The following is a 144179-nucleotide window of genomic DNA, read 5'->3' on the forward strand; positions in this document are numbered from 1 at the left end:
ATGTGCGTCAGATGGTACTTGATGTGTCCGACTGGTACTGGTGGTGTTATGGTCGCGGGCACAAGAATTTCCAGCAAGCTGCGCGCAAGAGAGGTGCCCCCGTGCCACTGCTTGTGCATGGTGGACATGTACAAGGACGCCGCTCGGAGTCGCACATTGACAAGGCCGAGGCCTCCCGCTCGCATGGGTAGGGTGAGCGTGTCGTAGCGGACCTTAAAGAGCGTACCGGCCGTAAGGAAGTATCCGAAGGCAGCTTGGAGGCTGCGTCCAATTGTTGATGGCAGCGGGAGGACCTGTGCGATGTGGACCATTCTGGACGCCACATGTTGATTGAGGTATTGGACACGTTGTAAAGAATCGAGTCGTCGGAGAAGATTTTGTCGTACCGTCGTGCGGATAGTTTGGAGTGCACGCCGAAAATTGATGGCAGCGGAGCGGCGCACGGTGGAGGTGAAAATGATATCAAGGTATCGTAGTTTTTGTACACACGGGAGAGGTGCTAAGTCGTCGTGTGAGAGGCCGCGTCCAATGCGCATCGCCGCGGATTTAGCCACATTCATGTTACTGCCCGCTGCAGCGCCGTACGTTGATATGAAATCAAGTACCGTGTGTGTTTCACTCCGTGAGCGGATCAAGAGGAGGAGGTCGTCCGCATACGCACGACATCGAAAACTGTGCTTCGCAAAGTGAGACCAGAAAGGTGGCTCGTCAGACTCCCGATGAGTGGCTCCAGGCTTATGGCATATAGTAGAGTCGAAAGTGGGCAGCCTTGCCGTACGGAACGCCGGATTGCCACTGGTCCCACCACACGGCCATTAACCTGAATCAGCGATTCGGCGGTGCCGTACAGGCGCCGGATAACGTCGATAGAGGCTGGTGGAAAACCCATGCGGTTCATCACCGAGAACAGAAAAGGATGCCGCACTTTGTCGAATGCGCTGTCAAAATCAATGGCAACCACTGCGGCGCGGAGTCTGCACGCCGCTGCCAGTGCAATTAAATCGCGACATTCTCCTGTGGCCGTTTGTATATTAACTGAGCCGCCCGGAGTTGTCCGTTCCGGGGATAGAATGCTAGGCAGGACCTTGCGGCATCGCGTTGCCAGTAGACGTGTAAAAATTTTATAGTCTGCGTTAAGCAGAGTCAGGGGACGGTAATGTGCTGTCGTCACACCTGGTGTCGGTTTGTGGATGGGTATAATAATTCCCGTGACGAAGGACGGCGGTACGGCGTTCCCCATCGTCAGCAGTTCATGAAACATCGTTCTCCACCGTGACGCCATTAGTGTGAGAAAAAGCGAGATAAAATTCTATCGGCAATCCGTCGACACCAGGTGACTTATTCAGAGCGCCTTTTTTGATTGCATCATGGACTTCGTCACTCGTAATTGGCTCCATCATTTCGTCCGCTTCGTCGTTGGTGAGGGTGCGAGTTACGTGTGGTAAGACAGACTCCTCAGCGTGGTTGTCGGTAGTCTCCTCCTGGTACATTGTGCGGTAGTGGTCGACAAAGGCACTGACGATTTCAGCTTGGCAGGTGACGTGCTGGCCGTGACAGTTGTTGATCTCGGTGATGAGTTGTTGTCGTCGATGTTTCCTATCGGAGGCGATGTGATGCATGGTGGGATGTTCTTGTTCCGCCGAATCTTGACATCGGGTTCGCACTATAGCCCCCTGCAGTCTATGGCGTGTCAACGTTATAATTTGCGCCTTAATCCTGCTGCGTTCCCTCTGGGTGTCGAGGGTGGGCGGTTGGGTGTCCAGGTCACGGAGAACGGCGTAGGAATAGTCGGTAGTGTGCCGGCGCCACGCAGTTACTTCCTTTCCATACTGAATCAAAGTACGTCGAATGGCAGGTTTGGCACATTCCAGCCACCAGGTCAAGGTCGTGCAGTATGTAGGTAAGCGACGTTCACAGGTGACCCATGTCTCGGTAACACGTTGAAGACATTCGGGATCATGAAGGTGGGTGGTGTTTAGCTTCCACGGTGCACGACTACGCCAGACCACTTGCTTGGGGAAGAGAATGTTGCAGATGTAGGCACAGTGGTCCGAAAAGGCCAGGGGCCAAAGTTCTGCACCTTGGACTGCAGGTGTGAGTTCCCGAGAGACGTAAATCCTATCAAGGCGGCTCGTGGAGTGACTCGTCTGGTAAGTATATCCAGGCGCGTCGCCGTGCCGAACTTCCCAAGTGTCGCGGAGCAACAGATCGCGGACGACAAGACGCAGTTCTTGACAGGTGTTGTAGTGGGGCAATTGATCTTTGGGGTGCAAGACACAATTAAAATCACCCCCAAGCAAGTAATGGTCGCAGCGTCCAAGAAACAAAGGAGCGATTTCTTCCGAATAGAAGAGTGCCCTGCCGCGTCTGCGGGTGGAGCCTGACGGAGCGTAAATGTTGACGATACGCGTCCCCATGACGGTGACGGCCATGCCTCTGGCAGATGGAAGGTATGTGATATCGGTCACTGGAATGCCTTCTCTGGCGTAGATGGCTACGCCGCGTCCCAGGTGGTCACCAGGAGAAGGATAAGTGTTATATCCCGCGACGTCTGGAAGTGTGGCCAAGTGTACTTCCTGTAGTAGTGCGATATCGACGCCCGACGCCCATATCATCTCTCGCAGTAGTTGAAGTTTCACGGGTGAGCTAATGGTGTTAGTGTTGATCGTCGCTATTCGGTAGGTTTGGAGCCGTACCCCGCCGTGGAGGGGAACTCCACCGGCGGAGGATGAAGAGGGGCGAGACAACGGCGAGTCGTGCCGTACTCCACCAGACGGCGTTATCAGCGGCGTAACGATGCTTCCGTCTGGGGTAACTCTGTCCCCAGCGTGTGGTCCGGGACCTCATCGACGTCCTCACTTCACACCATTGAAGGCGCTGTCGTTGTGATGGTCGTACGTTCCACGTCGGTCGTAGGGGCGGAGGAATTCTCGGCGGCAGTCGCAGCAGTGGAGTCCATTGGTTCAGGAGCACCTGGGCGAGCCAGTAGAGTAGGCATCGACACAGCCACAGTCGGCGTCATGTTGTCCTCATTGGTATCGTCGTGTAGGTTCTCCGAGGCCTCGTCGGGTCGGACGGCCTCTGGAGCATCAGGGGGAGGTGATCCGTCTCGTTCCGAGACCGTATGGCGCCTCCTCTTGCGCCTCTTAGGTGAACGTTGTTTGCGGGTTCGTCCCTCCGTGTCGGAAGACGGAAGGGAGTCGCGTCGCTCTGAGAGGAAGGTCGTCGCGGGAACGTCAAATAAAGGGGCGTCCATATGGTTGGGCGGGTGGGAGTCGGAAGTCGTCGCTGTTGGTAGTGGCGCCGGAGTAGCAACAGGCTGTGAGCGCGACGTGTCGGCCCCGGCGGTATCCGTAGCAGCTGGAAGAGTCACCGGTACATGGTCCGACATGCGGCGGCCGGTGGGAGGAGAAGAGAGCGCCGATGCGTAGGTGATCGGTAAAACCGTCGTCGGAGCCGGAGGTGCCACGGTAGCGGCTGGCAATTGCGTGATTCGTCGCTGAAGACACTCAGATCTGAGGTGGCCTTCTTTGCCGCACCCGGAACAGGTCTTGGGTTGGCCGTCGTATATGACAACCGCGCGGCACCCGCTAATTTGCAGGTAAGATGGCACGTGGCGATGGAGATCGATGGTGATCTGCCGTACACCGTTAAGAACGGGGTACGTTTGGAATTGCGCCCAGCGTTCGGCAGTGTGGCCATGTACAGTGCCGGGAGCTCGAACGGGAGTTCGAAAACTCGTATGGTGCGCATTCCTAAGCCGGCGTGGTCGACAGTGACCGCTCCGACATTGCCGTCGGCGTGGCAAAAGCGTAATCCACGGTTGGTGTCACGAAGTATTCTTTCACATACCGCGTCACTGACGACTTTGACGTACACCGTACTGCTTAATATGGACAAATGGATGCCCAAGGTGTCGGAAGCTGGCATCTTAGCAACGTCGCGTAGGAAGCGTTCCACTTCCAAGGCCCTTGGTCGTGCGTAGTCGTTGCAGAAGGTGAATCGTTATGTTGATTTTCTAAAACGGTTGGCCATGGTTCTAATGCACGTAAGCGACACGTAAGTGACGGCCGCGGAAATGTAAACAACAGCGAGCGCGCGCGCTCCTCAGGCGGAAACAACAACACGTCCGCACCGCACGGCGGCGAAAGCCGGACACCCATCTGAGCTACCGAAGCACGACTCACGCCCGGTCCTCACAGCTTTACTTCTGCCACTATCTCGTCTCCTACCTTCCAAACTTTACAGAAGCTCTCCTGCGAACCTTGCAGAACTGCAGGAGAGCTTCTGTAGGAGACGAGATACTGGCAGAAGTAAAGCTGTGAGGACCGGGCGTGAGTCGTGCTTCGGTAGCTCAGATGGTAGAGCACTTGCCCGCGAAAGGCAAAGGTCCCGAGTTCGAGTCTCGGTCGCGAACACAGTTTTAATCTGACAGGAAGTTTCATATCAGCGCACACTCCGCTGCAGAGTGAAAATCTCATTCTGGACAGAAAATGTGTTTAGGCGTGTCCGTGATCACAAAACGCAAGAATAATGATTACGAAAATATCGTAACCTATTTGGGGCCGGAGATGAGTATCCCGTCTTGACAATGACAATCGGTTTCAAACAAGACAGCAGTTGCTGCCGTCAGTGAGTGCAAGTCAAAGACAACCGGTTTCCGAGCGATCCTTTGCGTAAGCAGCTGCCTGTAGTAGGTTTGGTAGTCGCGTACCTCGCGAAAGACCATTGCTCACAGAAGCGCATAAAGCTGTACCTGTTCAGTGGACCACAAACCACAACTGACAACGTAGACAGGTCTCGAGGCATGTAGTGTGGTACGACGAGTCGTAAATCTTCGGCTTTTAAAGCATCGTAACTGGTCGCGTGCAACGGCGGCCCAGGAAGATGTTTAACTTAAAGTTTCTGCAGGTCACGGTTCAGGCTGAATGCGGTATGCACCCCTAACCTTATCATATTTAGGTCACCGAGTGATATGAACCATGACGTCCATTTCAACCTGCTCTTTCTTATAGGTATACATTATATGTCGTAGGCACTCCCGTCCTCCAAGATCACAAAAGTCGTGTTCAAAGGGCGCTGTGGATCAGATCGAGTAGAGCTGACAAACGTCACGGATGTTAATTCTCACATTTGACCCAATGTTCCAAATAGCAGCCCTATGACCGCGGCTACGCGCAAACGTGCCTCGTTTGGCGAATACTCTAGCGCGCTATCGGACATCGAGTGCCTCGCTAAATCACCGAAATGCCTGATACTGATTTTAACCGCAAATGAAATGTGAGACTTATTATCTCCGAAGTTTGGTAGCTCTACAAGATCCAATCGCGAACGAGTGGCTTCAGTGGGGTATGGGATACCTGAAGAAACATGTAGGCACCATTCTTCGTCAACTGATGCCGCTATTAGTGGTAGAGATATTATACGCTATTAGCGAGATTTCTCCTGTGGGTAGGGGGGTGGGGAGGGGGTGACCAAGTTTTTGTCCTGTTTGCTTACTGTCTCTGTTCCAGTATAAGATTTGCTCTGTAACAGCTGGAGCTATTTCATCAAACCTTTTTACACGCAGAACAAAGTAATATTGGAGAATTTCTGTGTCTGTATCCACCACTAACACTTGGCCTCGTATTTGTGGGAGTGGAGAAGTGCGCACACATGAACTTAACTCTGGGAGGCCTGATGCAGTTTACCCGAACTTAGCCCAAGTGCCACATTTTTGTGGTCTGTTATCTGATTGGTATGGTGCAGCTCGCCACATCTTCCTCTCCTATGCCAGCCTCTTCATCTCAGAGTAGCACTTACGCACTTGAGAGTTCACGACATCGAACAACGAACGTCTGCATTATCTAAATTTCGATAATTTTTGAGAGGTTCGTACGGGGCCTGAAGATGGCATATTGAATTGGCGAAACTTGTAGTGAAATTAACTTCTCAATTTGCTCTGCAGTTTGGCGAATTTTTCTGTCCCAAGTCCACAACTGACCAACAAAGTCCTGTATTACTTGTTTGATATATTCGAATTGCCGTCTTCCTTTATAGTTTTTACAGTCTAAAATTTTCTCTATTATAATGGAAGTTATATGCTCATATCTTGAGACATGTCCTATTCCCACATACTTATTTCTTGATTGATTTATCATCATTCCATCGGTGTCAATATACATTTCGAATCTCTACCTTTACGGTTTTTTCACAGTGCACGATTAACTTTCATACAGTACTTTGTTTCAAAAGTACATACTCAGAAATATCTACTCAAATTGAGGCCTATGTGTGACATTAGTAGACTTCTTTGGTCAGATGTACCCTCTGTGCCTTTGCCAGTGAGTTTTTTATTTCCTCTTCGCTTCGTACGACGTGTGTACCAGAATTTATTTATTTCCTCCATCTGTCAGTCTAAAATTTTGATAGCTTTCGCTATTCTGTTTTGCGCTGGCCCTCATTACTTTCCTAAGCTGAAGAGCCAGAGGGACTGGTACACCGGCTTAATATCGAGTAGGGCCTCCGCGAGCTTGCAGAAGTGCGGCAACACGACGTGCCATGGACTCTAATGTCTGAAGCAATGATTTTATGAAGCCGTAAGAGTACGAGGGGGTGGAGATCTCTTCTGAGCAGCACATTGCAAGGAATCCCAGATATACTCCATAATGTTCATGTCTGCGGTGTTTGGTGGCCAGCGGAAGTGTTTAAACTTAGCAATTTGCAGAAGGGTTGCACTTCTGTCACGCTGAACAATTATCTTCAGTCGTCGATCTTGATGATCTCTTTCCGGCAGCAGCGATGTCGGAGATTTGATGTTTTACCACTTTCCCGATGTTCACGCTACACTCGTGAAATGGTCACACGGGAAAATGCCCACTTCCTCGATACCTCGGAGATTCTGTATCTCATCGTCGTGCACCGACAATAACACCACGTTCAAACTCACTTAAATCTTGATAACCTGCCATTGTAGCAGCAGTAACCGATCTAACAACTGCATCAGACACTTGTTCTTTTATATAGGCGTTGCCGACCGCAGCCTGTTTACATATCTCTGTATCTGAATACGCATGCCTGTACGTTTCTTTGGCGCTTTAGCGTATTTTTTGGTTTATCTTCGATCCATATTCTCTGCTCATTATACTGTTCTTACCATAAAGCCTGTCGTGTTAACCTGTCGTGTAATTCTTCCTCGCATTCACTGAGGATAACAAAGCTTATGATATCCTTTGAGACTGAATTTGAATATCATCGAACTTTTTTTGATTGGGTCATTGCTTGTTTTCTTTCTGAAGTGAACTGTAAGGGCGAGAGCTTACATCTTCGACTTACAACAATTTTCAACCGACTACTTCGTTCTCGTTCAATTCTTTTTCTTCGCGTTGATTCTTGCTGTTGTGTATTTTGTATATCCTGATAACTTCCATGTATATTCCTGCGAGTTTCGATTGCCTTGTGTAATTTTGTAATGTGGAACGCCTATCCTAAGTTTTTCTTCTGTTATTATCAAATATGCTGCCAGAACTGCTTCTCTGGTGACTTTACGTTTGGGAATGTCAAACTAATCGTCACCTAACAAATCCTCAAATTTCTTTTCCATTCTTTTGTATGTTATTCTTGTCAACAAATTGTATGTATGATACATTAATGTGATTTTTGTGATAGCTCTCATATTTATCTGCCCTTGATATGTTCAGGATTGTGGGGATGATACTTTTCTGAAAGTGGAACATTATGTCTCCAGTGTCATAGCTCCCACACTCCAGTGGGTAGTTGTTTAATTATAGCTTCCCCCAACGATTTTAGAAATTCCGAATGAATATTATCTTACTGACTGGAAATTTATACTGTTGAAGCAGGCCAATTAAATTATCGAAAATATTAATTAAAGTCAAATTTTGAAACAGCACTGGCCAGACACGAACATCTTCAGAAATTGAGTAGCTAATAGGCACTTGATCAATATATCTTCCGGTTGTGTATAGTGCCAAGTTACATGCGATTAGTGGCTGCTACATAATTTTAAATCACAAGGGTCGCTTTTCCTCCTGAAGGAGATGGCTGAGCTCGCTGAAAATATTGGTACCGAATCCACTGTAAGTAGCGAATATGCAGATACTTGGGTCGCTGGGCAACCTACTGACGTTGAACACCTTGGTGGCGAGAGTCGTGTGTACTAAAATATATTAATAAAATGTCATAATTCAGTATGTAGATACTGCATCTCAGTTTAGAATAGGTGAGAGAAAAAACATTCCGCCTCATTGGATGAGTGGTCAGTGCGCGTGACTGCTAATGCAATGTGCCTGGGGTCGATTCCTCGGCGGGTGGAAGATTTTCTCTGCTTGGGGACTGGGTGTTGTGATGTCTTCATCTTCATCGACACGCAAGTCACCCAATGTGGCGTCAACTAAAAGACTTGCAACTCGGTGCCCGAACATCTCCACGTGGAACATCCCGCAATCTTCTGTTTTGACGGAGTCCACCGCGATTTCTTTTCCTGTGTCAACTTCTTCATCTAAGAATTCCACTTGCAGCCTACGTCTTCAGTTATTTACTGGATGTATTCCAATCTCTGTCTTCTCTACAGTTCTACCATCTACAATCTCCCCTAGTATCACAGAAAATAATCCCTGTTGTTTTAACAAAAATGGTTCAAATGGCTCTCAGCACTATGGGACTTAACATCTACGGTCATCAGTCCCCTAGAACTTAGAACTACTTAAACCTAACTAACCTAAGGACATCACACACATCCATGCCCGAGGCAGGATTCGAACCTGCGACCGTAGCAGTCGCTAGGTTCCGGACTGATGGACCTATAACACCAGTCATCACGAGGCAGAGAAAATCCCTGACGCCGCCGGGAATCGAGCCCGGGAACCCGGGTGCGGGAAGCGAGAACGCTACCGCACGACCACGAGCTGCGGACTTGTTTTAACACATATTCTATCATCCTGTACTTTCTTCTTGTGAATATTTTTCATACGATCCTTTCATCGGCGATTCCGCAGTGAACCTTTCCATTCCTTGCCTTACCAATTCACCTAATTTTCATCATTCTTCTGTAGCAACCCATCTCAAATAGACTCTCTTCCATTCCAGTTTTAATACAGCCCACACACACACACACATACACACACACACACACACACACACACATATATATATATATATATATATATATATATATATATATATATATATACCGCTGGCCATTAAAATTGCTACACCAAGAAGCAGATGACAAATATATTATACTAGAACTGACACGTGATTACATTTTCACGCAATTTGGGTGCATAGAACCTGAGAAATCAGTACCCTGAACAACCATCTATGGCCGTAATAACGGCCTTGATACGCCTGGGCATTGAGTCAAACAGAGCTTGGATGGCGTGTACAGGTACAGCTGCCCATGCACCTTCAACACGATACCACAGTTCAAGAGTAGTGACTGGCGTATTGTGACGAGCCACTTGCTTGGCCACCATTGACCAGACGTTTTCAGTTGGTGAGAGATCTGGAGAATGTGCTGGCCAGGGCAGCAGTCGAACATTTTCTGTGTCCAGAAAGGCCCGTACAGGACCTGCAACATGCGCTCGCGCATTATCCTGCTGAAATGTAGGGTTTTGCAGGGATCGAAAGAACGGTAGAGCCATGGGTCGTAACACATGTGAAATGTAACGTACACTGTTCAAAGTACCGTCAATGCGAGCAAGAGGTGACCCAGACGTGTAACCAATGGCACCCCATACCATCACGCCGGATGATACGACAGTATGGCGATGACGAATACACGCTTCCAATGTGCGTTCACTGCGATGTCACCAAACACGGTAAACAGAACCTGGATTCATCCGAAAAAATGACGTTTTGCCATTCGTGCACCCTGTTTCATCGTTGGGTACACCATCGCACGCGCTCCTGTCTCTGATGCAGCGTCAAGGGTAGCCGCAGCCATGGTCTCCGAGCTGATGGTCGACTCTGCTGCAAACGTCATCGAACTGTTCGTGTAGATGGTTGTTGTCTTGGAAACGTCCTCATCTGTTGACTCAAGGATCGTGACGTGGCTGCACGAACCGTTACAGCCGTGCGGATAAGATACCTGTCATCTCGACTGCTAGTGATACGAGGCCGTTGGGATCCAGCACGACATTCCGTATTACCCTCCTGAACCCACCGATCATTTGCATATCACAGCATCTTGGTCCTGTCGGTTAAATTTTGCTTCTGTAGCACGTCATCTTCGTGGTGTAGCAATTTTAATGGCCAGTAGTGTATATATACTGGAATATGAGTTCACTGTCTGTTTCATCTACTTATTGATTACGAATTTTGAAGTTTAATTCTCTCTCTATTCTCATTTCTGCCATTTCTACTACTCTGATCTTTCTTCAGTTTGATCTCAATCGATGTTCGGTACTAGTTCAACTGTTGATTCCATTCAGCGTTGACTAGCTAGTGAGTGATAAAATCTCCACCGGGATGTAGGGCTGTGGCTGCGGTGGCGGCGAGGTGCTAGGTGGTGGTGCGGCAGCTGCTGGGACCTGCGGCAGGGGCGGCGCAGTGGGAGCGGCTGCCTGCGCCCGGAGCCCTGAGTGAGCGCGCTGGGCCGCGGTGCGGTGCGGTGCGGTGCGGTGCCGCCGCCTAATTGAGGTGCGCCGGTCGCTTCCATTAGGCGCCACTCGTGTAATTGGCCGGCCGGCCGGCAGGCGGCGCGTCTGCTGCGGTCCGGGGGGAAGTCTGCGCGACAGGGTCGCAGGCGCCGCCTTCCGGCAGCCTAACGCACTCCTGTCGCCAAACACTATTACCTGACGTCCCAGTCCCCAATTAACACATGCTTCTGAGTAACTAGACGACGGTCATGTTCTCGCTCAAGTTTTACTGCTTATTAATTACGTATAAAGTGTAGGGTATTAGAACATGTAACACCATGACGGTGTCACGCTACAAATGTTAAAATCTGGTGGAAGCACATTTTCCTGGAGATTTATGAATCTTAACCTTTTCCTCGATAAGGATAGAACTGAAGTAATGAATTAAAATTTGTACCATGGCGAGCACTTGAATGTGGATCTGCTGGTTATTAGGCAGATGTGCTAACCGCTACACAACCATGACACTCAGATGGCTCTGAGCACTATGGTACTTACCTTCTGAGGTCATCAGTGCCCTTGAACTTAGAACTACTTAAACCTAACTAACCTAAAGACATATACATCCATGCCCGAGACAGGTTTAGAATCTGCGACCGTATCGGTGGCGCGGTTCCTGACTGTAGTGCCTAGAATCGCTCGGCCACACCGGCCGGCGACACTCAGATACCTGCCTCCACCACCGTACTCCAAAACCCTCGCTAACTCAAACCTCAATTCATTTCCCCTTCTTAAATTGTAAGTATTTTGGAGGCTCTCCCGTCGCCTAAACCTGAGGTACAGCAGGATTTCTCCATTACTTACAAAGCTGGGGCGCTATTCCTTTACTGGAGAGCCTCGGCAATACTAACGATTTAAAAATGGACTGAAGATGTGAATTCAGGTTTGTATTACGGAGGGCACTGGTCTAGGCTAGTTCATGAAGCTCTTCGAGTCACAATACAGCTGTGGTATCGTGGTTAGCAATCTGCCGACTAAAAAGAAGACCTATTTTAAAGTCCCGGCATTGCAACAAATTTTAAATCATTACTTCTGTTTGTATACTTGTTGAAACATACTTCTATGTGCAGCTGAATGCGTATATAAAAAAAATACTCTGCGGCAGGGTTGTGATTCAGAAATCGTATTCGAATGTAGGTTCATCTTTCGAAGAACATGTTATTCCTTGCTTTACGAAGAAGAAACGTCTACTAGCTCATGTCGAAATTGGATAACAGCAGGGTCGTGGCCTATCGAGATTGTAGCTTTCCTTTCCCGCGATATTGCTGCTCACGTCAGTCAGTATCTTAGGGCTGTTTCACGGACATGCAGTGAGTGGACGGAGCGGGGATATACTCAACACTACGGGATATACTCAACGCTACGTAGAGTCTCAACTGCCTCATGTGATTAGAGCCCAAGAAGAAAGACGTATTGTTCATTTCGCATTCCAGGATCCTACAACGCCGTCAGTTCGCTCGAGTCAGGCTATTGGTCTTACGTGTATATGAAGAATTATCCACTCTGGAAGTGTGACGGCGACTGGAGCATCCCACATTGTGAGCACAGATTCCCTAGACGCGGCAGCAGAGGTGTACTGATAAAGTTTCTGCCAACAACAAGAGTGGAAGGAGTACAACTGTGGAGCGGTTAGCTCACTCACGACATCTTACTGTGTATGAAAAATGCCACATTTCTTCTTAGATATTCTGATGATGAGCTAATTTCGAAAGGCAAAGACAAATGTGAATAACTGAACACCAAGGGGAAAAAGTTAGTGACTTATCAGCAATGTTAAAAGTTTTAAAAAGAATTGTTAGACGATGATCACAACCCTGCTACGCGACTTCATGTCACACACAAAGAATAGGAAACACGATCACCTCTCGTTGTTATTGCCGGTAATTTATAGACATTATATTTCTTATTTGTTACTGACGGTGGCTGTGTTCTGTCTTCTAATTCTTCGTCACTTTATCTTTCAATAAGATAACCCCAACACTGCATGTTGCCCGTGCTCTCCCAAACTACTTTTATAAGGAGGGTAATCTGTAATAGTGATAAATCGACATGAAATTATGTACTTATATGTCTCATTCAAGCCAACTTCTCCTCGATACTTGAGCGAATGTTGTTCACGAAGGTGATACCTCTGCGTTGCATTCTCCTCGCCACGTATACCCCCAAAGCACAAATGCAAAGAAACGTACTCTTTCTAATATACTGTACAAGTACATACGTTAAAGTTCGTTATTTGCTACCCGTCTCGGAGCTGCAATTTTAATGGCTTATGCATTCCACAAGCCACCTAAGAAAGTACGAAAGTGGTTCTTTGTACCAATACCCATCATTATGACAGCCTCGTTTCATTTAGGATTCTATTAACGTGTGATTATCGAGATATTTCCGGTTCGAATTACAGACGTATGTGACTATGGTTTACAGCTGAACTCTAAATTCTGTTTCTACAGACAACAGTCAGAGTCTAAATGTAAAAACGGCTGGTTGCCGAAACTGAACAGCCTCTTAAACCTCTCTTCAGACGTGACTGTTTCCCTTGGGAATATACCCCGCTAAATTAACAAATACGCATTTCATTCGCAAACATACTGTACAATAACGCATATATCCTTACAAACTGAATGACATATGAAAATACTCACTTTTAATGGACTCAGTTTGTAATTAGTCACAAGTGATTACTAGTTTCGATCGCTTATGATGTTGAGATGAAATTTAGACTTGTGAAAGTTCGTCCGCAACTCGTGGTCGTGCGGTAGCGTTCTCGCTTCCCGAGCCCGGGTTCCCGGCTTCGATTCCCGGCGGGCTCAGGGATTTTCTCTGCCTCGTGATGACAGGGTGTTGTGTGCTGTCCTTAGGTTAGTTAGGTTTAAGTAGTTCTAAGTTCTAGGGGACTGATGACCATAGATGTTAAGTCCCATAGTGCTCAGAGCCATTTGAACCATTTTTTGAACTTGTGAAAGTTCTATTATTTTTGTAAAGAGAGCAGTCAAAAGCTGTAAAATATGTGAGTTTTTTTATTAAAAAAAATTTTGACTTAATAGGACTCATGATTAATCAGATCTGAAGATATGCATTAAGTGACGGATACTGTAAGATGAAATCAAAAGTTTCCGTTCGAAGCGCTCACTAATCTCTTGCCTGCAATATGTGGGTGCTTATATACCCACGCCGGTGTCGCGCTTAGTTGCATGCACGCCGCAGGAACTCTCACAAACGAAAACGTTTTGATCGCCCTTTATAGCAATCATTTGTGACTACAACTGGGGCTGTTAAATCAAATATTTTTAAAAATATAGAGTTGAGGCATCTCTCATGACAATGGATATCCTAGTTTTTCGAATGACGTATTAAATACAGCGTGGTGACGCGATGTTACCTACAAGTTTTCAAGGAACAATAGTTTGAAATGTCACGAATGGAAACTTTGTAGCCCAGAGTTAATTACAAGTTCGTTTTTTAAGGTTTATTGTATTTTAATTTACAATTCGTCTTCGTAAATATAATTCCTAACTTCATGGGATTTTATAGGTCTAGTTGATAGATGAAGTGTTGCTAAGGAGAGCCCGTACATAATATATTGGTCATCGTAATTAGCTATTAATAGAAATCTGTTCGTCCTGTTTACTTTTGTTTGCATCCCATGTTTATGTATTCGGTTTTGGATTCGTATGGACAGCATGCTAAATGTTGATAGTTTAAAACAGCTGTATGTCGGATAGGGCTGAAGAAAGCGTATGTCGTTTGTTGTTTTTATGTCATGATACATATCTTAGGAAGAGGTCCATGCTACATATGAAAATTTCAAGATTCCCACTTCTCTTTCAAATCTCCTACGGTCACACACAGAAAAGTTATCTTTCACTAGAGAGTACACAATTTTTGCTTAATTACCTATCAAAACATGCTTTAAAGACCCCAATGGTAGGTGATCAGAATCGGTTGTTAGTGATAAGAAGTCGGTAGTTCTAGTCCCGGGAAGGGGTATCAGTGGGACATAGAGTGGTTGTTTTCCTGACGATATGTCAGCCTGCAACCAGACGTCATCGAATCTACATACCTTTTATTATTGAACACGTTACCAGAATCTTAACATCACTCTGCAATGGCCTTTGATGAAGACGGCAGGTGTGGAGGCACTGAAGTAAGCAGGCGGCCTGCGGTAACGCCAGCCGATCAGCAGGAGGGACGGTGCGAGGTGGTTGTAGCGATTACCAACAGAACGCAGGACCGGAAGGCGCGGAATACCAAAGTGGACCCCGTAGAGGAAGACAGCTCTCAGCAGTAGTGCCTGCAAGCAGAGGTGGACAGTGACAGCATATCCACACAGGCGAAGGTGACTGAAGGGTTGCCCGTCCCAATCTTGGACAGCAGTCCTGCAAGTTATGACGCTGGAAGTGGCTGGAAGTAGACCCGGAAGTAGCCCACTGTCTGGAAGGCGCGAAGTCCACAACATCGGACTCAAAGCCAGCAGCAGGCCAAGTCTAATGGTGACAGCTCGTAGATTCATGTAGACTGGTAGACCGACTTGGACCTCTGCACTAAATTTGTATCTGTCTAAATATGAGGGGTATTATATGGCCTTCGTGTGTACTTGTTTTGTCAAGGCACCAATTTACGGTTCAAAATGGCTCTGAGCACTATGCGACTTAACTTCTGAGGTCATCAGTCGCCTAGAACTTAGAACTAATTAAACCTAACTAACCTAAGGACATCACACACATCCATGCCCGAGGCAGGATTCGAACCTGCGACCGTAGCGGTCACGCGGTTCCAGACTGAAGCGCCTTTAACCGCATGGCCACACCGGCCGGCTACCAATTTACGGAATGTTGCCCAAACAAAGCCTATAGCTCGGGTATGAAGTACGTATACAGACCGTCGTTCTGCAGCGGCTTCGTCTTTCTGCTCTCTCACTGTTATTACGACGGTGGTCGCTCACTTGGCCCAGCAATGTGATGATCGCCCGACGTCATGTTGACAATTTCTTTCACTTCAGCCAGTAGCCCCTAACGTAACTGTGTTTGTTTGGGTCCAGCCTGATCCGCTTCCATGTCCTCTTGCATCAGCGTGGTAGCATTGTTATTTTACTCAGTCGCACGAAGAAGTAGCTATGGCGCTACAGTACACGAAGGGCGATCAAAAAGTTTCCGTTAGGAGGTCGTACAGTTCGGAATCGGTGTGCCAATGAAGCAAGATCACCGCAAGTATTGAGGCAATCATTCCATGAAGATGTCCGTAACCGCATGCTGCACATCGTCCGACAGGTATCTGCGACCCTTAAAAGCCCTCAAGGGACCGGGGGACGTACGTACCGTGAAGCAGCTGCGGCCCTTGCGTGCACCATTCCACAACGGGGATTTTCGAGACACATGGTCCCCTCCAGACTTGCTTCATTCTCCGATGGATGTCTACTGGTGTTTGTCCTTCGGCATCCAAGAAAAGAATAACAGTACCTTGGTACTGTTTGGGACTATTTCGTAAAAACGTCGCCATTGTTCACGCTTGCGCATTTACTACACGGACATCGGAAAGACGCGAACGCCACACTAAACCGTACCCTACATGACAGTGCTTATACACCCATATCGGAGTCGCGCTACTTTGCATATGCGCTGCAGCAACGCTCTGAGACGGAAACTTTTCGATCGCCCCGTATTCTAGCTCTCAGGTGTACTGATGTTAATGACAGCAGAATAATGGTAAAGATTAAATGAATAGCTAAAGTACGATATTAAGAGGCACTTGGAAGAACTGATCAGGAAAAATGTCTGTAGAAAACAAATAATCGGACGAAATAAAATCGTGATCGTCGCCAACAAAAGTTACACAGGAGCAGCAGTGAGAAATAAAGATGTACGTTATGCTAGAGATATTATGTAGTATGGAATATGTTGGGAGTAGAGAAAAAAAATCATGGAAGTTTTTAAAATTTGACGTTATGGAAGGATACTGAAAATTATGTGGACTGATATGATAAGAAACGACAACGTGCTCCGAAGAATCGAAGAAAGGAATGTGCGCAAAACACTGACTAGAAGGGGCACGATGATAGGGCACGTGTTCAGACACCAGGACATACCTTCCGTGGTGACGGAGGGAGCCGAAGAGAGCAAAACGTGTAGGGGAAGACAGAAATTTTAATGTATCCCACAAATAATTGAAGAAGATGGGCTTAAGCGCTACTCTGAAATGAAGATGTCGGAACAGGAATAGGGAGCCACATGAATCCGGTCACAATGTTGATGACAACGCTTTCCCTTGCAAAAGAAGACGATGTGTAGAAATGAGGTAAGCACAAGAAGCGTTTATTCCATTCTCACAAGAATTTACAAACCCAAAATCATAACAATATCCAGACTCATGATTGGTAATGAAATTCCACATCTATCGTGTGGGAAGATGGCTACCGATGGGCCACCTAAAGAAAATGTGTGATAAAATTGTCAAATGTTGTAATAAATATTTCACTTTTAGTGCAGGTTGAACATTATCTTTTGAGTTTCACTATAACAGACACAGAAGTCATAAATAATCACTGTTAAGGAATATTTGAAAAATAATAACATGTGTCATCGGCCCAGGCTTTCTTCATTAGGCTAGGCAATTTCCCTAAATAGGATATAGGTAATAGCTGTTAATTACTACTCTCACATCCAAATATGTGTCATTTCAATTCTTATCTTTCATTTTTAAGGTTTGTTTTACTGGTTTATAAAACCGAATAACTTGTATTCGAAATCAAGAGGGCTAAAAGTAGAAATGCCACCATCGAGAAAAATAAAAAACTGATTATCAAAACACTTACTAACTTTGGTGCGGATAGAAGCTGAAGTAATGAATTAAAATTTGTGCCAAGGCTAGCGCTTGACCCTGGCTGTCCTGCTTACTAGGGAGATGTATCCACTCTGGCATTGTGGCTGACACAGCTGCACAGATAACCCTAGTCCTGTGCTCAACCTACAACAAACTTCAATCCACACTTCAGCCCATCTTGATTTTCCCCTTCCCAGATCGTCAGTTCTGTCGAGGCTCTCTGATATTGCAATAACACCCTAGCTGTATAAGTAAAGAGGAAATCCTGCCCGTACCTCACGTGTAGGTGATCTGTTGGAATGACATTTTCCTGAAAACATATTGAACCGCAACTTTATCTTCGATAATGATAGAAGCTGAAGGAAAGAATTTGTATCGAGGCCAGGACTTGATCCCAGGTCTTCTACTTACGAGGCAGATGTGTTATCCACTACACCACTCGGGCACAACTCAATACACTCTCTACCACAAATTTCAATGTACACACCAACCCACCTCGATTTTTTCCACCTTTAAATCTTTAGGGAGGACATTTGACTAGGTAATCCATGCAACTGTGTTAGCTACAGTAGGAGGGTGGTGTAATGAATACGCACAAATTTTAATTCATTATTTCAGCTTGTATCATTATCGAAGATAAAGCTGAGCGTCAGTATGTCTCCAGAAAAATGTAATTCCACTTGAAAACTATTAGAAAACTTATAATTTAAACCATTACAACCTTCCGCGGTGGCCGAGCGGTTCTAGGCGCTTCAGTCCGGAACCGCGCGACTGCTACGGTCACAGGTTCGAATCCTGCCTCGGGCATGGATGCGTGTGACGGTTAGTTAGGTTTAAAGTAGTTCTATGGGACTGATGAGCTCATATGTTAAGTCCCGTAGTGCTCAGAGCCAAACCATTACCTAAATTTTGTTTATAGTAGCCTAATTTGTCGAAGAGTTAGACAAAATTAACTTTTTCCTCGTTCAAGTCAGCTCGCTCTGCATCGCTTAACAACACCTCGATCGCGCACACAACACTTAACTTTATATTGCGCCGGCCGCGGTGGTCTAGCTGTTCTAGGCGCGCAGTCCGGAACCACGCGACTGCTACGGTCGCAGGTTCGAATCCTGCCTCGGGCATGGATGTGTGTGATGTCCTTAGGTTAATTAGGTTTAAGTAGTTCTAAGTTCTAGGGGACTGATGACCACAGATGTTAAGTCCCTTAGTGCTCAGAGCCGTTTTTTTTTTTTATATTGCGAAAGTGATAAAATGGCATGAATTGCTCCTACTTTACAGTGATGGATACAGAAAATCTCTATTACCACATCACTACGACGATTCATTCGTTAATACTAGTCAATTACAAGAACGTAGTACAAATGTTATATTTTTTCACAGATGTTTTATCTTGGTGGAAGAACTCACCAGTAAGATGGCGAAACGTTTGCAAAACATGGGGTGCAGGTAATGACCGCCAGACTGTTCCCAATGTCAAAATGCACAGAGAAATCGAGCTGCTGTATCGGCGCTTGGGTTTATGGACAGAAACCTTCCCCTACATCGAATTAGTAAAAAACTGATGGCTTGATTTAAAAATCTGAATTGTACATCGTAAGTGAACCAATATACTAAGTAAAGGCTACAAAGAAACAAACCAACCATTAAAATGGACTGAGGTGACAAAAGTCATGGGATGCCTCTTAATATAGTGTAGAAACTCCTTTTACCCGGCGTAGTATAGCAACTCGACTAGACGTGGACTCAGAAAGTCATTGGAAGGCATCTAGAGAAATATTAAATCATGCTGCCTCAGTAGCCGTCCCTAATAGCGAAACTGTTCAGTTGCAGGATTTTGTGCTGAAACTGACTTCTCGGTTATGTCCCATAAACATACGATGGAATTCATATCTGGCGATCTGGGTGGTCGAATCACTCGCTCGAATTGTCCAGAATGTTCTTGTAACCAATCGCGAACTACAGTGACTTGGTGACATGGTGCACTATCATCGATAAAAATCGTCCATAAAAATTCAATATTTGACTGGCAACTTAAGTTAAAATGGTTCAAATGGCTCTGAGAACTATGGGACTTAACATCTGAGGTCTTCAGTCCCCTAGACTTAGAGTTACTTAAAAGTAAATAACCTAAGGACATCACACACATCCATGCCCGAGGCAGGATTCCAACCTGCGACCGAAACAGCAGCGCGGTTCCGAACTGAAGTGCTTAGAACCGCTCGGCCAACATTAAGTCCATGAATCGGTGCAACTGATCTAAAAGTAGAAAAACGTAAACATGTCCTTTCAATAATCGGTTCAATTGGACGACAGGACCCAGTCCGTTCCTTGTCTAACAGCGCGAGCCGTTATGGAGCCGCCACCAGCTTGCGCAGTGCCTTGTTGACAACTTGCGTCCATGGCTTGGTGGAGTATACATCACAATCGAAACCTACCATCAGCGCTTACCTACTGAAATTTTAACTCACCTAACCAGGCCACGGTTTTTCAGTCATCGATATGGTTACGAGCCCAAGAGCGGCGTTCCAGGCGATGTCGTGCTGTTAGAAAAGGCATTCGCATCATTCGTCTGCTGCCACAGCCCATTAACGCCAAAGTTCGCTGCAGTGTCCTAAGAGAAACGTTCGTCGTATTCCCACATCGATTTCTGAGGTTATTTCACTCAGTGTTGCTTGTATGTTAGTACTGACAACTCTACGCAAACGCCGCCGCCTTCGATAGTCAAGTGAAGGTCGTCCGCCACTGCTTTGTCCGTGTTGAGATTATGATGGCAGAAACTGATATTCTTGGCACAGTCGTAACACTGTGGATCTCGGAATATTGAATTTCCTAACAAGTTCCTAAACGGAATGTCCGATCTGTTTATCTCCAACTACTATTCCGCCTTCACAGTCTGTTAATTTCCATCGTGCAGCAATAATGACATCGGGAACCTTTTCATACGGATCACCAGATTAGAAATGACAGCTCCACCAAAAACTACTCTTTTACATCTCGCGTAGGGAATGCTACCGCCTTCTGTATGTGTACATATCACTATCCCATGACTTTTGTCTCCTCATGGCCTTAATAAGACTAGGATAATATAATACAAACCAGCCCCACCAGATGCTTATGTCGACCTGGCACCAGAACTATATAGCTGAGGAAGAGCAGACTGGGCTGTGTGCTCGAACGAAGGCGCGGCCTGTGCGTGGAGAGTGTGGCAGGGGGCCGGCCGTGGCTGCTGTTTTTGCTGGCGGCGGATCGGCCAGGCCGCACCATTGTGCGCTCGCACGTGGCGGCGCGACGCGTCGGCTTTTGTGAGGTGCGGGTCCATTAATATGTTTCCGGCCACCAACACCCCCGTCCCTATTTACCCACTGACGATGATTGATTTTTAAGCGGTATCACAAATTAGTGCGGAAACTCTCTCGATTGAAAATGTTCCGTATCGCGCCGTGCGCTTGTGTGGCGTACGCCGGAAGGCAGCTATCGCCTCAGCATTGTTTTACCGCCACAGGAACTAAAATATGTAGTTTAAGTTTTATAGAAATAATCTCTGATTAAATTTATCATCTGATTGAAATGTATCACGCGATTAATTTATTTTCCATTTAAACAGTTCGGCTACTTCCCGTACATAGTAATTTATCCAAGAACCACAAAAAAACATTTTGTGAACGTGTATGTGTCTAAGGATTATTGAAACGTTTTTATATCTGGCTACCTAACGAGATAGAGGTTGTATCGTGTGAAATAAAAGGGAGAGGGATGTAGCCTATTTCCGATGTTATTCAGTATGTACATTGAACAAATAGTGGAGGAAACCAAGGAGAACTCAGGAAACTGAAATGAAATTCAGTAAAAAGGAATAATAAATAAGGTTGCCGATGAAAGAGTCGACAAACGACTTGGAAGATCAATTGAACGGAATGGGTAGTGTCTTGAAAGGAGGTTATGGGAGGGTAATCAATAAAACACTGGTAAAGGAATGTAGGCGGATTAAATCAGGCTATGGGTCGGTTCTTCAACTTCGGAATAAATCCAGTAACAGCAACTGGGGATACGTTAACCACAGTAAAATTGGGAGTGTGCATTCTACGACGCTATTTCATCCCCTAGTTAGTTATTCCAGCAATAGCATTAAGGTGCAGTTAAGTTGGCAACAACAGTAGAGTACGCCGCATACGAAAACGTCAAAGGGTTCCAAGCACTATGGGCCTTAACATCTGATGTCATCGGTCCCCTCGACTTAGAACTACTTAAACCTAACTAACCTAAGGACATAACACACATCCAAGCCCGAGGCAGGATTCGAACCTGCGACCGTAGCAGCAGCGCGGTTCCAGACTGATGCCCCTAGAACCGCTCGGCCACAGAGGACGGCTAGTACACCGCATACTTTCGCATATTTATTTTGTCGTCGTCTGTAGAAACAGCTTGATGAACATGAGCGATACGCATTACAAATCGCTTGTGAATATCCTAAGCTTGTAAGGTAGTTTTATGTCCGGAAAAGGAAGCAGAGACTACAGACTAAGCCTATTGGATGAAATGCTGCTGATTGGCTTTTTCGTAAAAGAGCAAATGTATTAAAGAAACTTAGCTAATAAATCGATTAGCAGGAGTCTCTCAGGTACAACTAGGATGATTACTATCCACTCCAAACTTGTATAACCATGTAAATATTTACGTGAAAGTCATTATTGAAAATTGTGATTGCTACTGCTATCTGCCTAATACGAGACACAAGAAGAAACTACCAGTACCTTTGATCGCGATGTCAATGTGGAGTGGCATGGACTCCACGAGACGCCATAAGAGTTCATCCTAATTTACGATCCCCAAAATATCACAAAGGTTCGTCGTAGGTGGGGCACCTGAGTCCATGAATATAGGCCTAATGCACGCCCACGTCCCAAATGTATTCAGCAGAATTGAGCCATACTCAATATCAATGTAATATTTCTTAATCCATTTTGATAAACTCACAACCTTACGCGGTTACCAACATATAACGCAACTCACCAGTCAGACGACTTGGGTTCACGCTCCTAAGGTCCAGTAACGGTGTTCTGGCGCTTGGCTAATTTTGAGACCTGTGACGTGTGACGTGTGACGTGTGATGAACAGAGGCAGATATGGAGAGCATGGGGTTGGATGGATTGTGTATCCCGTAGCGGGGAGGTACTTACGTCTACAGAAGTTCATCGATTATTATTACAATGATTTACTGCACCAGTGTCAGTCTCTTCTCTGTTACATCTCCACCATAGCCTATGGGGAACACTGTCGTCAACATGCTATTGCAGGTAAGTCTGGTCTTGGCTGTTCACCCACCTCATCCGCCTCTGCCTCCGACCCCCTCCCCTTCTCCAATATCAGAGTCAAGTTTTTCATCGGCGTCTTTTGCAGATTGCGTGTAATATTTTGTATAATTGCGTTTATGTTTTAATTACACTGGTGAAACTGAGATACATTACAGCACCAACAACCTTATCGAACGCTACGAAACTTATACTCCAATCAAGAATGTACTTGCAAACTGCATATGCGGGACCACCACAACTATTCAATTTACTGAAAAGAAATGAAAATTTGTGCTGGGCCGGAACACGAACCCGACCAACTCAAACTACGATGTGTTCCAGTGATTGCTAGCCGTAGTGCCCTTACAGTTATGCGATTCCCACACAGAGAGAGAGCTATTTACTTTTCTCATCAGAGTGCAGTGTCTATATTTGGCACTGTCTGTAAAATTCGATGCGGTGTTCCTTCGGACGAACATGCATGAGTGTCCAAAGGAACACTGCATCGGACTTTATAGACACTGTCAATAAGAATAGACACTGTTAATAAAATTCTTATGAGCTGTTGACCACATTGTTAATGTGTAAAATTGTGCAACGTTTCGGCCTCTTTTACAAACGGCCTTCCTCAGAGCTTTGTGCTGAGCTAGATTGTTGAATGAGAGAGACTCATAGTCGCAGACTAGCTCAGCACAAAGCCCCGAGGAACGCCATTTGCAATAGTGGCCATAACGTCAGACGATTACATATATTGACAATGTAGTCAACATCACAGAAGAATTTTATTGACAATGACAATGGTCGCAGAAGCCTACGCTTTCATTTACAGACAATGTTAAATACAGATACTACACTTTTTATCACCAAGCGAACTTATTTTCACCACAGATAAAAGCCGTTCCTACAGCTTAAGAATCGTGTGAGTACGCGATGGCTGTTAGGTGTGTCTAGTGTTAGTGGAACTTTCCAGGTAGAGATTGCAACACAGCACGCACAGAGGATTAGCGTGTGCGGCTTATAGTCTTCTTTAGAACTTTAAGAAATATCGAATGATTATCATTCCTCGTGTATCTCCGATTTATGTCAAACGGTTATGAAGCAAATCGAAGTAACAACAGCGAAAATACTTTTATAGTTGTAATACGTGGGAACAAATTAATGACCTAGGGCTGGGGCCATGTGCCGAAAGCACTATAGCAGCATTCTACACGGATCCTCCACACAAGGAAACGTCAGGCATGATGTTTCACGCAGAACCCTAACACGTTTGAAAGGAAAATGTGGTGTCGCACCTGTCTCCAGTGCTACCGCTGGCTGGACCACTGTCACGGCACCTATCTATGCTGCAGTGTCAAGGGAAGCCGCAATAATCATTGCTGTGCTGACATACTGTCGTCGTACCGTGTGCATACTTGTCTTGCTGCCAACCACAACATTGCCCTTCCATAGGCGCGTGAAGTGTCTGTGCTGTTCTTCATGGCTGAGCGAAATCGCTGTCTGTTCTATCGGGTGACAGTCGAGTGTTCAGTCCTCCTGAAACATATTTTCATGCCAGTAGCAGGATCCTTACCGACGCCAGGAAAGCGCGAGATGATAAACTGCATTCTCGGTAATGCACGATCAAGCTGCTATCGAAATGCTGACAAGTGGTACTAGACATTTCTCCTTGTTACACACGGCATAAAATAGTCTTCTCACCATTAACGAACATTAATAAGTGTTTTCTTTATAGGAAACCAGTGCACAATCGATCCTTATTACAGAATATGCAAGGTGTGTAAAAGTCCATGCATCAAACGTCTAAGGGCGATATATCACTTACTTTTGAATTAATTAGACCGTATAAGACAGAAGGGCGTAGTCAATATGCAGCGTGGGTTTGTGGTGCCTGTAATCCAGTCATCTGCTAAATATGAAAGGGCGTGTGCCAAGAAAAATCAAAATTCCTTATTCGCTTCTAAGATACCTTTCACTACCTACTAGTTCGGCGACATCTCGGTCAGGGAATACTAAAAGGACGCCCAGCGTAGTCAGGAAGCATCAGCGAACGTTTCGACTAACTTATGTTGCTCACTGCCTAACTTATGTTGCTCACTGTAATGTGATCTATCACTCTTAGACGTTTGATGCAATGACTGTGAAAGACATGTATGCGGTATTACTCCTACTTACTCTGTGCATTTCTACTGAAATGCTATTTGCTTATCTAATACCAGCTATGGAACAACCCCTTGAAAGTGTTCCATTATTGATTGGCAGAAAAATTAGAAGCAGTGTGTCAAATTTATATTCGCCTAGAATGCGTTGGGCATCGAAACAGTCGTTTGTTTTCGTCCTGAAGTAAAAATGACGCTGACGTCCGAAATGAAATCGGAAAGCTGAATTGGAGTTCAATAGAAACTCGATTTCCTTACGAGATTCGGGACGAACGAACAAGAGGCTCTTGCTGGAGTGCGTGCAGTAGACATTGCGCTGCGGGCAGCCTAACCTGCAGGTGCGGCGTCAGCGGCGGCGGCGGCGGCTGCGTGGAAATCGATATGGCGGTGCGCGACACGCTGCGGCCCGCATCCCTGTACACACGGCACCGCCGCTCTGGGCCGAGGACTCGCCGCAGGCCAAACAGCTAGCTGACACTGCCTGCTGTCGGCTTAAGTACCTGGTACCGTAAACGACGGCGAGGCCGAAACAAGGTAGTGGGGTAGTGGGCAGAGGGCTGCGAATCAAGCAGCGTTTCCCAGATAGCCACAGGTTGGCAAGGTGCTTCGGCAATAGAATGATAGCCGAAGCACGTCAAGCACGTGGAACTGTATCATTTAAAATTTTCTCAGTTACTGATGTATAATAAACAGAGCAGTTACTAATTAATTTAGCTGAAGATCGTCGTTTCAGCTGAATGTTCAAAGCTAGAAAACTTAAAATTTCTACCCATGGCTGGTTATCTTAGATGTGAACTATTTGTGATATTTGTGGGGTAGCATGTGCACTGATTCAGCTAATCTAAAAGTAATGCCAATAATTCGTTAAGCGTCAAAGTTGTACTGCAGTACTACATAGTGGTGGTAGACGTGTGGTACTGTAAGAAGGTATGCCATCGATAACGAAAACCGGAGGCCAAAAGTTTTAATTGTTACTTATTTACAAAGACAATGAATGAACGTTTATTCTAACAAGTAGAGGAGAGTAGTGAGTTTTGAAAACACAATGGTTAACAGAAAACAGAAATTAAATACGAACATCTTAAATAAGCAATAAAAATTTATTCTGTAGTTCGTTATGAACCGGCTTTTGGCTCTTTAGGCCATCATCACACAACTTAAGTCCAAGCATACAGTCCACACGACATCAGCGGAAGTACAGTTGTACAAAAATTGTTTCTGCAAAGAGATGTGGTCTTAGTTATTATTTTCTCTCCATAAGACAATATGCTTATTGAAAATAGCGTAGTTGTGCCCAACCCACATTGTATTATTTCTTTTTCTCCTCTACAAACACTCATCCCTCTTTTTACCTATTCATGGCACTGACTAGCTATTTTGTCCACATAAACAAAAGTTTGTGCTGGTACTCATTCTTCACTATTGTTGGCGTGTACATTCTTATATTTTTATCTCTAACTATAAAGTAACACACAATTAATTTTTCGTAACTGTTTTGTGAGTTTTGTTATGCTTGTGTTTTTGTATAGATAAATAGTTATGAATGATCACATACCTTCGAGAGTTCAATCTTTGTAGAGGTATAAAACTCGATAATGTTGTGGGGACTGTCTGCTTAGTGTTGCCTGGGAATGGCCTAGAAAGCCGAAATCCGATTCATAACGACATAAAAAATAAATATTACTGTAGAATATCTTTATTATGTATTTAAATTTGTAATGCGTCTATGTTACTCAACGTATTGACGTAATATTCCATTAATACAAGAAATTAAATTTTAAGAGGTAATTTCTTTCTCTGAAGTAACAATTTTTGTAGCAGATGTTCGAAAGTCCCTCTCCAACACCGATATTAGTATGACTTAGTCTGAGCAATCATTAATACACTATCTCGAAAAATGCAGCAGCAGGTAAGGCGGGCAAAACCACTCTCTTAGACTAACTCAAACATGTTCCCATACCGGAGAAACTTCTGCAGTTGTTATCTGATAGTATCTCTATGCATTGTACACTGATAAGACAAAACATCGTGACCACTGCCCACCGTGACGATGGATGCCGCGTGGGGGTGTTGCGGGCACGCGAGGCGTTAACAAAAGTATGTAAGCCGAGCAGACAAGCGACTTTGACAAAGGTCAGAGAGCCTGTGAACGGTTATCTCGAAAACAGAGAAGTTGGTCGCAAGGTCACGTGGAACTGCCGTGAGCATTTACGGAAAGAGGTAGAAGGACAGAGAAACTACCGTAGGTGCTAAATGGTTTGCCGCCCACGAATTTTCACAGAGCGTGGGGCTCCCGGAGGTTTGTCTGGTATGTAAAGTGGGGTAGATGGTCATCTGTGGCGTCTCTGATGAAAGAGCGCAATGCTGGTGCACGCTCAAGTGTTTCATGTATATTGTTGAACACGCAAATCCGCAGCAGACCACCCCTACGTGCACACATTTTGACCCAAAGAAATCGTAAATTACATTTGCAGTGGGCGCGAGACCCTCGGGATTCGACCGTCGATAATTGGAAACGTGTCGGATTTTCTGGTGAACCACATTTTTGCTACACTAGGTTGCTGCTTGTCTCCCCAAACACCGTCATGGAAATGAACGGCGGCTGGAGCCGTGCAGTGCGCTACAACCAGACCGATGGAAGCAGTATTATGCCATGGGAGACATTCTCCTGTGCTTGCTTGGGATCTGCGATAGCAACCGAAGACACGCGGGAAGCTGCGAACCACCCTGCATCCTTCCATGCCTGAAATCTTCTCTGATGACGATGTCATCTTTCAGCAGTATAATTGCCCCTGTCACAGAGCCAGAACCGTAGTATAGGGGTTTGACGTGCATTACATTGAACTCACGTTGCAGCTTTGGCGACCAAATTTGCCTGATATAAATCCTACGGAACCATTCGGGCGCCATCACGGCGTACGCTATCAGCGGCCCGTTATTTATACGAATTACATGACCAGTGCGCAGACATCGAATGCCACATACATCCACAAACCTACTAACAAACTGTCCGATACCTGATACCAGAATAAGTGATGTTTTTCATCCCGCGGAGAAGGACAAACAAGCTATTAAGCAGGTGGACATAACGTTTTGGCTCATCAGTGTATATTACACCAGCTCAAATGTAGATGGAGAAGGTGTTGAAGAGGGTACATAATATACTTCGAATGTTTTGCGAAATTCAAATTATGGAGTGTCATTGGGTCCTCCAGGAGTGGGATTACGACTTAATCGTCGGATTCGATGTATTGTGACTTACAACGAATTTGTCCTCCTGACTAAACTTTCGAGTTTCTATGGGGTTTGAAACAAGGGGTGACTGGCAATTATATTTTGCAGCGCTATGAAGGCACAACGCAACGAATGCGAAGTTAACATTCTTGGATATGTAAACGATTGACATTTCAACTGAATCACACAAATTACATAGGAGTAACACTACGTTCATGAGGAAAGGCTGTACACTGGGTTTCTCCTTCAGAAATCGTATCTAAATGTTTCTTGTGTCTGAGAAAGTCGTTTTATACCTTGTGTAACAAGCCAATTTGTCTCTACTCATGTAGGTTCTCATGTTACCGTCATTTTAACTATGTAGAATCCTAATGGCCCCATGAGATATGCACTGAAGATGAGATTCATGTTACTCACTTGCCCGTGCATGATCATACAGCGACGTAATTTAGCACTAGACAAGATATAGCTTTACATGCAGGTAAACACTTAGGCACACGGTAAGTGAGATGACATCTAGAGCGCAACGAACTGTCAACACAGCGACCACCATATCGGCTTGCCTTTCTTTCAAATCAACTGTTTGAACTACAAAATTCATCTACATACATACTCCGGAAGCCACCATTCAGTGTGTGGTGGAGGGATGGCTTTCTTGTTCCACCCGCAGATAGATCAAGGGAAAAACGACTGTCCATATGCTTCCAAAAAAATGGTTCAAATGGCTCTGAGTACTATGGGACTTAACATCTCAGGTCATCAGTCCCCTAGACTTAGAACTACTTAAACCTAACTAACCTAAGGACATCACACACATCCATGCTCGAGGCAGGATTCGAACCTGCGACCGTAGCGGTCGCGCGGTTCCAGACTGAAGCGCCTAGAACCACTCGGCCACCAGCGGCCGGCATATGCTTCCATATGAGCCTAATTTCATGTACCTTTGTGGTCCCCGCACGAAATGTATGGTGGTGGCAGTAGATCTTTCTGCATTTAGCTTCAGATGCTGGTTCTCTAAACTTTCTCAGTTGCGTTCTTCTTCCCTCCAGAGATTCCCACTTGAGCTCCCGAAGCATATCCGTAAAACCTGTACGCTGATCGAACCTACTGGTAACAAATCTAGCAGATCGTCTCTGAATTGCTTCGATGTCTTCTGTCAATCCGACCTGATGCGGATCCCAAACACTAGAGCAGTACTCAGGAATAGGTCGCACCAGTGTCCTATGTGCAGTCTCCTTAGAGAAGTGTTCCAAGAGTTAAGTTGTGATAAATATGTTTTAGTGTCGCAGGCAATGGGACGATATTGCCTGCTTCTTGTTCAACGTATTTTTGATTTTGAGAAACTTTTTTTCTTGTTGTTGCCAGTCGCCGATATTTCTTCAATCATCAGGTGTTTTGTTGCCCAAATAGCAAAACTCGTCTATTATTTTTTGTGTCTCGTTCCCTAAGCCCCTCTGCATACCCACTTTAATTCGACTTCATTTCAGCAATCTTCTTTTAATTTTGTATATCATTTAGAACCTCATTTCAAGACAATATCCGTTCCAAGTCCCTTGATGGCAATGAAATAATTAAGTCATCTCCAATCCTTAGGGTATCATTAGTATAAATGTGCATGACTACTAGCTCTGTTAGCAATGCAGACTACGAAGAAATGGGTAAGATAAGTGAAATTATTCAGCACTTGAAGGGAGACCTAGGAAATGAAGTAGGATAGTGGGAAATGGATGAGAAGGAAAAAATGACAGAAGGCATAGACTGGGGAAATGCAATGAAAGAAGGACAGGCACGGTAGAATTTTGAGCAGAGCAGAGGTGGATCAAAAAGTATGCATCCTCAATCATAAAAAAAAAAAATTAGTAAACGATTAACAGCGGAATTAATGCAGGTCGAAGTATGAACTGTCCTCTATACAACACTACCATCAGCAGAGTCACATGCACTGGTACAGGTTTGCTCCATCCTTGAAACTAGGCATTGAAACCAGTTCGCAAAAAAATGGAAGGTTCATTGCCGCATTTTTCTCGGAATGATTGTAAAGCTGTTGATCGCGAACTTTAACGCGTGTCTCCTCGATTCACTTCATCAGCACTTCCTTGACTGGCATCTGTGACAGATGTTGTAGGACGGCCCCTTTGCAGTTGTTCTACAACGTCAGTTCCACCATTACCAAACTTTTTCTTCCTGCGCCGTACGGTGCTGCTGTCCATTAGGCGTCCCCATACACTTTGTTAACGGATGACGTTAAAACAGCTTTAAATCGCGGGTCAAGCAGCAAAACCCTAAATTTTTCGAACTCGGTTCGATGCCTGGGTTCAACGATAGCGTAAATGTGTACAAACGCGTCGTGACTATGTTTAGCGGTAACAGCGCTTGTAGGGCAGTTCAGGCTAAGACCTGCCCTGGAAAAGCGTCAATTTGCGTCGTTTGCTCTAGGTTTTCTTTTAAATATGTAGACTGTGAGATTCAATATCAATTTAAAAAGTTTTCAAAATTTCTTAGATCTGGTCGTACGTCTGCTGGCACGTCAGCTATATAGAAAGTTCCACATTTGAATTTTTTTATCGTGTGGCGGCGTAATACGAACGCTACTACAGTGCAAATGTTTGCCGCACGATTCACATACTGTGTGGCGGACCGGAAGTCGTTGATAGGCTATATTTTCGTCTGTTGAGTTATCTTACTCAAACCATTACCACAGTTGGCCGCCTGTTCGCCTCAATTTCAAAATCTGCAAAGGCTGCGGAGCTAAAGATCCCCCTTTGAGGCGTATAGCATACTCGGATGCACTAATTAAACTCCCACGAACCACGAATGACGAATGCCTGCACATGAATTCTGTTTTGCGCATATTTTGACTTGCCGCAACACGTGCATCAGGGCTTTATTTATTTACTTATATTTTTCAGGATACACTATTTTCTAAATGACATTTCATGTCCTACTGTGTTGATGTACATTAAGAAAGAGTTCACTGTTGTATTAAAATTAGACTATGGAACTATACGTTACTGATAATTACTTGCTCAAGAATGGCGTCTGCATTTCTTCCTTGTCTTTTAACCTGGAGAATGAGATTGCGATTCAGTTTCTGCTGCTCAGTAACATTCAAATGCCTTGAGAATTGCCACTAATGTGGTTTACCCAGCATCAGGTAACACAAAAGTTAATTTTCTAAGGGAGCTGGTACGCACACAACAATCTCATTTCACCGCCTTGTGACTGCTGGGAGTAAAGAAACCAAAATTACTTTCTTCTCTTAGTGGAGGACTCTCGTACAACTTCATTACATTGAGCAAATATGTTGCTGTGGTAGAAAGAGGAACTTAAATGAAATTACTTTTTACAATGTTTGCTCCGCAAGCGTTTTAAGGAAGAGTGATTTGAAACCCTCTGATTATTACTTCTGCGTTCTACCAGAGCATTTAACTAATACTTTTCAAGGCTAAAAGGCCTTGTAAATAGTACTGAAATTACAGAAATTAATATTCCCGATATTGACTGCAAGTAAGGTCAAGAGAGAAAGGAAAGAATATGAAGTTCGTCGAAAAGCTATATGTTATATATCAACATCACCCAGGCTATCAAAAGAGCATACGAACGAAAGCTATGGTAACGCAGATGCCAAGAAACAAACATTCATCGATGCTGGGTGACTGCTTCAATACATACAACTTATGGACAGCGACCGTCTGTTATGGAAGAATTCCCAAGAGCTTTATATTTTACAGGAATATGTCACCTATTTCATACAGACTGTTTATAATCCCAACAGAGAAACACGTGACAAATTAATTGAACACGGTCTCTCTCCATGAGCTGAAGTTTGTGAGACATTATGAATTGTTGCCAGTGTAGGCCTGTAGCTCTTAGCGATCGAAATTTTAATTACCTACCAAAATCAAACAACATGAAACATGGCTGTAGTCAAGGGAAGGCAGGATTCGGTTACGATTGTAGACGGGGCCGTAATCAGTTACTATTGGTTGCCTTTTACAGTTACACACATTTATTTTTAAAACAGTAATTCCAGACTCAAGAATAAATAAAAAAACCACACGTTATTAATGAAGGAATAAACAACTGTGTAAATAATAGTGTTTTCAGTGCGTTACAATTTAGCAAATCACCATAAAATAAGGATGAAGCACAAGTCACTGTGATCACGTCTGAAGGCCTTACACGCCAAGAATGGCAATAAATTAAGGATGCTTAAGAACCCGCTGCAATTACAATTTATAGGTACTGAAATATTAAAAAGTGGCCACAAACACAACAGAAGGTATCATACGCCACGAATGGCAGTAAATAGGGTTTTAAGGCTTACTGCTATAATATAATAGCAAATTATTTTTTAAAGCAAATGACCACAATCACGGATGAAGGCCATACACGCCAGGAACGGCAATTACATAAAAACTTTAGAAACCTGCTGTAAAACAGCAAATACAGGCAAATGTTAATTAAAAGAAACAAGCAACTGACCACCAAACCTGTGAAATAAGACGATGGTAACCTTGTAACACAACCCTTACACTGCTAGATTTATTCCAGAAGTTGGCCGGAACTATTAACTAGACGTACATAACCTTTAATGTAGGCATTACAAGGCATGGTAATAAATAATACAATAATAAAACACAAGGACAAGCCACAGACGGTGCTCCACGACCCGGCCTCTGAGAAGGTCCGGCAACAAACACTTTCGCGATCGTTGAGATAGGTAGCCAAGGATTGCGTTCACTTCACAAGATGGTAACTCAGACTAGTGGCAGTCTAACGAATGACTAATGATAATCTTGCTGAAGCTACCTGACGGCCAATAAACCAAATGCAAGAATGGAACAACACGCCACCACCACCAGAGTAGCCCGCGTCTCGTGGTCGTGCGGTGGCGTTCTCGCTTCCCACGCCCGGGTTCCCGGGTTCGATTCCCTGCGGGGTCAGGGATTTTCTCTGCCTCGTAATGGCTGGGTGTTGTGTGCTGTCCTTAGGTTAGTTAGGTTTAAGTAGTTCTAAGTTCTAGGGGACTGATGACCATAGATGTTACGTCCCATAGTGCTCAGAGCCATTTGAACCACCAGAGTAGAAGAATCACAAACGATCTACAATCAAGAAAGCTGTCAAAACTACATACTTTGCTGGACAGCAGGGGCAAGGCGAGGAAACGTACACTGCTGTTACATACACGAACCCCCAGGGCAGTTAACTGCGGCGTTATCGGCCACCAGGAAGGAAAAATACTGCTGGTTAAACTTAGCAAATTGTAATAAGCTGAATGCAGTAAATAGCATTAAGAGGTCGAGGAAAGCTAATCAGATCCACTTTCCCCAAGCACTTCACTCGCTGCTCTTCGTCTCGGCGACACTACAAACAGCAACACGTACCAAAGTCACTGGAGAATCGCGAGATATCACAATGGTGGAGGATTCTCTACTTGAACTGAAATGCACTCATCTTAAAGCCTGCAGGATCTGGTTTACGACGAGGCCGTGCACCCTCGTGACCACAGCCCTTCCATATGGCAGTCCATGCATGCCGCCAGCGGTCCTGGCGTGTTTACGCACTGCGCGGACCTGGCTCCTCCTGAGTCCCCAACGACGTCGCCACAAAGATAGAGCAACAGTTACGACATATCGATAACCACCGCTGCTGCCACTAGCGGACAGGAAACGCTTGCGAAACGAGTGGCGCCAGTCAAGACGAGAAGACCAACAACCGCAACCATCCAAACTAAAGGGTTACGGTCTGGCCTCCAACAGAGGGCGCAAACCTACAAACATACCAACGCGAGTCGCAGCACGTCTCACAACTTACATATTTTATTTTTTTATTTTTATCTTAAGGCATTTTTCAAGAAAGATCGTATTAAATTTTAATGCAACACTGGAGTATCCGGACGGCTGGTATAAAAACAGTGGTACCCCTCAGTGGAGTGTCCAAAGTTTTTGGTATTAGCACGAATTTAGTGAAAATTTAATTAAGGTTTATTTTCCTGGCAAACTCTGTCCAAATATCTCATCAAGTCCGTTGATTGTTCTCAGCAATCCAGCTATGTAAGTAGCGTTATCTCAGACATCCTCATTCCTGGAGTGGTCCGAGGGTACGGGACACTGTGGTATAGAGCACGGGTCGGCACCCAGTGGCCCACGGGGGCAGGATCCCATCCGCGATTAATTTCAGTACAGCCCTCGAAAGAAATTCGTGAGAGAGAGAGTGAAGCACTCCAATTCTACTACGTTCGGGACGCCTATTCGGATATTTCCGCCTTCGCTCGGCTTGCCTCCAGTTTTCAGCACAATACGCAGACCATTAAGTTTCGTTTACTCCGCGCATGCACAATGCTATTTCGCCGTCGCTGAATAGGTAGTGTGAGAGCGAAGTTGTGATCCATGTACTCATGTGCATGTGGAGAGTGGGAGAAACAGCTCACTACCTTGAAAGCGTGCAGGGAAAAGTATTTTTGCCTCTGAGTCAGAGCTGTCAACACACATATGTTATTTACTGCTTATTGTCTATCTTTGTGCTATTGACTCTTTGACAGAAAACGTTGGTGGTAGTCGACAATGGCACGAAAATTAGCGACTTCGCGCGGGATGTGCTATTTGAAAATAAAGGAGTAGTGTTCATAAGTGTAAACATCTGAAGATGAAGTGAACATTAACGTCATGGTGTCTATAAGATAGGAGCGCTACTGTAGGGGCATGTGACGCGACCTTAAGTAGCACGTAAATGAATCAGGCTAGCTAGTCACCAAAGGCTGCCCGGGCCCCAGGATGAGAGGCGTGGCCCGGCCCCTGCACTGGGTGTTGAACACGCCTTTTGACCAATGCCTCGACGTCCACCGGCTGACCACGGCTTTCAACACAGCCGTAGCAGAACTACTATTCCGACAGGAGCGCCCAAAACCGGCGGCGGCAGTACGTTACAACTGTGGCGGAAGGGATTCCACACGATACAGAGTGAAGATGTAGTCTGTACTCCTGCTGAAGAATTAAAAAGACACTCCATGAGGTTCCGAACAGGAGTCTGAATAGGCAACGCAGCAACTGGATAATTTCCTTGAAGCAAGACACTATAAGTAACATTAGATAAAAAATCCAGTTCTAAATTGTTCCCACTATTTACGAGAACGTTTTAGACGGTAACATACTGTCAAATGCCAACATTTGTTTGCCCTTCGACAAATATTGATCGAAATGCCCAACAAGTGAAAAAAGTCCCAGATGATCCCACCACTGCCTCTGAATTTCCATGTCGTCACAATTCATTTAGGTGTAGCAGGCATCTGCTATGTTCGTCCACTCTCTGTGAGCTACGTATGTCGTAGCGTGACTCATGATGCTGAAAAATTTGCCTGATTTAAATGTGCCTGATTTTTATAAGCCCGGCAACGCTAACGCAGGTATGGTTCTTTGGAAGGTGACACATGGCTTAATGGTGTACGTTCCGAATTAGTAAGCGGAGGTGAGAGTGGGGTGTCCGCAGCTCGTGGTCGTGCGGTAGCGTTCTCGCTTCCCACGCTCGGGTTCCCGGTTCGATTCCCGGCGGGGTCAGGGATTTTCTCTGCCTCGTGATGACTGGGTGTTGTGTGATGGCCTTAGGTTAGTTAGGTTTAAGGTGTTGTAAGTTCTAGGGGACTGATGACCATAGATGTTAAGTCCCATAGTGCTCAGAGCCATTTGAGAGTGTGGCTGTCTAGCCCAGCGCAGCGGTTACAAACATCAGTGACGATGGCTAGGGACACTGAGCAAACGAACCTGCAATACGCATGCGTGCTTCGGTCTGTGCAGCTAATGGAGTTCCCGTGCATTTGATGTCCATGACTGTATCTGACGGCTGGTGTAATTGTAATTAAAGTCATTTGACTAGGTGAAAACTAACAACAAATCGTAACAGAAACCAATAGAATACCGCAGAGAGTAGTAACATTAATCATTGCGTACCCATCAAAAATTAGGTTAATGCTTCATCCTATTACTGTGCAGACTTTAATGTGTAATTAATGTGTTAATTTATAAACTTAGTATGGCCACCTCTAAGGAATGGATCATAATCAATGGGAAGAAAGGATCTATGAATGGACACCAACTGAGTGAAGGAAAAGTGAAAGAGCACCTGGAAGACGGATGCTTGACGTTAGTGCTGCTATGAATTCTAGGGGCATTCAGAGCGACGATACGACCGACAGGGGCCGGCCGCGGTGGCCGAGCGGTTCTAGGCGCTTCAGTCCGGAACCGCACGACTGCTACGGTCGCAGGTTCGAATCCTGCCTCGGGCATGGATGTGTGTGATGACCTTAGGTTACTTAGGTTTAAGTGGTTCTAAGATCTAAGGGGCTGATGACCTCAAATGTTAAATCCTATAGTGGCTCTGAGCACTATGGGACTTAACATCTGTGGTCATCAGTCCCCTAGAACTTAGAACTTCTTAAACCTAACTAACCTAAGGACATCACACACAACCATGCCCGAGGCAGGATTCGAACTCGAACCTGCGACCGTAGCAGTCTCGCGGTTCCGGACTGAGCGCCTAGAACCGCTAGACCACCGCGGCCGGCTAAGTCCCACAGTGCTCACAAGGGAACCTCCCCATCGCACCCCCTTCAGATTTAGTTACAAGTTGGCACAGTGGATAGGCCTTGAAAAACTGAACACTGATCAGTCGAGAAAACAGGAAGATGTTGTGTGGAACTATGAAAAAATAAGCAAAATATTCAAACTGGGTAGTCCATGTGCAAAATAGGCAACATCAAGGATAACATGCGGTTAGGAGCGCCGTGGTCCCGTGGTTAGCGTGAGCAGCTGCAGAACGAGAGGTCCTTGGTTCAAGTCTTCCCTCGAGTGAAAATTTTACTTTATTTATTTTCGGAAAGTTATGATCTGCCCGTTCGTTCATTGACGTCTCTGTTCACTGTAATAAGTTTAGTGTCTGTGCTTTGCGACCGAACCGCAAAAGCGTGCGACCGTGCAATTAGTAGACGAAAGGACGTGCCTCTCCAATGGGAATCGAAAACATTTGATCGCAAGGTCATATGTCAACCGATTCCTCCACAGGAATGCACGTCTGATACATTCTATACGACACTTGTTACGGCATGTGCGTCACATGACAGGAATATGTTGTCGTCCCACCCAACTTGTACACTTGGCGAATGGGTAAAAAGATTCTTCTACGTTGGCCAATTTAGGTTTTCTTGCGGATGTGATAATTACTCCCAAAAAGTGATGAAAACGTAAGAGTTTGTCACGTAAACTGAAAGTGAAGAATTAAACTTTTCACTTGAGGGAAGACTTCAACTAAGGACCTCTCGTTGCGCAGCTGCTCACGCTAACCACGGGACCACGGCGCTCCTTCGCTGACATGAACCTTGATGTTGCCTATCTTGCACATGGACTACTCAGTTTGCATATTTTACTTATTTTTTCATAGTTCCACAAAACTTCTTCCTGTTTTCTCGATTGATCTGTGTTCAGTTTTTCAAGGCCTATCCACTGTGCCAACTTATAACTAAATCTGAGGGGGGTGCGATGGGGAGGTTCCCTTGTCGGAGCCATTTCAACCATTTTTAGGACCGACAGGAAACTATTTGAAATAGCATCTGAAGACCCTTGAGTGGAACATCCGGTACATAAAACTGTATGTATACATGTAAGAATATTCGCTGCTAGCTGTACAGTCATTGTACTGATATATTATTATCGTCATAAGGTCTGAATACTCGCTTTAAACTCGCCATGCGAGTCCTGTGATGTCACCTCAGAACTCGCTGTCTGCATGCCCTCGCAGACTTGACTCATTAGTTTCCTCAGCTCCCCATGTAACTGAGCACTCCTCACGTGAGTCTGTTGTCGGGTACAAGTGGACTATACCAGCGTAGAAAGGAGCACGCGTAAAGAAGTTTGCAAGTATAACCAAGATCTCACGGCTACATAAGCAACCGTTGCGCGTGACAATCATTGTATATCAATGCAATGACTGCACAGTTAGCAGTGAATATTGTTATATTTATTCACATAATTTTGTATACAGGACGGCCGCGAGGACAATTCTCGCGCTTAGTGGTGCCATGTCACTAATCGGGTGGCCACTCCCGCCGGAGGTTCGAGTCCTCCCTCGGGCATGGGTGTGTGTGTGTTGTCCATAGCGTAAGTTAGTTTAAAGTAGTGTGTAAGTCTAGGGAACAATGGCCTCAGCAGTTTGGTCCCAGAGGAATTCACACATTTGAACTTTTTTTTTTTTTTATACCAGACGATCCTCTGAAGAGTTGTCAGACTCAATTTATTTTTTGTTTCCGCAGATATTTGAAATTCCATTTCTGTAATGTGTAGTAGGAGTCAGCCCAACGAAATCCTGCTCATCACTTCTTTCATGCGAGGCCAAGTGTTGTTCTCGTTACAAACAAAACTATTTTCAAAGCGGAATTTTACGACCCCACTCGATAGAGCAATCCCAAATTCGTCTAGTGATCTATTCCTTCAACGATATGTATTGACAGGGACAGTGACGAAATAGTGAGCACGGCGCAGAGCGGTGCTGTCGCTGTTGGTCCGGCCGGAGTGGTCGGGCGGTTCTAGGTGCTACAGTATGGAACCGCGCGACCGCTACGTTCGCAGGTTCGAATCCTGCCTCGGGCATGGATGTGTTTGATATCCTTAGGTTAGTTAGATTTAAGTAGTTCCAAGTTCTAGGGGACTGATGACTTTAGAAGTTCAGTCCCATAGTGCTCACAGCCATTTGAACCATTTTTTGTCGCTGTTTAGGTACTAGTTATTCTTCTTGTTTTACTGTTCCTGTTAAAACATGTCGATGAAACTGAAATCGCACTGCACTAATTTGGGACCGGTGGGTCGAATGGGCGAATAAAATTCCGCTTTGAAAAGATTTCGTTTGTACTGGGAAACAGAGTGAAATTCCCTAGCACGAAAGGCATGACGAGCAGTGATTATTTGGGATGACTCAAGCTACACATTGCGGAAACGAAATTGTAAAGATCTGCTGAAACACAAAAGACATTGTGCCTGATGAATATACACTACTGGCCATTAAAATTGCTACACCAATAAGAAATGCAGATGATAAACGGGTATTCATTGGACAAATATATTATACTAGAACTGACATGTGATTACATTTTCACCCAATTTGGGTTCATAGATCCTGAGAAATCAGTACCGAGAACAACAACCTCTGGCCGTAATAACGGCTTTGATCCGCCTGGGCATTGAGTCAAACAGAGCTTGGATGGCGCGTGCAGGTACAGCTGCCCATGCAGCTTCAACATGATATCACAGTTCATCAAGAGCAGTGACAGGTGTATTGTGACGAGCCAGTGGCTCGGCCACCATTGATCAGACGTTTTCAGTTGGTGAGAGATCTGGAGAATGTGCGGGCCAGGGCAGCAGTCGAACATTTTCTGTAACCAGAAAGGCCCATACAGGACCTGCAAAATGCGCTCGTGCATTATCCTGCTGAAATGTAGGGTTTCGCAGGGACTGAAAGAAGGGTAGAGCCATGGGTCGTAACACATCTGAAATGTAACGTCCACTGTTCAAAGTACCGTCAGTGCGAGCAAGAGGTGACCGAGACGTGTAACCATTGGCACCCCATACCATCACGCCGGGTGATACGGCAGTATGGCGATGACGAATACACGCTTCCAATGTGCGTTCACTGCGATGTCACCAAACACGGATGCGACCATCATGATGCTGTAAACAGAATCTGGATTCGTCCGAAAAAATGACGTTTTGCCATTCGTGCACCCAGGTTCGTCGTGGAGTACACCATCGCAGGCGCTCCTGTCTGTGATGCAGCGTCAAGGGTAACCGCGGCCATGGTCTCCGTCCTGTTAGTCCATGCTGCTGCAAACGTCGCCGAACTGTTCGTGCAGATGGTTGTTGTGTTGCAAACGTCCCCATCTGTTGACTCAGGGCCGGCCGCTGGTGGCCGAGCGGTTCTGGCGCTACAGTATGGAACCGCGCGACCGCTACGGAAGCAGGTTCGAATCCTGCCTCGGGCATGGATGTGTGTGTTGTCCTTAGGTTAGTTAGGTTTAAGTAGTTCTACGTTCTAGGGGACTTATGACCTCAGCAGTTGAGTCCCATAGTGCTCAGAGCCATTTGAACCATTTCTTGTTGACTCAGGGATCGAGATGTGTCTGCACGATCGGTTACAGCCATGTTTATAAGATGCCTGTCACCTCAACTGCTAGAGATACGAGGCGGTTGGGATCCAACACGGCGTTCCGTATTACCCTCCTGAACCCATCGATTCCATATTCTGCTAACAGTCATAGGGTCTCGACCAACGCTTCCAATGTATGTAAATCCTGGGGAGGTGGGCGACGAGCTCTTATTCCATGTCGCGATACGATAAACCACAATCGCGATAGGCCACAATCCGACCGTTATCAAAGTCGTAAACGTGATGGTACGCATTTCTCCTCCTTACACGAGGCATCACAACAACGTTTATCCAGGCAACGTCGGTCTACTGCTGTTTGTGTACGAGAAATCGGTTGGAAACTTTCCTCATGTCAGCACATTGTAGGTGTCGTCACCGGCGGCAACCATGTGTAAATGAAATCTAATCATATGCATACAACAGCATCTTCTTCCTTCGGTTAAATTTCGCGTCTGTAGCACGTCGTCTTCGTGGTGTAGCAATTTTAATGGCCAGTAGTGTATATAAATTAGAAAATTTATGTTGACATTTAATTATTTATTCGGAGTATTTCTGACAATAACAAAGACAGATTTCCGTATCAGTGACTATAACACAAGTAAAGTAGACACGAGACTGAAGTGTATTATGTAACTGATGGTTTATTATTAAAAAGAAAATGTAAAGTTGTCTGCGAAGATGTTTCAGAGCTGAATGATAAGCTACACAACTCGCTATTAGACCATAAACGTAAATTTCATTGACTAAAATAACACAAAAGAGCGGGATTTTTGTCTCAAGGAGATACAGTAAAGTTGTTCTATGCCCCATTTTCATTTAATGGAGCACATACACTGGTCAGCCAGCATATTGTGACCACCTAGTTAATAGCCAGAGTGACCACGTTTGGCACGGGTAACAGCAGCGATACGTCGTGGCATGGAAGCAATGAGGCCTTGTTAGAGGTTGCTGGTGGGAGAAGGCACCACAGCTGCACACACAAGCCACCTATGTAAATCCTGGGGAGGGGGGCGACGAGCTCTTATTCCATGTTCAATCACATCCTAGATGTATTCAGTCGGTTTCAGATCTGGCGACTTGGGCGGCCAGCACATCAACTGGAACTCGCCACGGTGTTCCTCGAAACACTCCATCCCGTACCTGGCCTCGTGACGTGGCACATTATCTTGCTGAAAAATGCCACTGCCGTCGGGAAACACGATCGTCATATAGGGGTATACGTGGTATGCAATGAGTGCACGAGAGTCCTTGGCCGTTATGATGCCTTGCACGAGCTCCATTGGACCCAGGAGGCCCTCGTTAATGTTCCCCAGAGCGTAATGGAGCCGCCACCAGCTTATCTCCATCCCGCTGTACAGGTATCAAGGAGCTGTTCCCCTGGAAGACGACGGGTTAGTTTCCTCCCGTCGGCACGATGAAGAAGGTATCGTGGTTTATGTGACATAAAACACTCTGCCACTGTAACAATGGCCAATGTCGAAGGCGATGTGCCCATATCAGCCGTAGTTGCCAATGCCGTGGTGTTCACATTGGCGCATGCATGGGTCGTCGGCTACGGAGACCCATCGTTAGGAGTGTTCGGTGCACTATGTGTTCAGACTCACTTCTATTCAGCACAGCATTAAACTCTGATGTTAGTTCCGCCACAGTTCGCCGCCTGCCCTGTTTTACCAGTCTGTCCAGTCTACGACGTCCGGCATTTGTAATGAGGGGTAGCCGCCCAAGCCCACCACGGCTACACGTGTTTCTACTTGGTTTCCCCACGTGTTGAAGACACTCACCACAGCAGTCCTCGAACACCCGACAAGTCGTTCAGTTTCCGAAATGCTTTTCCCGAATCCCCAGACTATCAAAATCTGCCGTCTGTCAAATTGAGATAGATCACGCTCCTTCCCCATTCTACACACGGCTAGGATGCTCATTGATACTACATGCGCCGTGGTTGTGTCTGGCTAGCAGTCATTCCTCTCCAGGTGACGCTGCTATCGCCTTGACGATAGTAGGTCGGCGGTCATAAGAGTCTGGCTGTGTCTCTTCTCACGGTGAAGGAGTAAGAAAGAGGTATCCTACTATTTTGTTAGCTCTGGACGAACTTTGCAAATTATTCTCCTGAAACGTAGACTATGCATCGAATTTTTTCCAGACATCACTCTTTATCTTACGGAACATATTTTCAATTGTATACAATGTGTCGCTTAATTTTCGTCTTACGCCCTCCACAGTCTCGAAAACACAATTTCTTCAGAGTCTATTTGGTGTCTGCAATGGGACATTTCGCCTTGCCACTGCTACTTTACGACAGCAGCATCATCCACTGTTCTTTCTTACTTGGTCACGACTGTTCTTACACTCCTGCACGCTTTGCTAACAGAGAACGAGTCGACAAGCAGGAAGCAACCGCAGCACCGCCGTCCTCAGACTCCTCATACTTGTGGACCTGTAGCGGGAAGGATCTCCAAAGATATGCTAATGAGACCTGTGGAAATATCGTGTGAAACCGAATGACATTAAAATTAGTATTATTGATTTCTATTAAATTAATCAAAGTATACTAACTTCCCATAAGAGAATTTAATAAATGAGTACTGAAACCGAACGATAAACGCAAACAGCATCGTGTTTGGCTCTGAGCACTATGGGACTTAACACCTGAGGTCATCAGTCCCCTAGAACTTAGAACTACTTAAACCCAACTAACCTAAGGACATCACACACATCCATGCCCGAGGTAGGATTCGAACCTCCAACCGTAGCGGTCTCGTGGTTCCAGACTGAAGCGCCTAGAACCGCTCGGCCACACCGGCCGGCGCGTCGTGTATGGCGTCGATGGACTCTGCTTAGAGAGCAGTAGATTGTGGTGCCAGCAGTATTAGTGCAGGTTATAAGGTGTAGGTTTTATCTACTTTTTTCTGTTTTTGATCAGTAAAATATGGGTTTTAGAGACAGAACAGGAGCGCAGAGAGAGGAACAATGGATGAATCACGGCTTGCCTGTGAGAGATTCGCGTGTTATTTCAGTCGGAAAGTTTAGTGGAAGTTGTAGAAACTGATTCCGGGCTGCAGGGATACCACAGCACTAAACTTCGTGCAATGCCCTGCGGAAATGCAAGCTTAAGACAAAGTAAAAATCGACGCCACGGAATGTGGAATTATTTTTGTGGTGTATCGCTTTGGAAGCGCAGAAATTTCGTGCATTGGCGCTCAACTTTCTGTTTAATGGTCGGAACTTTTAATTTTACTGATTTGTAGCTATACTTTTCAGCTTATTTCGCAATGCTGAAATCTGAAGAATTATTTGTCAAGAGATTGCTGCTTCGCAATAGTCCCGCTCTCGTGCAGTCTTACGCTTAACTGAAGATCCGTGTGACCTCTCTATGCAATAGGCTGGCTATATTTACTGCCGAATTCTGGTGACTACAACGGAACATCAAAAATATCTCGTGTGTCGCCTGGGGTTGCTTAGTAGCCACTTATTATATTTAGCAGTCTTAAGTTGCAGTAGGTAGTGGCAGATGAAGAAGCTTGCACAGGATAGAGTACCATGGAGAGCTGCATCAAACCAGTCTCTGGACTGAAGACCACAACAATAACAGGCGATAGAAGCAGAGACCTTGAACCTGAGTGGAACATATTGCTACCACATGTGGTCTCCACGCTAGACAATTCCTTTTCCTCCTCTTTCTTACCCAGCACCTCAGCCTTATTTCTACCAGTCCAAATGAAGATTTTATGAGTTTCTGTTATCGTTTAATGCTCCAGCAGCACTATACTTTCGCCTCCCGCCTGTCATCCTTAGTTGAGATGTAACGGATGTTGACAATATTTGTTAAAGAAGTCTGCCCATGTTCAAATGGATTTTGATGATAGCAGTCAATTCATTTCATAGCTTCAACAGAGCGAAAATTGTTTTCTTCCATTCTGGTGTTTCCAGTTCAACAAACCGCCGCTGTCAGTGGAAATGCTGTAAATCCTATCTCGTAGTGCCTGACTTTGCAGGGCTCTATATTTGCGTCCTACTGAGGCTCACTGAACTACCTCCACTGACTCCCATCGACAGGAGATAAGTTTACGCTGATTCATTTTCCCTGTACGTATATATCTTTAGTTGGATTGTTTGGCATCACACAGAACCTGTGCCGTTGACTGACGGACGAGTCGTAGGTACTATTATCTGTGTAGTCAACCAGTTTCTGTCACCAGACTCCGGTGAAAGAGGTATATGCAGCACATTCGTGAGTCAGATATCAAACAAAAATTCAAGGATATTGAATCGTTGCATGATACAGACAGTGCTATATCCTATAAGAACAGGTTATTTTTTCCTTGAGGCATAATAGGTTTTTGAAAATCGTGGATAAGTTTTCTTTAATGATTACTTTGAATAAATTGTTTTTCGTCGATCTCTTTTTAGTACTGTCTATGAAAAGGTGGTAATGCACCAAATGATGTCTGTAATTATTAATTTCATATGAAGAGGGTACTGATCTTTGGTGTAATTTTGTAATTAGATACTTCATACGCAATTATTTCGTCAGTGATAACATTAAAGTAAGATTTTTTCGTATCAGAGCAATCATTATACCACTGTTCTTTCAAAATTGAGGCCTCCCACTCGTTACTACAATAGTTGTACATACTTCTGCGGGAGTGAATCGATAGTTTCCAATAACTGTTCTTCCGTGTTACGTGTAGAAGAACTACGATAACTGCCACTGTTTTTATGATTCAGTAGCCCGCTGGTCATCGGAACATGGTTATTACTTCAGCAGTTCTTAGTAGCTAATTTATATCTGATTTTATAACTATACCACTCATAGAACACGAGCATTCACGTACGGTAGTAAGTCGTCACTCATTACTCAGAACCAACTTCGTTGTAGGTCTAAGTAGAGTAATGACACTGAAACGAAACATACAAATACTTACAAAATAATTCAATTTCAGGCATAATCACAACCATTTAGATACGAAATCCGCAATGAAATTCTTGTGACTGTCCAGAGCAAAAAACAATTTTTTGAATAAGCAATTACTGACATCTCCAGTACGACTGCAATGCTGTTTTCGTCTTTCCTGGAACTAAAGAGGCCTACACGATTGTGTCACCAGATGAAAAGACCTGGGGACAGAAAAACTGGTGGACAGGACAGCAAAAAATAGTAACATATAGAACTTGAACCACATTGCGACATCCCTGGCAGAAAACAAAAGGAGAAATAGAACAAAGAACAGATTTTGTAACTGCGCTATTCATTCTTTGCATTATCTGTAAGTACACAGAACAGGAAAGCAATAAATAAATAAATAAATAAATAAATAAATCGAACATATAAGGTTTATCTGAAGGACAGACAACTCACCCAGCGTTAGAATGGTTGGAAATTTTCCAGTGTTAGGAAACCCAGTACACTGTCCTCGAAGTATCCTTCGAACTTTTGAGCGCGGTCTTAATAGAAAAAGAAAAAGACATGGGTGAGTCTCTCACACATAGTGCTCTCGTGTCAGGAGAGTCCGTGCATTTCGTGGAAGAGATACAGTAAAATTTTTAATCTTGTATTTGTGATTTAGATTTGTATCTTTACCATATCAGCGGTGAACTATTATGTAACGAAGTGATGACCAGTAATAATATAAAATTATTGATGGATTTTTCAATATCCACTGCAATGGATAATGCCTGGATGTGTGCCTTATAGGAGTCTGGGAGATCGTATGATCTAATGGCTTACTGTAGCTAGCCAAATGTAACCTGAAGATGCGACTGATTATCACGAATCCGGTTGTACGTTGATTCCACAACAAACGAAGATTAGCAGCTACAAGTGGGCTGTACCGTTTTATAGAATGTTTTAACAAAAAAATAAATAAATAAACTATTATATATCTGAATTTAGTAAGACAGTTGCACGCAAACGGAAGTGCATGTTTCACGGCCTCGCATGCTAATAAGTTTAACGTAATTACGTACAATGCACGCACACATAATTCAAGAAAACAACGAAGCAGCAACTTTCATTATAAAGTTTGCTGAACGTGAGTAATCTAAATTATAAACAGTTAACAACTTTTGCAATTAAATGCGGTGCGCCAAGCTAAGAGCGAAAAGGGCTTGCGGGCTTCGGATGCGGCTGCAGCTGATGAAAGCCACCCTGGAAGAAGTTTCAGAAGCCCCTCGCAGCGGGGGGCGCCGCCAAGTTGCCAGCTGGGCGAGGCGAGGCTCGCCGTGGCGGGCGCGGTCACCGCGGACCCACACCGTATAACGCCCTCGGCCGTGGCGCCGAGCGTGGGCTAGGCGCGAGACTCCCATCGATTAAGCACTACGTCAACGAACGCCACATTATGACCCTATCCGCGCGGTGGATGGGGATAATTCCGCTCGACAGAGCACCGCAAAAAATGATTTTCTCTTTTTAATGAAGATCGTTTTGACATTAGTGACCCTCCAGGTTCAGGAAGAGGTTTGAGGAACATCGTGAAAACGAATTAATCCACAAGTATACACTTCACCGTACTCGAGAACTGGCAAATGTGATGAACTGTAATCGCTCCACCATCGTGCGACATTTGCGTGCACTGGTGAAGGTTCAAAAATCAGATGTAAGAGTACCCCAAGCCCCAAGCCAACATAATAAAAATCGGGGGGTGGCTATATGTGCGTCTCTTATTGCTCTTGGCTCGTGAACAACACCGATCATTCCTATATTGTATCGTTACCGGCGAAAGGAAGGATGTCTTCTGGCTAACAAACGGGAAAGAAAAGATCGCTTGAGCCCAAACAAAGACTTACCAGCATCGACAAGAAGATAATATTATACATCGATAATATTATGAAGTGACCGTGTGGTGTACTACGAATTGGTTCCCCGAGGAGTGACCACCACTGCCGATATTTATTGTCAACAACTGAGAAGTTTTGCAGACGCAATCCACGAACAACGATCACCCAGACTGCGTAAAGTAATGCAACTGCACGATAACGCCCGCCCACATACTGTGTGACTGACAGAAAATAGTCTACAGGCTTACAGGAGTTGAATTGGAAAGTCATTTCTGCCCCACATTGGCCGGCCGCGGTGGCCGTGCGGTTCTAGGCGCTCCAGTCCGGAGCCGCGCTGCTGCTACGGTCGCAGGTTCGAATCCTGCCTCGGGCATGGGTGTGTGTGATGTTCTTAGGTTAGTTAGGTTTAAGTAGTTCTAAGTTCTAGGGAACTGATAACCACAGCAGTTGAGTCCCATAGTGCTCAGAGCCATTTGAACCATTTGCACCACATTACTCACCTGATCTTGGGCCCTCACATTGTCACCTTTTGCACTCTGCATGAAACAACCTTCACAAACCTTCTTTTCCGGATGAAAATACGCTTCCGACACGGTTCGACGAATTCTTCGCCTCAAATCCATGAGATTTATACAGTTGTGGAATCGAAAAGTTAGCCCAGCGTTGGCAATCTGTTGTAAATAGTGAATGAGAATATATTATTGATGACTAAAGTCTGTGTTATGTGTATGTGTTGTGTTTATTAAACTTATGCACCAATCCAGTACACAATACAGAGGTAACTCAGGAGAGCATAGTGCAGTTTTTGCAAGAGCTAAGTATATTGTTAGCTTGCTACTGTTACGAAAAATTAACTCAAGAAAATCTATTTTATTTCAATTTCAGTCTCATTAGTCTCCTTTAAAATTGCTGTTGTGGTCTTCATTCCGAAGACCGGTTTGATGCAGCTCTCCACACTACTTTATCTTGTGCAACCATTTCCTACTCCAGCACAAATACTTTTGAATATATTTACTATGTTCATTTCTTCTTCTACCTCTACAATTTTTTAACCTCGCATTTCCTCCCAGTGCTAAACTGGTGATCCCTTCTTGTGTCACAACCCGTCCTATCCATCGATCCCATCTTCTAGTCAAGTCACGCCCCAAATTTCTTTTCTCCCCAGTTTTATGCAGTACCTCCTGATTGCTTACATGATCTAACCATCCAGTCCTCACAAGGGAACCTCCCCATCGCACCCCCCTCAGATTTAGTTATAAGTTGTCACAGTGGATAGGCCTTGAAAAACTGAACAAAGATCAATCGAGAAAACAGGAAGAAGTTATGTGGAACTACGAAAAAATAAGCAAAATAAAGAAACTGAGTAGTCCATGCGCAACATATATAACATCAAGGAGAGCGTTAGTTGAGTATCGCCGTGGTCCCGTGGTTGGCGTGAGTAGCTACGGAGCGAGAGGTCCTTGGTTCAAGTCTTCCCTCGAGTGAAAATTTTAATTTCTTTATTTTCGCGAATTTATGATCTGTCCGTTCGTTCACTGACACCTCTGTTCACTGTAATAAGTTTAGTGTCTGTGTTTTGCGACCGCACCGCAAAACCGTGCGATTAGTAGACGAAAGGACGTGCCTCTCCAATGGGAACCGAAAACATTTGATCGCAAGGTCATAGATCAACCGATTCCTCCACAGAAAACCATGTCTGATATATTCTATACGACACTGGTGACGGCATGTGCGTCACATGACAGGAATTTGTTGTCGACCCACCTAACTTGTACACTTGGCGAATGGGTAAAAAGATTCTTCTACCTTGCCCGATTTAGGTTTTCTTGTGGATGTGATAATGACTCCCAAAAAACTGATGAAAACATAATAGTTTGTCACATAAACTGAAAATAAAATATTAAAGTTTTCACTCAAGGGAAGACTTGAACCAAGGACCTCTCGTTTCGCAGCTGCTCACGTTAACCAGGGGACCACGACGCTGCGGTGCGGGTATTATCCTTGATGTTGCATATCTTCCGCATGGACTACTCAGTTTATATATTTTGCTCATTTTTTCATAGTTCCACACAACTTCTTCCTGTTTTCTCTATTAATGTGTGTTCAGTTTCTCAAGGCCTATCCACTGTGCCAACTTATAACTAAATCTGAGGGGGGGCGATGGGGAGGTTCCCTTGTCAGCAGTCTCCTGCAGCACGGTTTAAAAGCCTCTGTTCTTGTTTGCCGGAGCTGTTTATCGTCCACGCTTCACTTCCATAAAAGGCTGCTCTCCAGACAAATATCTTTAGAAATACTTCCTAACACTTAATACTATACCCGATGTTAACAAATTTCTTTCCATTGCCAGTCTATAGTTTATATCCTCTCTACTTCGCCCATCATCATTTATTCTGCTGCCCAAATAGCAAACCTCATCTACTAGTTTAGCTATCTCGTCTCCAAGTCCAGTTCTCTCAACATCATCCGATTTAATTTGACTTCACTCCATTATCCTTGTTTGGCTTCTGTTGATGTTCATCTTATATCCTTTCAAGACAGCGTCCATTCCGATCAATTTCTCTTCCGTCTTTTACTGACTCTGACAGATTTACAATGTCGACCGGGAAACCTCAAAGTTTTTATTTCTGCTCCCTGGACTTAAATTCCTATTCCAAATTTTTGTTTGGTTTCCTTTGCTGCCTGCTTAAAGTACATAAAATATAACATCGAGGATGGGCTACAACCCTGTCCCACTCATTTATCAACCGCCGCTTCCCCATCATATCCCTCGACTCATACAAGTGCCATCATGTTTCTGTCAAGTTCTGTACAACCTTTCATTCCCTGTATCGTCCCCTGCTACCTACAGAATTCGAAAATGTCGAAACATTTCGATATGTTCCAGTTCAACAAAAACTATCTTAGAAGTCGTAGAGTCAGTATTTCCCAGCGTGTTCCTGTATTTTACCGGCATCCAAACTGATTATCATCGAGGTCATCTTCTTCTGTAAATAATTCGTGTTAGTACTTTGCAACCATTCTTCTGTAAATAATTCGTGTCAGTACTTTGCAACCATAACGTAAGAAACTGAAAGTTCGGCAGTACTCACCCTGTCAGCACCTGCTTTCTTTGGAAATGGAATTACTTCCTCCTCCTTGAGTCTGAGCGTATTTCGCCTCCCTCGTACATTTTGCAGACCAGACGGAACAGTACTGTTATGGCTGGCTCTGGTACTTCTTAGCGAATGTCGTCTACTCCGGGGTCCTTATTTAGACTCAGATCTGTCAGTGCTGTGTCAAATTATTCTTGCAGTGTCCTATCTCCTAGCTCACCTTCATCTACAGCCTCCTCTCTTTCTATAAGATTGCCTTCAAATACATTTTCCTTTTAAGGCCTTCTATTATTAACTCCTACTATCATATCTCTTTCCCTTCTTTGCTTAGTACAAGTTGTCTTTTTGATCTCTTCATATTCGTACAGCTGCTCTTTTTTCTTCAAAATCTCTTTGATTTTCCTATAGGCAGTATATATAATTCCACTAGTTATATATGCTTCTGTGTCCTTATAATCGTCCTCTAGTCATTACTCCTTAGACATTTTACACTTAGTCTCATTTTTAGACGTTTGTATTTCCTTCAGCTTGCTAGGTTTGCTGCATTTTTATATTTCATCCTTGTATCAATTGAACTCAATATTTCTGTGATGTCCAAGCATTTCATCAGTCATCAGTCAGTCATCAGTCCCCTAGACTTAGAACTACTTAAAGCTGACTGGCTTAAGGACATCACACACACCCATGCCCGAGGCAGGATTTGAACCTGCAGCAGCGCGGTTCCGGACTTAAGGGCCTAGAACCACTCGGCCACAAAGGCCGGCTAATGTTTATGTCTGTGGGATTTGGTGGCCAGCGGAAGTGTTTAAACTCAGAAAAGTGTTCCTGGAGCCGCTCTGTAGCAATTGTGGATTTGTGGTGTCGCATTGTCCTGCTGGGGTTATTCAAGTTCGTAGGAATGCACAATGGACATGAATAGATGCAGATGATCAGACAGGATGCTTACGAACGTGTCATCTATCCTTGAACAACCCGCTGCAAGTATGTAGGGCACATGGATTGATGAGGTTGCCTCCATACCCATACAAGTTCATCCGCTCGGTATAATTTGAAACGAGACTCGTCCGTCAAGGTAACATGTCGGTGCTGACGCGCCCAGGCAACGCGTAAAGCTTTCGGCTGTGCAGTCATCCAGGGTACACGAGTGGGCCTTCAGCTCCGAAAGCCCATATCGATGATCTTTCGTTGAATGGTTCGCACGCTGACACTTGTTGATGACCCAGCGTTGAAATCGGCAGCAATTTGCAGAAGGATTGCGCTTCTGTCACGTTGACGATTCTCTTCAGTCATCTTTGGTTGAGTTCTTGCAGGATCTTTTTCCGGCCGCAGCGATTTCGGAGATTTTATGTTTTACCGGATTCCTGATATTTACGGTACACTCGTGAAATGGTCGTACTGGAAAATCCCCTCTTCATCGCTACCTTGGAGGTGCTGTGTCCTATCGCTGGTGCGCCGACTATAGTTCCACGTTCAGAATCACTTAAATCTTGATAACCTGCCATTATAGCAGCAGTAACCGATCTAACAACTGCGCCAGACACTTGTTGCCTTATGTATGCGTTGCCGACCGCAGCTCCGTATTCTACTTGTTTACATATCTCTGTATTTGAATACACAAGCCTATACCAGTTTCCTTGCCGCTTCAGTGTATATCTTCGTGGAGGTATTCATCAAATTATTGGTTTTAAATTATTAAAATTTCATTCGATTTTTAAGCGATGTCGATTAGCAACATCAGTATGAAGTGTGAGCACCACGGCCACGTACACATTCCCGTTTTCTTTGTGGCATGGAATCAAAAGGCCTTTGAATATCAACTCGGCGAATTTCTTACCACGCTGTGTGTGATGGAGATTGCTGGTTGATCTGAGCAGACGAGTCCTTAGGTTTTTTTGTGTGAATTACAGCAGTATCCTGCTGGAATATGCCTTCTGACACTGTTATCGTGAATAGTATGATAAAACGGTTTACCGTTCTTGCCGTGTGCAGAGCCTCACTTCAACACTTCACGAATCGAGGAGTAGGATACGTATCACCCTTCTTCTTGTCTATGTTTCCAACATGTTCCTTTCTTCATCGCTTCTGAGGAGAATCTCCATGTTCCTTACCTTATCTGTCCACCTAATGTTCAACATTCTACTGTAGTACCACATCTGATATAGTTCCATTATCTTTCTTTCCTGTCTCTCATTGGTACATGATTCACTACAATACACTCTACGTCTCCAAATATAAATTCTCTGAAATTCCTGCCTCATATTAGACGTAATGTTTGATACCAACAGACATCTCTTGGCTATGAATGCCTTTTTGCCTGTGGGAAGCTGCTTATCATGTCTTTTATGCATCGTCTGTCATATGTTTATTTTACCTCCAAGGCAGTAGAATTCCTTAATATCGTCTACTACGTGGTCACGTCTGATGTGATAGAAGAAGATACAGGAGTCGATTTAGAAGAGATAGGGGATCCAGTATTAGAATCGGAATTTAAAAGAGCTTTGGAGGACTTACGGTCAAACATGGCAGAAGGGATAGATAACATTCCATCAGAATTTCTAAAATCATTGGGGGGAAGTGGCAACAAAACGACTATTCACGTTGGTGTGTAAAATATATGAGTCTGGCGACATACCATCTGACTTTCGGAAAAGCATCATCCATACAATTCCGAAGACGGCAAGAGCTGACAAGAGCGAGAATTATCGCACAATCAGCTTAACAGCTCATGCATCGAAGCTGCTTACAAGAATAATATACAGAAGAATGGAAAAGAAAATTGAGAATGCGCTAGGTGACGATCAGTTTGGCTTTAGGAAAAGTAAAGGGACGAGAGAGGCAATTCTGACGTTACGGCTAATAATGGAAGCAAGGCTAAAGAAAAATCAAGACACTTTCATAGGATTTGTCGACGTGGAAAAAGCGTTCGACAATATAAAATGGTTCAAGCTGTTCGAGATTCTGAAAAAAGTAGGGGTAAGCTATAGGGAGAGACGGGTCATATACAATATGTACAACAACCAAGAGGGAATAATAAGAGTGGACGATCAAGAACGAAGTGCTCGTATTAAGAAGGGTGTAAGACACGGCTGTAGCCTTTCGCCCCTACTCTTCAATCTGTACATCGAGGAAGCAATGATGGAAATAAAAGAAAGGTTCAGGAGTGGAATTAAAATACAAGGTGAAAGAATATCAATGATACGATTCGCTGATGACATTGCTATCCTGAGTGGAAGTGAAGAAGAATTAAATGATCTGCTGAACGGAATGAACAGTCTAATGAGTACACAGTATGGTTTGAGAGTAAATCGGAGAAAGACGAAGGTAATGAGAAGTAGTAGAAATGAGAACAGCGAGAAACTTAACATCAGGATTGATGGTCACGAAGTCAATGAAGTTAAGGAATTCTGCTACCTAGGCAGTAAAATAACCAATGACGGACGGAGCAAGGAGGACATCAAAAGCAGACTCGCTATGGCAAAAAAGGCATTTCTGGCCAAGAGAAGTCTACTAATATCAAATACCGGCCTTAATTTGAGGAAGAAATTTCTGAGGATGTACCTCTGGAGTACAGCACTGTATGGTAGTGAAACATGGACTGTGGGAAAACCGGAACAGAAGAGAATCGAAGCATTTGAGATACGGTGCTATAGACGAATGTTGAAAATTAGGTGGACTGATAAGGTAAGGAATGAGGAGGTTCTATGCAGAATCGGAGAGTAAAGGAATATGTGGAAAACACTGATAAGGAGAAGGGACAGGATGATAGGTCATCTGCTAAGACATGTGGGAATGACTTCCATGGTACTAGAGGGAGCTGTAGAGGGCAAAAACTGTAGAGGAAGACAAAGATTGGAATACGTCAAGGAAATAATTGAGGACGTAGGTTGCCAGTGCTACTCTGAGATGAAGAGGTTAGCACAGGAAAGGAATTCGTGGCGGGCCGCATCTAACCAGTCAGTAGACCGATGACCAAAAAACTAGACTTTTAATGAGTGCAGTGTAAAATGAAATTTACTCTGAGGTGTGCAACTGGACTGTCAGCCTAGCTTAGGCTGGTAACACTCTCCGTTCCTATGAGGTTCAGGCACGACGTACCATTGGCACGGACCGGCCGGGGTGGCCGAGCCGTTCTAGGAGCTAGAGTTCGGAACCGCGCAACCGCTACGGTCTCAGGTTCGAATCCTGCCTCGGTCATGGATGTGTGTGATGTCCTTAGGTTAGTTAGGTTTAAGTAGTTCTAAGTTCTAGGGGACTGGTGACCTCAGATGTTAAGTCCCATAGTGCTCCGAGCCATTTTTGAACCAAGGGCACAAGAAATATTTTCTGTCGCGACTGCGTGATTGTTACAGGATGGCCTCACTGCAAGCCAGGCCCACAAGCAATTTCCTACCAGCGCCCAGCTGCCTACAGCCGGAGGTGCGGATGTCCTGCAGGACTAGGAGTGGATGGGGGACGCGAAAAACAGTGTAGTCGTTGTCGTAATGCGGAAACGGAACGATGTATCTGACGTCTCAGAGGGCTTGATCACTGGTTAACGTGCCAAGGGTGAAAACATTTCTCAAACAGCGAAGTTCGTAAGCTGTTCGCGTACCGCCGTGGCTAAAGTACATCGCGCATGGTAAATGGGAGCAATCCAAAACAAGGGCAGGGGCAACTGTGGTGGACCACAGGCTATAGACGGCAGGTGTGAAAGATGTCAGCGGAGATGTGTAAAGGCGAACAGACCTGAAACTGTTGAGAAACGGCGAGTTACCCAGATGAACTAACAGTCTACCAACAGTGTCTCCTCAGTGACCATCCAGCGAGGTTTCCTGCATGTGGGCCTCCGCAGCAGATGCCTAGTTCATGCACACATGTTGATTGCACTTCATCGGCGACGAAGACTAGAGCTTGCAAGACAGAAACTCAACCGGACGTCCACCAAGTGGTGACAGTGCGTTTTCAGATGAATCACATTTTATGCTCCATCAGACAGTTGGCTGTTGGCGTGTAAGGCGTTAAATGTCTGAAAGCAAATCCCTTGCAACAATCGTTGGATCACTGCGATCGGGGGGGGGGGGGGGGGGGATGTTTTTGTGGCATTCCCTGGTTGATATCGTCATTCTGAAAGGCACACTGGATCAACATAACTATGCATCAGTCCTTGTAGACCATATCCACCCCTACCTCCTGGAAAGATTTCATCTACCAGCAGGACAGGGCCAGGTGTCACACAGCTTGTAGTGTACGTGGGTGAAAACCTGGACGACTGGATGAGTTTACCATACTCCACTGGCCGCCAAAATCCCCAAATTAAAATCCAGTCGATAATCTGCGGGACCGCCTCGATTGGACTGTTCACGCCATCGGCGCTGGAGTCGGCATGTCTCCATAGCACAGCCCTGTCGGTAACTTACAGAACCTCTTCGTCTCTCTTCTTGTACGTCTCGCAGCGGTCAGGGGCGTAAAACTTGATGATACACTACGTGATCAAAAGTATCTGGACACCTCCAAAACATACGTATTTCGTAAAAGGTGCATAGTGCTGCCTCCTTCTGTCAGGTACTCCATATCAGCGACCTCACTAGTCATTAGACATCTTGAGAGAGCAGAATGGGGCGCTCTGCGGAACTCACGGACTTCGAACGTGGTCAGGTGATTGATGTCACTTGTGTCATACGTCTGCACGCGAGATTTCCACATTCCTAAACATTTCCCTAGGTTCACTGTTTCCGATGTGATGTTGTTGTTGTGGTCTTCAGTCCTGAGACTGGTTTGATGCAGCTCTCCATGCTACTCTATCCTGTGCAAGTTTCTTCATCTCCCAGTACCTACTGCAACCTACATCCTTCTGAATCTGCTTAGTGTATTGATCTCTTGGTCTCCCTCTACGATTTTTACCCTCCACGCTGCCCTCCAATGCTAAATTTCTGATCCCTTGATGCCTCAAAACATGTCCTACCAACCGATCCCTTCTTCTAGTCAAGTTATGCCACAAACTTCTCTTCTCCCCAATCCTATTCAATACCTCCTCATTAGTTACGTGATCTACCCACCTTATCTTGAGCATTCTTCTGTAACACCACATTTCGAAAGCTTCTATTCTCTTCTTGTCCAAACTGGTTATCGTCTATGTTTCACTTCCATACATGGCTACACTCCATACAAATACTTTCAGAAACGACTTCCTGACACTTAAATCTATACTCGATGTTAACAAATTTCTCTTCCTCAGAAACGATTTCCTTGCCATTGCCAGTCTACATTTTATATCCTCTCTACTTCGACCATCATCAGTTATTTTACTCCCTAAATAGCAAAACTCCTTTACTACTTTAAGTGTCTCATTTCCTAATCTAATCCCCTCAGCATCACCCGATTTAATTTGACTACATTCCATTATCCTCGTTTTGCTTTTGTTGATGTTCATCTTATATCCTCCTTTCAAGACACTGTCCATTCCGTTCAACTGCTCTTCCAAGTCCTTTGCTGTCTCTGACAGAATTACAATGTCATCGGCGAACCTCAAAGTTTTTACTTCTTCTCCATGAATTTTAATACCTACTCCGAATTTTTCTTTTGTTTCCTTTACTGCTTGCTCAATATACAGATTGAATAACATCGGGGAGAGGCTACAACCCTGTCTCACTCCTTTCCCAACCACTGCTTCCCTTTCATGCCCCTCGACTCTTATAACTGCCATCTGGTTTCTGTACAAATTGTAAATAGCCTTTCGCTCCCTGTATTTTACCCCTGCTACCTTCAGAATTTGAAAGAGAGTATTCCAGTTAACGTTGTCAAAAGCTTTCTCTAAGTCTACAAATGCTAGAAACGTAGGTTTGCCTTTTCTTAATCTTTCTTCTAAGATAAGTCGTAAGGTTAGTATTGCCTCACGTGTTCCAACATTTCTACGGAATCCAAACTGATCTTCCCCGAGGTCCGCTTCTACCAGTTTTTCCATTCGTCTGTAAAGAATTCGCGTTAGTATTTTGCAGCTGTGACTTATTAAACTGATAGTTCGGTAATTTTCACATCTGTCGACACCTGCTTTCTTTGGTATTGGAATTATTATATTCTTCTTGAAGTCTGTGGGTATTTCGCCAGTCTCATACATATTGCTCACCAGATGGTAGAGTTTTGTCATGACTGGCTCTCCCAAGGCCATCAGTAGCTCTAATGGAATGTTGTCCACTCCCGCGGCCTTGTTTCGACTCAGGTCTTTCAGTGCTCTGTCAAACTCTTCACACAGTATCTTATCTCCCATTTCATCTTCATCTACATCCTCTTCCATTTCCATAATACTGTCCTCAAGTACCTCGCCCTTGTATAAACCCTCGATATACTCCTTCCACCTTTCTGCCTTCCCTTCTTTGCTTGGAACTGGGTTGCCATCTGAGCTCTTGATATTCCTACAAGTGGTTCTCTTCTCTCCAAAGGTCTTTTTAATTTTCCTGTAGGCAGTATCTATCTTACCCCTAGTGAGACAAGCCTCTACATCCTTACATTTGTCCTCTAGCCATCCCTGCTTAGCCATTTTGCACTTTCTGTCGATCTCATTTTTGAGACGTTTGTATTCCCTTTGGCCTGCTTCATTTACTGCATTTTTATATTTTCTCCTTTCATCAATTAAATTCAATATTTCTTCTGTTACCCAAGGATTTCTATTAGCCCTCGTCTTTTTACCTACTTGATCCTCTGCTGCCTTCACTACTTCATCCCTCAGAGCTACCCATTCTTCTTCTACTGTATTTCTTTCCCCCATTCCTGTCAAATGTTCCCTTACGCTCTCCCTGAAACTCTTTACAACCTCTGGTTCTTTCAGTTTATCCAGGTCCCATCTCCTTAAATTCCCACCTTTTTGCAGTTTCTTCAGTTTCAATCTGCAGTTCATAACCAATAGATTGTGGTCAGAATCCACATCTGCCCCTGGAAATGTCTTACAATTTAAAACCTGGTTCCTAAATCTCTGTCTTACCATTATATAATCTATCTGATACCTTTTAGTATCTCCAGGATTCTTCCAGGTATACAACCTTCTTTTATGATTCTTGAACCAAGTGTTAGCTATGATTAAGTTATGCTCTGTGCAAAATTCTACAAGGCGGCTTCCTCTTTCATTTCTTCCCCCCAATCCATATTCACCTACTATGTTTCCTTCTCTCCCTTTTCCTACTGACGAATTCCAGTCACCCATGACTATTAAATTTTCGTCTCCCTTCACTAACTGAATAATTTCTTTTATCTCGTCATACATTTCATCTATTTCTTCATCATCTGCAGAGCTAGTTGGCATATAAACTTGTACTACTGTAGTAGGCATGGGCTTTGTGTCTATCTTGGCCACAATAATGCGTTCACTATGCTGTTTGTAGTAGCTAACCCGCACTCCTATTTTTTTATTCATTATTGAACCTACTCCTGCATTACCCCTATTTGATTTTGTATTTATAACCCTGTAATCACCTGACCAAAAGTCTTGTTCCTCCTGCCACCGAACTTCACTAATTCCCACTATATCTAACTTTAACCTCTCCATTTCCCTTTTTAAATTTTCTAACCTACCTGCCCGATTAAGGGATCTGACATTCCACGCTCCGATCCGTAGAATGCCAGTTTTCTTTCTCCTGATAACGACGTCCTCTTGAGTAGTCCCCGCCCGGAGATCCGAATGGGGGACTATTTTACCTCCGGAATATTTTACCCAAGAGGACGCCATCATCATTTAATCATACAGTAAAGCTGCATGTCCTCGGGAAAAATTACGGCTGTAGTTTCCCCTTGCTTTCAGCCGTTCGCATTACCAGCACAGCAAGGCCGTTTTGGTTAATGTTACAAGGCCAGATCAGTCAATCATCCAGACTGTTGCCCCTGTGATAGTGAAGGCAAAAAGTAAAGGGACACGTGCAGCACGAAAGCGTACAGGCCGACTTCATCTGTTGAATGACAGAGACCCCCCGAAGAGAGTCGTAATGTGTAATAGGCAGACATCTATCCAGACCATCACAGAGGAATTCCAAACTACATCAGGAACGACTTACAGTACTATAACAGTTAGGCGGGAGGTGAGAAGTCTTGGGTTTCATGGTCGAGCGGTTGCTCATGAGCCATACACCACGCCGGTAAATGCCAAACGAAGCCTCGCTTGGTGTAAGGACCGTGATCATTGGACGATTGAACAGTGGAGAAACGTTGTGCCGAGTGACGAATCACAATGTGGCGATCCTATGGCCGGTTGTGGGTATGGTGAATGCCCGGTGAACGTCGTCTCCCATCGTGTATAGTGCCAAAAGTAAAATCCGGAGGCGGTGGTGTTATGGTGTGGTGGTGTTTTTCAAAATATTCAAATGCGTGTGAATTGGTAAGGGGCCAAACTGCTGAGATCATCGGTCCCTAGATTTACACACTAATTAAATTAACTTATGCTAAGAACAACACACACACCATGCCCGAGACAGTACTTGAACCTCCGGCGGGAGAACCCAAGCAATTAGTGACATGGCGCCTCTAGCCGGACTGCCACAATGCGCAACGTGTTTTTCATGGAGGGGCCTTGCACCCCTTGTTGTTTTGCGTGGCACTATCACAGCACAGGCCTACATTGATTTTTTAATCACCTTCTTGCTTCCCATTGCTGAAGAGCAGTTCGGGGATGGCGATTGCATTTTTGAACACGATCGAGCACCTGTTCATAATGCACGACCTGTGGCGGATTGGTTACACGAAAATAACATCTCTATAACGGACTGGCCTGCACAGAGTCCTGACCTGAATCCTATAGAACACCTTTGGGATGTTTTGGAACGCCGACTTCGTGACACTCCGACCGACAGCGATACCTCTCCCGAGTGCAGCACTCCGTGGAGAATGGGCTGCTATTCCTCAAGAAACCTTTCAGCACCTGATTGAACGCAAGCCTGCGAGAGGGGTAGCTGTGATCAGGGCTAAGTGTGGGCCAACACCGTATTGAATTCCAGCATTACCGATGGAGGGTGCCACGATCCTATAAGTAATTTTGAGCCAGGCGTTCGGATACTTTTGATCACATAGTGTAAAGGCTTTCAACATGTGGACACATTAATGTGGCTGGACAGTTTGTGCATGTTTTTGTAGCTGCCATTTTTTAGTTCCCGGTCGTTTCCTTAGAAATTCTGCACTCAGAAGTACCTAACGGTGACGGAATAATATTCCTGTCATGTTCAGCATTGAAGTGTTTATTATGTCATTAAGTACAACTTTGGCATCATTTAGAATGTCAGTTTCAAGCTGGCTTCAATATAAAAGCCGAAATCACTCTTGGAATAAAACGAAGAACTTTTTAGCAACTGGAGTTGTTATTCGTCAGTTCCGTACACATCTCCGAAGCAGTAGCGCTCTCGAAACAAGGAGAAACTGGGAATATCTTACTGAAGATTGTTTGTATAGATGACTGAATTAACTGAAACACTTTAGAATAATCTAATTCCATTCACATCAGTTATCTTATAATTTAAAGTTGCAGTGTGCATTTTGTTAAACTATAATGTATTTCTGTATTACAGGTATAACAACAGCTAAGAGTTCCAAACACTACTCTGTGATCACCAGACCAGAATACACTAAGCAGATTCAGAAGGATGTAGGCTGCAGTACGTACCGGGAGATGAAGCTTGCACAGGATAGAGTAGCATGGAGAGCTGCATCAAACCAGTCTCAGGACTGAAGTCCACAACAAAAAATTAAACCGCGTGTACCTAATGAAAATTTGGGAAAGCAATCGTCACCGAAGTTAATCTGTCGGTAAAGAGGGAGGAAAGGGTTATATCTAAATGAAAGGAAAAATGCAAATGAAACTGGTGGAAATTAATTTTGAAAAGGGGTAAAGTTAATAATGAAAGTAAATGTGCGGCCGTTACGTTAACAATTAACTAGCGGTAATTAGATATTTGAGAATTGGGGGAAATCACGGTCGCCAGTCCTAAGGACAATTACTATAGTAACTGAGAAAGAAAGGTTATTACACATATAATTAGCACTAGAAGCAGGGCAACTGAAGGTTGACACGTGTAGTGTGAAAACTGAAAGTTTGTCAGAAGTAATAAATTTCGCTGCACTCTGACTTAATTTAGCAAAAGAATTAATAAAACCGGAAAATCGAAAGTTAATTTAGTGACTGAAGTTAATAGTGAGCTTTCTTTCTGAAGCACATCGAAATTCAGTAAAATACGGTTAGTCTTGGACTACCTCAACAATCATTTCAAAAGCAACTTGACTCTACGCAATTTAGAAATAAGAGCTTTAACTTTGAACTTGAATTAAATGATTCTGAACAGTTAACAATAGTAAAATTTTGTACGTACCAAGCTGAGCTGCAGTCACAGGTAAGCTAAAATACGGTAACAAAACTCGCACTCTTAATTTGTGCTTGTGTAATCTAAATATTGTAGCCGGCTATGAATACTTTAACTGAACTTTGAAATTAAAGCAGTGAAATCGAATTATAATGCTTTAATGCTGGCGTTTGAATTTCAACGACACTCGGGTTCATTTCGGAAAAGGAAGGGACCATGCTTGGCCATGCAATTGGGACAATGAGCAACAAAGGTTCATGCTACGTTGCTGTAATTTTGTGATTTGAACAGTCTGAAAAGCTGAGGTCTGCCATACAGTTCTGAAACTTTACGTGCTTATAGTCTTCCTTGTTGGTTGATTGAAGGTTTGAAGTCGCCGATCGAGGAGGTGGCGACAGTCACTCATTGTCGGCCGTCGCTGTTGCAGAAGCTGGATGCTGGCGCGCCTTCTTCTCGACACGGTCACCAGGCGAAACGAGCTCTTGATGTGTGCCAGCTAATGCTTCCCGTCCGCGACACCGTGCTAGAAACTACCATAGCCAGTCGATCGCAATTACATGCTGCCAAACCCCGAAATCCCGGCAACTTGCGGGAGCGTCACACAACACACCTGCTCAATCGCACTACTCCAACCAGACTCTCTCTGCTCTGCCCGCGCTCCACGCGGCAGAGTTAACACTACCAAAGATCCTAAACACTTTGCTTCTCCACACGACCTATCGATGTAATGGTTCGATAGCATAGTTTCCCTAGGCCAGACCCAGCGTAAAAATACAAATAATCTTTACACAACAAACCAATTATACATCGACATGAATGCATATATATACACATAGTAAAACAATTACAATATACAAATACACAGAAAAGTCATATATTCATGTAACAAAAATAAGGAAAAAAAATATAGTACAATATATGGAAATACGAGGATATGCATTTCCGGCGTTACAAGGTAACAAAACGGGCACTGGACATATTCTAATGTATTTTTTTTATTCCAGTCTCACACCGTTACCAGCTGATAGTAATAGATGAGATACAAAAACTGAACCATCGCCACGGATTTGTCTAGTTAATATGAGAATGCCACGGCGGTGGTCGTACAACTCCATTGGTTGATGCTATAAGAAGATGTTGTGAATGACGGGGGTTTAGGAGAGAGGGGGCGGGGGAATAAAGGGCAAATTAGCCGGGAACTAAAACTCTAAGAAGCGTCAAGTAACGTATTACGTCCTCACATACACTTGTTACAAAATTACGCCGACAGTAAAATCAAAAGAAATTAGGGCCTGTGCGCAGATACCGTACTGCCAGACACCACTTGCAGAGACACGGTGGTGGGTGTACAGTGGGAGGAGAGAGAGAGAGTAACAGCATTGCACGACGTACCATCTTCCATAGTGTTATTACAGAGTGAAAATTCAGATGTAAAAGGGGTACCACGGAAAAAAAATGTGGTAGCGAGCTAGCGGGGCTGTTGTGATATATTCTTCAGCGTTGAACCTTCATTAGATCAGTGGCGCAGCGTGACGCTGTCGACCGAATCCCAGCGGTTTCCGCAGAGAGGCACATGTTAGTTCGTAAAATATAGCCGCCATAAATCGGAGAGGGACGGCCGCAGCTTGTGTCCCGCGCGCATGCGCGCAGCGCCCCACTCGCTCTGTCACCGACGGGACTAAAACTCTCTGCGGCAGCCGGCAGAAGGGCGGCCGACTCACTTTGTCCCGGGCTGGCGCGGCCTCTGTCATTTGTAGCTGAAGCGGGCCGGGGCAGCTCCACTCTCCTGACTGCAGAGTGGACGCACCGAGGGGGCAGCAAAAAGTGGCGCGCTTAAATTTACTGCCACTGCGTCAGCTGCGTGCCACGTTGTATTTCCAGATGTAAAATTTCGCTACGGGGACCTAATGGAAATTTCTACGCTTGGTTAACGATCCGCTTTTGTTTAGTTAATATGAAGGTATCTCGTAGCTCAACTGCTTTTTAGGTCTATGCTCTTCGTCCAGATTTTCCTCTTTTTTTCTGTAGCTTCTATTTTAAAAAAATATCCGCCTACGACTATCGTAAGTGTTCAAAGATATACATCTATACTCCCAAGCCACGTTATAGCACTATTCGCGAATGGAACATAGCATTACTGTTCAACAACTTCCGTACGAGCTCGAATTTCCCTGAAGTTTCTCTTAGTCGTTATTTCGCGAGACATATGTGGGGAAAAGTAATATAGTACGACAATGTCCTTTTAGATGCAGTTTTCCTTTGCTTGCATGTCCGAAGGAACAAATACTGCTGACGATTATCAGCCGTATTCAATTATGAAATACATTAGTAAATTGCGAATACAATTGTGTAACGCCTATACGATTTCGTGGTAACTTATGCTTCGAAGAGATAGTTTTGGCTGGAAAACAGGTTGTTTTATTTTGCCAATAATGTGTTTCTGCTTGATTAAGGTATTTTCAGACTGGCTGGCAGAACAGGAATTAAATACGTAGCCTGCCGTCCATGCAAGTGTCTTAGCAGGCAAACACTGCTCTCAGTACTTTTCTTGTGTCTTTTCACTGCACGATCTACTCTACAAGGGCATTACGCAGCATTCTTAAAATATTGACAACGGTGTTTTCCTTCTAAGACATTTGTATGGACAGCACCTTATGTGTTTAACACCTGTTGTACTAGCCAGTTTGAAGATGCCTAGGTGAACAGGGCGAAACGCGTTATTGAAGCAATATAAAATATTAAGCCCTGTTTTGTACCGAAGACTGTTTACCTACTCAAAACACTTGTCACTGCTTCCTGTATTATCCTGCCATGAATTGCCGGACCGGGAGTGTAATTCGGTGTCCCCTTTTACGCGAGCGGTCCCCTTAAGCGCCTCGGCCATCCGCACACGCCACCACGAACGACCCAACCTCCCATATATCGTAGTGTCTACGTCCCATAGTGCTCGCATACAAATCGTATGATTCCTGCACAGCGAAAGGCATTGTTTTCCTCGTCGTACTGTCTTGCTTTGGCTTGAAATACAGTAAGGTAGTGTCTATACTTCACCGTGTCTGCATAGTCCGATGCAATGTTCCTTTGCACATACTTACAAGTTCCGTTCCGGCACAAATTTTCATATGTAACACGTAATTCTCACAGCCTTTCGTATAGCCTTTCCATCGAAAGTAATGTGTTACCCAGCTCTTCTTAGAACGAGCACTATGGGCATTCCGTCAGTAATCTTGTCCGTGATGCGCAACGCCTTTCTTGCAGCAGCTACTACTAGAGTTTGTGGAGCTGACGATAATGATCTCGCGTTTACTGAACGCTCCTAAGTGAAACGTGGCGCTCTCCCTTGGAACTTGTGCATCTCTTTTGTAAATCATTCTCACTAGAAGTCCGAGACAGATTAAAATCACTTAGGAATCGGACGAAACAGTGTTTTCAAACCCATTTCTTTCGTGGATGAATTGCATTTCCTTAAGATTCTCACAGGCCGGTGTTGCCGTGCTGTTCTAGGCACTTCAGTCTGGAACCACGCGATCGCTACGGTCGCAGGTTCGAATCCTGCCTCGGGCATGGATGTGTGTGATGTCCTTAGGTTAGTTAGGTTTAACTAGTTCTAAGTTCTAGGGGACTGATGACCTCAGATGTTAAGTCCCATAGTGCTCAGAGCCATTTGAACCATATTTTTTTAAGATTCTCCAAATGAATCTCAACCAGGAGATCGATTTGTGTTGTCATCCTACATCATGTAGTTCAGGACGGTTACTCCTAGATATTTTACTGTTGTTACTATTTCTAGTGATTTTTCGCCAATAGTGTGATCATATAGTGGTGGATTTCTTCCCCTATTTATGTGCCATACATTACATTTACAAGGATTCGAAAAAAAATCTCGAAACACGGTGAGAAATGGATGATTGAACATGAATGCAGAGACTAGCCGAGCCTGCAGGTTGCTCTGTTGTATGTGACCACGAACAGCACCTATGCAGTGTGTGTCAGTCCACGTCAGAACAATGTTCTGTGTAGTTGTGAATCCATTAGATCAGAGCTAAATGAATTCACACGTGGGCCAATTCTTGGTGCTCCTACGGTGGATGCTTCCAGTGTTAGAGTGTCTGGTGTTTCATGAGGCGCTGATCGAAGATTTACCGCGTGCGTGGAAAACGGAAGAAAACGTCATCTGCCAAATCACAACGTGGACGAAAGTGCGTAGCGAGACGGTTACTGAAGAGGACTGTGAAGAAAAATTAAGAGATCGACAGTTCCAAAAGTAGCTGCAGAACTGAATGTCGCGCTCACGAACCGTATGAATAGTAAAACAACACTAAGGGAACTCCATAGGCAGGGAACTGAAGGGAGAACTGAAATTCCAAAACTGCTCACCACTGATCCAAGTCCTCTTAACAGGAACACGTGGTGCCGAAACGAGAAATCGTGGCTTATGGAGCAGAGGGCGGAAGACATTTGGTCGGACGATTCTTGTTTCACACTGTTTCCAAACTCTAGCAAGACTGCGTCCGAAAAGTGTACATGGCGGAGGTTCGATTCTGATTCGGGAGCCAAGTCGTGGTCTACGGCTAGCGTCTTTCGTTAACACGAAAATGTTTCCGGTTCCGCGTTCGAAACACGCCACAGCTTAACTTTTTAATATGGATCGTCAACATTGGCTGCCGCAGACTTCCTTCATAAGAAGACACCCTCATTCTACCAACTGCCTTGTCATAGAGGACGGAGGACATGACAGCGGTTCAGGGCACACCCTTGTCCTTGGGCTGGGAGAGTGCCACTAAGGGCTGAAGAATCAGGAATCATTAACGGCAACGGCAACGGAAGCCATAGTATTAAAGACATGTATGTGTATCCACAAGGACATGTGATCTGTACTGAAAAAGTTTCTCCATTGGCAAAAGACTGAAATGGAAAGAATATAAGGATTTCTAGTCAGATGAGTATAGAGTAGTATCAAGAGCAGCAGAAAATGGTACAACGGGAATAGGATTCGTTATGAATGGAAGATAGGACAGACAGTTTATTACGGTGAACAATTCAGTCACATGATTGTTCTAATCACAATCGACATCAGACCAACATGAAAAACGTTAGTTGAGGTATACATGCCGACATCGAAGAGATAGAAAAAGCATATGAGGAGATTTAACTGGTAATTTAGTACGTAAGGGGTGATGAATAATAGTAACGGGAGGCTGGAATGCGGTTGTAGGGAAGGTAGCAGAAGAAAGTATTATGTGAGATATGGGCTTGGCAGTAGGAATGAGAGAGGAGAAAGACTAGCTAAGTCCTGCAATAAAATTCAGTTGTTGATAGTGAATAATCTGTTCTAGAATTACAAGAGGAGGAGGTATACATGCGAAAGGTCGGGAGATACGGGAAGATGTCAGATTACATCATGGTCAGGTAGAGAGTAAGAAATGAGATGCAGGAGCAGATATAGACACGGATCACAATTTACAAGTGATGAAAAGTATGCTGAAAAAACTTGTCAGGATGATGGCTCAAAAATGGTTCAAATGGCTCTGAGCACTATGGGACTCAACTGCTGAGGTCATTAGTCCCCTAGAACTTAGAACTAGTTAAACCTAACTAACCTAAGGACATCACAAACATCCATGCCCGAGGCAGGATTCGAACCTGCGACCGTAACGGTCTTGCGGTTCCAGACTGCAGCGCCTTTAACCGCACGGCCACTTCGGCCGGCTCAGGATGAATCAGCATGATAGGAAATGGAACATAGAAGTACTAAGGAATGAGAAGATACGTTCTCTAAGGCGATAGATACAGCAATAAGGAATAGCTCAGTTGAAGAGGAATGGATGTCTCTAAAAAGGGCAATTACTGAAGTTTGAAGGAATAAAAACATACACTACTGGCCATTAAAATTGCTACACCAAAAAGAACTGCAGGTGATAAACGGGTATTCATTGGACAAATATATCATACTAGAACCGATATGTCATTACATTTTCACGCAATTTGGGTGCATAGATAGTGAGAAATCAGTACCCATAAAACTACCTCTGACCCTAATAACGGCCTTGATACGCCAGGGAATTGAGTCAAACTGCGCTTGGATAGCGTGTACAGGTACAGCTGCCCATGCAGCTTCAACACTATTCCACAGTTCATCAAGAGTGGTTACCGGCGTATTGTGACGAGCCAGTTGCTCGGCCACCCTTGACTAGACGTTTTCAGTTGGTGAGACATCTGGAAAATGTCCTGGCCAGGGCAGCAGTCGAACATATTTTGTATCCAGAAAGGCCCGTACAGGACCTGCAACACGCGGTCGTGCATTATCCTGCTGGAAAGTAGGGTTATGCAGGGATCGAATGAAGGGTAGAGCCACGGGTCGTAACACATCTAAAATGTAACGCCCACTGTTCAAAGTGCTGTCAGTGCGAACAAGAGATGACCGAGACGTGTAACCAATGGCACCCCGTACCATCACGCCGGGTGATACGCCAGTATGGCGATGACGAATACACGCTTCCAATGTGCGTTCACCGCGATGTCGCCAAACACGGATGCGACCATCATGATGCTGTAAACAGAACCTGATTCATCCGAAAAAATGACGTTTTGCCATTCGTGCACCCAGGTTCGTCGTTGAGTACACCATCGCAGGCGCCCCTGTCTGTGATGCAGCGTCAAGGGTAACCGCAGCCATGGTCTCCGAGCTGATAGTCCATGCTGCTCCAAACGTCGTCGAACTGTTCGTGCAGATGGTTGTTGTGTTGCAAACGTCCCCATCTGTTGACTCAGGGATCAAGACGTGGCTACACGATCCGTTACAGCCATGCGGATAAGATGCCTGTCATCTCGACTGCCAGTGATACGAGGCCGTTGGGATCCAGCACGGCGTTCCGTATTACCCTCCTGAACCCACGTATTCCATATTCTTCTAACAGTCATTGGACCTCGACCAACGCAAGCAGCAATGTCGCGATACGATAAACCGCAATCGCGATAGGCTACAATCCGACCTTTATCAAAGTCGGAAACGTGATGGTACGTATTTCTCCTTCTTGCACGAGGCATCACAACAACGTTTCACCAGGCAACGCCGGTCAACTGTTGTTTGTGTATGAGAAATCGGTTGGAAACTTTCCTCATGTCAGCACGTTGTAAGTGTCGCCACCGGCGCTAACCTTGCATGAATGCTCTGAAAAGCTAATCATTTGCATATCACAGCATCTTCTTCCTGTCGGTTAAATTTCGCGTCTGTAGCACGTCATCTTCGAGGTGTAGCAATTTTAATGGCTAGTAGTGTAGATACAAAAAATATAACTGGGAAGAAACGATGGGTAACAGAAGAAATATCTCAGTTGTTCGATGGAAGAAGGAAGTACAAAAAGTGTTCAGGGATATTCAGAAATACAAAAATACAAAGCGCTTAGGAATGAAACAAATTGTAAGTGCGGGGAAGCTAAGGCGAAATGTTCGCAAAAGAATGTGAAGAAATAGACAAAGTAATGACTTTCGGAAAGATTAACTCAGCATACAGAAACGCGAAAACAACCTTCGGTGAAATTAAAAGGAAGAGTGGTAACATAAAGAGTGCAATGGTAATTCCACAGTCAAATGCAGAGGAAATGGGTGATAAGTGGAAAGGTACCTTGAAGGCCTGTATGTGATAGAAGGCCTGATGGGATAGAAGAAGAAACAGGAGTTGATTTAGAAGAGGTATGGTAGTCAGTATGAGACTTTAAAGAGCTTTGGAAGAGTTAAGGTAAAACCAGGCGTAAGGTACAGATGACAATCCACGAGAATATCTAAAACTATTGGGGGAAGTGGCTAAAAATCGACTGTTGACGTTGTTGTGTAGAATGTATGAGTGTGACGATAACATACACGCAATTCCGAAGATTGTAAGAGATGGTAAGAGAGAATTATCGGACAATCAGTTTAACAATTCACGCATCCATGTTTCTGACAAGAGTAGTATACAGAAGACTGGAAAAGGAAACTGACGATCTGTTAGACGATGATCAGTTCGGTTTTAGGAAAGGTAAAAGTACCGTAGAGGCAGTTCTGACGATGTGGTTGATAATATAAGGAAGACTAAAGAAAAATCGAGAAACTTTCATAAGATTTGTCGATCTGGAAAAACATTCGATATTGTCAAATGGTGCAAGATGTTCGAAATTCTAAGTAAAATAGGGTGAAACGAACTGGTAGTACCGCTCCATATATTTCTCATTAAATTTCAGGTACAAGAGAATTAATAGCGAGAGGTTTTTTACTCTGGGGAAATAAATTAGTTGGTAACAAGCAGGAGAGAATGGACCAAACGGCGTTCGTTTATTTATTTACTGATTTTATTTTGCGTGTGCCTCTTTCCCTGCATCCTTTCCCTTATGTGACCTGGGCTGTATGAATGAGAAATTATGTGAAGTAGCAGAAAGCTTTAGTCAGAGGCTGTAGCATTGCATGAGTAGAGTGTTTCTTTTGTAGGGTAGCACGAACCCCTAAATGGGAACAAGTTTGGCAAAGACAAAGTGTGCATGTTAGAAAGGTCGCGAAGGAACGATTATAGGCTCTGTCAGGTTGGCGGACCATCCCCTCCACCCCTGCTTCTGAACGTCCAACGGTTAGGCGATGTGGCCCGCAGGACACTGGCTCCTGGGTAGCGGCGCTGTGCGGACGTTGAAAACGTAGCTCTCGATTTTATGGTAATATTATCAAAAGTATTAGAATGTTTCAAATCTGCTCGTTACTAATGTCCATATGTTGAAATCAAGTGTGAGATTACCACGAAACCCCCCCCCCCCCATAAGGGAGTTTACATTCGTAATTTGATTAAATTTCAGCAAGAACTATGCGTTGTGCCTTAGGCAAGCACTTAGCATGGGCCTTACGCTGAAGGACGTATTATTGCTCTGAGCGTAACAGAAGTTAACTAAAAACTTCCTGGCTGATGAAAACCGTGTGCCGGACCGAGACTCGAACTAGGGCAAGTGGTAGAACACTTGCCCGTGAAAGGCAAAGGTCCCGATTTCGAGTCTCGGTGCGGCACACAGTTTTAATCTGCCAGGAAGTTTCATATCAGCGCACCTCCACTGTAGAGTGAAAATTTCATTTCAGAAGTTATCTCATGTAATGTATTTTAATGTGGTGTTTCTTTCAGAGTCATATTTTTGGGGAGTATTTTAATTTCTGATATTTTTCTTTCTGTACTTGGTTTCCCGCCACATTGTCGGTTGGAGCCACCGCCCCATTAGTAAAGTGCAGTGTCGTTCCAAAAATGTACAGTAGCTTCATTACAGTTTCGTGTAGCTCAATTCCGAAATAGCAAATCTGTGCGGTGAATAAGAACCCTGCATCACGAAATGTGCGCATATTCACTTTGGCGCGAAACTGTGTCAACGGTCGTTAATAGAAAGGTGGTCCACATCAGTAGATACAAGGTACGAGTAAATAATTGTACGGTAGTGCGTTAGTGTAAGACAGGAAAGAGATAATCTTGTGTGTCAGAATTTTTGCATTTCTCGGCCGGTGTGGCCTAGCGGTTCTAGGTCTGGAACCGCGCGACCGCTACGGTCGCAGGTTCGAATACTGTCTCGGGCATGGATGTGTGTGATGTCCTTAGATTAGTTAGGTTTAAGTAGTTCTAAGTTCTAGGGGATTGATGACCTCAGATGTTAAGTCCCACAGTGCTCAGAGACATTTGAACATTTTTTTTTTTTTTTTTTTTTTTTGCATTTCTGTTGGCTACCCTAACTTGGCCACGTATGTGAACTAGTTTCAAGGTGATAATTAGTAAATGTTTCTAGTGACCCCTCCCCACCCGTAACTATTTGATTTGCTTAAAATCAAGTGCGTTGCATAAAATGTACGGGTTAAGCTCTTGTATCCATGGAAAAGTTCAGATTTTAATGCCGATTGATGGGATAGAGACTTGCAAAATTTTCCCTCCATATGACAGTAAAAGTTCTTGCAGATCAGTAACGTGGTGTTGTTGCGGAACGCAGTATAGAACCAAAATTGGCTACCCCTCTTCGGCCCACGTTTTAATGAAATAAAGCCTTCCGACCTGACCGAGTTCACTTGTAGTGTCTTTTGCTGGACTTGGTCTGCGTGACCTATAGTAATTAAAGGCAATATCAATAGAACGTATGGCATTATGTATAATTGTGTGCTTGCATAAAATTCCACTGAAGCCAGGTGTGCGCTCCCCTCTCCCTTTCCGTAATTATGTGGTGAAAGCAAATCCTGTTGTCTAGAGAGACCAGTTGTCATGATGTATAATATGAGAGGCCCTGCTGTTGAATACGAATTGGCAGTAACAATTCCAATTGATACACGGCTAATTGTTCAAATGCTATAGGTAGTCAAAAAAATCAATTAATTTAGATCCTCTACTGATTATTTCTTCCTTCTGTCATTAACAACATAAAGAATAGGTGAAACCTAAAGTATCCAAACCTCCGTAGAAAATGGAAAATAGGATTGATAAAATATCCCTTAGAGATGACAGGCAAACCCCCACAAATTAGTCCCTACCTCAGTTCCATTCTAGATCAACAAATTAAAATAAACAAAAGCTCTCTACTCCATATTAAGCCCTGCATAGGTGCCTTCTGTATTGGGTATAAAGATTGCGTTATCCGTTGCCTTCAAATTTTTACCGGTAGGTTAAATCCACCAGCTAGAAATTATTAATGCCCCAGCAGTAACTCGCAGGGACCTGTAATTTCGTGAAGCACACGAGTTTTGTAAACCAGTACTACAGTTGGTAACTTGCAGAAGGAGTAGGACCTTATAAGCGACAGTAAACATCCTACCCGGTCGAATATTGTCAGGACCAACCGGTAGGATGGTTATGTTGCAAGGGTGAGACGTGTAATATCCAACATGTACTAGAGCCTTGAAGGAATAATAAGAGCGGAAGCCGAAGAACAAAGGGCTCGGCTTAATAAGGGTGTAAGATAAGAATATTGTTTTCAGCATCTACTGTTCAGTCTGTACATCGAAGAAGCAATGATGGAAATAAAAGAAAGGTTCAGGAGTTGAATTAAAATTCAAGGTTAAAGGATATAAATATAAGAGTTGCTTATGATATTGCTATTCTCGGTGCGGTGAAGAATTACAGGATCTGCTGAATGAACTGAACATTCTGAGTGCAGAAGATGGACTGAGACTAAATCGAAGAAAGATCAAAGTAGTGAGAAGAAACAGAAATGACAACAACGAGGAACTTAACATCAGGAGGGATGGTCGTGGTGCAGTTACGGAATTCTGCTACCTGGGCAGCAAAATAAACCCTGACGGACGGAGCAAGGACGACATCAAAAGCAAACTAACACTGGCGAAAAGGACATTCCTGGCTAAGAGAAGTCCACTGGTATCAAACATAGGCCTAAGTCTGTTGCAGAAATTTTCTGAAAATGTACCTTTGGAGCACGGCATTGTAAGGTTGTGAAATATGGACTGGAGGGAAACCGGAACAGAAGAGAATTGAAGCATTTGAAATGTGGGGCAATAGACGAATGCTGAAAATTAGATGGACTAACAGGGTAAGTAATGAGGTTCTGGGCAATGCCGGAAAGGAAATTAGGAGAAGGGACAGGATGATAAGACACCTGTTAGGGCATTACGGAATATCTTCCATGGAACTAGAGGGGCGTGTAGAGAGTGAAAACTGTAGAGGGAGACAGAGACTGGAAAAATACAGCAAGTAATTCAGGACGTGGATTGCAAGTGCTACTCCGAGATGAAGAGGTTGTCAAAGGAGAGGAATTCTTGCCGTGTCGCATCAAACAACTGGGAAGACTGCCGAGTTAAAAAGACTTGGTATTCCAAGAGCTCAATAGTTACTCAGCAAGATCTCTTTGCTGCCATGGATTATTTGACCATTTTGGCTTATCACACCCATCTCATGGTACAATTTTTGTTCACCAATGGTGATTCTGTGTACCTGGTCGACAAGGCCCCTGTTCACACAGCTCGCATCACATAGGACTGGTTCTGTGAACACGAGGATGATTTGTCGCATCTCCCCTGAGTACCACAGTCACCAGATCTCATTGTTTTTGAGTCTCCGGGGTCTACTTTGGAGAGCGGTACCTGAACTTGCCAGTATTTTGCCGGAAGAATTTCTCTGAAAAACGTACCGGACCTGTATGTATCTATTCCGACACTGCTGGAAGCTGTTTAGAATAACAAAGATTTGCGTACACCGTATTAGCCATGGTAACATGTTGTGATTGTAGAATTTTCGTATTATGATATTCCTTTCGAGTAATCTAAAAGTCACCTCAAATCTATCGATTCCATCCCGTTAAGAATAACATATTGCGTTCTGTCTCCTAAGAAATTCTGAATACAGTCATGAATCTACTGCGATAGGTGGTGAATTAGTCTACTGAAACCAACATGTTTATCGATAATTTTTAAAGTTTTTATATTTTTATTTATTAAGTTCTCTTTATCAAACTACCAGTAGTATTCAAACAATATTGTTTGGTGCAAGAACGATTATTTTCGAAATAAATAACACGCTCTCCAAGCATCCTACGTAATTAAAGTAATTTGTTAAAATAAAAGATGATAACTTGTAAACGAAGGACGAAAAAAATTAATTCAAAGCAGTATACAGCCAGTTACTCTGTAAGTTTTCACACTGTGTCCGTGTACACGAGCATCAATGCGACAATTTTATACTAATTTCCGCAACGAAACTTTGTCTCGAAACCTGCCAGAAAATCCAAAGAGATTTTTGTCGTATGTAAAGTATGCTAGTGCCAAGACACAATCACTGCTTTCTCTGCACGATAGCAGTGGAAATACTATCGACGACAGTGCTACCGAAACACAGCCTTCTGAAACTCCTTCCCCAGAGAAGACGAAGTAAATGTTCCAGAATTCGAATCGAAAACAGCTGCCAAATTGGGTAACTTGGAAGAAACTTAAATCACTTAATAAAAGCAAGTCTTCCGGTTCAGACTGCATACCAGTTAGGTTCCTTTCAGAGTATAGTTATGCAATAGTTCCATACTTAACAATCATACACAACCGCTCGCTCGACGAATCGATACCCAATACTCAAGAAGGATAGTGGGAGTAATCTATTAAATTACAGGCCCATATCATTAACGTCGATATGGAACAGGATCTTGGAACACGTATATTGTGTTCGAACATTATGAACTGCCTCAGTGTGAACTCTCTATTCACACACAGTCAACAAGAATTTAGAAAACATTGTTCTTGTGAAACACAATTAGCACTTTACACACACGAAGTATTGAGTGCTATTGACAAGGGATTTCAAATTGATTGCGTATTTCTAGATTTAAAGAGGGCTTTTGACACTGTACCACACAAACTGCTTGTAGTGGAGTTGCGTGCTTATGGAATGTCGTCACAGTTATGTGACTGGATTCGTGATTACCTGTCAGAAAGGTCAAGGTTCGTAATAATTGACGGGAGGTTGTCGAATAAAACAGAACTAATCTCTGGCGTTCCCCAAGGTAGTGTTATAGGCACTCTGCTGTTCTGTATCTATGTAAACGATTTAGGAGACAATCTGAGCAGCCTTCTTAGATAGTTGGTCATCAGAAGATCAGAACAAATTGCAAAACGATTTCGAAAAGGTATCTGTATGGTGGAAAAATTTGCAAGTGACCCTAAATAACGAAACGTGTGAGGTCATCCACATGAGTGCAAAAACAAACCCGTTAAATCTCGATTATACGATACATCAGTCAAGGCCGCGCGGGGTAGCCGTGCGGTCTATGACGCCTTGTAACGCTTCGTGTGGCGGTTCCCGTCGGGGGTTCGAGTCCTCCCTCGGGCATAGGTGTGTGTGTGTCGTCCTTAGCATAAGTTAGTTTAAGTTAGATTAAATATTGTGTAAGCTTAGAACCACAAATTTCCAAAAAATCAGTCAACTCTAAAGTTCGTAAATTCAACTAAATACCTAGGAATTACAACTACGAACAACTTAAATAGCAAACGTTGTGGGAAAGGCATACCAAAGATTGCTTTTCATTGGCAGGACACTTGCAAGAAAATGCAACAGACCAACTAAAGAGACTACCTACACTACGCTTGTCCGTCCTCTTTTGGAGTACTGCTGTGAGATCCTTACAAGGTAGCATTAACTGAGTACGCCGAGAAAGTTCAAAGAAGGGCAGCACGTTTTGTACTATCGCGAAATAGGGAAGAGAGTGTTACTGATATAATACACCATTTGGGGTGGACACTATTAAAATAAAGGTGTTTTCGGTTTCGGTGGAGTCTTCTTACAAAATTTGAATCACCAACTTTCTCTTCCGAATGCGAAAATATTTTGATGACGCCGGTCTCCACAGGGAAAAAATGACCCCGCAATAAAATAAAGGAGATCAGAGCACTCGCGGAAAGATATAGCCGTTGAAATGTTACATGAGGACGAGAGCGCCAAAAATATTGCACGGGTATAAACAATTGGACTTGTCTGAAAAAGAAAAGCGAGGAAAACAGGAAGCTTATACGAAGTCCCTGAAGAAATATTCTATGCTACTAGACTGATGGAGCATGCTAACATGAGCCAGTGCCAGAAATGCACGCTGTAAATGATAGAACGTAACAGTACAGACAAAAAGAAAAAGAAATAAGAAATGGGCGGCTTCTGACTTACTGAATAATTGACACTGTGCCATGTAGCGCAAGAAAAGAATGTATACAGGTCCTGTAGGTGATAAAACAAGCGTGGAGCCACAAAAGACAGCAGCCTAATCCGTCAACTAGTGATGATTAAGTTAACGTACGCCTAAATTTTGTTATCATTTTAATTATTTCCTTTCCAGAAGCCGCTACTCGATTAGCTTTTATTGTTCAAAATGGTTCAAATGGCTCTGAGCACTATGGGACTTAACTTCTGAGGTCATCAGTCCCCTAGAACTTAGAACTAATTAAACCTAACTAACCTACGGACATCACACACATCCATGCCCAAGGCAGGATTCGAACCTGCGACCGTAGCGGTCACGCGGTTCCAGAATGTAGCGCCTAGAACCGCACGCCGCTTCGGCCGGATTTATTGTTTCAGTTATCAAAATTCGTTACCACTGCCAGTCAACCTATGTAGCTTTTCATCACATTCACTCGCAAGCTCCTTGCTACAAGATTCTATTCTCTGTCCTGTTAATTAATGCTCTCAGTCACTAGTTTCTCACTTGGGTACTTTATGCTGGAGCTCACGTGAGGGAAATAGCTGGGAGTTTCCATTGTGGGCTACGGAGCACGCCCTCCGTCGCACCTAATATGTTAATTAGCCGCAGTTGGCGTCACACCCGCGCTAGGGCTGACGCGAGTAAAGGTGTTTAATGAACTTCAGCCGACTGCGAAAAATAATTATTCTAAGCCCCCTTGCGTGAAAGTTCTCTCCGTTTTCCCCGCCCTTGTGTCCTAAGCACAACTAAGCTAATTATGACTGCAATAATTAATGACTTAATTATGAGGTGCCGGCGCCGGGAGCTACGGCCGCATCACGAGGCAGGTTGCTGTGAGGAGACAACACGCGGCGTGAGTGCGTATGTGATGCGCTCCGCTGGTCTCGCATAACCCCCGCAGTGAAGCTGTGCTGCGCTGTGTGACAGTCGAGATAACCGTTAGGTTAGTAATCGAGTGTAAGTTACAGACAAGACTAATATGCGGATGTTGGAAAAGAATACTGAGGGTTGTTCATTTGGGAATCAGTTTGGATTTAGGAAAAGCAAAATGGGAACAAGAGTTAACAATAATCAAGATTCTGTAATTGGATTTCACTACCTAGATAAGCGGTTTAACATTGTAATATGAAGCAAGATATTCGAAATTCTGAGAAAAATATGAATAATCTACACGGGAATTAAGGTAAGATGCAATTTGTGTAAAAGCCAAGATAAGACAATAAGAATAGAAGGCCAAAAACGAAGTGCTCGGATTAAAAAGTGAGGGATACAGTCTTTCACCTCCACTGTTCAATCTATATGTTTAAGATCCAATTACATAAAAGTGACCTAAAGAGGTTTACTAACATCAGACATTTGCTTAATTTGACGGAAGAGGAAATTCGGAGACTAAAAGTTTGGGTACAGTACTCTGAGCGTTTCTGATGTAGCCCTACTGAAAGATGTTGATAATTAGGTTAATTGATAAGATGAAAAATAAAGACGTCCTTCACAGAGCCGGTCAGGAAATTAGTATATGGAAAGCAAAGGCCAGAAGAAGGGACGGGATGATATGACGTGTTGAGTAAGACATCGGTTAACTCCCTCCATCGTACTGGATGGAGCTGTAGAGGGTGGAAATTGTAGAATACAATGGAATACATTCAATTAATAGCTGGGAATATTGGATGCAAAATGGCTCTGAGCACTAGGGGACTTAACATCCGAGGCCATCAGTCCCCCAGAACTTAGAACTAATTAAACCTAACTGAGCTAAGGGCATCACACACATCCATGCCCGAGGCAGGATTCGAACCTGCGACCGTAGCGGTCGCGCGGTTCGAGACTGAAGCGTCTAGAACCGCTCGGCCACATCGGCCGGCTCTTGGATGCAAGTACGACTCTGAATTGAAGAGTTTGGCCTAAGAGAGGAATTCTTAAAGAGGTGCATGAATCCTGTCAGAAGATAAATAACACGCTCTTTCCCACCCCACACCATCCCACAAAAGAAAAAAAAAAATGTGTAGCCCATATTGCTAACCACGGCTGAGTTATATGGCTGCAGTAGGAGCTGAAATTTCATTCAGTATGCAATCAGAGTGACGCACTCACGTTACCCGCCTCTTAAGCCGGACTAGCTGTAAGTAGGCTGTTTATGTTTTGTTATTGGCAATGTTACGTAGCGCTCTGTATTAAAATCACTGGTTGTGCTGTGTGCAGTCTGTGGCTAGTTTCCATTGTTGTCTGCCATTGTAGTGTTGGGCAGCTGGATGTTCACAGCGCGTAGCGTTGCGCAGTTGGAATCGAGCCGCCAGCAGTGGTGGATGTGGGGAGAGAAATGGCGGAGTTTTGAAATTTGTAAGACTGGATGTCATGAACTGCTATGTATATTATGATTTTTCAACACTATTAAGGTAAATACATTGTTTGTTCTCTATTAAAATCTTTCATTTGCTAACTATGCCTATCAGTAGTTAGTGCCTTCCGTAGTTTGAATCATTTATTTAGCTGGCAGTAGTGGCGCTCGCTGTATTGCAGTAGTTCGAGTAACGAAGATTTTTGTGAGGTAAGTGATTTGTGAGAGGCATAAGTTAATGTTAGTCAGGGCCATTCTTTTGTAGGAATTTTTGAAAGTCAGATTGCGTTGCGCTAAAAATATTGTGTGTCAGTTTAAGCACAGTCATTGTATAATTTTTCTAAGGGGACGTTTCGTATGCCGACCCTTAGCCGAGGGTACCTCACTGGAATCTTCTGATTTTTTCTTGTAGTTTGTGGTAATTAGTGTAGATTTTGTTTATTGCTAGCGCGTAATTGTAGAGAGAATCTCCTTTGTAGTTGCAGTCTTTCATTGTTGTTGTGACATGCATGTAGATTTGCACCAAGTATTTCGCTGCTGCACTTGCAATTAACTAGATATTATTTTCAGTGCTATGTTAATGTGTTTTGTTATTTTGCTCTTCAAATTGTGCTTTTCTGTGTTCTCGTGTGAAATATTGTGTCAATAATGGCGTGTGAAAAACGTAATACTAGGCTTCAAAGTAAACTGAGAAATGACAGTGAAGACGAAAGCAGTGTGTTAGCGCCGCAGAGTAATGAAGTAACTAATGTTCAAAGTAGTAACTTGGTAATTGTGCATTGGGAAATGGAGCGGGCTGCAAATAATGGTGTAGGCAGTGAAACAATTAGTGAACAGGGAAGCATTATCGATCGATCGGTCGGCAACAGCCCGCCTCAGGAATCGGGAATGACAGGACACAATTTTGCAAATACTACAGATTCAGGTTTTGGGTCCTCACCGTTTTCTCAAATAAGTCAAGACACTTTTTCTGCTTGTCAAAATGTGAATGTTGCCGGTGCAACTTCACTGCTGAAAAGCACTGAGGAACATGTTTCAGACACCAGTGCATTGTTATTACAGTTAATGCAACAAATGGGACAAAGGCTACAAAAGTTAGACACAACGCTTGAACAAAATCAGAAGCAAATGGGACAAAATCTTCAAACGTTAGACACAATGAAACAAAATCTTCAAAAGTTAGACACAATGGAACAAAACCTTCAAAAGTTAGACACAATGGAACAAAATCTTCAAATGTTAGACACAATGGAACAAAATCTTCAAAAGTTAGACACCACACTTGAACAAACACGTGAAGATTTAACTACTGAGTTACATAAAATCGAATCGAAATGTCAAAAAGTCTGTAATGACGTAAAAACACAAATTTCTGAGCATTTCCAACCTATTTTTTCGCGTCATAAAAATGCATTACAGAATCACGAAGCAGCCATAAAGGAACTGCAAACTATAGTTCATGAAAATCACGACACCTTGCAAGCTAAAATTGACTCAGTTGCATCTACCGATTCGGTTACGCAACATGCAAAAACTCAGGAAAACTTAAAGGACACAGTAGATACTCTGAAAATTGGTTCAGAAAGACACATGGAGGAAATTAGTTCATTATCAGAGAAAGTAGTTGAACTTTGGGATCAGCTAAATAATTTATCTACGAAGGTCGATGATAATCTGAATGACACAAAACCGGTAGTCTTTAATGACACAGAAGAGTGCGAACAAATTAGGAGATTCAAACAAAATCAGAATCAAATTAATAAGCAACACCAAAGAGAAATCCGGGGAGTACAAGATCAGTTGACACAGGTAATACAGGAATTACATATTTTAGAGGCGACTCGTGCTCCAATACGGGAAGTGGGACATAGAAATACGGAACAGCCACAAAATAATAATTCAGGGCACTTCGGAAGTTATGAAAAAAATTGGCAAGGTACACCGAATTTTGAGATGGAACCACGGAAACGACGTAACAATGACCGACATGCGACTCGCCGACATGATGATTTTGACTATAAGCTGTTCATTACTACACGTAAATTCAAAACATTTAAGAAATCTGGCAACGATATTCATCCACAAGCATGGCTCCATCAATTCTCTCATTGTTTTCCTCCCAACTGGTCATTAGAGCACAGATTAGAATTTATGTGTGGCTATTTAGAGAATGAACCAGCTGTAAGAATGCGATCGGTCATTCACGATTGCCACAGTGAAGGAGAATTTTACCATGCCTTCCTCTCAGCATATTGGTCTCAAGCTACACAAGACCGAGTAAAACATAGCATGATGATGATGAAACGCTTTGAACAATCTGAATTTTCCAGTCTTGTCTCATATTTTGAAGACATGTTGCATAAGAATCAATATCTTTCAAACCCATACAGCCCTTCAGAACTCATCCGCATTTACTTAATCAAATTGCCTGAACATTTACGACATATTATTTTAGCAGGACGTTGCAAAGACGACATTGAAGGTTTTCAGGGACTGTTACAAGAACTGGAAATTGACACTGACAATCGCGGAAATCGCGGAACGCGAAAACAGGAACACAACAATTACAGGTCACATCCGTCACAATTCCGCGACGAAAGAAATAATAACTGGACACGACAAGGCTATTCTCACAACACAAATCGTGACCAAAACAGATACCATCCGTATGACAACCATTGGCAGAATAATAGTTACAGAGAAAGATCGCTTTTCCATAGTAATGAATGTGACAGAGACAACCATAGAAACAGACAATATGGGAACCCAAATAATTATTATCAAGGGAGACAGAATAACCTCAGACGCAACGGTCCACCACGCAGTTACTATTCCGGGAGAAATTCCCCACCACATGACCGACAATCAAGAAAATTTGTAAACTACCGACAAAACGCAGACCTGAATTCCATCAGAACTGGAGAGGTTCAAACAGGGCAGGTCCTTCTTGTCAAGGTGAATTTGTAGAAGTTAGGTCTCCTAATCCTAATAACGACGCGCGCCAACAAAGGAACAGACAATGACTCGCACCGCAGGCAGCCGCGTGCGCCGGCTGGCTCAGGAAAAATAACATAGACGCTAACCTTGAGAAAAATTTTACCATTCGTCACCGACGTATACCGCATGATAATTCCGTTCAAGTTGAACCTCTGCGTACTAGGAAGAGTAAAGGTTTACACAACATTTCACATGTAAAACCATTTATTGAAAGATAATCTGCTTTTTAACTTTGTCTTTGCCATAAAATTTTTCACTTCACATTTCTAGTATGCTTTGTCAGACTTAGAATCTGTTAATATGCAACAATGTTTGAAGTTTAATATCCAATCAAGAACCAAGAGAACTTATTTAAACAGAAATTGCGAATGCATTGTTATAGTGAACAGACGACACAGTGTTATTGTGTGTGTACATTCTTGCAACAAGTAGCACGATTACGTAACGACTATCAGGCTTACATACTTAGAACTTATACTGCTAATGAGATATTAATGCAACATTTTGGTTTACTTGAAAAGATACTCTTTATTTGAAGTACATTCGGTGAGATTAAAGATGACTTAGCATTTGGTTCCTTTGATAGCTACACGATTATATCACGACGCTACTAATGAGTGAGGATTTACAATGTTGCTTTTGCGGTGTTTCTGTTTCATATCTGCACAGTTTTTCTGAATTATTCTGGAAAGTAAGACATGTTTTAGTAGTATCTTTTGTGGTATAGCTACAATGAGACTGCCTTTTCCGTAGCACAACAATACGTTACAGCACAGTACTTTCTTCATCATGGCAATAAGTGTAATAACTAAGATATCTATACACAAAGCATTTCACTTTTATCATGAGGTAAGTACACTGACTTCAGCAGAACTTTGCTTACAGAGGACGATAACTATGACACTTCCACAGAGATTATCTTACAATAAGATGCACAGTTTAGCCCTACAGTACATGTATTTGAGTGATTAATTTTGTACTTAAAACATTTATTTTTAAAGATTTTTGAATTACAAAGATACTAAGATTTTCCGTGATACATTTCATTCCATTGCTGTAGTCTGTAAAACCTGAGGGTATAATTACATTAATCCTCAGGGGGTTACACACTTACTTTGTGTACCATGTGTTTGGCAAGCACAAGGAGCCCTAGCTAATATGGTATTTGCTTATACAACTTTACACATCGGTACCATATTTCTCTAACACGTAAATTACACAGCTATTTGATCATTTAACTGGGAGGGACAAACATTTATTTTACTACATCTGTGACAGATGTTTACGTAATTACACAGTTGGATAACTTCACACTTATCAAATTGTATTTTGTCTGTACTTTGTGAACTGTTCATATTTTTTCGGAACCATTGTGATACTATGAGAGCTTTGAATGATATATTTGATATGGGATCATGATTTTTATAGTACGTTTGAGGTAGATGACACTATTGAAATGAGCAGAGAATTTTTTTTAGGCTTTGAAATTATTGCAGAAAGCTACGACGTTTTTGAGATTTGACTGAGGTGTTATGATGTTATTTTTACGACGACGATGTGTATTATGCTGGTGAGGTATGTTTATGAACAATAAGCTGATGCTATATGAGAAATTTGATTATGCTACGTATTTATTATGATGAAATATTGAAGAAGTGTTGACGAATATGTATATGTGTAATAAGGTAAGGAATAATGAGTAGTGGTTAGGGACTCTGACTTGTGAAAAAGGATGTTGGAAACCAAGAATGGTACTTTAAGAGTTGCGAAATGTGTATATATGCGTAATGTATCACAATGCCGGCTAAAAGTTTTTAGACGCTGTTATATGTATAGGATTTTGTTTCTACACATTCGTAACGCAAATTCTCGACCTCTGAATTTTTTTTTTTATATGAGACTGTCACTGTAGCGCAAACTGCTGTCGTAAATATTTCGGTAAGGAAGCTAAGTGACCCAGGTGGCGCCCAGTAGTGCCAGTCGCCTGGAGAAAAAGCCATTAGTGTGTGCCTTTCAGAGGCACAGGTGGAGAAAAAAAGGAGGCCATTATCCTCGCTATTGACATTCCTTTGTAGAAAGCATCGCAAATACGACACGCTCATTTCTTGGAAAGATACTTACATCTGCACACCTGATTATGACAAGCGTCTTTCTACGAGAGTTGAGAGAATTTCTACTAACTTATGAAATGTCACATGACTATTGAATGATATTTTTATGCTTAGGTTTGCGTAATTGCTTATTTCATTTGATATCTGGTTTCCAGCTATGTTGCAGCATTGGTTTTATAAAATAAAATTAAATGCATTTGCTAATGTGAACACTTTCTGTCAACAGATCTATTAAATAATTGTTTTATGACCCACATTCTTCGAAAAAGGAGCTCTTGGAATGGAAAGGACAATAAGAAGGGACTAATAACAGAAACTGCATATATAATTTTCTTTTCAAGTACTTGGTAATTTCTTTTGTAGAAATAGTTGTGGTACACCACTTTAATTACGTAGACATTAAGATGTGATTATACATTTCCTTTATCTGCATTGTTGTCTTTAGTGTACTATTTTTTCTGCTTGAGCTTTGTCATGCTTAGGTATAAGTTATAGCATTTACTGCTGCTGTTTGCCAGGCATAGTGCTACTAAATTTCACTTTGTATTACTCTTTTAAGCCAGTTTTACTACGGATTTATTTTTCTTGTTTGCTGCGCATTGCCTTATATGTGTTGTAATATTGCATTTGCTTCGGTAATTTATGCTGCTTGCTTTGCCATTTGTATTTTTTATCATTGCTGTTTGTGTTAACTGTTTTGTGCTGCTGCATTGCCTCGTTCCTTAGTTTAGCATCTGAACTCAGTAGATTTAAGTTAGCTTAAGATGGGGTAGGCTATATAAGACAACGAGTTGTGATGAATTGGAAGAAATGCATTGAGAAGCTATAAGAAAATGGTTTGGCCAAAAAAGTATTTTTAAAGAGAATATGAACAAAAAAGTAGGTTTAGAGGTAAGATAATGGAAAATAAATAATGGGGTAAGAAATATGTGAAATATAAATACAGAAAGCAAGCTTGGATAGAATTCTTTTGGTGGAAACAAATGTTGAAATAAGAGGAAAGATATATGGAATGAAGTTTTAGGGTGGACTGCAGTACCAAATGTCACACTGAAAACAAACCCTGTCCCGTATTTTTGTGTTATTACACTATGTGAATTTGTGTTTTTCCTGTCTTAATGTGTTTAGCTAATAAGAGTTATGTTGTAGAATTTTTCAAATACTATGTCATTTACTTTGTAAAGATGTTTGAACATTATTTATTCTGTTTTGTTTTAATGCTCATGTGTGAAATTGATGTTTCAAAAGTTATTCTGATCTTTTATGTATGTACTTATATCATAATTCCTGTAACACTGATGTATCTGTTTATTTCTATTCTTTTGTAAGGCCTGTACTACTACAAATTTATCTGTATTGTTATGTTCTTTAATGATGTATTTTGTACCTTTGTTATTGTATTCTTATGTTATAAAATTGTAATTGACACCAGTTCATCAAATTATTAACTTGTAAGTTCCATTTCACTGCACACGTTTCTGTTGGTTATAGTATAAGGACAATATGTGAGAAGTAGGGACTGTTAGTGTTTGCATGTGTGTTAATCATTCAGCAAGGGACTGGATAACAGCATTGCTGGTTCTAAGGACAGATCCAAAAACTTTGTGAGTGCACAAGTGGTGGTTATGGACTTGCTATATTATCCGCAAGACTCTTCAATGGTGATTGTGCACCTGCACAGTCACAACAAATGGCTGCTGGCCACCTCTACAAGGACTACAGTGGGTCTGCATCTTTGATTACCCAACAATACCATTATTTCTACAAGGACTGCATTGGGTCTGCACCTCTGGTGGCCCACCAATACCACAATCTCTACCAGGACTGCAGTGGGTCTGCACCTCTGATGGCCCACCAATACTGTAATCTCTACCAGGACTACAGTAGGTCTACTCGGTGATGACCTACCTACCAATATTCTTCAAACCTTCGAATGACTCCGCTGTGGGTTTGCTCTGTTGTGGCCCATTACCTGTCTCCATGTCAAGAGTCAGCACTGTCTTTCCGTTGGAAGGACAACACTACTTCTTCAAGACTGCATGGAAATCCACTACTTCTGTGTGCATTTTCTTTTACTGCTCAGACTTAGAGAAAAACACTGCAATTCTACTGTGATGAATGATCAGGACTGTCTTTATGGACTGTGAGAAAATTTTAGCTTTTGACCAACATGCTATCAATAAGTGTGTGCATTTGATTTCTTTGTTATTGTAATTATGACAAAATTTTTCAAATCTGTATTGGCCACTGCCCAAAACAATTTGTAAAATTTTTTGTGGGGAGCATGGGGGCTATGTAAGTAGGCTGTTTATGTTTTCTTATTGGCAACGTTACGTAGCGCTCTGTATGAAAATCACTGGCTGTGCTGTGTGCAGTCTGTGGCTAGTTTCCATTGTTGTCTGCCATTGTAGTGTTGGGCAGCTGGATGTTCACAGCGCGTAGCGTTGCGCAGTTGGAGGTGAGCCGCCAGCAGTGTTGGATGTGGGGAGAGAAATGGCGGAGTTTTGAAATTTGTAAGACTGGATGTCATGAACTGCTATGTATATTATGATTTTTCAACACTATTAAGGTAAATACATTGTTTGTTCTCTATTAAAATCTTTCATTTGCTAACTATGCCTATCAGTAGTTAGTGCCTTCCGTAGTTTGAATCATTTATTTAGCTGGCAGTAGTGGCGCTCGCCGTATTGCAGTAGTTTGAGTAACGGAGATTTTTGTGAGGTAAGTGATTTGTGAGAGGTATAGGTTAATGTTAGTCAGGGCCATTCTTTTGTAGGGATTTTTGAAAGTCAGATTGTGTTGCGCTAAAAATATTGTGTGTCAGTTTAAGCACAGTCATGTATAATTGTTCTAAGGGTCGTTGCATATAGCTAATGCACCTTGACTCGGAGGTAAGCTGGTTCGAATCCTGGATATGGATTATTTCACTGGCTTGGAAGGGGATGACAGACTTTGGCGTGTAGCTGCTGATTACCTGTCATCACGTCACTCTACTGGATTAAATTGCAAATCTAACCGCAGTGTCTCATCGATTCAGGTTATTTGAAACTCTTTATGGTGATTTCTACGTCGGATGGGGGTGTTAAGCTAAGCGGTACCCTTGGATCTCTTCCAGAGGAGTAGTCTAGGTGCCGGCTCCGAGCTACAGCCTCTCCCTTGTCTCATCGTCATCAAACAACTCAAGTATAACACTACTGTATACACTCATCAATTACACCTCACCTGCCACAGTCTAAGACATACAGTTGCGACACTCACTGCTGTGAAAATTGTTACCGTTGCACAATTGGAACCACACTGGCGCTCTTAGCGGCAAGGAAATTAGCAGTAAGATTTACTTTTCTTTCAATTACTTTTCTATGTAGTTAACAAAATATTTGACTGAATATTCCCCGTGTATTGTGGGTTCATAGTATCCATCGGCAAAATATTTCGACGATCAGACATGACGCCATCGTCAGGCGCGCTGACGAACCCAGCTCGTGAGGCTGATACTGATGCTGACAGGCAGACCTTATACTTAGTCCGTGGTTTTGGAGTGTGTAGCAACTAATAGTTGTTCCTTCTATTCCTCACTGTTGGTGGTGATGACCTTTCAGTGGTGAAATGGCCTGAACCTGATCTGGAATAAACAAAAGTAAAATGCCTGCCAGCGAGACTGGCGTTAGTGATGCTTCGTTGGATTGACATCATTGATGGGATTCGCTGACGACACTGCTATCCTCAGTGAAAGTGAAGTAGGATTGCAGGATGTGTTGACTGCAATGAACAATCTAATGGGTACAGAGTTTGGACTGTGAATAAATCGGAGAAAGACGAATTTAATGAGATGCAGCAGAAATGACACAACGAGAAACGCAACATTACAATTTGGGGATAAAGAAGTTAGACCTAGTTAAGGAATTATGTTACCTAGGCAGCAAAATAAACTGAGGGACGGAGCAAGGAGGACGTCAAAAGTAAGCTAGAAATGACGAAAAAGGCATTCCAGGCCAAGAGCAGTTTGCTAGTATCGAACATAGGTCGTAACTTGTGGAAGAAATTGATGGGAATGTAAGTTCTGGGCTCAGAGTTTTACGGTAGTGAGATGTGGACATTGGGAAAACCAGAACGGAAGAGAATCGAAGCATCTGAGATGCCTTGGAAGAGAAGAATGCTGAAAATTACTTTGACCGATATGGTAAGGAATGAGGAGGTTCTCCAAAGGATCGACGAGGAAATATGGAAATGACTGACAAGAAGAAAGGAGAAAACGACAGGACGTCTGTTAAGGCATCAGGGAATAACTTCCGTGATAACACAGGGAACTGCGAATAGTAAAAACTGTCGAGCAAACAGTTGAGAAAGTAAGGGCCGTCGGCGGCTTTGATGTGTAAGTCCGCCGACGTCATGATCCTGTGAATCGTTGTTCTGGATGTACTTGACTGCTTTCTCTATCAATTATGCCCAACCTCTGGGGTGAAGATGGGGCAAGAGCTAATCAGCTTGAGGTCTTGTCTCGTGGTCAACTGCTGCGTCTTGAATTTCCAGTGCAAGGGGTCACTCCCCCCAGTGGACAGGATAGAGTTGTTTTGGCAGTTGAGGAATGTTGGTATGGAAGAATGGACAGGGATAGTCATAGTGGGGATAGGAGTTGTCGCGGAGAGATACGGCGATCTCGTGGAACACCGTCCTCGCACAGTTTCCGTCCAGAAAGGGCAGCCACATCAAGGATGGGGTGCTTGCTATCTGCATCGGCCAAGTGGTGGTCGTCTGCGTTCCTGCGTCTACCCCCATACTAGTGGGAGAGGGCGCTTCCTCTTGTGTTGAGTGAATCGCGCGAGCTGGGGCGTCACGTAAGTGCCGCACCTGACGGAGCGCCTCGTCCAACTCCGCCGTCAGAGCCGAACTCTCCTCCACCACTGCGGCAACTGCGTCGTCGACGGCTTTCCGCAACGTTGAGCGGAAAGTCGCCGTTGCCTTCTTAGTGGCAGCGCGGCTTGTTTCTCCCTCTAGAACGGGGGGGGGGGGGGGGGGGGGGGTTGGAGTCGGGAGGTTTCGGTCGTCGGCTGCAGTGTCGCATGGGTCCGCCTTTTCGTGTGTGGCGGCCTTGCCTTCTTGCCTTACTTCTTCTGCTTCTTTCCGCGGCCGCAGCTCTTATTGTAGCTGCACAGCGTGAATTGGTAGCGTAGGAGCCGCCACACGCATGTAGCATCAACAGCTTTCGGTTTGTCATTGTCGCGTGTATCATCCGCTCTCGCCCATTCCAGACATTCGACTGAGCCCCGTCAGGTCTTCTTGGCTATATGCCCCGTCGTCTGGTAGCGGTAGCACTGATCCTTCTTCGTCTTGATTTTCTTGTTCTTCTTATCGGTGACGTCGTTCCCAGCCAGCTTGAGCAGGAACTCGACCACAGCTGCAACTTTGCCGACTTTTCTGCGTCCAGATGTAACCTCCCCCTCACTTATCGACCTTAATGACAGTGAAAAATTAAACCGCGTGTACCTAATGGAAATTTGGGAAAAGCAATCGTCACCGAAGTTAAACTGTCGGTAAAGAGGGAGGAAAGGGTTACATCTAAATGAAAGGAAAAATGCAAATGAAACTGGTGGAAATTAATTTTGAAAAAGGGGTAAAGTTAATAAAGAAAGTAAATGTTCGGTCGTTACGTTAACAATTAACTGGCGTTAATTAGATATTTGAGATTTGGGGAAAATTACGGTCGCCAGTCCTATGGACAACCACTATAATAACCGAAAAAGAAAGGTTATTGCACATATAATTAGCACTAAAGCGTGGCAACTGAAGGTTGACACATGTTGTGTGAAAACTGAATGTTTGTCAGAAGTAATAAATTTCGCTACACTCTGACTTAATTTAGCAAAAGAATTAATAAAACCAGACAACTGAAAGTTAACTTAGTGACTGAAATTAATAGTGTACTTTGTTTCTGAAGCACTACGAAATTCAATAAAATAAGGTTAGTCTTGGGCTACCTCAACAATCATTTCAAAAGCTACTTGAATCTACGCAATGTAGAAATAAGGTATTGAACTTTGAATTTGAATTAAATGATTCTGAACAATTAACAATAGTAAAATTTAGTACGTACCAAAGCTGAGCTGCAGTCACAGGTAAGCTAAAATATGGTAACAAAACTCGCACTCTTAATTTGTGCTTGTGTAATCTAAATATTGTAGCCAGCTATGAATACTTTAACTGAACTTCGAAATTAAAGCAGTGGAATGGAATGATATTACTTTAATGCTGGCGTTTGAATTTCAACGACACTCTGGCTCATTCCGGAAAAGGAAGGGACCTTGCTTGGTAATGCAATTGGGACAATGAGCAACAAAGGTTCAAGCTACGTTGCTGTAATTTAGTGAGAAAAATTTAACAGTTTGAAAAGCTGAGGTCTGCCATACAGTTCTAAACCTTTACGTGCTTCCAGTCTTCCTTGTTGGTTGATTGAAGGTTTGAAGTCGTCACTCATTTTCGGCCGTCGCTGTTGCAGAAGCTGGATATTGGCGCGCCTTCTTCTCGACATGGTGACCAGGCGAAACGGGCTCTCGATGTGCACCAGCTAATGCTTCCCGTCCGCGACACCGTGTCAGAAACTATCATAGCAAGTCGAGCGCAATTACATGCTGCCAAACCCCGAAAGCGCGGCAACTCTCGGGAGCGTCCAACAACACACCTGCTCCACCGCCCTGCTCCAGCCAGACTCACTGCTCTGACCGCGCTCCACGCGGCAGAGTTAACACTACCAAAGATCCTACACACTTTGGTTCTCCTCACGACCTATCAATGTAATCGTTCGATAGCATATTTTTCCCTCGGCAAGACCCAGCGTAAAAATACAAATAGTATTTACAAAACAAACCAATTATACATCGACAAATATATACACATATATTATAGTAAAACGATTACAATAAACAAAGACACAGAAATGTCATATCTTCAGGTAACAAATTAAGGAAAAAAATTTACAGTACAATAGAGGGAAACAGGAGGATATGCATTTCCTACGTTACACAGACATGATGGCGAAGTGCAGTCGAGCGAGACGATCGACAGCAACAACGATGTGACCATCAGCGAGTCGAGCAGCGGAATGCTGCACTCCATCGCATGATTCTCGAACAGTGGTCTGCGGCCGCTGACTTTGTGTAATAGGATAGTCGAGTACGCCTTTGGCGTAATCGGCAACGATCGTCGACCGTAAACACTGTCTGTGCCCTATACGTCTTTCTACATTGGCACCTAATTTGATACACGCAGGCCTTCCGCAAACCGTCTTTGACGCTCCCGAATAATGCTCGTATTTTATTGCGCGGACAAAAAGACAGTTTTTACTCAATGATTCTTTAGTATGCGTCCGATTTCTCCTGATAGTGGGCCAGTGCACAGCACAAAGGCAGTGGCTGCCACTTCCTCTGTGACTCTGCTGGAAAAATACCTGATGGAAATACTAAGCCCTCATCACATCCGCAATTCCGTTGATTTTGCGAAAGGCCTCGACAACTTCAAGGTAAAAGACTCAGATATGCTGCTGAGTTTTGACGTTGTTTCGTTATGCACTAAAGTCGACGGTGCCTCAACGGGAGTCACTAGAGCTTATTGGTCAGAAATTCGACAATAAGACCAACTACTATTTCAAGCATGTCCTGACCTCCACGTACATTTTGTTTGATGGAGAATACTATGAACAAACGGAAGACGTCGCAATGGGCAAATTACTCTCGCCTGTGATCGCTAATTTGTAGATGGAGGAAGCCCTTCCGTCATCCAAACGGAAACATGGATATTTTTTTCCGTCACGTAGATGACAGGTTCGTTATCCGGCCCCATGGAAGGGATAAACACCTTGACCTTCTTGCACATTTGAACATACGTCCCAGCACCAGAATCAGTGTGGAGATGGAAGCAGAAGGAAGATTACGTTTCCTGGACGTCATGGTTAAGAGAAGAACTGATGCTACCTTGGGCCACGGCGTGTATGGGACGAAAAATCACACTGGTCTGTATGTGCATGCAGAGAGCTTCTACCACCCTTCACAGAGGAATGGGGGACTAAAAACACTAGCACGCAGGGCGCGGACCATCTCGGACGCACAGAGTGTACTCCAGGAGATGGAACAACTCGGAACTGAATTCCGAAAAAAAATCGAGTATCCAGAATGGCGGATTAGGCGCTCTCTCCGCCACACTACAAGCATGCAACCCGTGTTGACTGAAAAAGTCACGGAGAAAGAGGCAGCCACTGCCTTTATGCCGAACAATGGCGCACTTTCAGGAAAAACTGGACGCATACCTAAGAGGCACCGAGTAAAAGCTATCTTTTCTCCGGCCAATAAAACAGGAGTGTTATTGGGAAGCGTCAAGGATGATCACGGCTTACGGAATTCCGGCTATACCACATGGCGTGTCAGTGTGTTAAGACGTACATTGGACAGGCAGCGTGCACCGTCAAAGATCGTGCTGAGAACACCAGAGGCACACTCGACTGACGTATCCCACCAAGTCAGCGGCGGCAGGGCACTGTTTCTCCGAGAATCACACGACTAAGAAAGTACCAGATTCTTGGCAAAAATCTCCAAATATTGGGACAGCATCATTGGGTAGGCCATAGAAATTCGCACTAGGGACGATCTCATCGGTTAATTGAGATTACGGTGATAATCTTAGCACGCAGGGCGCGGACCATCTCGGACCATCTCGGACCATCAAGAAGACTCCCAGCAAGGAAAAAAATCTGATTTGACGACAATAGGGGACTGAACACCTATATCAAAAAGTCACAGGCGTCGACTGTGGCGTCTTCGCGACCACCAACGCGTGAGGGGTAGGAAACACAGCACAAGAGCAGTATTTCTCAATGTCGAAAAAGCATTCGATGAAGTCTGGCATGATGGCTTAATTTAGAAGTTGTCTCAGACATTCCAGGACACATGATACATATGACTGATTCGTTTCTGGTGGGGAGAAAATACTCTGTTAGGTGCCGCAAACACGTTAGTACGATCGGGGATGCTGTGGCTGGGATCACGCAGAGTTCGTTTCTGGCCCCCATACTATACTCTCTGTATACAACGATGTGCAAACTGGCCGAGAACGAACTAGTTTTGTATGCTGACGACACAGTGGTCTATAAAGGTAGTAGCTACCCGAGCTTCATCACAAGGAAGCTACAACAGCATCTAGACGAAATCGTTAATTGGTGCAAAATCTGAAAAATTAAAATGAATCCAGACGAAACAGTAGCTATCATGTCATTAGATAACTAGTCCCCCAAGAAGACAGATTTCCTTAGCCAGCAGAAACATCGAGTGAAGCGGCTCAGTGGTCTACCGAGAACTTCAGCTAGACAGCGACTGACTTCCGCCAAACAGATAAACAGGAACCGTAGTAGTGTCTGGGCTACATAAAATCAATTATATTCGCTCCTCAAGCATGGGGGGCTGACATCTGAAACAAAACCAAAACTATACAGCGCTGTCATCCTCTCTACATTATTACATAGGTCTGAAGGTTAGTCACTGGAGGCAGGTAGTCATCTACAAAAATATCAGACGGTGCAAAACAGGATCCTCGATACTGCAAACTTCGAACCACCCTATCGTAGCTGCGTGGACTGATGTACGCCCAACACGCACGTTAAAGAGTTTTTAGGCGAACCATCGATCTTCAGATGAGTCAAAGTAAAGTCAGAAACACTCTGTGAGCGCAACGTAGCTTCGGCCGCCTATGTTATCCATCATTCAGGCACACAATATCCGATGCTTCAGATAAAAGACCACTCTCCACACCAACCGGACAATTTAGATCATAACGGATACAGACACACAGCCATACATGCAAAACATCATTTAGATACGAAAACAAAAGCCATCTTCAATCAATCATTATTCATACTATTTAAAATCAGTCTTAGGTCGCATAGTGTTCCTTATGAACTTAAGAACGACGTGTTTCGCCCATGTAGGGAATCATCAGGTTATCTGAAAATACAAAAGGATGGAACGACGATATTATAACGAATCCGGCGTGGTCCTATTGTGGACTACCATAAAAGCAAACTATTCTTAAAAAACCAGAAAAAATTCTTAAAAATCTGAAATTTTCTCCCAAACATTTTTAACATGAATTACATTACGTTGCTCAATATAATATTATTCGGTCGAATTTTGAAACTTTTTATGCTTTTATAGTAGTCCAGAATAGGGCCACGCCAGGTTTGTTGTAATATCGTCGTCCCCTTACATTTTCAGATAATCTGATGATGTCCTATCAGAGCGACACGAGTCATTCTTAAGTTAATAAAGAACATTCTGCAACCTATGACTGTTTTCTAAATAGCGGCAATGCAAGGTTGCTGTACCCCCGCGCTAAGACGGAATGGAATAATTTTTAATTATCATTCATTCATGCTATAAATGAAACGGGCAAACCTCTGTGGTACTTCTGCGAGAAATAAATACAGATTATGCTGCAGGAACTCAGTTGGCCAGCACACCTGACGATGGTGACATGTCTGATTGTGCCCGCTGGACACTACGAAGCGACAGAACACCCGTGGACTGCTCGATCAACGAAGGCGTCGGGAGAAATTGAAGAATAGCAACAAAGTAGTTATTACGTTTTATGCGTTCCTAGGATAAGTAACCGATGAAGAATGATCATGAAATATATGTAAAAACTGCGGAATCTCACTGATTCAGTGGTATATATGAGAAATACATACATATATTCATGTAGCTGCAACTTACTCTGGTGATGCGTGTGTGTGTTGCCCTTAGCATAAGTTAGTTTAAGTTAGCCTAGAGTCTGATGACCTCAGCAGTTTGGCCCCATAGGAACTTACCACATATTTCCGATTTTTGTTTTATTACTCTGGTGAAAGCAACAGAATCCAAACAAATACTTCATGCCTGCGTATCATGTACTTTTGTTGTTGTCCGAAGATTGTAATACGCGCATTCCACGAGAAGTAAAAATTTTGTATGGAGCCTAATGATTTGCACATTCTTACGCTTCGCTCGATTATATGATACAGGAATATTTTTGTAACTGTTATTACTAATGCTTCAAAAGCAAAGGAGTTGATGGATCATACCGTTTGTGGCTCGGATGTAGCAGCGAGTGTGGAATTCATTTCTCCTGTGTAGGGAAACAGTTACATTCCTTTTGACGTTTTATTATCACGTCTGTGTAGTTTTCCTTTCAGCTACAGGTGAAATGACTTCTTTAGTACATTAAATTAATGTAGCTATTGCTGTAGGTATTGCTTTCCATACCGGTTATATAGGTTCCACGTTCACTGATCCGACTGAAAGGGAAGTGAAGGAAACCTTACGATATTGAATAGATTCACGAATAAATATAGAAACAATTTAGGAACACAACCGTCAGTGGTGATTTTAATGACTTTATGAAACTTCAGCTTAGGCACAAGATAGACCACAAACATAACAAGTGTTCAGAATCAGGTATTTACAAGATAATGACTGTGATAAATTTGATTTCTGACAAACCGGCAGAAATTTTTTATTAGATTCAGGAAGTACAGGCAAGCACAGTATGCTGAAGATCATCATATGCTGTGCCGCAGTTATAATTCACCAGAGTTTTGTTATGGTTTTGCATCGTTTGACGGTTTAGGAAGAGTGGTACGCTCCTCCTTAGCCGTTTCTGAGTCGTGAAGTACCTCTTACCGTAACGCTGATATTGATAAGTTTGTGCATTCTTGTTGTCTTTCTTAGCCGCATGAGATGCTGATCTCATGGATCGAAACCGTTCATGAAATGGAGAAAAAATACGTTTGCGATCAGACGCTGCTTCCTATTACACATGTTTATTGGTTGTGTCCACCTCTATAGCTCAGGGGCCAACATAGCGGAATGCCATTCGGCGAGCCTGGATTCCATTCTCGTTCCAGACGGAGATTTTCATGGCTCGGGAACTGGATGTTGCGTTGTTTTCATCATAATTTCATTCTAATGGACAAACTTATCACCGAAGTTGTTTAAACTGAAAACACATGCGCAGGCGACCGGACCTAGCCATACGCACTATCATTATAATCATTGTATGTCATGGAGCAGTTTCGTTGTAGCTGTCATCACGACGTAGTACTGCCGATGGTTCATGAGGCCTGTCAGAGCTTTTACATGAAGCAGAGACTCGGGTAGGAAAGGAAAGGGATGAGTGAGAACTGGTGAATCCGAGCCGCGGACAAATAGCTCAAATGGCTCTGAGCACTATGGGACTTAACAGCTGAGGTCATCAATCCCCTAGAACTCAGAACGACTTAAACCTAACTAACCTAAGAACATCACACACATCCATGCCCGAGACAGGATTCGAACCTGCGACCGTAGCGGTCGCGCGGTTCCAGACTGACGCGCTTAGAACCGCTCGGGCACTCCGGCCGGCCCAGCCGCAGGAGACATTGTGTTAATGCAATGGCGAAAGCCGAAAATTTGTGCCGGACCGATATCTGAACCCAGACTTACTGCTTCCCTTGAGATCAGTTGCCTCTCAAGCTGCAATGCAACGTCCCTTGTCCGTTAGCACCCTCGTCTCCCCCCCCCCCCCCCCCCGCCCCATCGTCCGACAGAAAAGACGCTACTGTTGCCTGCAGTGAGATGAGACGTTTACGTCGCGAATTGGGGTACCTCCGCTAGCGCAGTCAGACTGCCGGCGAGCTATTTCTTTTCCTTATTTGGCCTTCGGCAGCTAACTGCCATTTTACCAGCTAAACGGGGCTGCAATTCCTGGCAACGAAGGCAGTGGTAGTCTGTGGCCCTCATGTAGGACGGCTGTTTTGCCATCTCGACGTCTTCTCATTACTCCGCTAAACACTGCTTTGTTTCGGTTGCAAGAAACAGCAACCACAGTTGTAGTATGCTGACCAAGCCGCGCTTATCGATTGTGCACCGCAATATTTCTACAAGCCAAAAGTGGTAGCATCGATGAAGGTTGCCAGCAATAACAGCCGAAACGGTAGGAGGTTTACCACATATGTCGCAGTCACACGCCCAAAACGATTTAATAAAAAAATATACTAAATATTATGTTGAGGAATGTGAGTAGAACTTACTGTTATTAGTAAGATAATACTAACAGACAACAGTTGATCGCCATAAGTTTCGCAGAAGTTAAAGTAAAGGCTTAGTGATCCAGTTTATTCTTAGTGAACTGCGTCTGTTAAAACAGGAGATTCACGTCCCCGCTCACTGCCAAACTCCTTGTGCCAGTTGGAGCCCTACTAGCCTACCTAACGTAAATTTCGCGCAGCGAGAGCACGGCACAGCGCCGTTCGCTGTGAGCCGCTATGCAGCCCTGGGGACTGACGCCGCAGGCGGTGCCCTCTTAATAGCGTTCCGTGCTCTGCAGCGTTAATCACACCCCCGTGGCCGGATGGCATGGCGCGCATACAAGGGGAGCTCCATTACCCGTGTCGATAATGGGTCTGTGGTCAAGGTCACACATCCTCCCCGCCGCACAGGAGCGTCACGGGAGCACACAACACGGCCCGTCTCGCGTGTAAGATGCTCGATTGATGACCCACATAACTGCTTTCCTCACGACCAATTTTTATGATTTCTCCTAAAACGAGGCCACAGTGAAGAATAATTACAGGATCTGTTCTACGTAATAAACAGTCTACTGAGTACAGAATATGGACTGAGATTAAACCGAGAAGTAGCGGAAATGAGAATAGCGAGAAGCTTTAGATAAAAATTCTGCTATCTAGGCAGCAAAATAATGCACGATGGACGAAGCAATGGCGTAAAAAGCAGACTAGCAATGGCATGAAAGGCATTCCTGGCCAAGAGAAGTCTACTAGTATCAAACGTCCCCCTTAATTTGAGGCAGAAGATCCTGAGAATGTACGTTTGGACCAGAGCATTGTTTGCTTGTGAGATATGGACTGTTGAAAAACCAGAACAGAAGATAATCGAAGCATTTGAGATTTAGTTAATCAGATGAATGATGAAAGGTAGGTGGACTGATAAGTTAAGGAAGGAGGAGGTTCTCCGCAGAATCGACGAGTAAAGTAATGGATGAATGGAGAACACTGACAAGAGGAAGACACAGGATGACAGAACATCTGCTAAAACATACTAGAACGTCCTGTAGACTATGCAAACTGGAGATGAAAACGGAGTTTGGAATAAATCCAGCAAAAAATTGAGGACGTAGGTTTCAAGTGCTACTTCCGTATTTCCAGCGATTCCTCGGATTTTCTTCTTGTATTCATTTTGCAAGACGCAAGTGCAATAATATGTTTCACTACCTCACGCTGGAACTCTCGGAATTTCAACAGCAAACCAGTATTGTAACGTGTGCCGCACGCTCTCACATCAACGATTCCGTGACGAAACGCGACGTTGTTCGTTGGATCTTTTCTATCTCTGCTGCATATCCTACTTGGTCAGGGTCCCAGTCTCATGAAAAAACTCAAGAATCGGTCGAACAATTGTCTTGAAAGCCGCTTTTTTGGTGGAGGAATTTACTATCCTATCAATGACTCTAAGCCTGGCGTCTGCTTCGGTTACAATTGTATTTATGTGGTCATTCCACTTTATACTGTACTCAGTGGTTAGTCCTAGAGCTTTTAAAGGAACAGTTGTTTCAAGTGATTTGTCGCCAGTTGTGTTACCGTACAGTAGTGAATTTCTTTTCCTGTTATTACGGAGTACGCCACATTTATTTGCTTTCAGCTTCAGCTGCCAGTCCCTGCGTCAATCATCGATCCCCTGCAGTTATTCCTGCAACGCACTACAGTCCTTCGCCATTGCTAGCATCTTACAGTTGATATAGTCACGTAGCGTACGATTCTGTCCACTATGTCATTGATGTATAAGGGGCAGTCAAACGAAAACTGAACACCCGCCATAAAACACAGTGTGAGCTACACGTGCCCTACTATTGTTACATTTAGATACTGTCGCCGCTCTGGTAGGGGAACGGCATAGTGCCACATCACAGGTGGACGCAGTTGTTGGGTTATGATCATTGTTGGCGGACTGATCTCGTGTGTTCCTCCAGATGTTACATATACATATATACCAATACGAAGTGACTGCCCTTTAAACAGATGTGTACCAATGTGTTCTGCATTCCTCTCGCGCTCGCTATACAGACGCTGACGAATACTTGCATAAAAGCTCCTAGGGCGGGGAACCACAATCGGATGAGGGTTGCTCTTCAGTGATTTGGTTGGGAAGTACTCCAACGTCCTCCATACATACTTGATCTTTTACCGTGTGATTTTTACATGTTTAGCTACCTGAAGAAAGACAGGCGTGGACATCAGTAAGTGCAAGAGTGTCTGCGGCGTGAATCCATCAAGTGGACGACCACGTCCTATAGCACAGGAATTGTTCATCTCGTCTCCCAGCGCGAAAAATGTCTTAGTAAGTGTGGTCATTACTTCTGAATGGACCAATTCCATGGTCCTGGTGTGGCAGATGTTCGATTTTCACTTGACTGCCCTTCATGCGTTGTAAACAGTTAATATCATACTTTCTTGGACTTCTACTGCATTTCCATCTGTCGGTTTTGCTAAGAGCGACTTGTTGGCTCCTATGTGCAGTGATGTCGTTAAATCAGACGTAACTCCGTTACGATACTCGGTAATTTGTATTCTGTTAAGGCAGCGTCATTACAGCTACACGATAATGCTTACTTGCTGAGCTGTCACCAAAAATCTTCAGGCTGATGTTCCCGAGTTATGTCATTCAGTTGAAGAAACTCTCCTGTCCAGATGCTCACTGAGCTTGATGAAGATCAAAGCATTAAATTGTATCTACCGAGACTGTTTCACCGACTAGCAGTACGGCACATATCTTGTATTCGTCCGTCTCACAGATGAGAAAATCTATAGATAAATAAGTGAGTGTGGGACTGAAAAACCAAATCGCTCGATAGAGGAAAGGCCACAAGACCCGACGGACTTCCCATTGCATTCTATATGCAGTATGCGGGGGAAGTCATGCCTCTTCAAATCAGTTAACCGTTGGCCGCTGTATCAACGAAGCGTGCAGTTAGTTAGAAAGAAGATGCTGGTCGTACCAGCGTATAGAAAATAACTATAGGCCTCTCTTAGAGATATAAATTTCTTTCAGAATTATGGAATAAGTATCGCGCGCGCTTGTGACTTTTATGGAGACCGAACGATCCATATGCAGGAATCAGCAAGCTCTGACTGTGAAACCCAGCTTTCTCTTGTCATTTGCGAGGTGCAGACAGAAGTAAACAGCGGTGCTCAGGCTTTTCGTGCAACACTATTCAGAAAATTTAGAGAATCGGCATTTGACACTGACTGCAGAAAAAAATCTGCTACCGCCAACATACGGGGTGGTTATAATTACACTCTGCGTACTTGAGAGGCAAATTTGGAAGTTTGTGCTGAGTTCCTCTCTGACCAAACTGCTGAGGTCATCGGTCACTAGGCTTACACACTACGTAATATAACTTAAAGTAATTTGAGTTAAGAACAACACACACACACACACAGCAATGCCCGAGGAAGGACTCGAACCACGGACGAGGGGAGCCGCGCGAAACGTGTCAAGGCGCCCTAGATCGCGCGGCTACACCACGAGGCGCTAGAGACGCCTCCCTCCCTACCCTCATTAAGAAAAAGTGATCGCAGGAATCTTTGTGGAAACATTTGTAAGTGCATGTGGAAGAGGAATAAAGAACAAACCATTGAATTAAACACGTTTTAATTTTCACGTGAGAGAGTAACATTTGTTAATTGAGTTCATTGTTTACGTTCCAGGTTACAAACGTTGCTCAGTGGGATGGCCATCTGCATCCACATCGGGCTGTAACCGCACTATAGACGTAGTTTTACGGTTTTTCGCAGCACTTTTCGAACTGAGAATCATGAAATTTTCAGCTGTCGTGACAGCCCGGGAACTCCTTCAACACTGCACATTGTGTCCAACATTCTCAGCTATTGCACACTAACTTTTTCAACAGCTTGTGGCGCAGTTGGACGTCGGCCTCTCCCAGAGCACTTCCCAAATTGACAGTTAATTCGAACTTCCTAATGCCCTTCAAGTCGATGAGGAAAGAGAAACTCGCCGTTTTCCTAAAGGCGTCTATACTCGCGAAGAACAGCAGCACTATTGCTGTTTTATAAAAACAGCTTTACGAGTAAAGCCTTGCTCAGCTTGTCGAGATCTACGTTGACTATCTCCAACTATAGCGTTATATGTGTTTCAGACGTACGCTACCTGAAGGAAAGACATGACACTAACAGTATTAACAATACAAACCTTGCAGCGCATAGTGGGAACATCATTCGTGTAAGGCTGGCTACCCAGTAAATAGTTTTCCGTCTACACTGACACAAGCAGCGAAAGTTTGATTATAGCCACCCGTACATTTCGCATAAGGATCATGAAGATAAGATATTAGAAATTAGTTTTGTAGCGAGGCGTACAGACACCCGTTTTTCCCTTGCTCTCTTTGCGTGTGGAACAGGAAAGGAAAAGACTAGTCATGGTACAAGCTGTCCTCCGCCATGGAGCGTACGGTTGCTTCCAGAATGTGTACGTAGGTGTAGATGCCTTCTTTATCGACACAGTTGTATTCCGTCATCCTATAAGTAAGTGCATATGGAATATCCGAACAGATAACTATCTAGCGAAAAGAGCCCATTATGGAGCAGCTGACGGATGAGCATTGCTACAACCGAGAACAGTGCCTGGTTCCCCTCAAGCGTAGTGTGTCCCACACGATTACGACACACACTGTGTGATCAAAAGTATCCGGACACCTGGCTGAAAATGACTTACAAGTGCGTGGCGCCCCCTGTCGGTAATGCTGGAATTTAATAGGGTGTTGGCCCACCCTTAGTCTTGATGACAGCTTGCACTCTCGCAGGGGTACATTCAATCGGTTGCTGGAAGGTTACTTCGGGAATGGCAGCCCATTTTTCACGGAGTGCTGCACTGAGGAGAGGTATCGATATCGATCGGTGAGGCCTGGATCGAAGTCGATGTTCCAAAACATCTGTCCTGTACGATGATTACAGACTTCTGCTTTGGACTGGGTTTTGGACTTGCTTTTACCAGCCGTTGGCGTCCTTTCTTGTATTTGTATGTTCTCGAAAGAATAGCTTCGTTATTGTGTATCTACTGAGTTCAGTAAATGTGTCCTGCCGTGATACAAATTTTTCCGGTTTTTCAGTCCTCTATGGTCAAACTGGTCTGGTCACGAGCCGACACTGGTGGCGACGTCGTGCTCTTAGCGAAGGCATTCGCGTCGGTGGTCTGCTGCCATAGTCCATTAAGTACAAATTTCGCCGCACTGTCCTAACTGAAATGTTCGTCGTACGTCCCACATTCAGTTCTGCGGTCATTTCACACAGTGTTGCTTGTCGTTTAGCCATCCCAACTCTGCGGAAACGCAGCTGTTCTTGGTCGTTAAGAAAGGGCGTCGGACACTGCGTTGTTCATGGTGAGAGGTAACGCCTGATACTTGGTATTGTCGGCACATTGTAGCCACTGTGCATCTCGGAATATTGAATTCCTTAACGATTTCCGAAATTAGATGTCCCATCCGTATAGCTCCAAATACCATACGGCGCCGAAAGTCCGTTACTTCCAGTCATGCGGCCATAAGCACGTCGGAAACCTTTTCACATGAATCACACAACTCACGGCTCTGCCCTGTGTACGCGATACTTCCGTCATATGTGTTTATGCATTTCACTATCCCGTGCCTTAGGTGACCTCGTTGTAGTGTTAGGTCCCTGTTTCACAAAACATGTTTCTTGCTGCTGCCTCTCAGTCTCTCTCTCTATCTCTCTTTCTTTGTTTCTTTCTTTCGGGAAATTGGAACAAGGACTATGGGACCAAACTGCTGAGGTCATCGGTCCCTAGGCTCACGCAATACTTAATCTAAATTAAACTAACTTTCGCTAAGGACAACACACACACCAATGCCCAAAGGAGGACCGGAACCTCCGACGGGGGGACCCGCACGGACCGTGACAAGACGCCTCACACCGCACGGCTACCCCGCGCGACTTTCTTTCGGGAAATAGGTAATGTTGGGTATACTCCAACAGGCACACATATTTCCTTCAACAAAGGATACATTTGGTATTCTGCCTGATGTGCTACACTCGTGATCAAGCGTAGAGAGCACTATGATGACGAAAGGTCTATGACCACAAGTTCATCGACATAAAAATCATTAAACGTTCTACGTAGGTCTCATCTGAACGGAACGAAAACAAACGGTAGACTAGCGGCACTGTGTAGCTCTTTGGCTTAGTCAGTTACCTCTCTACAATAAGATAAGTAATTTTTTACTTCAAGTTAAATTCTCCTGTCACCATTACCGGAGCAGCTACGTGCTTCCGACGTGCTGTAACCGTTTCTGCCGAAACTTGCTGAACGAACATACTGAAACAGGCGAGTTGGTTACAAAAAAGAAACTGTTAGGAGAATTTTAACGTAATTTTTACATTTCTTCAGCACAAATGAAGTTTGAGGCAGCCTTTCCATTAAGAGAGAGCCACTAATCCCATACTGTATAAATAATCTTGGCACACACGGGAAAATATCTCACTTGAAAAAGTATAAAAGTGGGAGAGAAGTTTGGTTACTCCTGTACGTTGCATTTTAAAACGGAATGACAATATGAAAATAGACAAACTAACTAACATGCTTATGTAGGAAACAGAGAAACTCGGATTTCAAATGCGCAGCATGAAAAACTACGCTGGTCGGGGTGGCCGAGTGGTTCTAGGAGCTACAGTCAGGATCCATGCGAATGCTACGGTCGCAGGTTCGAATCCTGCCTCGGGCGTGGATGTGTGTGATGTCCTTAGGTTAGTTAGGTTTAAGTAGTTCTAAGTTCTAGGGGACTGATGACCTCAGATGTTAAGTCCCATAGTGCTCAGAGCCATTTGAACCATTTTTTGAAAAACTACACAAAAAGAAAATAGCAGTCGCTGTCTAGTCATGAACCAACAAAAGATTTTTTGCGAGGGATGGCATAAACTTAAGTGCTTACCAGCTTAACTACAGCACTTTGGGAAGCCGTTGGTAGCAAGGGCCCCAGGCATGCGTGGCGTCAACTCAGGCATCAGTCGATACCATCATCTCGTGACGTGATTGACGTAATAGAGGTCAGAGCATGCAGCTGCCTAGCACGGTGGCGGACTCCTGCGCCAATGGTCACATCAACAGAGGACTAAGAGGCCACAGTAAGTGAATAAGACGTGACAAAGTAACGAAAAATGAGGCGGAGCGTGAGTTATCCGGCCATTTCATAATCTAGCTATTGTGCTTCCACGGCTAGTAACGTTGTCTGCTTGGCCAGTCTAGTAGTTTTGTACATGTACAGACAAACATATGACTAAAATTTCAGAGAAATTGGATGATATATTCAAGAGAAAGAGCTTCACAAACTGAGCAAGTCAATAACACATTGATCCACCTCTGGCCCTTATACAAGAAGTTTCTTTCTTCGTATATCCATATTTAAACTGGATGATGGTGGGACATCAGCTGGTATAATTCTTATTAAAAATGAAGTTCCTCCAGCTGTACTTCAGCTTTCATATTTATTTGGCTACTAGTTTCGACGTTGCTTGAACGCCATCTTCAGGCCCTATATAACACACCATACATAAAACAAACACTGTGAAAGATCAGCAGTCTGTGAGCTATTGTACAAAATAATCATATTATAAACATATTATATAAAGCATGACTCCATTAAAGGTACTTACATTTCGTTCATTTTCAGTAAGATGAAATTTACCTCGACATTAGCAATTTAGCCGGCCGCGGTGGTCTAGCGGTTCTAGGCGTTCAGTCCGGAACCGCGCGACTACTACGGTCGCAGGTTCGAATCCTGCCTCGGTCATGGATGTATGTGATGTCCTTAGGTTAGTTAGGTATAAGTAGTTCTAAGTTCTAGGGGACTGATGATCACAGATGTTGAGTCCCATGGTGCTCAGAGCCCATTAGCAATTTATGTAGTACAAACAAGAACAAATGAGGTTATATATACATGGTTATTTCCATTACAGATAAATACCAGACATTTGAATAAAATGGGGGTATATAAGACTAGGTGACTAACCGTTACTCTTAGAGATAACAATATAGGCATGAAACAGTACTAAAATTGTGTTAAAAGCGAATAATAATACCCTAGGCCCTTCTTTGTGTGCACAATTTAACTAACAGGAAGGAAAATATGCATTGCCAATCACACATATGTAAGATATGATTCCATTGTTTATAAATCTACATCTACATCCATACACCGCAAGCCACCTGACGCTGTGTGGCGGAGGGTACCCTGAGTACCTCTATCGGTTCTCCCTTCTATTCCAGTCTCGTATCGTTCGTGGAAAGAAGGATTGTCGGTATGCTTCTGTGTGGGCTCTAATCTCTCTGGTTTTATCGTCATAGTCTCTTCGCGAGATGTACGTAGGAGGGAGCAATATACTGCTTGACTCTTCGGTGAAGGTATGTTCTCGAAAATTTAACAAAAGCCCGTACCGAGCTACTGAGCGTCTCTCCCGCAGAGTCTTCCACTGGAGTTTATCTGTCATCTCCGTAACGCTTTCGCGATTACTAAATGATCCTGTAACGAAGCGCGCTGCTCTCCGTTGGATCTTCTCTATCTCTTCTATCAACCCTATCTGGTACGGATCCCACACTGCTGAGCAGTATTCAAGCAGTGGGCGAACAAGCGTACTGTAACCTACTTCCTTTGTTTTCGGATTGCATTTCCTTAGGATTCTTCCAACGAATCTCGGTCTGGCATCTGCTTTACCGACGATCAACTGTATATGATCATTCCATTTTAAATCACTCCTAATGCGTACTCCCCGATAATTTATGGAATTAACTGCTTCCAGGTGCTGACCTGCTATTTTGTAGCTAAATGATAAGGGATCTATCTTTCTATGTATTCGCAGCACATTACACTTGTCTACATTGAGATTCAATTGCCATTCCCTGCACCATGCGTCAATTCGTTGCAGATCCTCCTGCATTTCAGTACAATTTTCCATTGTTGCAACCTCTCTATACACCACAGCATCATCTGCAAAAAGCCTCAGTGAACTTCCGATGTCATCCACAAGGTCATTTATGTATATTGTGAATAGCAACGGTCCTATGACACTACCCTGCGGCACACCTGAAATCACTCATACTTCGGAAGACTTCTCTCCATTGAGAATGACATGCTGCGTTCTGTTATGTAGAAACTCTTCAATCCAATCACACAATTGGTCTGATAGTCCATATGCTCTTACTTTGTTCATTAAATTGTGGGGAACTGTATCGAACGCCTTGCGGAAGTCAAGAAACACAGCATCTACCTGTGAACCCGTGTCAATGGCCCTCTGAGTCTCGTGGACGAATAGCGCGAGCTGGGTTTCACACGACCGTCTTTTTCGAAACCCATGCTGATTCCTACAGAGTAGATTTCTAGTCTCCAAAAAAGTCATTATACTCGAACATAATACGTGTTCCAAAATTCTACAACTGATCGACGTTAGAGATATAGGTCTATAGTTCTGCACATCTGTTCGACGTCCCTTCTTGAAAACGGGGATGACCTGTGCCCTTTTCCAATCCTTTGGAACGCTACGCTCTTCTAGAGACCTACGGTACACCGCTGCAAGAAGGGGGGCAAGTTCCTTCGCGTACTCTGTGTAAAATCGAACTGGTATCCCATCAGGTCCAGCGGCCTTTCCTCTTTTGAGCGATTTTAATTGTTTCTCTATCCCTCTTTATATTTCGATATCTACCATTTTGTCATCTGTGCGAGAATCTAGAGAAGGAACTACAGTGCAGTCTTCATCTGTGAAACAGCTTTGGAAAAAGACATTTAGTATTTCGGCCTTTAGTCTGTCATCCTCTGTTTCAGTACCATTTTGGTCACAGAGTGTCTGGACATTTTGTTTTGATCCACCGACCGCTTTGACATAAGACCAAAATTTCTTAGGATTTTCTGCCAAGTCAGTACATAGAACATTACTCTCGAAGTCATTGAACGCCTCTCGCATAGCCCTCCTCACACTACATTTCGCTTCGCGTAATTTTTGTTTGTCTGCAAGGCTTAGGGTATGTTTATGTTTGCTGTGAAGTTCCCTTTGCTTCCGCAGCAGTTGTTGTACCACGGTGGCTCTTTTCCATCTTTTACGATCTTGCTTGGCACATACTCATCTAACGCATATTGTACGGTGGTTTTGAACTTTGTCCACTGATCCTCAACACTATCTGTACTTGAGACAAAAGTTTTGTGTTGAGCCGTCAGGTACTCTGTAATCTGCCTTTTGTCATTTTTGCTAAACAGAAAAATCTTCCCACCTTTTTTAATATTTTTATTTACGGCTGAAATCATCGATGCCGTAACCGCTTTATGATCGCTGATTCCCTGTTCTGCGTTAACTGTTTCAAATAGTTCGGGTCTGTTTGTCACCAGGAGGTCTAATATGTTATCGCCACGAGTCGGTTCTCTGTTTAACTGCTCAAGGTAGTTTTCAGATAAAGCACTTAAAAATTTCACTGGATTCTTTGTCCCTGCCACCCGTTATGAACGTTTGAGTCTCCCAGTCTATATCTGGCAAATTTAAATCTCCACCCAGAACTATGACATGGTGGGGAAATCTACTCGAAATATTATCCAAATTATCCTTCAGGTGCTCAGCCACAACAGCTGCTGAGCCAGGGGGCCTATAGAGACATCCAATTACCATGTCTGCGCCTGCTTTAACCGTGACCTTCACCCAAATTATTTCACATTTCGGATCTCCGTCAATTTCATTCGATACTATTGCACTTCCCATCGCTATAAACACGCCTCCCCCTTCACTGTCCAGCCTGTCTCTGCGGTATACATTCCAATCTGAGTTTAGGATTTCATTACTGTTTACATCTGGTTTCAGCCAACTTTCTGTGAAAGAAGGGAAAGGTGGAAAGGAGTTACGTTTGCATAACACTGTATCGTGATCACTATAAAGTAACGCAGTGAAATAGGTTCCTTAAACAACATCATACATAACAATACGAAACACAAGTGAGAAGGAACTGGTATAATGGTATGGTACCTCGTTAATATATTAAAAGGTAGTCAATAGTGTAAAATAAATACACGTGAGTCAGTTCATGAATTTGCTCATTCCAACAAGAGAAATGTAAGCTAACATGCCACCAAAATGAACCATTTCAATGTGGGTGCCTCATTTATGGCCGTAACCCCGGCCTAAAATAATCTAATTCTAATAGGCCTGCATTAGTAGAAGGACTATTAAGTACGTAACATTGCTCCAAATAGAAGTACACAGGTTGTTACCAGTCACAACAGTTCGTCGCATATGTAAAATAGTTGTAGTTCCTCTAATACCTAATTACTAAAGAAAAGGAAACAGTAAGATATACATAACTTAACACAGAAAGGAGGGTTTAGGGTATTATTACTCGCTTCTAACACAATTTTAGTACTGTTTCTTGCCTATCTTATTATCTCTAAGAGTAACGGTTTGTCACCTAGACTTATATATACCCCCATTTTATGCAAATGTCTGGTATTGATCTGTAATGGAAATAACCGTGTATATGTAACCCCATTTGTACTCGTTTGTACCATTAAAAACTGCTAATGTCAAGGTAAATGGCATCTTAATGAAAATGAACGAAATGTAACAACTTTTAATGAAGTCATCCTTTATATAACATCTTTATAAGATATTTATTTTGTACAATAACACACAGACTACTGATGGCTCACATTGTTTGTTTGATTTATGGTGTGTTATATACAGCGTGAAGATGGCGTTGACGCCACGTTGAAACAAGTAGCCAAATAAATATGAAATTTTAAGTACAGCATTGTCCCACCATCATCCAGTTTAAATATGGATATACGAAGAGAGAAACTTCTTGTATAAGGGCCAGAGGTGATTCAATGTGTTATTGACTTGCTCAGTTTGTGAAGCTCTTTCTCTTGAATATATCATCCAATTTCTCTGAAATTGTAGTCATATGTTTGTCTGTACATATACAAAACTACTAGACTGGCCAAGCAGACTACGTTACTAGCCGTGGAAGCACAATATCTAGATTATGAAATGGCCGGATAACTCACGCTCCGCCTCATTTTTCGTTACTTTGTCACGTCTTATTCACTTACTGTGGCCTCTTAGTCCTCTGTTGATGTGACCATTGGCGCAGCAGTCCGCCACCGTGCTAGGCAGCTGCATGCTCTGACCTCCATTACGTCAGAGTCAATCACGTCACCTGCGACCGTAGCGGTAACGCTGTTCTAGACTGAAGCTCCTAAAACCACTCGGCCTCTTCGGACGGCTCCTCAGACCATCACACCTGATTATCGGACCACATAACGGGCGACAGTGATGTTGGTATCTAACTGCTGTCTGGGGCGGCTCCACACATCTTCGGCCTGGAATCTCATTGACTGGAGTAGAATCTTCAGTAATGAGTCCCACTTCGAAATGAGCCCCGCCGAACAATGCAGACGTGTCTGGTGACGAGCAGTGGCTTATCAATCTGAGTATTGCCCGCCATATGGTCAGACAACCAGAAGTGATGTTGTGTGGCGCAATTTATTTTCATAGGTAGGATCCTTTGTTCATCATCCGCAGTTCCCTTACAGCAATGCGACACGTTGATGATACGTATTTTACGCCCCGTTTTGTTCATGGCGAGCTACCCTGCGCCTACGTTCCAGCACGTTAATGCCCGCCCGCACACGTCGAGAGTTTCAAGTGCTTGTCGTCGTACTTCTAATTCCTACCTTGGCCAGCAAGGTAGCTATTGAGAGCATGGGGAGCATTATGAGCAGGGCTCTCCGGTCATCTCGAGAGTTTTACAATCTAACGTTCCAATTGGACAGACTCTAGCACAACATATACATCAGGTGGACATCCAAGTCGAATAACTGCTTGCATAACGGCCGATGGTAGACCAAAACGTTACTGACTTGCTAAATCTGCAAAGCACTTACTCTTCGATAAATCTTCCATTTTTCTCAAAATGTAAACATTTGTATATCTGAACATTTCCGTCATATCTACTAACGTCCGTACCACTCGGATAATTCCGTACTGAAGTGTCGGGCTTGCTTTTTTATTCTTAGACTGATTTTTAATCACACGATTATTCTATTACTTTGTCACTGTCCTATCCTTCCACGACTTAGAGTTTTTATTTACAGAATTTTACCCGTAATAAATTATTGGGAGATATTGCGTATTAATTTGCGTACTTGCTTAATAAACATGTAATCGGCTTATGTTTGCAGTCGATCTTTTCGTTATTGCAACAGCAGTCAGAATCTGTGATCGGAATTTAGTTGTACTGGTTTTTCGTATGGGCTGGATGTTTCGGTTGACTTGGCCTCGCCAACGTGAGCTTGAATCAAGCTGGAAAAGCCTTACTGGCTGGTGGGGAACTGGGTACAAATTTTCTTGCTACTGCATATTACCTGCCTCCTCACATGCACGTCATTCTATAGAGACTAAAATGAGCTGGAATAAATGGCCGGCGATACTGTGTCGAAACCGTCTGGCCGTGACAGTGGCTTCATTACGCGCATTGCCACCAGCCAAATACCGGGCAGCGAATTTCTGGAGCGCTAGAGTGCGCGGGCAGCCGCGGCTTAGCGACCAAGTGGGTGCGCATAAATCCGCATTAGACGTACGGACGTAACCGCTGTCGCGCGGCGCGCTGTCATAAATCCGGCGCGGCTTAAATAATCGGCCGCGAGGCGTGCGGTGCGAACTGCCACCACCACAATTTGTCGCGGTCCGCGTCCGCCGCCTGGCTACTCGTGGTCGCTGGGACTCCCAGCGGGCGAGAGGCGACGCTGCTACTTCGTCACGGCGGGGCAGATGGCGACCACGTGAGTCTTCAGCAAACTTGGGGCCGTTTCGTTCCGTGCGCGGACCCCCTCTGGAAGTTCTAAAGACTTTTGTTCTTGTCCTATAAAAGGACGACACCGAAACTGTCCTGCAGTTTATCTCGTTACTACCAGGACTGCACAAGTGACGTCGCTGCCAGCGTGTTACGCTTGGTGTCACTTAACATCACTTCGGCATCTTGAGGGTTGATTTGACTTGCCGACTGGAAGCCACACTTCCATTTTAGGAAAATTCGATGTAGCCTCTGGAACTGAATCCAGAAACTCTGGAATGAAATACGGTAGGTAGCTGGCACTGAGTGGTAGTATAGTGGTCCATAATTTTACTAATAAATTCTTTAGGACATGTTCGAAAGAACAGACACCATTTCGATCCAGAAGACATAATGAATGAAGATACAAAGTAATTACAAGACTGGCTGCAAGCGGGCATTGGTTGAAATCAATAGCGTAAGTTGAAAATTTGAGCCCGACTGGGATTCGAACCCGGGTCTCCCGTTTAGTAGGCAGATGCTCTGACCACTTTTTTGGACCTATCTGCTTGTCTAACTAAGTTTAATCTCCAAACATAAAAGCAAATTCTCAACTTATCCACACACTACTAACGTAGTGCCTTGCCCATTAGCCTATTGCAGAATTTTGCAGATTCCCGCAAGAGCTCAAGCATGGCGTGCGTCGGTACTGAAGTCGAGAATTTGGGTCTGACTAGAGGAGTGCTACTGTACTCCACGCTGTTGGGATGACCATTGTGTCCGGATGGCTCATTGTCCGAGCATCTGCCTAGAAAGCAGGAGACTCAGGTTAGAATTCCAGTCCGGTACAAGTTTCCCATTTGATTTTAGTCATTGCCCGCTTTTGTCTTAAATACCCTCATTTAGTAAATACTGACTGATCAAACAGACCCAAAAAATCTCAGTAGTCACACTTTAATTTACTGGTGACATTTTGTTTTGGAATCAAGACAACTTATAGCAGAATTTACAAAACCTCTAAAATAACATTTATGAATAAATTTTAAGGAAAGAATTTTTGGATAAGTTCTGAAATCTTGACATTAAATATAAGCCTAATGAAACACGTTACATAAAATTAGCAACGTGGTGTTTAACAATACGTTCCAGATTTAGGTATTAGGAACCCAGAGAAATGATTAACAGGCAGTTAACGTCTGACACCCAATGGCAAGTAAAACAGATCGCCTGTAATTAGGAAAAACAACCAAAATCAAGTAAATAGGATGATGACAAGTGTACATAATACACATCGTGCGGACAAGGTGCCCATGTAGGGCCAAAACAACTTCTTTATTTTTCTTGTGAGCAACACTCAACTTGACTGGAGAGCTGAATTTTTAAGCTCTCACTTCAGTACGGTTAACAGAGAGAGCAACCACTTTAGCCATTTCTTTTATTCAAGATCCTTTTAGTGGACCTCACCACATAGGTACTGAAGTTACCCTCTAACATACACATTACTAGTTAATAAGTTCAGAAAAAATTAGAACAACGAACGACAATCGAGAACATTTTGAAAAAGCTAGCTGTGCGCTGAAATTACTGGTATGTCATGTATTGCTTAATTCAGAGGATGCCAATTACCGCGGCCAAACTCAAGCAAGCGGTTTAAACACCTGAAGTTTAATAGTCAGAAAATGGTTCAAATGGATCTGAGCACTATGGGACTTAACATCTATGGTCATCAGTCCCCTAGAACTTAGAACTACTTAAACCTAACTAACCTAAGGACATCACACAACACCCAGTCATCACGAGGTAATAGTCAGAAATACACAATATAGTGAACTGAATGAGATCACATAAAAGGTTCATAAAAACTGCTTCACAGACGACGGTGGATAACCAAGGTGGTAAGTAAGAGAATAGCCTTTTCAATCATAAAATTTGGGACTGTAAATGAATACTCACCATAATTCCCAGGAAGAAGTAACGTGAGTCAATAACTACCTGATCAATAATTGTAATCGGTTGAGCGTATCCGCCAGTCGCCCTTCAGCCCAATCCTTGGGAGACCGAGCGAGGTGGTGCAGTGGTTAGACACTGGACTCGCAATCGGGAGGACGACGGTTCAATCCCGCGTCCGGCCATCCTGATTTAGGTTTTCCGTGATTTCCCTAAATCGCTCCAGGCAAACGCCGGTGTGTTTCCTTTGAAAGGGCACGGCCGACTTCCTTCCCTAATCCGATGAGACCGATGACTTCGCTGTCTGGTGTCCTTCTCCAAACAAACCAACCCAACCCAATCCTTAGGAATTTTCTGACAGGAACAACGTGGCACCACAGCTCACACAGGCGTCTTCGGAGTGATCCAAGTCCAAGAGGGTGTCCAAACAACAAACCGACATGACTTCTACATCGGGCAAACTCCACTGGTACAGTTGACACAGGACATCGCGTATTTCACTCTAATATTCCAAATGCAGCAGCGAGCCAACAGTCTTACCGGCGACGACGTCACGGCGCTTACCACCAGCCGTCGCCACACTAACCACCCGACACCCGGACGCCGAGCGGGCCCGATCGTGTCCGCAGTCACGCTTAAATCGACCTAATCGTCACTGTTTCCCTCTGGCAGCGAAAAATCTCTCTGACTCTACCACCGCCAGTGATGCAGCCAACCAGAGGGATCAATCGATAATGAATTACGTTACGATGCACCCACACGGCGCAACATCGATGATGGGAACTGAGCCATGGAAGTTGTCACTGGCCGTTATAACCCTCTTGGAGCAGCAGGAGTTGCATCGCTGTCTTTAGTTTCTCTCTGGTTCACATCGTTTCATAGTCATCGTCACACCTCTATGGGGCGCTGCCGATATTTCATTCTCTCTTCGAAATCATCTGCGTCATCCTTTATCACATTCATCGCCTGTCAATGCCTGTGTTGCCGTTTACAACTTCATCACTTTTGGTACGGATATCCAAATAACATAACTATCATCTAATGCTATGGTCACATTGTATTGTGTGGTATCCGCCCTTCAAAACCAATCCTTCCTAACATCCACCACAATCCTAAAAACACAAAGTGTTCGAAGTGAGACACGAGAACTATTCAGAGAGTAGAGATCGTGTCGGCATTAAAAACAAAATTAAGTACAAGAAATACATTTAATTGTATACACCTGAAAGAGCGACTGACGTACTACTTTACCACAGTCACCAAACACATTGAGGCACTTATCATAGCAGATCACAGGCTTTGAAAGACCTTCGTCGTAAAATTCTGCCGCCTGAGACTTCATCCAGTGAGTCACGCAAAGAATAACAGTTATTGGTGGCTTCTGGGACAGTTTGTGTTCTGCGTGTTGACAGACAAAACTTCGAACTTAGAAGAGTACATGTTTTATATTGCAGAAGAACATTTTAAGTTGAATAACAAATATGAGGAATGGTTTAAATTTTTTTTATTTGTTGCTTTATGTGAGCTACAAAGAGGAGGACTGTTTTATTGATTAGAAGCAGAATATTTATTCTTTCTTTCCTATTTCTGGAATCTTTTGTATTCTGGTTCTAAAATGAGAACTGCTCGAATTTAGCAAAACCCCTCCGACTCCGACTTTTGTTTCATTTATTGAAAAATATATGGCTGCCTTATAGACATCATAAGTCTCCAGTGCATAATAACTTAAATTGTGGAATGTTTTTGAATGAATGTTTTTATGGATTTGTCCGTCATCTTTTTGGCTGTTACGAGTTATGCCCTAGAAGGTGCTCACGCCATTGGAATTCGCAATCTGTTATTTATTTTACCTTACGTATTACTTCAGTTTTGTTCTACGGCTTAAGGCATATATGGGACTACATGGAAATAATGGAGCTACTCAGTGACAGGTATGGGGGAGGCATTGTGGCCAGTCCTCGGATCTTCGACCCCTGCTCTCCTTACCTCCGCCTGCCTGGTTATGAAAGTCTTCTCATACCCAAAAAAATGGCTCTCTCGGATAAAGCGTAAAAAAGTAAATGAAATAAATAAAGATAAAAATAGTGCAATGGTATAAAAAAACGGCTCAGTCGGATAGAGCGTCTGCAAAAAAAAAAAAAAGTTGGACACAGCGTCTGTAACGTAAGCAGGAGATCCCGGGTTCGAGTACCGACAGGGGGAAAAATATGTGGCTAACGATGCTCCCTCTGGATCACGGGGTCCCGGGTTCGATTTACGGCCGGGTTGAGGATTTTCTCTACCTGGAGACTGGGTGTTTATGTTGTCCTCATCATTTCATTATCATTTGTGAACTTGGTGAGATTGTACTGTGTAAAGATTTGGACTTTTTACGGGTGCTGATACACAGCGTCGAAGTTATAGGCACCTCTAGGGCACTTCTTCGGCAGCAAATGTGACTTTCGACGCTGACAGACCGTAGGCGCAATATCTCGCATTGTTTTTTGTATTGAAGTGGCTGTGATTGATTGCTACTAACGACACAGGAGAAGATGCTGTTAGCTGCTGCGTAGGTAGCCCTTGTGTTCTATGAATGCGAAGCACTGTTGCTTCTATGGGTGATGGCTTCGGACACGGGTTTCCATTCGCAGTTTATTTTCCTCCGGTGTGTAGGAAAACACTGCAGATTTTGTAGTGTTCCAGAAGCAATATAAATTACTGGTGGAAACCTGTGTCCGAAACTGTCATACACCGAATTAACAGAGCGTCGCATTCATTAGACTCAAGGGCTGTCTATGCAGCAGCTGACTGTATCTTCTCTCTGTCAAGCGTGGCAGTCAGTCGCAAAACAAACAACACTGCGAGATATTCCGCCTACGGTCCGTCAGCGTACGAAGTTAAGTTTGCTGACAAAGGAGAGGCCTAACAGCGGTTCCCGGCGCTTATAATTTCGAAGCGCCATAGCGACGTTGCTTCACGTTTCCGGACACGAGTTCCCATCCTCACTTTGTTCCACACGATACTCTCTACGACCCCTCAAAGTCTGTTGGTATAGTTGTATAATGGCGCCGACTTATCGTTTCGTTCAGTAATGTTGTGTTAAAAGTGTATGAAAATATTTAAAGACATCATGGCTCGCAGGAAGATTTGGTCTGGTATTGAGTTCCAGTTCTCAAAACGTATTTATTGTGAAAATTTGCACCGCACTGGAACTCAAAACTGCGACCTTTATTTTTCACGGGCAAGTTCTTTAGCGACTGTGTTAGCTATCCAAGCCCCTCTCACAGTTTCACTTCCACGGGACAGGTCTTGAGACGAGCCTGGATAGCTCATTCGATGAAGCATGTGCCAGCGAAAAGGCAAAGGCCCAAGTTTCGAGTCCTGGTCCAATTAATCTCCTACGAACTCTAAGCTCAGTGCCCACACCGCTGCCGAGTAAAATTAATTCTGGAGGTATCTACTCTGCCTCTCCGGTATCCCTAATTCTGATCACCTGACGGACGGTAGCGAACACTGAACTATTGCCGTACTACACTACTAAAGTAACCGTCCAAACCGTTGTCTTATTTATTGCTGAATCACTACGTTCTGAGGACTAACACTTCTACTCGTATATTCGCGTAAATTCTTCCCGACGTCGACAGTGGAATTTCCAAATTGCGTGATGGACTCTGCATTCTTGGGTCGGGTATTCGGGGTTGTCTGAGGTGGAGCCCGCGTGGCGCGGACCAATTTCGCCGGCGGGGGCCGAAGTGTGTGATTTATGTGGTGGCTGGGTGCAGGTGCTGATGAATGGCCTGCCGCCCTGCCGCCCAGCCGCCCAGCCGGCGCAGTCCTCGACACCCAGGGCTCTCAGGCTCTGCTGCTGTGCGTTGCACCACCTCAGTGAACGTAGAGTGCCGCTGCGCGGGAAGTCCATCCTCGCTTGAGTAGCCAATTACACATTCATCGTGCATTTTTAATACGTTTTCCCGTGGATCATTAATTTTCTGACCTAAACAGTCAATTGACCTACAACTGAATAAAATTACAATAGATACATTTTTTCGTATTTGAACATACTTGCCAATAAGAGGTAATCAGCAACATTTACTTTCCTTTTGTACAGCGCTGTTTTTAAATCCCAAGATTGCAGTTCTAGATGTCGAGATAAGAGACGAAAATCCGTACATACTATAAACATACACGTATGTGTGTGTGTGTGTGTGTGTGTGTGTGTGTGTGTGTGTGTATGTATGTATGTACGTAAGCATGCAGGTTTCACACCTCCTCCAAAATTAGGAAACTGATTTCGATCGAACTTGGAACAGATACAGCTTACTGCCCGCAAATCATCGCTAGGGGGATAAAATCTACCAATCTATCAACGGGGTGGGGGTAAAAAGGAAAAAAACCACAGTAGCCCACGACGCGCACGTACACGTACATTAGTCATCCATTATTTGAGAATGAGAGCATTTAGAGACTTCAAACAAACTTTGCATATACACTCCTGGAAATTGACCGAGCGAGGTGGCGCAGTGGTTAGCACACTGGACTCGCATTCGGGAGGACGACGGTTCAACCCCGTCTCCGGCCATCCTGATTTAGGTTTTCCGTGATTTCCCTAAATCGTTTCAGGCAAATGCCGGGATGGTTCCTTTGAAAGGGCACGGCCGATTTCCTTCCCAATCCTTCCCTAACCCGAGCTTGCGCTCCGTCTCTAATGACCTCGTTGTCGACGGGACGTTAAACACTAACCACCACCACCACCACCTGGAAATTGAAATAAGAACACCGTGAATTCATTGTCCCAGGAAGGGGAAACTTTATTGACACATTCCTGGGGTCAGATACATCACATGATCACACTGACAGAACCACAGGCACATAGACACAGGCAACAGAGCATGCACAATGTCGGCACTAGTACAGTGTATATCCACCTTTCGCAGCAATGCAGGCTGCTATTCTCCCATGGAGACGATCGTAGAGATGCTGGATGTAGTCCTGTGGAACGGCTTGCCATGCCATTTCCACCTGGCGCCTCAGTTGGACCAGCGTTCGTGCTGGACGTGCAGACCGCGTGAGACGACGCTTCATCCAGTCCCAAACATGCTCAATGGGGGACAGATCCGGAGATCGTGCTGGCCAGGGTAGTTGACTTACACCTTCTAGAGCACGTTGGGTGGCACGGGATACATGCGGACGTGCATTGTCCTGTTGGAACAGCAAGTTCCCTTGCCGGTCTAGGAATGGTAGAACGATGGGTTCGATGACGGTTTGGATGTACCGTGCACTATTCAGTGTCCCCTCGACGATCACCAGTGGTGTACGGCCAGTGTAGGAGATCGCTCCCCACACCATAATGCCGGGTGTTGGCCCTGTGTGCCTCGGTCGTATGCAGTCCTGATTGTGGCGCTCACCTGCACGGCGCCAAACACTCATACGACCATCATTGGCACCAAGGCAGAAGCGACTCTCATCGCTGAAGACGACACGTCTCCATTCGTCCCTCCATTCACGCCTGTCGCGACACCACTGGAGGCGGGCTGCACGATGTTGGGGCGTGAGCGGAAGACGGCCTAACGGTGTGCGGGACCGTAGCCCAGCTTCATGGAGACGGTTGCGAATGGTCCTCGCCGATATCCCAGGAGCAACAGTGTCCCTAATTTGCTGGGAAGTGGCGGTGCGGTCCCCTACGGCACTGCGTAGGATCCTACGGTCTTGGCGTGCATCCGTGCGTCGCTGCGGTCCGGTCCCAGGTCGACGGGCACGTGCACCTTCCGCCGACCACTGGTGACAACATCGATGTACTGTGGAGACCTCACGCCCCACGTGTTGAGCAATTCGGCGGTACGTCCACCCGGCCTCCCGCATGCCCACTATACGCCCTCGCTCAAAGTCCGTCAACTGCACATACGGTTCACGTCCACGCTGTCGCGGCATGCTACCAGTGTTAAAGACTGCGATGGAGCTCCGTATGCCACGGCAAACTGGCTGACACTGACGGCGGCGGTGCACAAATGCTGCGCAGCTAGCGCCATTCGACGGCCAACACCGCGGTTCCTGGTGTGTCCGCTGTGCCGTGCGTGTGATCATTGCTTGTACAGCCCTCTCGCAGTGTCCGGAGCAAGTATGGTGGGTCTGACACACCGGTGTCAATGTGTTCTTTTTTCCATTTCCAGGAGTGTATTTTAAAACCTTTATCAAACTCTTTCTCCCTGAGGACCCCGACAAAATGATGAAAGGAAAAAAGTTTGTCGCTTACTACATTTTCGCTATTCACGTAAGGAAACTGTTCCATGATGTACGACGTTTTAATTTATTACTTCATTACTGCTAACTTTATAGACCTACTTAGCGATTTTGGATAGGACCAGAATTTTCACGGATTCTCAGCCGGATCATTGCTAAGATATGACGATGGTAGCTGTTGCATGCTTCGCGCGTAGACCTTTCTACAGACTTATGAGTCTCTACTAATCAAAAATGTTCAAATGTGTGTGAAATCGTATGGGATCTACCTGCTAAGGTCATCAGTCCCTAAGCTTACACACTACTTAACCTAAGTTATCCTAAGGACAAACACACACACCCATGCCCGAGGGAGGACTCGAACCTCCGCCGGGAGCAGCCGTACAGTCCACGACTGCAGCGCCCCAGACCGCTCGGCTAATCCCGCGCGGCTCTACTAATCTTTGCCGGTCGTCATTTGCTTGTTCTGTTTTGAACCGAGAGTGAAACAGCCTTTGCTTCCTCAGCACCTTTCAATTTTATTTGTTAAAACATGATGCATCTCCTCCGTCACTAATCCACTGTCTTGGCACATACTACTCCAGCCCACGATTAACAGTTCGTTTCAGCTTTGCCCATAGTTCCTCTACGTTCATCATACTGGAGCTAAATGACTTTACGTGCCACTGACCGTAGACTTTCTTTGAATGATTCTAAAACTGTCACAGCGGAATCGGGTGACCGGTAAAAGCATGCAATATATGATTTGGCTATACCTATTAGATGGCACCAGGTATCTTGTCTGTCACATCCATTTTGACCTCAATCGAGACAATATATTTGTCAGCTGCAATCAACACTCTCCTTCTTATGGCGTCTAATCTGCCGTTCCGAATTGGCTCCATGACTCGGGCCTTTGTACTTCGGGTTTCAGGCAGCTGTCGGTTCCAGAAACAATTTGAGCTTGAGAACTTCCCTAGGGGGCAGTCAATTCTGGAACTATATAACGTAATCTTCGAAAGTTTACTGATAACCAACATACATTCCATAAACGTCTGTTATGTGAGACCCAAAGCGAGCTTTCCTCGCATGGCACCCTGAAAGCGATGAATCAAAGTGGTGAGGTAGTATTTCTTAACTTCCACAAATCTAATGACTCAGTGCAACATCTCTGCTTTCTGTAGAACGTACGAATGTATGGGGGTATCAACCAAACTTTGAACTGATGATTTCTTGACAGAGAGGAGACACTTTGTCTCAGATGGAGAGAAGAACTAACTTAAGGTTTGTTTGCATCCTTGCTGTTTATTTTATAGACAATAGCTCTTGTAGACAATATTAATACTAACCTCAGACGTTTCCAGTTGATGCTGTTATATAAACACACCAAATAACTTTTGCATCACCTCGGTTCCGAGAGTTCCGGAACGTGTACAGAAAATTGGAACAGAGATCTACTTCAACATCATTTCCTCCCTTTTTATTGCTCACGAAACCAACACTTTGCATGTTGTACCATCATACAGCGAATCCTCCAGAGTTGGTGGTTCAGACTGCTGTACACACCGGTACCTTTAATAAACAGTAGCACGTTCTCTTGCATTGATGCACACCTGTATTCGTCGTGGCATACTATCCACAAGTTCATCAAGGCACTGTTGGTCCAGATTGTCCCACTCCTCTACGGCGATTCGGCGTAGATCAAAATGGTTCAAATGGCTCTGAGCATTGTGGGACTTAACATCTGAAGTCATCAGTCCCCTAGAACTTAGAACTTTAAGTAGCTTAGTAACCTAGCTAACCTAAGGACATCACACACATCCATGCCCGAGGTAGGATTCGAACCTGCGAACGTAGCGGTCGTGCGGTTCCAGACTGAAGCGCCTAGAACCGCTCGACTACACCGGCCGGCCTCGGCGTGGATCCCTCATAGTGGTTGGTGGGTCACGTCGTCCATAAACAGCCCTTTTGAATCCATCCCAGGCACGTTCGATAGGGATAATGCCTGGAGAACATGCTGGGAACTCTACTCGAGCAATGCCGTTATCCTGAAGGAAGTCACTCACACGATGTGCACGATAGGAGCGCGAATTTCCGTCCATGAAGACGAATGCTTCGTCAGTACACTGCCGATATGATTGCACTATCGGTCGAAGGATGGCACTCAAGTATCGTACAGCCGTTATGGCGCTTTCCATGACCACCAGCGGGGTACGTCGGCCACACATTACGCCATCCCAAAACAGCAGGGAACCTCCACCTTGCTGCACTCGCTGGACAGAGTGTCTAAGGCGTTTATCCCGACCAGGCTGCCTCCAAACACGTCTCCGACGATTGTCCGGTTGAAGGCATATAGGACAGTCATCGGTGAAGAGAAAGTGACGCCAATCCTGAGTGGTCGACGCGGCATGTACCCCACTGTACCGCACTGCATGGCGTCATGGTTGCAAAGATGGACCTCGCCATGTATGTCGGGAGTGAAGTTGCGCATCATGCAGCCTATTGCGCACAGTTTGAGTTGTAAGACAACATCCTGTGGCTGCACAAAAAGCGTTATCAGCATGGTAGCGTTGCTGTCAGGGTTCCTTCGAGCCATAATCCGTAGGTAGCGATCATCGAGTGCAGTAATAGACTGTGGACGGCCTGAGCGAGGCATGTTCTTGCCTCTCTGTATCTCTTCCATGTGCGAAGAACATCGCTTTGGTTTATTCCGAGACGCCTGGACACTTCCCTTGTTGAGAGTCCTTCCTGGAACAAAGTAACAATGCGGACGGGATCGAACCGCGGTATTGACCGTCTAGGCATGGTTGAACTACAGACAACACGAGCGGTGTACGTCCTTCCTGGTGGAGTGACTGGAACTGATCAGCTGTCGGACCCCTCCGTGTAATAGGCGCTGCTCATGCATGGTTGTTTACACCTTAGGTCGGGTTTAGTGATATCTCTGAACTGTCAAAGGGACTATGTCCGTGATGAAATACCCATAGTGAACGTCTATCTTCAGGAGTTCTGGGAACCGGGGTGATGCAAATCATTTTTAGATGTGTGTGTAATGAAGCACACTACGAAAAAGAAAGAACGCAGAAGTGTTCAATGAAATTTTGATAATGTATCAAAGTGGCACAAAAATTAATGATTTTCTTTAAATTTTCAGTAATGATGAATGTTTCATTTTAGAGAAAGTCTGAAGAACTGTATTGTATGACTACCATAACACACATGAGTTGGTCATCTCATATAAATAGTATGCTTAGACGTGGGTGATGCAGATGGCCGACTTTGACTCATTGGTAAAATACTAGAGAAATGCAACCAGACTGTCTACAAACAAGACTGCTAATAAAATACTTATGTAAAATATCCCATAATGTTGTTCAGGTGTGTGGGACTTATCAGATAGAACTAACAGTGGATAATGAATGCATACAAAGTAGGGCAGCATGGATGGTCACAGGTTTGTTTGACCCGTGGGAGAGTGTATGAAGAAGCTGAAAGAACTGAAGTGGCAGACCCTTGAAGATACGCGCGTACCCTCTGTGGCAGCCTAGTTAGAAATCATCAACAACCAATTTTAAATGATGAATCTAAGAATACAGTAGACGTCCACACATATCACTGCTGTAGACATGCACGGAGAGGTACTTAAATTATTACTGGTACCAGGAGGGGGCACTACGTTCATTTATACACCGTAATGTTGTTTCTGTGTGTAGATGGAGAGCTGTTATCTGTGAGGCGCTAATTAACGCACATTTTCTTTATGAGCAGTGACGCTTCGATTAGATTAATAATGTCGTCGGAAATCATTCCATGTAAACATCAGTGACAAAATAATGCAGCCCCTAAATCAGGCAGTCCCCGTGACCTAGGGTAGCGCCTTTGATTGCTAATCAAGCTGTCCTGCGTCTCGTGTTCGAATCATGTAGTTACTTAATTTCGTCGGTAATGGAAACTACGTCTTTCGGCATACGTACTCATCCGTGTTCGAGCATCGACCTTGCAAAAGAGCGTAGAAGAGCGGACAGTGGTTTGGGGCATCCTCTTACCCTTGGAGTCTGAAACCACCCCTAAAATGAGGAGCACTCAGTAATAATCAACGGAATGAGGATGTGGAGGGCAATGCAAACCATTGCATTAATGTTATTAATGCTTAATTTGTATACACAGGGCATCCGTCCTGTAGCTGAATAGTGTCACGTCGACCTCACATTTGACAAAAGATTCCTACTGGTATCTTCCCGAGCGAACTGCAAAGAGGGCGATAATTACGAGAAAAACGTTGATTAATCAACGAAAAGCTAACAAACTTTGAGTCGGAATGTGGAATGCCAGAAACCTTAATATGATAGAGATGGTAGAAAATTTGGAAAGAGAGCTGCAAGGGCTAAATCTAGACACAGAAGACGCCAATGAAATAAAGCGGAAAGAAGGTAATGTTCCTGGTCAGACGAATATAGGAGTTGAGAGTAGCAAAATGTGGTATAACGGGGGGTAGGATTAGTTATGAATAGAAAGGCAGGAGCGAGTTACGTTCAAAAAATCCTCTGAGTATCGTACCGCGTCATAAAGTATAAAAAACTATACTGGAGAAAACAACGTATTGGCCACGGTTACAGTAAACTATAACCGTGGCCGAATCGTTGGTTTCTCCTGTATAGATTTTTACATTATCACGCGGTACGACACTCAGAAAACTTTTATATCAACTGTCCCTGATGGTGGAAGCCTACACAATTATGGGGCTATTCTCACTACAGTCAACAGAAAATCAACACAAACAAAAAAATGGTTCAAATGGCTCTGAGCACTATGGGACTCAACTGCTGAGGTCATTAGTCCCCTAGAACTTAGAACTAGTTAAACCTAACTAACCTAAGGACATCACAAACATCCATGCCCGAGTCAGGATTCGAACCTGCGACCGTAGCGGTCTTGCGGTTCCAGACTGCAGCGCCTTTAACCGCACGGCCACTTCGGCCGGCTAATCAACACAAACAACTGTTGATCAGGTACACATACAGTCGTCACAACTAGAAGGTGAAGACAGAGATAAAAACATATGAGGGTATGGAACAATTAGATGAGTATGTGATTGGAAATCGCAATACACTACTCACGTACGACTGGAGCGCGGTACTAACGGAAGGAATAGAAGACGGAGGTACGGAATAGGAATGATAGAGGAGAAAGACGAACTGAGCCCGGCAGTAAGCTTCACTGGTAATAGCGAATGAACTGTTAAAAATTCACAAGAGAGTGAGGCAGACTTAGTACGAGGCGATTCCAGTTGAATTACATCATTATCAGAGATGTCGAAGGTAGATATTGGATTGTAAGGCGCTCCTAGCAGCAAGTGTAGATTCAGATGACAACTCAGTAATGATGAAGAGTAGGCTGAATTTTAAAAGAACCATCCGGAAGTTTCATAGTGGTAGGAATTTAGATGTTGAATTACTGAGGAATGGTGAGGTGCACTTGGAGTTACCTGAGGCTGTAAATACTGTGATGCTTAATACCACAAAAAGCAGGTCAGTTGAAGAGGACTGGACATCTCTAAAAACGAAAAATCACACAAATTGATCACAAAATGTACCGAGGAAGGCAACTGCGCAGAAACCTCGGGTAACAGAGAAAGTGCTTCAAGTAATCGACGAAAGAAGGAAGTAAGAAAAAATTCAACGAAATTCAGGAATACAGAAATATAAGTCACTCACGAGTCGGAGACACAGGATCAGTACATAGAAAATTCAAAACAACCTCCAGAAAATTTAAAACAATTGGTGTTACTGCAGGAGAAATGCCACTGTTAAGTGTTGATGAGAGAGCGGATAAGTGGAAAGAAGATACTGAAGTCCTCTGCGAGCTGGAGACACTGTCTGCTGACGTGATAGATGAAGAAATGGAAGCGGAAAGAGAGAGGAATCAGATGTAGGATTTGCCAACGTAGAAAAGTTGTTCGGCACTGAGAAATGAGGCAAGATTTTCGTAATTCTCATAACAATTTGTGTCAGAAGCAAGGAAAAACATATAGTCTACAATATGTACTGGAAGGATGAACAATAAGAATGAAAGGCTAAGGAAGAAGTGCTCGGATTGAAAAGGTTGTAGGAGATTCTCTGCTGATGTTCTGCCTGTATAACAAAGGAGTGATGGGAAGATTGGGATTAAAATTGAAGTGAATAAGTGCCAGGTGAATAAGTGCCTATGATAAGATTCGTAGATGACATTGCTATCTTTAATCGGAGAATTGTAACTGGACATTCTGAATATGAACTGAGAGTAAACCGAAGAAAGACGCAAGTAATGAGGACTAGCAGAAATCAGATTAGTGAGAAATTTAACATCAAAATTGGGGTCGATGAGTATAAAGTGCTGTTCTGAGATGAAGAGGGTGCTACAGGACAGGAAGTCATCGCTATCCACATGAACCCAGAGAACTGATGAGACCTCGCTTGCCACCTCCAACATTATAATCGGCTGTGAGTCACATTGCCTCCACGATACAGATCTCAAATCCGCGTTGCTGTGGGACATCTCTCGACAGTGTATTTGAGAGTAAACATGCGGTTTGTCCGTGTGCTACAATATTCTCCACACAGCATCTTCCACAGAGCGCCTAGAACCACATTCATAATTTCTGAAATGTCTCTTGCGATCTACTGCTGACGTAACTTCATATGCATACAACACATAAACGACGCAGAACAAAGAAAACAAGGTTAATCGGCATCCAAGTTTCGCTCCACACAATATTTCTACAAACAAATGCGATGACATCTAGACACGTGGACCTCTGCTGCAAACGATACTAAATCGTGTCTGGCAAAAGTTGGCGACGTAAGTTAAGCACGTGGGAGATAAGTTTGTGGTTCGCGGAAATCGTAAATCAGCATCTTTCTTTCGAAATAAAAAGATGCTGTGCCACATTTCGCAAGCGACATAAATAACTTTTGGCCCGTAAATCTGGAGAGCTGGTTGCAGCTGACGTGCTGGCGCTCCTCCAGAGCGACTGGAAGAGTGACGCGCTCCAGCGGCCGTCTGCCTCCGCCCTCGCGCCACGAGCGCTGCAGCGGCAGGGCGCTGGCTCAGGTCACAGCTGCACGAGAAAGCCGCGCCGCAGTTCCTGGCGTGAGCTCCGTGGTCGACTGTTCCGCATTTCACATTTATTGTACACATTTTACATTTATTGTACACAAATAGGGGTAAACACCAATACACATAAATTAAACTTAATGGTGAATGTTATGATTTAAGTAAGGAAAGAGAACGAAGATTGAGCTTCAGATACTCCCATATTTTACAAATTTTTCGAAATACTCAATTGAAATGCATCCAGCGTCGCCTTCTGCATCGGGATACTTTCTTCTACTCGCACCCTGTGCTACTCACACGGTTTCACAACTCCTTCCCCGTCTAGCGCACTTTCTAACAGTATCTAAACCGGGAAACGGAGCCGCAGGGCTCTGTTTTGAGTGTATCTCTATTTTTAGTGGCCATTAATGGCCTAGCAGCAGCTGTAGGGCCGTCGTTCTGCAATTTTCTGTATGCGGATGGCTTCTGCATTTCGAATTGCTCCTCCAGTACTGGAGTTGCTGAGAGGCGCCTACAGGGAGCCATTCACAAGGCGCAGTCATGGGCTCTAGGCCACGGCTTCCAGTTTTCAGCCGAAAGTCTTGTGTCATGCACTTCTGTCGGCGTCGTACCATTCATGTGAAACCTGAACTTTACCTTAATGACGATCCACTCACTGTCGTGGAGACGTATTGATTCTTAGGATTGGTTTTCGACGCCCGATTGACTTGGCTACCTCGCCTTCGTCAGCTTAAGCGGAAGTGCTGGCAGCACCTCAATGCTGTCCACTGCCTGATCAACACCAACTGGGCTGTAGGTCGCTCTACCCTGCTGTAGCTCTACAGAGCCCTTGTTCTATCCCGCCTTGACTATGGGAGTCTGGTTTACGGTTCGGCGGCGCCCTCAGCGTTGCGTTTACTCGACCCAGTACACCACTGTGGCGTTCGCCTAGCGACGGGAGCTTTTAGAACGAGTCCGGTGACCAGTGTCCTGGTGGAGGCCGGAGTCCCTCCGTTGCGGATCCGATGCTCGCAACTGCTCGGCAGTTATGCTGCACACATTCGTAGTTCTCCTGAGCATCCGAATTACCGTCTCCTTTTCCCATCCGCGGCAGTTTATCTCCCACATTGGCGACCCAGGTCAGGGCTCACGATTGCGGTTCGTGTGTGATACTTTCTCTCCGAACTGCAGTCTTTCCCTTTACCACCCCTACTTGAGGTCCATTCACGTACAACACCATGGTGTACAACTCTGCCGAAGCTTCGTCTGGACCTTTTGCATGGCCCTGAGGATTCCGTTAACCCCACCGCTCTCCACTGTCACTTTCTCTCGATTCCTGACGTGTTCCGGGGCTCTGAAGTTGTTTATACCGACGGCTCGACTGCTGATGGTAATTTTGACTTCGCCTATGTCCACAGAGGCCATATTGAACAGCATTCCTTGCCCACTAGCTGTAATGTATTCACTACAGAGCTTGTGGCCGTATTTCGTGCACTTCAGTACGTCAGTCTCTACCTCTGGTGAATCGTTTGTTCTGTGTTCTGACTCCCTGAGCAGCTTACAAGCTATCGACCAGTGATACCCTCGCCATTCTTTGGTAGCGAACATCCAGGTGTCCATCTCTGCCCTGGAACAGTCCAGTCGTTCACTGGTGTTTGTGTGGACCCCAGGATACGTCGGAATCCCAGACAACGAACTTGCTGTCAGGCTGGCCAAACAGACTACGCGGAAACCGCTCCTGGTGAAGGGCATCTCTGAAGCTGAGCTGCGTTCTGTAGTACGCAACAAGGTTTTTCGGCTTTGGGAGACGTACTGGCATAACAGTATGCACAACAAACTACGTGTCATTAAGGAGACTGCGAATGTGTGGAAGTCTTCCTGTGGGCTTCTCGCAGGGAATTAGTTTTCCTTCGTCGGCTCCACATTGGCCATACGTGGCTCACACATGGTTACCTCCTCCGTCGCGAGAACCAGCTCAGTTTCGCTGTGGCTCCCAAATGACAATCGTCCACCTGTTGCTGGACTGCCCACTTTTATCCACACTGTGGCGTACTTTTAACTTTCCCAGCACCCTACCTTCGGTTTTAGGCGACAATGGCTCAACAGCAGGTTAGTTTTATATTTTATTCGTGAGGGTGGGTTTCATCATTTGATCCGAGTTTTAGCGCATATCCTTTGTCCCTCTGTGTCCTCGACCATAGTGCTTTTAGGGTGGAGGTTTTAATGTGTTGCAGAGTGGCTGGCTTCTCCTTTTTCATTCTCATGGGTGAGCCTTATATGGTCATCTGCATTCTTGTTTTCACTCTCTTCTCCCTGTTACTTGCATGTCTCTGTGGTTTCCTTGTCCTGTTTTGTCCATTGTAGTGTGTGTTGTACTTCTGTCGTTTTTCTGGTTCTTCCTCTCTCCTGTTATTGTATCGGACATCTTTCTTACTTTCTTCTCTCCCATGGGTAATTGTTCTACTGGGAACAAGGGACTGATGACCTCGCAGTTTGGTCCCTTTCGCCCCCTTTTAAACCAACCAACCAATCCTTTTTTTAGTATCGTCTATGTAACGTCAACGCCAAAGCTGTGTGTGTTTTGAGAGTAATTTGGGATATAGTTTGGCAGCTGAAAAACGAAAATGGGGTTATGACGGACCATCCGCGTTACGAAGAAATAGAATTATTTGTCACAGAATATAGGATGAAACAATGATAACAGAGTTTACTATTTACCGAAGCCGAGTTCATAGTTCTTGATAAAGAGAGTATGGCAATTTGTTCAAAATCTTCGGATGAAAGAATAGGGAAAGTGTCGTCCAAACTTTTTAACGCGTGTAAATTTACTGGACATCTAGAACATAATTATATTCTTACAAACAAATTAGGCAATATTTTCAAGCAGTATATTTGGCTCCTGTTTACTACATGCCAAATATCATCGAAAATTGCTTATCTCGTGAAATACGCAATGATTTTTCACGGTTGAAAAAATTTTCGTTAAGCAAGTTTTATATATACGTGTTCTTATTTATGTGTAGTATTGGATTATATATTTCTGGGTATTGTATATATCTTTTAGCTTTCAGGTATTTCGTCTTTCGACAAAATAAAAAGAAGACACATAATCAATTACTGTAATAAGAGTGGGCTTGGTCAAAAAACTCCCCGTCTTAGGAAACGAGTTCACGGTCTTGTGTTTCTAGGCTTGCGCAGCCAACTGCGTCCTATAAACTTTAGACTCCACACACTGCACAGTCAGTGAATCATTGATCTCAAGGACCTACTCGCATACTTGCTTGGTGGCTGATTTACACGTAGTACGTGATGCACAAACAAATAGTATATTTTGACCAAAAATTCATTCGTTAAAAGTGTGCCTTGTGCTTCACCCACCTGTCTCCCGGTCACCTACGAGGCGCCGTCGTGGCTGTCTCTGTATGAGCTGCAGAGTGCACTTGGCCAACTCGTTGGCTAAATAATCGCCTTCCCGTCTGCTGGACCTGCAACTGCCCCTTGCTACTGACGGCTGAAAAAGGCATTGTCGCCGCGCACTTTTACTGACTGAATGTGGAAAGGCAGTCGCTCAGGTCCGGGAGACTCTTTCTGCGTCGATTATCAAGCGTGTGCGCCGTAACATTTAAGCTACTTCCTGGCCAGATGCGGCTTCCACAAAAGTGCGGGTGGAAAAATGTCAGTACGTAAAGTGTAGGAGTGGCCGCCCAGCTCGCCACAGCACGCGCCACCTCTGTCCGGCAGTGTGGCTGCCGCTAATGGTGGAGCAGGGGGTGCGCGACGTAATTGCTAAGCGGCGTCGGCGTGAACCTACACTCTGGCTGCTCTCGCAATTAGTCGCACGGCGCTTCCCCACAGATAGCTCACAGTACACGCTCTCTGGAGTCAGATGCTGCTCTCTTCGTGCTCCTGAACAGGACACAAGCAACGCCATGCTTGACAGAACGCCGCAGTACCGCGACGCCAATCAACTTACCGCCAAACAACTTTATTTTGTATATATACGAAGACAGTAACTTGTTCTCGAAAGAACAGTTACTGTTGATGACCGTGCAGCTTTTCCCTGGAATAAATGATGACTAACTGACAACCTCAGCTGCCGACAGGTGTTGTTCATATACCTCGATGTGGACAGCTGAAAATGTGTGCCCGACGGGGACTCGAACCCGGGATCTCCTGCTTACATGGCAGACGCTCTATCCATCTGAGCCACCGAGGACACAGAAAAGCTGCACGGTCATCAACAGTAACCGTTCTTTCGAGAACAAGTTACTGTCTTCGTATATATAGTTAAAGGCTACCCAGCCATTGACCTTTGTCTGTGCGAATGCGCACAGGTTGCCCAAACTCTTACGGGAATCGCCAAAGCGTGCGCGAGTAATGAGTGGGTGGGCAAATAAGGTACAATACATATGTAGAATTGTGGACAGTTGGGAATGTGAGTGTCACGGGAAGCGTGCAAGGGATAAGTCCGTGCAGTCGCGCTACTCATCTGTGTCCTCGGTGGCTCAGATGGGTAGAGCGTCTGCCATGTAAGCAGGAGATCCCGGGTTCGAGTCCCGGTCGGGGCACACATTTTCAGGTCTACATCGAGGTATATCAACAACACCTGTCGGCAGCTGAGGTTGTCAGTTAGTCATCATTTAACTTTATTTTGTGTCACCAGTTTTCTGACCACAATTTTTTTAGAAGATTTGTCGTGGAGAACAGCGTCTTTTTTCCTAGGACTTTAAAATGAACACAGTCTCGACCGCAGAAAACCTTTATCTTTTTGGTTATCGGTTTGTGTAAGTTTTTGACCATCTACAGACCACATACTATGATGGTAGGCGCTGTCGGTGAACGCAGCAAGTGTTCCGAATCCACAAACAGCAACTGCTGAATAGTGAACGGAGGAGATCTAAGAACGTCATCTGCTCAGCAGTTAACGTTCGTGGAATCGCAGACCTTGTTCCTTTCATCACCTCCGCCTACAATCATGGTATAAGGGCTGAAGATGGTAAAACACTGACCGAAACCGGTAGCAAAAAAATAAATGTTTTTTTGCGGTTGAGACTGTTTGTATTTATTTTAATGTTTTCTAACCATTTTCATACGGCCCACATGTAATTGCCCTTCTGTGCCAACCTCTTAATCTTAGACTTCGCAATTATTTGTTGGATGTATTCCAATCTTTGTTTTCCCCTTCGTTATTACGTTCTGCAGCTCCCTGAAGTACAGAGGAAGTTTGTCCTCCGCGTCTTAACAGATCTAGTTCCTCTTCTCGCTGAGTCTTCTGAGAAGCTCCTCATTGCTTATCAGTCCACGTAATTGTCAACGATCACCCAATATTCAACATGCTTCAATAGCACTACCTCTCAGAAACTTCGTTCCCCTTCTTCGATTTTCCCACAATCCATGATTCAATAACATACAATTCTGAACTCGAAAGTAACAGTAGCCGAAATTTCTTCCTTAAATTAAGGCCCCTGTTTGATCCTTGGATTTATTTTGGCCAGAAATGTTCTATTTTACTGTTCTAATGTCCTCCTTACTCTCCGTTGTTTCTTTCGCAATTCGTTATTTTGCGTTATGATGATCTCTCCATTGGCAAAAGATTCCGGAATAGTCCACCATTCGGATCTCCGGGAGGGGACTGCCAAGGGGGAGGTTACCATTAGAAAAAGATTGAATAATCAACGAAAGGATAACGTTCTATGAGTCGGGGCGTGGAATGTCAGAAGCTTGAACGTGGTAGGGAAACTGGAAAACCTGAAAAGGGAATTGCAAAGGCTCAATCTAGATATAGTAGGGGTCAGTGAAGTGAAGTGGAAAGAAGACAAGGATTTCTGGTCAGATGAGTATCGGGTAATATCAACAGCAGCAGAAAATGGTATAACAGGTGTAGGATTCGTTATGAATAGGAAGGTAGGGCAGAGGGTGTGTTACTGTGAACAGTTCAGTGACCGGGTTGTTCTAATCAGAATCGACAGCAGACCAACACCGACAACGATAGTTCAGGTATACATGCCGACGTCGCAAGCTGAAGATGAACAGATAGAGAAAGTGTATGAGGATATTGAAAGGGTAATGCAGTATGTAAAGGGGGACGAAAATCTAATAGTCATGGGTGACTGGAATGCAGTTGTAGGGGAAGGAGTAGAAGAAAAGGTTACAGGAGAATATGGGCTTGGGACAAGGAATGAAAGAGGAGAAAGACTAATTGAGTTCTGTAACAAGTTTCAGCTAGTAATAGCGAATACCCTGTTCAGGAATCACAAGAGGAGGAGGTATACTTGGAAAAGGCCGGGAGATACGGGAAGATTTCAATTAGATTACATCATGGTCAGACAGAGATTCCGAAATCAAATACAGGATTGTAAGGCGTACCCAGGAGCAGATATAGACTCAGATCACAATATAGTAGTGATGAAGAGTAGGCTGAAGTTCAAGACATTAGTCAGGAAGAATCAATACGCAAGGAAGTGGGATACGGAAGTACTAAGGAATGACGAGATACGTTTGAAGTTCTCTAACGCTATAGATATAGCAATAAGGAATAGCGCAGTAGGCAGTACAGTTGAAGAGGAATGGACATCTCTAAAAAGGGCCATCACAGGAGTTCGGAAGGAAAACATAGGTACAAAGAAGGTAGCTGCGAAGAAACCATGGGTAACAGAAGAAATACTTCAGTTGATTGATGAAAGGAGGAAGTACAAACATATTCCGGGAAAATCAGGAATACAGAAATACAAGTCGCTGAGGAATGAAATAAAAAAGAATTGCAGGGAAGCTAAGACGAAATGGCTACAGGAAAAATGTGAAGACATCGAAAAAGATATGATTGTCGGAAGGACAGACTCAGCATACAGGAAAGTCAAAACAACCTTTGGTGACATTAAAAGCAACGGTGGTAACATTAAGAGTGCAACGGGAATTCCACTGTTAAATGCAGAGGAGAGAGCAGATAGGTGGAAAGAATACATTGAAAGCCTCTATGAGGGTGAAGATTTGTCTGATGTGATAGAAGAAGAAACAGGAGTCGATTTAGAAAAGATAGGGGATCCAGTATTAGAATCGTAATTTAAAAGAGCTTTGGAGGACTTACGGTCAAATAAGGCAGAAGGGATAGATAACATTCCATCAGAATTTCTAAAATCATTGGGGGAAGTGGCAACAAAACGACTATTCACGTTGGTGTGTAGAATATATGAGTCTGGCGACATACCATCTGACTTTCGGAAAAGCATCATCCACACAATTCCGAAGACGGCAAGAGCTGACAAGTGCGAGAATTATCACACAATCAGCTTAACAGCTCATGCATCGAAGCTGCTTACAAGAATAATATACAGAAGAATGGAAAAGAAAATTGAGAATGCGCTAGGTGACGATCAGTTTGGCTTTAGGAAAAGTAATGGGACGAGAGAGGCAATTCTGACGTTACGGCTAATAATGGAAGCAAGGCTAAAGAAAAATCAAGACACTTTTATAGGATTTGTCGACGTGGAAAAAGCGTTCGACAATATAAAATGGTGCAAGCTGTTCGAGATTCTGAAAAAAGTAGGGGTAAGCTATAGGGAGAGACGGGTCATATACAATATGTACAACAACCAAGAGGGAATAATAACATTGGACGATCAAGAACGAAGTGCTCGTATTAAGAAGGGTGTAAGACAGGGCCCTACTCTTCAATCTGTACATCGAGGAAGCAATGATGGAAGTAAAATAAAGGTTCAGGAGTGGAATTAAAATACAAGGTGAAAGGATATCAATGATACGATTCGCTGATGACATTGCTATCCTGAGTGAAAGTGAAGAAGAATTAAATTATCTGCTGAACGGAATGAACATACAGTATGGCTTCAAATGGCTCTGAGCACTATGGGACTCAACTGCTGAGGTCATAAGTCCCCTATAACTTAGAGCTACTTAAACCTAGCTAACCTAAGGACAACACACACATCCATGCCCGAGGCAGGATTCGAACCTGCGACCGTAGCGGTCGCGCGGTTCCAGACTGTAGCGCCAGAACCACTCGGCCACCAGCGGCCGGCAGTACACAGTATGGTTTGAGAGTAAATCGGAGAAAGACGAAGGTAATGAGAAGTAGTAGAAATGAGAACAGCGAGAAACTTAACATCAGGATTGATGGTCACGAAGTCAATGAAGTTAAGGAGTTCTGCTATCTAGGCAGTAAAATAACCAATGACGGACGGAGCAAGGAGGACATCAAAAGCAGACTCGCTATGGCAAAAAAGGCATTTCTGGCCAAGAGAAGTCTACTAATATCAAATACCGGCCTTAATTTGAGGAAGAAATTTCTGAGTATGTACGTCTGGAGTACAGCATTGTATGGTAGTGAAACATGGACTGTGGGAAAACCGGAACAGAAGAGAATCGAAGCATTTGAGATGTGGTGCTATGGACGAATGTTGAAAATTAGATGGACTGATAAGGTAAGGAATGAGGAGGTTCTACGCAGAATCGGAGAGGAAAGGAATATGTGGAGAACACTGATAAGGAGAAGGGACAGGATGATAGGACATCTGCTAAGACATGAGGGCATGATTCCATGGTACTAGAGGTAGAGGGCAAAAGCTGTAGAGGAAGACAGAGATTGGAATACGTCAAGCAAATAATTGAGGACGTAGGTTGCAAGTGCTACTCTGAGATGAAGAGGTTAGCACAGGAAAGGAATTCATGGCGGGCCGCATCAAACCAGTCAGTAGACTGATTACAAAAAAAAAAAAAAGTCGCAGAATTCATTCACTAGATCTGCCTCATGATCATCACGTTTTATCGGAAGTTTATCGCTAATATTACTTCCGAAGTTCCTCATTACCTGCAGTTTTCTTCGGGTTTACTCTTAACCTGTATCCTGTCCTCATGAGACCGTTCATTCATCCGGTCCTGTAATTCCTCTTCACTTTCGTTGAGGATAAGTATGTCATCAGAGAATGTTATCATTAATATGATTCCAATCTGAACTTAACCCCACTCCTTATTCTTTCTTTTATTTCCGGCACGGCTGTTTCGATGTCTAATCTGTACAGCAGGAGCCAAAGACGGCATGTCTTACGCCGTTTTTAATGAGATCACTTCCACTTAGATCTAGAAGACAAATAAGAATAAGTAGATTACAAAAAATTAAAATATTCTGAAATATCGAAAACTATAGTTATTTTATTACTTTCTACTAATATCGGCCCATTGCTTCCATAATTTTTTCAGTGATGCCACATTGACATAACAGTTTTCCAAGGAGTGTGTTGTGTCATAAAGTAGAAAACCATACTAAAGTAACCGAAGTTTCGGCCACGGTTAAGTGACCCCCTCCTAGGTCTGCTTGCTTTCTGCAGTATAGTTAATGACATTACGACGTGGTTCGATACTGAGAAATCTTTTATGTCACCTGACTCTAGCCACAGTGGCCTACGCAACGATGCCGCATTGCTTGAAATAAGAGAGTCTCGGCTGCAAAATCCTTTTTATTTACAGGAAATGACGAATTCGACATTTTGGGGCATCATCAGACTGGCCTCAGGGGTGAAAAATGACAATAGTGAGACATTTTAGATTACATCGGGAAACAGAGTTAATATAAAAACTCAAAACAGACAAAATTCCAGGCTGTGCAGCCGTCTCTATATATAACAATAAAGAGAACTTTCTCAAAAGTTAATGTGGAAAACCAACACTCGTCCATTGATGCTCACATATGGCATTAAGATATTATTATAAGGAACCACCATCCTGTCGTCATGGGATGAATAAAAGCACTACGGAACGTGAAACCAGGAATACAATGCCAAGTATAACTACAGTGTCTGCTGGACCGGAAAACAACAAACTAAGAAAAATCTTACGTAACACGGAGCCAACCGCCTGCCGTCGTACACAGCACGGAGCGTTGCGTACAGCTGACAAATAGCAGATAATGCGCTCGAGAACAGGATACGTCACGCCTCCAAGCCGACCACACAAACACAGAGCCGTAGAGACCGTAGTACCAGACATTAAAGGCAGATGGCATCGGCTCCCCAACATGCTTACAAAAAGCCATTGCATCGTTAAATTACATATGCAGAAAACAAACTTGGTAAAACAGTGAATTATTAAAATTGAATTTAGTGCAAGAGTATTAATGAAATAGTTCAAAAAACACGAAATTAATACGGAATGGAACCATTTTTACCTTTTCTTACTTTTTTTATCTTACTATTGAAAATTCGGCAATTGTGCTATTTTCAAGAATATGATATTTTACATGCAAGTTGATAGTTTGACACAGAATGACCACTCAAAAGATTTCGCGTTTCCAAAGTTCTGTCAGTCCTTTACTTTCGTATGCAGATAAGGTGGGTGACAAGTTTTGTACGCAGATGTAGCTATATTGCCGGTTATCGGTGATCAACCACAATTTATCCTGCAACCATGCTGAAAATTTATGCTGCACACTTTTTATGTCTTATGCGCGAAATCACAACGTACAAAATGTTGTCTTTCTTCTGCTATCCAAATATACACGTTAAATGCTCAAAGGTGGAGATGACCATAACAGCGACTGTGACTTGCTGTGGAGTTTAGTTTTGTTATCTCACACTTCACCGAGCGTGTCAGTTGAATCTCATCGGGAACGATTTCCAGCTGAATATCTTTTCGATTATCTGAACAGCTACATAACGCTGACGCATACAGATGTCAGTTGAATCTCATCGTGGAATGTTACTGGCTGAACCGCTTTGTAGCAGCGGTTTACTGGTCCCAGTTAGACTTCACAGGAAAATGTTAAAGGAAGAATACATTTTTCGCTTCCTCAACCATTACGTAATGCGTTAGAAGGGTGAGGGGTCTTCTTTATTTCCTTGTAGTCATCTGTCTACTGAATGGTTTGATGTGGCCTGCCGCGAATTTCTCTCCAAGACAACCTCTTCATCTCAGCGTATCACTCGCAACTTACATCCTCACTAATTTGCAGGATGTATTCCAATCTCTGTCTTCCTCTACGCTTTTTACGCTATACAGTTCCCTCTAGAACCATGGAAGTCATTCTCTGAATTCTTGTCACATGTTCTATCATTCTGTCCCTTCTCCTTGTCAGTATTTTTCACATATTCCTCTCCTCTCCGATCCTGCACAGAACCTCCTCATTCCTTACTTAACTAAAACTAAAAAAACTAAACTCCTCCCGAACAGGTCATGAAGGTCCAACGGTACCGACTGGCCGCCGTGTCATCCTGTCAGCCCACAGGCGTTACTGTATGCGAATGTGGAAGGGCATGTGGTCAGCACGTCGCTCTCCCGGACGTATGTCAGTTTCCGAGGCCGGAGCGCCGGCCGAAGTGGCCGTGCGGTTAAAGGCGCTGCAGTCTGGAACCGCAAGACCGCTACGGTCGCAGGTTCGAATCCTGCCTCGGGCATGGATGTTTGTGATGTCCTTAGGTTAGGTAGGTTTAACTAGTTCTAAGTTCTAGGGGACTAATGACCTCAGCAGTTGAGTCCCATAGTGCTCAGAGCCATTTGAACCATTTTTGAGGCCGGAGCCGCTACTTCTCAATCAAGTAGCTCCTCAGTTTGCCTCACAAGGGCTGAGTGCACCCCGCTTGCCAACAGCGCTCGGCAGACCGGACAGTCACCCATCAAAGTCCTAGCCCAGCCCGACAGCGCTTAACTTCGGTGATCTGACGGGAACCGGAGTTACCACTGCTGTAAGGCCGTTGGCCCTCCTTACCTTAAATGTCCACCTATTTTACGACATTCATCTGTAGCACACATCTCAAATGTTTCGATTCTCTTCTTTTCCCGTTTCGCCACAGTCTATGTTTCACAACAATACAATGCTGTGCTCCAAATGTACTTTCTCAGAAATTTCTTCCTCAAATTAAGGCCTATGTTTGATACTAGTAGACTTCTCTTGGCCAGGAACGCCATTCTCGCCAGTGCTAGCCTGGTTTTCATGTCCTCCTTGCTCCGTCTGTCATAGGTTATCTCGCTGCCTAGGTAGCAGAATTCCTTAACTTTATCTAATTCGTGACGCTCAATCCGGATTTTAATTTCTTGCTTTACTCATTTCTGCTACGTCTCATTACTTTAGTTTTTCTTCGATTTACTCTCAATCCATATTATGTACTCATTAGACTGTTCATTTCATTCAGTAGATCCTGTAATTCTTCTTCACTTACACTGATGACAGCACTATCATCAGAGAACCTTGTCATTGTTATCTTTTCGCTCTGAATTTTAAGCCCACTCTTGAACTTTTCTTTTATTTCCACCATCCCACCTTCGACGTGCAGATTGAACATATGGGGCCAAAGACCACACACTCTTTTTCGTCGGAGCGCTTCGTTCTTGGTCTTCCATTCTTAATATTCCCTCTTGGTTCTTATACATGTTATATATTACCCGTCTGTCTCTAAATATACTAGGGTTGGAACATGAATAGTGGCAACGATTTATTCACAACAGATACAAAAGAGTTACATGTTTTCACCTGTTACTGTCCTTCAAAGCAGTTATCAGCGTTGCCAGCGATGTGGAGGGTTTAGTATACTATTAGCAGAGCCTTTTCTGTTGATGGTGCGAATGGAGCGGTCTAAAGTTATGGTGTTATTCTAATACATTACGTTCCTCCACAGCAGGCCGTCAATGCACAGAATTAATGTTCGTTTTTGGAGCATCACCTGCGACCAGCTTTGCGAAAGGAACGGCGACAGTTTCTGCGCAACCCACCCATCATTTTGAACGACAATGCGCGGGTGCATACAGCGCAAGCTGTGGCTGCTCTGTTCGGTCGATGGGACTGGGAAGTACTGTACCATCCATCACACTCCACGGAATTAAGTCCTTGTGACTTTGATTTGATTCCGAAGATGAAGGAACCACTTCGTGGCAGTCGCTTCAGAACTGTTCCAGAGATTCGACAGGCAATAGACCGCTCCATTCGCACCATCAACAGTACAGGCTCTGCTAACGGTATACTACGCCTTTCACATCGCTGGCAACGGGTTCTACACAACACTGGTGACTACTTCAAAGGACAGTAACAGGTGCAAACATGTAACTCTTTTGCATCGGTTGTGAATAAATAGTTGCCACTATTCAAGTTCCAATCCTCGTAGCTTACCCTTATTTTACTCGAAATTTCGAAGATCTTTCTGCATTTGAAATTGTAGAACGTTTATTTTCTGTAGACATATCCTATGAACGTGTCTCTCTTTTTCTTAAGTGTTGCCTCCGTTATCAACCGCAGCGTCAGGACTGACACACTGGTGCCCTTACCTTTCCTAAAGTCAAACTTACCGTCATCTAACACACGCTCAATTCGTTTCCATTCTTCTGTATATTCTTCTTGCCAGCAACTTGGATGCATGAGCTGTTAAGATGATTGTGCGACAATTCTTGCACTTGTTGGCTCTTGCAATTTTCGAAACTGTGTGGATGATGTGATCCGGAAAGTCAGACTCATACATTCTACGCACCAACATAAATAGTCGTTTTCTTGTTGCCAGCTCCAGCAATGATTTTATGAATTCTAATGGACTGTTATCTTTCCCTTCTGTTTTATTTGATCTTAAGGCTTCGAAACACCTTTCAGATTCTAATACTGGATCCACCTAGCTACTCTCTCCCCTGGATTTAATAGTGGAATTGAAATAGCACTTTTCATGTTGCTACGTATGGATTTAAGTTCACCGATGGTTGTTTTGATTTTTATGTTTGTTGATATAATCCCTCCAATAATCATTTCGATTTCTATTTCTTAAAATTTTCATGAAGGCACTTTACCTTAGCGTCCCTGCACTTCCTGTTCATTTCATTCAGGGGACAACTGGTCGTCACTTGGAAATATTGCATCCTGAATATCTTTTTGGCTGAACTTCTATATAACGCGGTTCCCGGGTCATGTAAGTGTCAACTGGGAAATGTTGCAGGCTCAGTATTTCCATTGGATCAAAGACTACGTAACACGGTACAGGGCTCCTACAGGTGTCAATTAGACATGGTTACGCTGTGTTGCAGCCTGAATGTCTTAAGATTTCCTGAACCGTTACTTGGTACTTGGCAGGGGACATACAGGTGCCAGACAGATATCGCTGGGAAGTGTTGCAGGCTGAATATTGGGGCAGAGTGTGGGCCCTGGGGCTCGGCTAATATGCGCCGCTATCAATAAGGAGCGGCGCTGGCTGGGGTGGGGAGAGTGCTGAGTGCGCGGCCATTGAGGGCGGCTGTAATTTGGCGTCCGCGGCTGCGGGCTCTATAAATCCAGCCGGCGCTGGGTGTCGTCCAGCGAGACGCCACAGCTCCACGGCTTCACGGCCCCCGACGCCACCGATCGATGCGCCCCACGCTCCGCCGGCGCCCGCCGCCACCTCCGCCGCCCCCACTACCGCATTATGAGCCGCCTTGCTCTCCGCATTAATTGCTGCCGCCGCAGGGCACGTGACACGGGTCGCTTCCCGACACTGCTGCGCTGACCTCCGCGTACACTGGCGCTAAGTTCCACCACAGGCTGCAAGGATGGCTATGGCAGAGAGTTCCAAGAACGTCGCAGGTGAAACTAGTGTCTGCGGCACCACGATGGTGTGTTGAGGAACTGTTACTATTCAGCATTTGTGCAAATGACCGGTGGATAAAGCTTCATGTCAGACCAGTTACGGATCCGAAACCTTGCTCTTTGTCCTATCTACCCTGGTGTCAGCCCGCCTCCCTACTAACCCACACAGCTCTGTTGTGCCAGTATTTCTCTCCAGCTTCCAAACTGAAAAAATCCTCTGCATACCTTGGAATACTAGCACTCGTGGAAGAAACAAAGTTCAGAATTTTTAGGGAAGAGTTGTTGCCGCAGGCAGAGCTGTGAGGGTGGATTCTGACTCGTACCTGGACAGTTCACTCAGTAAGAGCATTTCCTGCGAAAGGTAAGGTCTCGTGTACCAGTCCTGATCCGACACACTGTTTCAGTTGCCAGGACATGTTACAAAGAGACCATAAGCCGTTGCAGACTGAAACCCGCGCGGGATTAGCCGAGCGGTCTGGAGCGCTGCAGTCACGGACTATGCGGCTGGTCCCGGCCGAGGTTCGAGTCCTTCCTCGGGCATGGCTGTGTGTGTTTGTCCTTAGGATAATATAGGTTAAGTAGTGTGTAAGCTTAGGGACTGATGACATTAGCAGTTAAGTCCCATAAGATTTCACACACATTTGAACACTTTTTTTAATAAATGCATGACATCCAAACCAAGATCTGCAGCTGCTTTGATCATTTTGGCACTAATAATGTCAGGTCCCGTAAAATTACACACACATTTGAACTTTTTTTTTTCAGACTTAAAGATTCGTTATGAGACTTCTCATATATTGTCAGAATTTCTACCAGGTCGTCTACAGGGATGTCACAGAGAGCCAAAAATTTGCAGCGAAATTCACGGGGTGGGCAAAATAAAACTGACCCAGAAAATATTTGGTGCACCTTAAGACAGAAAACCCACTTTACACTGTCTGCTCAAATAATAAGGTTATAATTTGGGTTGTGCACCACCGTGGTAAGACATGCAGAAAGTCGTCGCTGTTATTAGATCTAGTCTCTATCATTCGGGGGAAAAATGTAGAGTTTTGCGACGCTTTGACTGCACAAATTTCAGTGTTGTACAGGACAGGGAATAGAAGTTTAATTTATTTTCTTACCCCGTTTTCTAATGATGGCATTCTCCTTTTTAGGTGCTGCAGCCTTTTTCTGAACTTAAAATTATTACTAAGGAAAATTAAGGTTTTCCCAAATGTGAAAATATGCTCCAAGGTATAACATTGTGACTGTAATGCTCGAAAATTTGTGTTGCTTTAAATCGGCATTACCAGAAGGTGTAGCCTCATCCAATTATCAAAATTTGCTGTTATAAAAAGAAACGAGGCAGTAATGAGTTGTTTGGAAAGTTTTTAATATTTTTTTTAGTAAAATTTTGCAGAGTTTGTACTGGAAAATATCTGAGCAGCAGAATCCGGTTCAAAGTCAGCGAGTCTACTACTCACGAACAACTGCAAAGCTGCGGCTTGCGGCGAAGATAGCATCGACGACGCAGATGGCCACCTCACGACTCCAACAACAATGCTGACAGTTATTTACAAATTTCGATGCTCTCTAATTGTAATGCTCGTTCGTCAAATTTTGAACCCATTTTCAATACCATAACAATAAGGAAGAGTGAATACAAAGACATCCCGTGGGAGTACCACGCCAGAGACTGTCAAGGATATTGCGCAGCACTGACCACAGACGGCACAGTATATCCGGACAGCGCAAAATACTGCAAACATTTTTTTATGTTCCTCATATTATTACTCAATCTCTCACTCTCACGCCTAAGAGTTCAGTATTATTGCGCTTCAGCAAACATTACGCAATATTATTGACTGTGTGGATGCCGCTTTAGTCGTCGTTGGTTGGTAACCGGACTAAGATCAGTCCGAATCGGGGTCAGATTCGGGACTGTTTGTGTTAAACGCTACAGTCGTTTAAGAGCATTTCATGCGATTATTATCGGCTTGTTTAAAAGATATTTACGGCGACCTGTGATAACTTTGATCTCACACTTTGTGCGGGGAAAAGCATTACGAGATTGGTGTGTGAACTTAGAATTTTCTGAGGCAGCAGTGTTGGCTGCGGTATATTGCAGTTTAGGAGGTGTTTTTTTTTGTTGGTTATTATGCCAAAACAGTTACTGAACGAAGTTTAGTTTGAAAGCCATTCGTTTGTAGGCGCGCCGTATCTCGGTTAGACTGGAGATATTCCATTTTGTTGTACTAGATAAGGCACGTTATCACGTGAAGTCTTTATTTGAATCTGAAGATAGAGAAAGCACGCACTAAGGAAGTAGTGCCTCTGTGTTGGTGTATTAGTGGATTTGAAGGTGAATCCAATCACTTAGGAAATTGTGCGATATTGTGTTAGGGATATTCTGCGACTTTAGCGTGAGCGTCGATGTATTTTAGTTAGGGTGCAATATAGCGATAACTAATCTAAGGTAGTAGAAGATTTGCACTTACGGTTTCTTACTCAGTAGCTTTCCCTATAAAACCATAAACTACAAAGCAATGACCGTTGTTACTGAGGAGACACTAATTGTTTTTCCCATCGTGCGAGAGCTTCCTTTCCTTTTGCCTTGTACCCGTACGTGAAAGGAAATAGGCAATAAAGACAGAACAGTGTCTATTTTAAAAATGAAAATAGTGTCCCGAGTCTCATTTACCCGATATTTAATATTCAAGGATATTTTAGAAGTAAAGTTCAGTTTTATGGCAAACGAATAGTTTGCATGTGTCATTAAGTAAAGTGGTAAAAGGAAGTCAAGGATTAGATAAAAAAGTCTGCAACGTTATAAAAAACCAAGTTATTAGTATCCAAAGACACAAGAATATTAGTTCAGATTTGTTAGTTTCCATATAAAGAAAGTATTTCACGTTTCTTAAGTTAAAAAAGGGAGAAAGTATCTCCAAGTTTTCGTTTAAAAGGAAAGATAATTAATTTTTGAAACAAAGATAATTTTTTTATTGCTGAAAGGGTAAGAATTTTGAAACGAATTAATAGGTTGGTATTCAAGTTACGCAACGATATTGTTGTAGCGTGGTGTGCTAAAAACAGAAGTTATCTCTGAGTAATATTGTCAGTTAAACAAGAGAGTAAACCATCCCTCTGAATGTGCGGTGTAAAGTAAATGTTATTGAAAAGTTCAGACAAGCACACTACATTTATCGGTTTACTGACGAATTAGATACAACCCCGTCGGCTTTGACCAATGACTTAATGTGTGATGTTATTTTATTCATGCCGCAGATTGTAGTTATGAATGTTAAATGATTTCTCTGGATTCCTTCTTTAAGCGCGTATATTTAAAATCCGATATATATTGTTCTGTTTTCATATCGTAATTTGTTTTCGGTATCTTTCGTCGATGAAAGTATTCGTGATTTAAAAGTTTCTTATTTCTAACGCAATTGCTTTTCGTATGTACGAGTCACTTGTTTGTACAGCGAAAATGCTCCTTGACAGAATGACTGACTAAATCTACTATAAGATTTTTACAATCATTGGACGTTATTGCAGAATTTTGCAAGTGCAAAAGTGGTAGCGGAAGGCGGGGCAAGATGGGGAAGCTAACCTTAAACCCTTACAAAAGGGACAAAAATAAACAAAATCAAGTACGTTTGATTATCATTTGTTTACTTAACCATTGAATTACAATACCATGCAAAGAAACCTACAAGCTTGTTACATTTAGTTATAAATATCTCGATTTGAAACATAAACTATCAATTCCCCGTCTTGCCCCATATGCGGGGTAAGATGGGGAACTAGCATGAATTCACCTCTAAAGCTTAAATAAGGACTGGAATAACGAAATCATGTGACGATAAGGTTTCGAAGCATGGTTATGCGAATTGTAGAATCAGATATTACGTTTTATTTAGGCCTCTTACTTTCACATAGTA

At 44.0% G+C, this 144179-nt stretch overlaps 1 protein-coding gene, 1 non-coding gene and 1 pseudogene across 2 annotated transcripts; 1 reads left to right on the forward strand and 2 right to left on the reverse strand.

The window, feature by feature from the left end:
- Window positions 1-10439: 10439 nt before the first annotated feature.
- Window positions 10440-116352, reverse strand: LOC126193161 (atherin-like). Its single transcript, XM_049932667.1, has 3 exons — window positions 116095-116352; window positions 25236-25337; window positions 10440-10796 (listed from the first exon to the last, which is right to left on the reverse strand). Exons 1-3 carry the CDS (start codon window positions 116350-116352, stop codon window positions 10440-10442), a joined length of 717 nt encoding a protein of 238 aa, XP_049788624.1.
- A 13862-nt stretch (window positions 116353-130214) lies between these two features.
- Window positions 130215-130288, forward strand: Trnat-ugu (transfer RNA threonine (anticodon UGU)). The gene has a single exon. It is a non-coding gene; the product is annotated as a tRNA-Thr (tRNA).
- A 7015-nt stretch (window positions 130289-137303) lies between these two features.
- Window positions 137304-137421, reverse strand: LOC126210668 (5S ribosomal RNA; annotated as a pseudogene).
- Between the last annotated feature and the right edge of the window lie 6758 nt (window positions 137422-144179).

This window comes from Schistocerca nitens, chromosome 1, assembly GCF_023898315.1.
Source record: "Schistocerca nitens isolate TAMUIC-IGC-003100 chromosome 1, iqSchNite1.1, whole genome shotgun sequence".
Lineage (NCBI taxonomy): Eukaryota > Metazoa > Arthropoda > Insecta > Orthoptera > Acrididae > Schistocerca > Schistocerca nitens.

Coding starts and splice junctions, on each gene's coding strand:
- LOC126193161 (XM_049932667.1), bottom strand. CDS start 116,352: ATGGACTTCCCGCGCAGCGGCACTCTACGTTCACTGAGGTGGTGCAAC. Junction 25,338..116,094: donor AAGAATGCAGAGTCCATCAC/GCAATTTGGAAA, acceptor CTCGGCCCAGAG/CGGCGGTGCCGTGTGTACAG. Junction 10,797..25,235: donor CGCTGACGCCGCACCTGCAG/GTTAGGCTGCCC, acceptor CTGGGACGTCAG/GTAATAGTGTTTGGCGACAG.